We start from the raw sequence: 121247 nt of genomic DNA, 5'->3' as shown, positions 1-121247 counted from the left end.
ATGTTGTTCTTACAGGCGCATGTAACTAGAAGACATGTAACTAGAAGACATGGTGACAAAGAGGAGTTCACTGCAGTATCACTACCTGCTGCTGATGTGCCCCAGTCCGGGCATGAAGTCATATACAAACCACTGATGTGTTTCTGCAGGTTAAGGCTGGTTTCACACTTGCGTTTTGATCTGCAGCGTTTGTAAAAAAAAAACCGCAGGTGGTGAAAAAAGGCATGTAAACACGTGCAAACGCTGCGTTTTTTAGACGCATGCGTTTTTGCATGCAGAAAAAAAAGCGCGTTGTTTTGACGCATTTACATGTGTTTTTTCCTGCGTTTGTGTTTTTGAAACACATGCTGAAAAGTGTGTGACAGCTGCCAATCATCAAAATCAACTAGAAAACCCACTATTAATAGAATTAGCTAGGGTTAGGGTTAGGATCCCTAGGGTTAGGGGTAGCTTTTTATTAGAAGAATGTCCTGGTCACTGATAAGCCACCCCCCACCATCAAGGTGATAAAGGGATCCAAACCCTACCCCTAACCATAACCCTAGGGATCCAAACCCTAACCCTAGGGATCCAAACCCTAACCCTAGGGATCCAAACCCTACCCCTAACCCTAGGGATCCAAACCCTAACCCGAGGGATCCTAGGGATCCATAGGGATTGGCTATTATGTTGACCTGGACATTCTTCTAATGAAAAGCTTTGTTCAATGTGGACACCCCAAGATATATGGTATTGCTATAGAGTACTAAAAATATAAACTCTGAGAGTATTCACTGTCATATTGTTAGGGGTAGGGTTAAGGTTAGGGTTAGGGTTTGGATCCCTAGGGGTAGGGTTAGGGTTAGGATCCCTTTATCACCCTGATGGTGGGGGGTGGCTTATCAGGGTGTATTCTTGTTTTTTTCTATAAAAACGCATGCGTTTAAAACGCAAGCAAACGCATGTACGCAAAAACGCATGCGTTTCCATAGACATCAATGTATTTTTTGACGCAAATGAACGCATGCGTTTTTTTGTGGCAAAAAACGCCTCTGAAAATTACTACATGTTGCATTTCTGCAAAAGAACGCATGCAGCAAAAAAACGCATGCATCGTAAAACGCGTACAAAAAAAACGCATGCGTTTTTAATGTTAAACATAGGGAAAAAAACGCATGCGTTTTTTTCGGTAAAAACGCTGCAGATCAAAACGCAAGTGTGAAACCAGCCTAATACCGTTGTTGTGCTATCCAGAAAGCATGGCTCCTGGGAGAACATGAACCTTATTCCTACCTGGAGCCAACAGCTCTCAGTCAAAGAAATGCCCTGAGCAGTTTTGATCACTGTTCACTACATTGTGATCAGCCGCTCTAGGCTCGCCCCGACACTTTGACAGATGCGCTGTAGACCAAGCGGTCAATCAAAATGCCGGCCAACGCTCCGTATAAAGAATGATTCTGAGTAGTGACCATCGCTGCTCCCTCAACTGAATATTACTATGATTGCATACAAATGGGGTCAATCTGTGTGACAACGATGCGTATAGACCTACTGCGCCACTGGCCAGGCTTACCCTGGAGGGGTGTGACTAACTAACCTGGTTTTCACTAGAGCCTCTGATGATAAAGCTTGGTAAGCCACCAGGTGCCACTCCAAGGCAGTCCACGAACCTGCAGCCAACCAAAGGAGGCAGAACATGAGTTACAGAGGGCAAAGATAGAGACGTGGTCTGGCGGGCAGCACGGAATCAGAATACAAAGCCAGGCTCAGGAGCAGAGAGGTCAGACGAGATAAGAGAACAAGCTGAGTTAGTAATAGGCGAATCCAAACGAACATGCACTTTAACATTTCTAGAGACAGACTGCAACTAGGAACCTAAGTTCAGGCAAGGTGTGGATGGAGTAGCTGCCTTAATATATTCCGATGGGCCAGGGAAGCTAAACTGACCGGTGGACGCTCTCCAGTGACGGGAATGCAGCGGAGGTGGGAGAGCTGCAGAGGCAGTTCAGCGCGATGGCCTGACACTTGGTGGAGCAGAGCGGTTAGCGCAGTGAGTAGGACAGCGTTGAGAAGGTGTGCGAGTTACCGATGTGACAAACTGTTGGGCTCAAATAAGCTTATAAAATGGTTTATATTATCCCATAGACTTTGTATATTAGTTCTGAATACATTTCTAACTTGAAAATACTGTATTTCAATCTATAAATATTCTATTTGAGGGGATTTATGTTTTCCCTTCACCATGACAGCACCGCACATGAGAGATGGCATCCGCCCCCAGGAACAGGAAACCTGCAGCAGAGATAAAAGAATGGGGCGGCCACTCTCTCCTCAGTTTGGTTTCCTGTTCCTGCAGGTGGACGCCTGTGGCAGAGCTCATACCTCCGGAGGGATACCCTCTGATGATTCCGGTCCGGAGGCCGAGGTCCGTGGGGGGACCAGCCATGCTCGGCGGCACTGCGTGCGGTGCTGTCCGGGTGAAGGAGCTGCTGTACCGCGCCTTTTTTCCCCTCGCTGGACTCCCCGGCGACCGCTCTGGGCAGGAGGCAGGTCCGGGGCAGGGGGCGTGTCCTTCACTGACGCCGGCCGCCGTAGTGAAGGATGACGACTTCCGGTCGTGCCAGAAGTGACGTCACACGCCGAAGGAGCCGGTGTGCTGGACACTTCTGGGCGGAAGCTGTTCCAGAGGCGCGCACACCGCTCCTTCTATATGCAGGGAGCAACCGATTAGTCGCTGGTTCTCTACAGCACGCAGTTTGCCTGCTAGAATGACCGAACCAGCGATGGATCCGGAGATGCCTGCACCCAGAATGTCTGAGGAGGCGCAAACTACAGCGGTATCCGGGGTCCTGGAGGGGTGAGTGCCTTTGTAAGGCAAGATCACACACACTGATACCCTATATACTGTGTCTTTTTAGGGAAGGAAAGCCACCTCCAAACAAAAGAATAGGGCTTGTCCACTATGTAAGGTGACACTCCCTAAGCTATATACCAAAAGAATCTGCCGGGCCTGTATAGATAAAACAGTCGCAAAAGAATCACCTTCCTTATTACAGAACATTAGGACAATAATACGGGAAGAAGTTAAATCCACAGTCAAAGAACAGCTGAAACATCATACGGCTAAAGAAAACCCCCCCTCCCCCAGCAAGTGAACAGGGGTCGGACATAGATTCAGGGGATGAGCCGGGAGTGTTAACCCCCTCTGATGCCTCAGACTTAGACTCCTCGGATGAGGAGAATGGCCACCCGTATTTCCAGTCAGAGGATATTGGAAAATTGCTCAAACTAGTCAGAGCAACTATGGGGGTGGAAACCCCAAAGGAGCCTCGGTCAGTTCAGGATAGCATGTTCAGTAACTTGGAGGGGAAGAAGCGAAAGGTCTTTCCCTTCCATGATAATATACTTAATCTAATTAAGAAAGAATGGAAAAAGCCCAATAAGAAGATCTCCATTCCTCAAGCCTTAAAACGCAAGTACCCCTTTGATGAAGCGGTATGTGAAAAATGGGAAAAGGCTCCTAAATTAGACGCCGCCATAGCCAGTACCTCTAAAGGGGTAGCATTGCCTTTTGAGGATATGGGTGCCCTAAAAGACCCCCTTGACAAGAAGGCAGATGCCTTTCTAAAATCAGCTTGGGAGGCATCAACATGGTCATTTAAACCCGGGGTTGCGGCCACTTGCACGGCACGTGCTATGGTCAAGTGGCTGGAGGAGTTAAGTGACCAAATCAAAAATAAGTGCCCACGAGAAAGACTACTGGAGGCATTGCCCTCCCTGCAAGGTGCCGCAAAATTCCTGGCAGATGCATCAATTGATTCTGTCAGAGGGGCCGCACGTGCTTGTGCTTTATCCAACTCTGGGCGTAGAGCATTATGGCTGAAGAATTGGGCGGCTGACTTCCAGTCAAAAGTCAAACTCTGTGGAGTACCCTGTGAAGGGCAATATCTTTTCGGTAAAGCTCTGGACGAGATTCTTGAAAAAGCGTCTGACAAAAAGAAACGATTTCCACCTCCTTCCTTTCCTAGACGCCGATGGGAGACTTCCCGTTCGTCCTTTCGGGGATCTGGATACAGGGGGACCCGCAGCCGTTCAGATGACAGGTCTGGCCGGGGCAGACCTTGGAGAGATCGAAAAGAAAAGGGATTCCTTTTCAACAAGCCTCCCCCTAAGTCTGATCCCAAACACCAATGACGCCAGGATTCCGGTGGGGGGGGAAGACTCCAATGGTTTGTCCACCACTGGGTGGCACTGCCGGCTTCCCAGTGGATAACCAACCTATTATCAGAAGGTCTGAAACTCAAATTCTCCAACCTCCCACCAAATCATGTGACAATGACCCAAGTGGCAGAAAAAAATCAGGCCACGCTGGAAAGAGAAGTTCATCTCCTCATACAAAAAGAGGTATTAGTAAAGGTTCCTCATCAGGAAATAGGGAAGGGGTTCTACAGCACCCTGTTCCTAACGCCAAAACCAGACGGCTCGTTGAGAGTGATATTCAACTTGAGGGCCTTAAATCGTTACATTCAAATAGAGAAATTCAAGATGGAGACTTTAAGGATGGTGATAAAAGTGCTCAGCCCAAACTGTTATATGGCAGTAATCGATCTTACAGACGCTTACTACCATGTGCCAATCGCAATCCAACATCAGCAATATCTCAGACTGCTAGTAAACCTCGGAAAAACTCCTACCCACCTACAGTATCAATGTCTTCCATTTGGGGTAGCCATAGCACCCCGTGTATTTACCAAAATTATTTCCGAAGTGGCGTCCTTCATCAGAAAAGAAGACATATTACTGGTGCCTTATTTGGACGATTTCTTGGTGATAGCAAACAGCAAAGAAGATTGCGAGAAAGCAGTCACAACAGTTCTAGACGTGTTAACGAAATTAGGGTGGATGATAAATCTGAAGAAATCAAGACTTGTCCCAACACAGTCTCAAGAATTCCTCGGGATCCTACTAGATTCCATCAAACAGGAGTGTATCCTCCCACAGAGGAAAATACAGTCTATCCAACAGAAGGTACAACTTTTTCAGCTGCAACGGTCTATCTCTCTACGGAATGCAATGTCGCTCCTGGGAGTTCTAACAGCGACAATTCCAGCAACACGGTGGGCCCAAAGCCACACGAGAGAGTTGCAATGGCAGGTACTAGCCGAGCAAGCAAGAAATCCTTGCAATCTGAATCCGAAGATTTTCCTGTCTCCAAGGGTCCAAGACTCACTAAAATGGTGGTTAAAACCAGAAAATCTGACAAAGCGGTACCATGGTCATTACAAAATCCAGTAGTCCTCACCACCGATGCGAGCCCATGGGAATGGGGAGCGCATGTGGAGGATCAGGTCCTACAGGGTCAATGGGAGCCCTCAATGACAATAGCGTCTTCCAATCTAAAAGAACTGTCAGCGGTGAGACAAGCATTTCTTCAAATGGGAGAAAGAATACAAGGAAGGCATGTGGTGGTGTTATCCGACAACAACACAACAATAGCTTATATAAATCGCCAAGGGGGTACAAGATCAACATCCCTGATGGCAGAAGCCAAAGAACTTTTCTTGTGGGCCGAAAGCAAACTTCTCTCTCTAACCGGAACATACTTAAGAGGATCAGAGAATCAAGTTGCTGACATCCTAAGCCATCACCCGTTACATCAAGGGGAATGGGCCCTGAGCCAGGAAGTCTTTGGGGAAATATGTGCCAACTGGGGCGTTCCAGAAATAGACTTATTCGCCACAAAACAAAATTGGAATGTGAAGAAGTTCTATTCTCTAAACCCAAGAGAAGGAAGGGGTAGACGCGTTTCTATACCAGTGGAACTTCCATCTAGCATACGCATTTCCCCCAATACCGTTAATCCCGACAGTCGTCAGGAAAATTCAGGAAGACAAGGCACGAGTAATACTCATAGCTCCCTTTTGGCCGAGAAGGGCATGGTTCACATGGCTCAGATGCATGTCTATCTCGGACCCGTGGATCCTTCCAGATACATCGGATCCTCCTACACCAGGGACCAGTTCAACACCCTCAAGTACACAGGCTACATCTTACCGCCTGGAACTTGAGAGGGGACTTCTACTGGCAAAAGGATTCTCAAACCCTTTAGTGACCACATTGCTCGCTAGCAGGAAAAAAGTCACCTCAGAAAAATATGAAAAAATTTGGCAAAAATTCTTGGAATTCTCGGGGCGACAGTTGTCCCAGACAAGCCAAGAAGTCCCGGTAAAAGAAATTTTAGAATTTCTCCAAAAAGGGTTGGAGAGAGGGCTATCTACTAGGACCCTGAAGGTGCATGTCTCCACCCTGGGTGCGCTGTTTGATCACAAACTTGCTGACCACCCTTGGGTCTATAGGTTCATTTGAGCCTCCTTTACATCTAGACCCTCAAAATGATCTCCCAAGGTGGCTCCCTGGGATCTAAATTTAGTTTTCAATGCTCTAACTTTGTGCCTCTTGATTCTATTTCAATAAAATCTTTGACCCTTAAAACTGTCCTCCTGGTTGCTCTAACTTCAGCCCGCCGTACTTGCGAGCTGCAGGCTATTTCAGTGAACCCCCCTTACACTACCTTCCAGGATGACAGAGTAATTATCAAAACTGACCCGGCCTTCCTACCAAAGGTCAATTCTAAATTTCATAGGGACCAGGAAATTATCTTACCCTCATTTTGTCCTCAACCAAAATCCCAGGGAGAGCAAACCTTCCATTGGAGAAGCAAACATGAGGAAGAACGCCAAAGCACTCACCGATCTTGCAGTTCAGGAAGTCTTTATTAATTCATATAAAAAACATGAAATTTCTTCACGGCACACGGGAGGACAAAGTGCAGAGTGCAGCGGACGAGACAACGGCCGTTTCGCGCTTAGGACAGCGCTTCAACGGCGACCCGTTGAAGCGCTGTCCTAAGCGCGAAACGGCCGTTGTCTCGTCCGCTGCACTCTGCACTTTGTCCTCCCGTGTGCCGTGAAGAAATTTCATGTTTTTTATATGAATTAATAAAGACTTCCTGAACTGCAAGATCGGTGAGTGCTTTGGCGTTCTTCCTCATGTTTGCTTCTCTCATGGACTTTTTTGCCTGACGCTAGCACCTCCGCTCTTTGCTGTATTATCTGGTATGTTTGCACAGACTCCACGTGACATTGTCTCCACGCTAGGGGGGCTGTGCTGCAATATTTCATTTCTTTTTGACTTTTATGTCAAACCTTCCATTGTCTTGATGTCAGACGCTGCCTGCTTCAATATATAGAAGCCACAAAATCTTGGCGTCTGTCATCAGCCCTTTTTGTCACCTTCCAGGGGACAAACGGGAAAAAAGGCCTCAAAGGCAACTATTGCACGGTGGTTGCGTACGGCTATATCACTTTCGTATTCCTCTTCTGGCCAAATTCCCCCACAGGGTGTTACGGCCCACTCCACGCGTGCTATTGCCACATCCTGGGCGGAAAGGGCAAACGCCTCGGTGGAGCAGATTTGTAGGGTGGCAGTATGGTCCTCACCCTCTACCTTCTTCCGTCATTATAGGCTAGACTTAGGTCTTTCAAACTTGTATTTCGGGAGAAAGGTGTTATCTGCTGTTGTCCCACCCTAAGGAGTCTTCTATTTCTTCCTCTCATGTGCGGTGCTGTCATGGTGAAGGGAAAAAATGATAATTACTTATGGGTAATTTGATTTTCCAGAACCATGACAGCACCGCATTAATTCCCGCCCTATCTTGGTGATGGTTGTGTGATTCACAAAAAAAAATTATATATATATATATATATATATATATATATATATATATATATATATATATATATATATATATATATATATATATATATATATATATATACACACATACTTTTGAACATATAGATAAGAGCTAATATACAGCTATACAATGTAAATATGATACATGAATGTGTACTAACAAAGCGGTCATCTTCCATACTCTGAAACAAACTGAGGAGATAGGGGCCGCCCCATTCTTTTATCTCTGCTGCAAGTTTCCTGTTCCTGGGGGCGGATGCCATCTCTCATGTGCGGTGCTGTCATGGTTCTGGAAAATCAAATTACCCGTAAGTAATTATCATTTATACCCTCCAAGCGTCTCTATCCATCCGCCATGTAGGATGCAGTGATTCCATGTTCTGGAGCAACATCTTGTTAAACATACATTGTTTGTAAGGGGTTTCAGCATTGTGATTCGAGTGCATAGTTTACTTGTACAAGTTCTTTTATGTTTCTGCTGGAAGGTTACCAGACATTTAATCAATGTGGTTAACGAAATATGAATACAAATATACTTGTGCAAGCTAAAGATAAGGAAGGGGATTCTCTCACGTTTTATGATGCAGCGTTTCAGAATCAGCTGACTAGCTCAGATGTGCCATTATATAATAATACTGTATAAGAATAAATGTTTAGATTTAGATGTGGTCCTTAGCAAAATTTCCACCTCTCTAAGGCAAGAAAAATATTAACATAACATTTTAACCCTTTAGTGACAATTTTGTCCTTAATGACCAAGCCAATTTTTACAATTCTGACCACTGCCACTTTGAGGTCATAACTCTGGAACGCTTCAATATTGACATATTGTACTTCATGATAGTGGTAACATTTCTTCGATATGACTTGCATTTTATTTATGAAAAAACGGAAATTTGGCAAACATTTTCAAAATTTTGCAATTTTCAAACTTTTAATTTTTGTGCCCTTAAATCAGGGAGTCATATCGCACAAAATAAATTTCCCACATGTCTACTTTAACATCAGCACAATTTTGGAAACATGATTTTTTGTTAGGATATTGTAAGCGATTTTTCATTTTCATTCACTTTTTTTAGGGAATGCCTCATTCGATGTTAGTTTGGGGGGGTCTGTATGACAGAAAATACCCAAAGGGACCCCATTCTAAAAACTGCACCCCTCAAGGTGATCAAAACCACATTAAAGAAGTTTTCTAACCCTTCAGGTGCTTCACTAAAACTAAAGAAATGTGGAAGGAAAAAATGAACATTTTACTTTTTCCACAAAAAAATTACTTTGGAACCAAAAATTTTTTCATTTTCACAAGGGTATCAGGAGAAAATGGACCACAAAATGTGTTGTGCAATTTCTCCTGAGTACGCCGATACCACGTATGTGGGGGAAAGCCACTGTTTGGGCGCATAGCAGGGCTCAGAAGGGAGGGAGCACAGTTTGACTTTTGGATTTGCAACTAAGAGTCCCTAAAAAATTGATCAGTACTTCATTATATTGTAAACCCCTTTCTGGAAGTACCATCTTGCATGCTGCAAGTTGTCATCCAAAACATGTAACAAAAGCCATTCCGGTACAAGAATCATTAAGAACTGCAGTGACCCATCAGATGCAACACAAGAAAGAAAAAAATCTTGTTATATACTACAAGATCGATTTTTACCCTAACTGGATGATGGATAGAGGCAAATCTATAACAAAAATATAAAAGAGCGCAGATTGGATTAAATATGACAGATCTTCAATCAATTATAATCTTCGATTATCCAAACCTATTTTGTCTCTCCAAAACAGTTCATAATTTTTGTCCATTAAAAATATTAAAAATAATATCTTCCTGTTTTATTTGAGGATCAAATTTTATCCTTATTGTTGCATGATGGCTGTCATATTCTGCCCAAAAAAGCTCACTCTTTAGGAAACATTATTTCACCCAGTATTTTTCCAAATCGCAATGTTTCTTCTGCTACGAAACACTTTATGTACCATCATCAAAGACAGTGCTCTTCATTCCAAGTTTTAGTTATCGAGCGGTTAACAGGCTGGCACAAAGAAGAGATGCCAGAAGGTGTTTGCTAACTAGAGAGGCGTTTTGGAATTTTAACTTGGGAATTTATGTAGAGAGATTATGTATCATTACTTACACTAATGTATATTTGAATTTTTTCTTTTCTATTTTTGTAACTGTGTTTGTTTTTTCTTTATGCATAGATTATGTCTCTGTTTTTAGTATTCATTGTTATTTTTTTTCTCTATATACTGATTTGTTTTAATTAGTTGTTCACTAGCACATGTTCTCATCATATTTTCATTGATCAATGAGAATACTTTTTGTTGCTGGGAAAATTTTCCAGCTAGCTGTGACAAAGAACGCCGGTTAGTGTTCGAAACACATCACTTTTTTTTTTTTCTTTCTTCCACATGTACATTTGTTATTTTTGAAGTGTTTTAAATGAAGCATCAAGTTTTAATATCAGCCCAGGAACTGGAACCAATTTTCTTTTACATTTCCTGTTCTGCTGCAGAATAAATTTGGAGCCAATCAGATGTCTCCCTGATTCTACTGCATGATGGAAAAATACAAAAATTCACAACTCCATTTGCTGTAATGCCCCAAACTTGCAAGGAACCTCCACCATTCTTCACTGTTGCCTGCAGACAGTCATTATTGTACCGCTCTCTAGCCCTATGGCAAACAAAATGCCTCCGGTTACAGCCAAATATTTCACATTTTAACTCATTAGTCCAGAGCACGTACTGCCATTTTCTGTACCACAGTTCCTATGTTTTTGGGCATTGTTGAGTAGCTTGGCCTCGTTTTGATATTGAAGGTATAGTCTTTGGCAGTAAATCTTCAATGTAGAACATATCTAGCTAGTCATCTTTAATAATATTGAACAATGTACTCCAGAGTCTGCTAAATATTTCTGAAGGTCTTTTTCAGTCAAGTGGGGGTTCTGATTTGCCTCTTTAGCAATCCTACAAGCATCTCTCACTGAAATTTTTCTTGGTCTTCAGACCTTATCTTGACCTCCACTGTTCCTGTTAGCTGTCATTCTTAATTACATATCGAACTGAGGAAAGGGCAACTTGAAAAAGCTTTGCTATCTTCTTATAGTTGTCTCCCTGCTTTGTGGGCCTCCACCATTTTCATTTTCAGAGTGCTAAGCAGCTGCTTAGAAGAACCCATGGCTGCTATTTTTTTGATACAAGGTTAGAGGACGCTGGGTTTTTATAAAGCTGGAAAATTTGCATTATCTGGCCTTTCCTAACCATCATAGTGAACAAGCCATAACCCTAACAGGCTAATTAAGGTCTGGAGCCTTGGCCAAAGTTATCTGAGCCCACAATTTTCCATGGGTACCCAAACTTGGGCAACAGTCCATTTTCCTTTTTGTAAATTTGTTTAATGTTTTAAGATGAAAAAAATATATATATACAGTTTGCCTAAGATACAAAGGAAATGTGTTATCTTTAACTTTTAGAAATCATTTAATCTTCAACTTGCTTAACTGTTTACAATAACAGTAAATTTGACCAAGGGGCCAAACTTTTACATGCCACTGTATACATCACAATTACAATCATCTCTAAAGTCCATATACATCAGATTGCTACCGACTGATAACTCATTCGATAAATAGGTATCTCAATATTTCTATATGGGGAAAGGAAAGTAAACCAGTATACCTGGTGACCACTTGTCTCTCAGGAGACAAAAAAAAAAAAAAAGAACTAGTGTTGAAATTCAACCAGTTTGATCTCTCTTTCCCAGCATCATTTGTCTGTAAATTCCCATACTCATAAGATGTTCTGCAGGTCACGTTCGGCCAACTTGGCATCATGGCCATAGGGCAAATCTAAAAAATACCAGATGGGCCAGTCAGGCCATGGGCTGCATCAGCCTGGAAAACTTTTAATAGCATTGGTGCCCCCATGACGCCAATACTATCAACAGCTGTTACAGCGCACAGGCTACTTCCTGTGGCCTGTAGACTGCCAGCGCTTTGCAGGGGGTGCTGTCTGCCATCCCCTGCATTTGCCCATATACAAGCTAAAAGAGGAGACAGCAGCTGTGGTGAACTTAAGTGGAACCAGGATTGAGTAAAAAAAAATTTTTATGTCATTATTATTATGGGGCTTTGGAAAGGGAGGGTATGGGGCATCATATAGTGCATAGGGGAGCTGTGGGGGCCATAATATTGTTTAGTAGGCCATTGGCCATTTTATTATGTATACTTGTTTTTATTATATGGCGATACAGGGTCATTGTTATATGGTGGAAATATTAAGACATAGGGGGATTATAAGGCAGTGAATTGTTTCATTTTTTTACCTATTTCCGTTTTGATGATGATTCATTTGAAAATCCCCAGTGCATGCTTGGATACTCAAACAGGACGTCATCAGAGGGCAGATGCCGCGGTCACTGCCACAGCCTCTGTCCCCACCGTGAAACGAAGCGTCATCAGTGATATCCATTTCATGGGCTGGGCTACTTCCTGCTGTAATGAGAATGCGTTGGTTGTTAGTTCCTTTGTATGCTCTGTAGGAGCTCCCTTCTTACTATGGACTAAAATAAAATTAATTATTATTCTCAGTGACAGTGCCCCTTCACCACCACTAATTGGAAGTAATGAGCCAGTAGCAGAGTGCCATGTCAGTGTGCATTGTAAGGAGAGAATTAGGTGAGCAGAGACAAACCCAGCCCCAGGCATCACTTTCGGGGGCACGGCTCTTCCCTGCTCACCACTTTCCCTCCTTTCAATGCACACTGACAGTCTGCTCTGTTGTCGGCTCGTCAATTCTAATTAGAGCTGGCAAGAAAGCACACTGTCACTGTGGGCTGAAAAGGATATTGCATGGTAAGATGGGGGCTTGTACTAAGCATACTTTGGAATTAACCAACTCATTCTCAGGTAGAGCTTGGATTAGTCCAGCCCCTAAAATGGACTTTACTGATATCGTTTCGTTTCAGGGTGGTGACAAAAGACTGACTGGCACTTCCAAGCTAATGTGAACAGGGGCCAACTAGGAGCAGCTTACCTCCATATACAATGAGCAAAAAAAGTTGCACTCTGTAGTGCTAAAGCATGTCAATGTGAAATATATGAAATATGAATAGCAATACTGCTTCTGGATACTAGGAAAAAGCTAGGACGCTTGGCACATAATTTGGCCAATTCATGCATGCCCATCAACCAACGACAAGGAGGTCTCAAAACCGATGGGTCCTAACATGTCTAATGTGAATACCTCTCTAACACTGAAGTTTGAATTCATGGGTAGATGTGAACACCTCTCTTCAAAATCTGATTTTATGGGTAGGTAGAACCCTGCTGCAATTAAAATCCACCACATGCTAAAGGGCGGAGTGCTCAGTAAGCTAATATACAATGACAAAAAGACTGACTGGCACTTCCAAGGTAATGTGAACAGGTGTAAACTAGGAGCATACCTCCATATATAATAAATAAAAATTCATATTTATATTTCACATTGACATGCTTTAGCACTACAGAGTGCAACTTTTTTTTGTTCTTTTGTTTTGCGTTTTTGTGCTGCAGGCATACCAACTTAAACTAAGCTCAATTTTTGTTTTTTTTTCTTTGTATTTTTGCATTCTGTGCAAGCCGAGGTGTGGCTTCCCTCTCCTGAGCTGCAAATTACATTTAAAAGCTTCCCAAGGCTGGTGTCCACAGGTCGGGACACGGTCCTTTTGTCAGCCCTTATTCACACATTGAGGTCAACTCTGACACATGGTAAGGTATTTAATATTAGACAATGTAGGACCGTCCCGATCAGGGTCACCTTGTCGACAGTGGGATGGCTTTTATGCTATTTTTGATCAAAAACAGTATTGCTAAGAACTGTTATTCAAATGTGCTTTTGCTTTTTACTTATTTAGTTACAGCAGGGTTTTTGCTCATTTTTCTTTTAGGTTTTGTATGTTTTTATATATATTAGGAGCATTAACCCCTTCCCGACCTTTCACGCCACGTAGGCGTCATGAAAGTCGGTGCCAATCCGACCTGTGACGCCTATGTGGCGTCATGGAATGATCGCGTCCCTGCAGATCGGGTGAAAGGGTTAACTCCAATTTCACCCGATCTGCAGGGACAGGGGGAGTGGTACTTCAGCCCAGGGGGGGTGGCTTCACCCTCCCGTGGCTACGATCGCTCTGATTGGCTGTTTCACTTTCAACAGCCAATCAGAGCGATTTGTAATATTTCACCTAAAAAACTGGTGAAATATTACAATCCAGCCATGGCCGATGCTGCAATATCATCGGGCATGGCTGGAAACACTTATGTGACCCCCCCCACCCCACCGATCGCCCCCCCCCAAGCCACCGATCTGTGCTCCGCTCCCCTCCGTCTTGTGCTCCGCTCCCACGTCCTCCTGTCCGCTCCCCCCGTGCACCTATGCCACCCCCCCGTGCGCCGACGCCCCCCCGTGCCCCGATCTCCCCCCCCTTATACTTAACGAGGCTCCCGGTGTGCATCCATCTTCTCCATGGGCGCTGCCATCTTCCAAAATGGCGGGCGCATGCGTAGTGCGCCCGCCGAATCTGCCGGCCGGCAGATTCGTTACAAGTACATTTTGATCGCTGTGATAGGTTCTATCACAGCGATCAAAATAAAAAAAAATAAATAACCCCCCCCCCTTTATCACCCCCATAGGTAGGGACAATAATAAAATAAAGAAAATATATTTTTTTCTTTTTCCACTAGGGTTAGGGTTAGAACTAGGGTTAGAACTAGGGGTAGGGTTAGGGTTATGGCATGTGCACACAGTGCGGATTTGGCTGCGGATCCGCAGCGGATTGGCCGCGGATCCGCAGCGGACTGGCCGCGGATCCTGTTATGGTTCTCAATGGCAAGAGAACATAGCCCAGCAAACATCAGAACTAGCTCTTGGAAGGATGGAAACTAAACTGACCATGAACTAAACCTGTCGCACAACTAACAGTAGCCGGGTAGCGTAGCCTGCGTTTTATCCCTAGACGCCCAGCGCCGGCCGGAGGACTAACTAATCCTGGCAGAGGAAAATATAGTCCTGGCTCACCTCTAGAGAAATTTCCCCGAAAGGCAGACAGAGGCCCCCACAAATATTGGCGGTGATTTTAGATGAAATGACAAACGTAGTATGAAAATAGGTTTAGCAAAATTGAGGTCCGCTTACTAGATAGCAGGAAGACAGAAAGGGCACTTTCATGGTCAGCTGAAAACCCTATCAAAATACCATCCTGAAATTACTTTAAGACTCTAGTATTAACTCATAACATCAGAGTGGCATTTCAGATCACAAGAGCTTTCCAGACACAGAAACGAAACTACAGCTGTGAACTGGAACTAAATGCAAAAACAAACAAGGACAAAAGTCCAACTTAGCTGGGAGTTGTCTAGCAGCAGGAACATGCACAGAAAGGCTTCTGATTACAATGTTGACCGGCATGGAAGTGACAGAGGAGCAAGGCTAAATAGCGACTCCCACATCCTGATGGAAACAGGTGAACAGAGAGGATGATGCACACCAGTTCAATTCCACCAGTGGCCACCGGGGGAGCCCAAAATCCAATTTCACAACAGTACCCCCCCCCTCAAGGAGGGGGCACCGATCCCTCACCAGAACCACCAGAGCGATCAGGATGAGCCCTATGAAAGGCACGGACCAAATCGGAGGCATGAACATCAGAGGCAGTCACCCAAGAATTATCCTCCTGACCGTATCCCTTCCATTTGACCAGATACTGGAGTTTCCGTCTGGAAACACGGGAGTCCAAGATTTTTTCCACAACGTACTCCAACTCGCCCTCAACCAACACCGGAGCAGGAGGCTCAACGGAAGGCACAACCGGTACCTCATACCTGCGCAATAATGACCGATGAAAAACATTATGAATAGAAAAAGATGCAGAGAGGTCCAAACGGAAGGACACAGGGTTAAGAATCTCCAATATCTTGTACGGGCCGATGAACCGAGGCTTAAACTTGGGAGAAGAAACCCTCATAGGGACAAAACGAGAAGACAACCACACCAAGTCCCCAACACAAAGCCGAGGACCAACCCGACGCCGGCGGTTGGCAAAAAACTGAGTCTTCTCCTGGGACAACTTCAAATTGTCCACTACCTGCCCCCAAATCTGATGCAACCTCTCCACCACAGCATCCACTCCAGGACAATCCGAAGATTCCACCTGACCAGAAGAAAATCGAGGATGAAACCCCGAATTACAGAAAAAGGGAGACACCAAGGTGGCAGAGCTGGCCCGATTATTGAGGGCAAACTCCGCTAAAGGCAAAAAAGCAACCCAATCATCCTGATCTGCAGACACAAAACACCTCAAATATGTCTCCAAGGTCTGATTCGTCCGCTCGGTCTGGCCATTAGTCTGAGGATGGAAAGCAGACGAGAAAGACAAATCTATGCCCATCCTAGCACAGAATGCGCGCCAAAATCTAGACACGAATTGGGTACCTCTGTCAGAAACGATATTCTCCGGAATACCATGCAAACGGACCACATTTTGAAAAAACAGAGGAACCAACTCGGAAGAAGAAGGCAACTTAGGCAGGGGAACCAAATGGACCATCTTAGAGAAACGATCACACACCACCCAGATGACAGACATCTTCTGAGAAACAGGAAGATCCGAAATAAAATCCATCGAGATGTGCGTCCAGGGCCTCTTCGGGATAGGCAAGGGCAACAACAATCCACTAGCCCGAGAACAACAAGGCTTGGCCCGAGCACAAACGTCACAAGACTGCACAAAGCCTCGCACATCTCGAGACAGGGAAGGCCACCAGAAGGACCTTGCCACCAAATCCCTGGTACCAAAGATTCCAGGATGACCTGCCAACGCAGAAGAATGAACCTCAGAAATGACTTTACTGGTCCAATCATCAGGAACAAACAGTCTACCAGGTGGGCAACTATCAGGTCTATCCGCCTGAAACTCCTGCAAGGCCCGCCGCAGGTCTGGAGAAACGGCAGACAATATCACTCCATCCTTAAGGATACCTGTAGGTTCAGAATTACCAGGGGAGTCAGGCTCAAAACTCCTAGAAAGGGCATCCGCCTTAACATTCTTAGAACCCGGCAGGTAGGACACCACAAAATCAAACCGAGAGAAAAACAACGACCAGCGCGCCTGTCTAGGATTCAGGCGTCTGGCGGACTCAAGATAAATTAGATTTTTGTGGTCAGTCAATACCACCACCTGATGTCTAGCCCCCTCAAGCCAATGACGCCACTCCTCAAAAGCCCACTTCATGGCCAAAAGCTCCCGATTCCCAACATCATAATTCCGCTCGGCGGGCGAAAATTTACGCGAGAAAAAAGCACAAGGTCTCATCACGGAGCAATCGGAACTTCTCTGCGACAAAACCGCCCCAGCTCCGATTTCAGAAGCGTCGACCTCAACCTGAAAAGGAAGAGCAACATCAGGCTGACGCAACACAGGGGCGGAAGAAAAGCGGCGCTTAAGCTCCCGAAAGGCCTCCACAGCAGCAGGGGCCCAATCAGCAACATCAGCACCCTTCTTAGTCAAATCAGTCAATGGTTTAACAACATCAGAAAAACCAGCAATAAATCGACGATAAAAGTTAGCAAAGCCCAAAAATTTCTGAAGACTCTTAAGAGAAGAGGGTTGCGTCCAATCACAAATAGCCTGAACCTTGACAGGATCCATCTCGATGGAAGAGGGGGAAAAAATATATCCCAAAAAGGAAATCTTCTGAACCCCAAAAACGCACTTAGAACCCTTCACACACAAGGAATTAGACCGCAAAACCTGAAAAACCCTCCTGACCTGCTGGACATGAGAGTCCCAGTCATCCGAAAAAATCAAAATATCATCCAGATACACAATCATAAATTTATCCAAATAATCACGGAAAATGTCATGCATAAAGGACTGAAAGACTGAAGGGGCATTTGAAAGACCAAAAGGCATCACCAAATACTCAAAGTGGCCCTCGGGCGTATTAAATGCGGTTTTCCACTCATCCCCCTGCTTAATTCGCACCAAATTATACGCCCCACGGAGATCTATCTTAGAGAACCACTTGGCCCCCTTTATGCGAGCAAACAAATCAGTCAGCAGTGGCAACGGATATTGATATTTAACCGTGATTTTATTCAAAAGCCGATAATCAATGCACGGCCTCAAAGAGCCATCTTTCTTAGCCACAAAGAAAAAACCGGCTCCTAAGGGAGATGACGAAGGACGAATATGTCCCTTTTCCAAGGACTCCTTTATATATTCTCGCATAGCAGCATGTTCAGGCACAGACAGATTAAATAAACGACCCTTAGGGTATTTACTACCCGGAATCAAATCTATGGCACAATCGCACTCCCGGTGCGGAGGTAATGAACCAAGCTTAGGTTCTTCAAAAACGTCACGATATTCAGTCAAGAATTCAGGAATCTCAGAGGGAATAGATGATGAAATGGAAACCACAGGTACGTCCCCATGCGTCCCCTTACATCCCCAGCTTAACACAGACATAGCTTTCCAGTCAAGGACTGGGTTATGAGATTGCAGCCATGGCAATCCAAGCACCAACACATCATGTAGGTTATACAGCACAAGAAAGCGAATAATCTCCTGGTGATCCGGATTAATCCGCATAGTTACTTGTGTCCAGTATTGTGGTTTATTGCTAGCCAATGGGGTGGAGTCAATCCCCTTCAGGGGTATAGGAGTTTCAAGAGGCTCCAAATCATACCCACAGCGTTTGGCAAAGGACCAATCCATAAGACTCAAAGCGGCGCCAGAGTCGACATAGGCATCCGCGGTAATAGATGATAAAGAACAAATCAGGGTCACAGATAGAATAAACTTAGACTGTAAAGTGCCAATTGAAACAGACTTATCAAGCTTCTTAGTACGCTTAGAGCATGCTGATATAACATGAGTTGAATCACCGCAATAGAAGCACAACCCATTTTTTCGTCTAAAATTCTGCCGTTCACTTCTGGACAGAATTCTATCACATTGCATATTCTCTGGCGTCTTCTCAGTAGACACCGCCAAATGGTGCACAGGTTTGTGCTCCCGCAGACGCCTATCAATCTGGATAGCCATTGTCATGGACTCATTCAGACCCGCAGGCACAGGGAACCCCACCATAACATCCTTAATGGCATCAGAGAGACCCTCTCTGAAATTCGCCGCCAGAGCGCACTCATTCCACTGAGTAAGCACAGCCCATTTACGGAATTTCTGGCAGTATATTTCAGCTTCGTCTTGCCCCTGAGATAGGGACATCAAGGCCTTTTCCGCCTGAAGTTCTAACTGAGGTTCCTCATAAAGCAACCCCAAGGCCAGAAAAAACGCATCCACATTGAGCAACGCAGGATCCCCTGGAGCCAATGCAAAAGCCCAATCCTGAGGGTCGCCCCGGAGCAAGGAAATCACAATCCTGACCTGCTGAGCAGGATCTCCAGCAGAGCGAGATTTCAGGGACAAAAACAACTTGCAATTATTTTTGAAATTTTGAAAGCAAGATCTATTCCCCGAGAAAAATTCAGGCAAAGGAATTCTAGGTTCAGATATAGGAACATGAACAACAAAATCTTGTAAATTTTGAACTTTCGTGGTGAGATTATTCAAACCTGCAGCTAAACTCTGAATATCCATTTTAAACAGGTGAACACAGAGCCATTCCAGGATTAGAAGGAGAGAGAGAGAGAAAGGCTGCAATATAGGCAGACTTGCAAGAGATTCAATTACAAGCACACTCAGAACTGAAGGGGAAAAAAAAAAAAAAAAAAAATCTTCAGCAGACTTCTCTTTTCTCTCCTTTCTCTGTCAATTAATTTAACCCTTTTTTGACCGGTCAAACTGTTATGGTTCTCAATGGCAAGAAAACATAGCCCAGCAAACATCAGAACTAGCTCTTGGAAGGATGGAAACTAAACTGACCATGAACTAAACCTGTCGCACAACTAACAGTAGCCGGGTAGCGTAGCCTGCGTTTTATCCCTAGACGCCCAGCGCCGGCCGGAGGACTAACTAATCCTGGCAGAGGAAAATATAGTCCTGGCTCACCTCTAGAGAAATTTCCCCGAAAGGCAGACAGAGGCCCCCACAAATATTGGCGGTGATTTTAGATGAAATGACAAACGTAGTATGAAAATAGGTTTAGCAAAATTGAGGTCCGCTTACTAGATAGCAGGAAGACAGAAAGGGCACTTTCATGGTCAGCTGAAAACCCTATCAAAATACCATCCTGAAATTACTTTAAGACTCTAGTATTAACTCATAACATCAGAGTGGCAATTTCAGATCACAAGAGCTTTCCAGACACAGAAACGAAACTACAGCTGTGAACTGGAACTAAATGCAAAAACAAACAAGGACAAAAGTCCAACTTAGCTGGGAGTTGTCTAGCAGCAGGAACATGCAGAGAAAGGCTTCTGATTACAATGTTGACCGGCATGGAAGTGACAGAGGAGCAAGGCTAAATAGCGACTCCCACATCCTGATGGAAACAGGTGAACAGAGAGGATGATGCACACCAGTTCAATTCCACCAGTGGCCACCGGGGGAGCCCAAAATCCAATTTCACAACAGGATCCGCAGCGGATTGGCTGCTGCGAATTCGTAGCAGTTTTCCATCAGGTTTACAGTACCATGTACACCTATGGAAAACCAAATCCGCTGTGCCCATGGTGCGGAAAATTCCGTGCAGAAACGCTGCGTTGTATTTTCCGCAGCATGTCAATTCTTTGTGCGGATTCCGCAGCGTTTTACACCTGTTCCTCAATAGGAATCCGCAGGTAAAATGCGCACAAAAAAACACTGGAAATCCGCTGTAAATTCGCAGGTAAAACGCAGTGCCTTTTACCTGCAGATTTTTCAAAAATCGTGCGGAAAAATCTCACACGAATCCGCAACGTGGGCACATAGCCTTAGGGTTGGAATTAGAGTTAGGGTTGGAATTAGGGCTAGGGTTGGAAATAGTGTTAAGATTAGGCTTGTGGTTAGGGTTACGGATAGGGTTAGGGGTGTGTTGGGGTTACAGTTGTGGTTAGGGTTAGGGTTGGGATTAGGGTTAGGGTTGGAATTAGGGTTACGGGTGTGTTGGGGTTAGGGTTGTGGTTAGGGGTGTGTTGGGGTTAGGGTTGTGATTAGGGTTATGGCTACAGTTGGGATTAGGATTAGGGGTGTGTTGGGGTTAGTGTTGAAGTTAGAATTGAGGGGTTTCCACTGTTTAGGCACATCAGGGGTCTCCAAACGCAACATGGCGCCACCATTGATTCCAGCCAATCTTGCGTACAAAAAGTCAAATGGTGCTCCCTCCCTTCCAAGCCCCGACGTGCGCCCAAACAGTGGTTTACCCACACATATGGGGTACCAGCGTACTCAGGACAAACTGGGCAACAACTGTTGGGGTCCAATTTCTCCTGTTACCCTTGCAAAAATAACAAATTACTTGCTAAAACATAATTTTTTGAGGAAAGAACAATTATTTTTTATTTTCACGGCTCTGCGTTATAAACTTCTGTGAAGCACTTTGGGGTTGAAAGTGCTCACCACACATCTAGATAAGTTCCTTGGGGGTCTAGTTTCCAAAATGGAGTCACTTGTGGGGTGTTTCTACTGTTTAGGCACATCAGGGGCTCTGCAAATGCAACGTGATGCCCGCAGACCATTCCATCAAAGTCTGCATTTCAAATGTCACTACTTCCCTTCCGAGCCCTGACGTGCGCCCAAACAGTGGTTTACCCCCACATATGGGGTACCAGCATACTCACAACAAACTGGGCAACAAATATTCAGGTACAATTTCTCCTGTTACCCTTGGGAAAATAAAAAATTGTGGGCTAAAAAATCATTTTTGAGAAAAGAAAAATTATTTTTTATTTTCATGGCTCTGCGTTATAAACTTCTGTGAAGCACTTGGGGGTTCAAAGTGCTCACCACACATCTAGATTAGTTCCTTGGGAGGTCTAGTTTCCAAAATGGGGTCACTTGTGCGGGAGCTCCAATGTTTAGGCACACAGGGGCTCTTCAAACGCGACATGGTGTCCGCTAATGATTGGAGCTAATTTTCCATTCAAAAAGCCAAATGGCATGCCTTCCCTTCCGAGCCCTGCCGTGCACCCAAACAGTGGTTTACCCCCACATGTGGGGTATCATCGTACTCAGGACAAACTGGACAACAACATTTGGGGTCCAATTTCTCCTATTACCCTTGGGAAAATAAAAAAATTCTGGGCTAAAAATCATTTTTGAGGAAAGAAAAATTATTTTTTATTTTCACGGCTCTGCGTTATAAACTTCTGTGAAGCACCTGGGGGTTATAAGTGCTCACTATGCATCTAGATAAGTTCCTTGGGGGGTCTAGTTTCCAAAATGGGGTCACTTGTAGGGGAGCTCCAATGTTTAGGCACACAGGGGCTCTCCAAACGCGACATGGTGTCCGCTAACGATTGGAGCTAATTTTCCATTCAAAAAGTCAAATGGCACGCCTCCCCTTCCGAGCCTTGCCGTGCACCCAAACAGTGGTTTACCCCCACATATGAGGTATCGGCGTACTCAGGAGAAATTGCCCAACAAATTTTAGGATCCATTTTATCCTGGTGCCCATGTGAAAATGAAAAAATTGAGGCTAAAAGAAATTTTGTGTGAAAAAAAAGTACTTTTTCATTTTTACGGATCAATTTGTGAAGCACCTGAGGGTTTAAAGTGCTCACTGTGCTTCTAGATAAGTTCCTTGGGGGGTCTAGTTTCCAAATTGGGGTCACTTGTGGGGGAGCTCCAATGTTTAGGCACACAGGGGCTCTCCAAACGCGACATGGTGTCCGCTAAAGATTGGAGCCAATTTTTCATTAAAAAAGTAAAATGGCGCTCCTTCCCTTCCGAGCCCTGCCGTGCGCCCAAACAATGGTTTACCCCCACATATGAGGTATCAGCGTACTCAGGACAAATTGGACAACAACGTTCGTGGTCCAGTTTCTCCTTTTACCCTTGGGAAAATAAAAAAATTGTTGCTAAAAGATCATTTTTGTGACTAAAAAGTTAAATGTTCATTTTTTACTTCCATGTTGCTTCTGCTGCTGTGAAACACCTGAAGGGTTAATAAACTTCTTGAATGTGGTTTTGAGCACCTTGAGGGGTGCAGTTTTTAGAATGGTGTCACTTTTGGGTATTTTCAGCCATATAGAACCCTCAAACTGACTTCAAATGTGAGGTGGTCCCTAAAAAAAATGGTTTTGTAAATTTTGTTGTAAAAATTAGAAATCACTGGTCAAATTTTAACCCTTATAACTTCCTAGCAAAAAAAAAATTTGTTTCCAAAATTGTGCTGATGTAAAGTAGACATGTGGGAAACGTTATTTATTAACTATTTTGTGTCACATAACTCTCTGGTTTAACAGAATAAAAACTCAAAATGTGAAAATTGCGAAATTTTCAAAGTTTTCGCCAAATTTCCGTTTTTTTCACAAATAAACTCAGAAATTATCGACCTAAATTTACCACTAACATGAAGCCCAATATGTCATGAAAAAACAATCTCAGAATCGCTAGGATCCGTTGAAGCGTTCCTGAGTTATTACCTCATAAAGGGACACTGGTCAGAATTGCAAAAAACGGCAAGGTCATTAAGGCCAAAATAGGCTGGGTCATGAAGGGGTTAAAGGTGTTGTCCAAGTTTGTGATGAGTCTTCAGTCATTCTTTGTAACTGCTGACTTCTGAATTCTCCCAGCGCGCACAACACGCTGTCAGGATTCTCTGGTGCCGGAGGCGAGAAGGGATGTCATGAAACTACAAGTATGCAATTTGCATACATGAGGTCACTTGATGACTAGACATGCATTGCCTTGCTCAATGAAAATGAATTGATCAAGCGTCTAGTCGGAGTGTGGCCAGAAGTATACAAATCGCATACTTGTGCTCACATGACCGTCCACCCTTGCCACCTGCAAGGGAGAATCCTAAAAGTGCAGTGCATGCGCTATGAGAATTCAGAAAGTTTGTAGTCACTTAAGTGATTACAAACTTAAATCTCAAATCTGCACGCACCCTTTAACTCCTTCCCGACCTCTGTGTAACTATTAGGCTGCCGTCACACTAGCAGTATTTGGTCAGTATTTTACATCAGTATTTGTAAGCCAAAACCAGGAGTGGAACAATTAGAGGAAAAGTATAATAGAAACATATGCACCACTTCTGCATTTATCACCCACTCCTGGTTTTGGCTTACAAATACTGATGTGAAATACTGACCAAATACTGCAAGTGTGACGGCAGTCTTACTGTGGAGGTCGGGTCCCCTGCTTTGATGTGGGCTCTGGTGCTGAGCCCACCTCAAAGCCGGGACATGTCAGCTGTTTTGAACAGCTGACATGTGCCCGCAATAGCGGCGGGTGAAATCACGATTCACCCACCGCTATTAACCAGTTAAATGCCGCTGTCAAGCGCTGACAGCGGCATTTAACCGGCACTTCCGGCCGCGCGGAAATGATCGCATCGCTGACCCCCGTTACATGATCGGGGGTCGGCGATGCATCAGGATGGTAACCATAGAGGTCCTTGAGACCTATGGTTACTGATGCCGGCCTGCTGTGAGCGCCCCCCTGTGGTCGGCGCTCATAGCAAGCCTGCATTTCAGCTACATAGCAGCGATCTGATGATCGCTGCTATGTAGCAGAGCCGATCGAGTTGTGCCAGATTCTAGCCTCCAATGGTATAATTAAAAACGCCAGCTCGGCACGCAAAAAAATAAGCCATCACCTGACCCCAGATCACGAAAAATGGAGACTCTCAGAAAAATGAATGTAATTTTATTTAAATTTTATTATATTGTTCATCAATTGTAATAATGATATCAGCGATTTACGTACATATTGAAAGTAACTTATTTTTATGTAATACGGCTTTTTTGAACTTTGACACTGTTTGTCACGTCAGAAGACTGTTTGGCGCCGTTATTTGAATTCTGAATGTATATAAGCGAGGCAACAGTACCATGTGTCATATCTTTCTGTGAAAACTTCCTGAAGAAGAAGCCATGAGCTTCGAAACACGTTGAATAAACCTTCCGAACATCTTATAACTATATCTGGATCCATCATTTGTCACAGCAGCGCGGATTTTATCCACATTCATCTATTATAACGGTTCTGAGAGTTCGCGGCGCCGGCCTGTGGATCTGCAGCAGCTGATAACTACACGCTTTTACTGTGTACCACCAGGTGAGCTGTTCTCTCATAATTGATAGGGTCTTATCCCCAGGATTGTTTCCAATTTGCGCTTTTTTTTGTCTCCTACCTTTCTATACAATCCTAGCTATGTAATATCCTCACTGTCAGGATTCAGCTCTGCTTGCTGGTTCCATCAGTCATCACATAGCCGCTTCACTCATATGCAATGTTTATACTTAGTCACATGACAATTAGGTTCTCTCAGTTTTTCACTGAACATGGAGAGAATTAGGAATGGCAGCTTGTCGACATGTGACTAAGTGTGCATATCGCATATGAATGATTGGTCACATGATGACTACTCAAACTGCTTGAAGGGGGCGCCAAAGTGAATTCTTTCCCTGGGTGCCAGAAAGTCTAGATATACCTCTGCCTAATAATAAATATCCAGAAACTTCTTAAATTATGTGCAGCTTTCATTAAATTTGGAGACATATATTTAGTCTACTAAGTAGAAACGAGTGCAGTGTAGATTGTGGTTCCTGTGTCCAATTCTAAACACTAATGTAATGTGTGTCTGAACTCCTAACCCTCTATACAGCTGTAGCTATGCCTGCTCCATCCAGTTCACACAAGTTATGTCTCGCTGGGAACTGACACTGCAAGCCCTTTTAGTTTTTTTGCCATGACTAAATGCAAGGATAAAAATAGTGGCAATTTTTGAGAGGCCTGCCAGCATGGGCTAGTTTTGACAGACAGGCACACATTGCCAGTTCTCTAGGTCCGGGGCTTGTAGGTGAGAAAACATCTCTCAGTCGTTCTTTTTCCAGGAGAGCTGGGACATCTCCGTCTGTGCAGAGACGGTTCACTTAAGGATCGATGTTACCTAAAGATATGAGATAGCACTGATAGACATTGAAAATCACCAAATCCACTTATTGAAGATTTTGTCAAAAAGACACTATAAGGTAAAATAATACACCAAATATTCAGTAATCAATTACCTATGCATTGATCAGATGACTATAGCCGTATGTAAGTAAATCTGTTTTACATGCTTATATATGTAGCCTAAATGTCTTATATCAGTCTTCTGTAACTGCATGAGATCTGCTCATTGGTACTTTTATTGCACATGGGAATTTTTACGTCTTAACATTTCAATGCCCCTTAACCAAATGTAAAATACTAGTCTTTAACCATGTAATTGACACAATTTCGGATGGCATATTGCTGGACTGTAAACTGCAGACAGTTATGTACTTCATAACACATTACAATTAAGTTCCAATTGTTCTGTATATTTCTCGGATTACCTTCAATCCTATGCAAACTCATACGTGACACATGTCACACCTAACTAACCATGTGCAACATTTGTAAATCATAAATACTCAGCAATCTCCTGCACTATTGCCACTGAGCTTCAATATGGCCTTCACCCAGCTGAAGACTATTTACCACCATTATTGCCATCATGTGAAAGTAGGACCACCTTTAAAAGAAATGTAAAGAGAAGTAATCATCAGAAATCTTGTTTTTTTTGTATTGCATGTAATACTAAGGCAACAATTGTTGTTTTGTTTTCAGATTACGTTCTTTATTTAAAAGAATATACTGTATATACTCATGTATAAGTCGACCCGAATATAAGCCGAGGCACCTAACTTTGCCACCAAAAAAATAGGAAAACTTATTGACTCGAGTATAAGCCCGGTATGCATAATCCACTCATCCCTATCCTGGTATGCATGGCTCCCCATCCCTATCCTTGTATGCATGACTCCCCCGTACCTGTATGCATGGCTCTTTATCCCCATCCTTGTATGCATGGTTCCTATTAAAACAAAAAAAATCCTACTTACCTTCCCTGCGCGCCCTCGCTGCATCTCGTTCCAGCGCCAGCGGCTCTTCTGGCTGAGCGATCACGTGTCCCTGCTCATTAAGGTAATGATTATTCACTCCACGCCTATGGGAGTAAAGAGAGGTGAAAATTCATTACCTTAATGAGTAGGGGCCACGTGATCGCTCAGCTGGAAGAGCTGCTGGCGCCGGAACGAGACGCAGCGAGGGTGCACAGGAAAGGTAAGTAGGATGTGTGCTGGAAGCCGGCAGCTGCGGCTGTAACTGTGCGCGCTATAAGAGAAATGAATATTCACTGCCAGCGAAGTGGATATTCATTTCCCTTTAGCAGGGGCACAGGACTTAGCTGCAGCCACCGGCTCCTGCCTCTGTGACCTGCAGCTCTGCAGCCCCCTCCCACACAGTCTTCTGGGACAATAACTCAAGTATAAGTCAGGGGGGCGTTTTTAGCACAAAAAATGTGCTGACAAACTCAGCTTATACACAAGTATATACGGTATATAGTAATCTTGCAGTTTTTATACAGGCCACTGGGGGAGGTTAGACTCTTACTTCTTGTCCTTAAAGGAAGAATTTTCAAGAGACTCCTTAGTATTTTCCGTCATTGTCATTCTGCCTCTGATGATAAGTACAGAGAAATGGTTGTCACTACTTTAGTGTTTGTCACTATATAACAAAAAAGAAAAATAGGGCCTGTGCACCTTTTTAGTATTAAATTATTGTACAGGAGCACAAGTACGCTATGTGACCATTATACAAACATGCAATAATAATAATCTTTATATAGTGCCAACATATTCCGCAGCGCTTTACAATTCAACAGTTTATACACAACAGTCATAAGTAACAAAGTTAAAGATAAAATAATTAAAGCAAAATAATGACGACCCTACCCGTAAGCGCTTACAATCTACAATGAGGTGGGTGTGACACAAGGTACAGGTGCTTATTTACAATGATGGTTCAGCCATCTTGAGGAAATGGGGAAAGATAAAGCTGCACGAGCTAGTCACCAGTCAGTATTTATGGCATACCTCCCAACTTTTGAGGAAGGGAAAGAGGGACAAAGTTAGCGGCGCGCGCAGCGCGCCTCGGCAAATTTTAGGCCACACCTCTGACCACACCCATTTCACAAATAGTCACACCACACCCATTTAGCACTTCTGATCACAATGTTTCGTAAACAATTATAAACAAAAAACTATGGCCACACAGTGCTCCATACTGTATAATGGCCACACATGATGCTCCATACTGTATAATGGCCACACATGACGCTCCATACTGTATAATGGCCACACATGACGCTCTGTACTGTATAATGGCCACACATGATGCTCCATACTGTATAATGGCCACACATGATGCTCCATACTGTATAATGGCCCCAAATGATGCTGCGTACAGTGTACTGGCTCCACGTGATGCTCCATACAGTATAATGGGCCAACATGATGCTGCATACTGTATAATGGCCACACATGATGCTGCGTACTGTATAATGGCCACATGATGCTCCATACTGTATAATGGTCACACATGACGCTCCATACTGTATAATGGCCACATATGATGCTCCATACTGTATAATGGCCCCAAATGATGCTGCGTACAGTGTACTGGCTCCACGTGATGCTCCATACTGTATAATGGCAACACGTGATGCTCCATACTGTATAATGGCAACACATGATGCTCCATACTGTATAATGGCTCCACATGGTGCTCCATACTGTATAATGGCCACACAGTGCTCCATACTGTATAATGGCCACACATGATGCTCCATACTGTATAATGGCTACACATGATGCTCCATGCTGTATAATGGCCACACAGTGCTCCATACTGTATAATGGCCACACATAATGCTCCATACTGTATAATGGCCACATTATGCTCCATACTGTATAATGGCCCCACATGATGTTGGGTACAGTATAATGGCCCCTCACGATGCTCCATACAGTATAATGGCCGCACACAATGCTGGGTACAGTATAATGGCCACACATGGTTACCCCACCCCCATCATTGCCTTCTCCATCATTACACACCTTTCACCGCGCACCCTCTCAGCAGCCGGCAGCTTCCACTCCCACGGCGCTGAATGGTGTCATCCAGCTGCACCGCTGACTGCTCACGTCGCTGCAGCTGTGATATGCCACTGATAAAGACCTCTCCGTGTCTCTTGTGCCAGTCAGTTTCAGAGCGAGGAGCAATATCTGCTCTGATCCGACACAGCCAGCGTCCCCTCCACACACGTCGTACACATGCGACTCCGCTCCATACACCTTGTACACACACGACTCCGCTCCATACACCTTGCACCTGCAGCTCCGCTCCGTACACCTCGTACACACACGGCTCCGCTCTGTACACCTCATATACACACGGCTCCTCCCCATACACCTCGTACACACGGCTCCACTCCGTACACCTCGTACACACGGCTCCGCTCCATACACATGATACACACATGACTCCACTCCGTACACCTCATACACACACGGCTCCTCTCCATACATCTCATACACACACGGCTCCACTCCGTGTACACCTCGTACACACATGGCTCCGCTCCATACACCTCGTACACACACGACTGCGCTCTATACACCTTGCACATGCGGCTCCGCTCCATACACCTCGTACACACACGGCTCCGCTCCATACACCTCATACACACATGGCTCCGCTCCGTACACATTGCACACGCTGCTCCGCTCCGTATACCTTGCACACACATGGCTCATCTCCATACATCTCGTACACACATGGCACCGCTCCGTACACCTTGTACACACACGGCTCCACTCCGTACACCTCGTACACACACGGCTCCGCTCCATACACATTGCACACTCTGCTCCGCTCCGTATACCTTGCACACACATGGCTCCGCTCCGTACACCTCATACACACACGGCTCCTCTCCATACATCTTGTACACATACGGCACCACTCGGTACACCTCGTACACACACGGCTCCGCTCCATACACATTGCACACGCTGCTCCGCTCCGTGTACCTTGTACACACATGGCTCTGCTCCGCACACCTCGTACACACGTGGCTCCGCTCCGTACACCTCGTACAGACACGACTCTGCTCAATACACCTTTCACACTCCGCTCCAATCCGCACACCTCTTACACACATGGCTTCGCTCCGTACACGTCTTACACACACGACTCCGCTCCATACACCTTTCACACGCTGCTCCGATCCATACACTTCATACACACACGGCTCTGCTACATCCACACTGTAAACACCTCCTAACCTCACACATACGCTTACCCTCCTCCAGCGCCATGACAACCAGCAGAGTCCTGTACACGAGGTCCTCCCGATCATGTGACCCCCTGACTCCTCCCATCCTGTGACTTCATCACAGGTCCTGTGCGCACAGAGCATGCAGACAATATGCTGCTCTGCGGGTGCAGGGGCTCAGGGAGCTGACCGGGTGATATACACACCTCCCAACCAGTGCGGGACAACTAATGTCCCGCCCGGGATCGCGGGGCTGACTGTCAAAATCGGGAAAGTCCCGCTGGATCCGGGATGGTTGGGAGGTATGTTTATGGTGCTATTGGGTGCGGTGGAATTTGTTGGAGAATTATATTCAGAGATAGTGAATGGGCTATATATAAAAGGAGTTCGATTAGGGAACATGATAAGCCGCCCTAAACAGATGTGTTTTTAGGGAGCACCTGAATCTGTGTAAGTTGTGGTTCTAATTTCTTGGGGTAGAGCATTCCAAAGCATTGGCGCAACTCTGGAGAAATCTAGCTGGGAGGTACAGATTATTGTTGATGTTAATCGAAAGTCGCTTGCGGAGAGTAACGAGTGGGTAGGCTGATAAACAGGAATGATGGAGGAGATGTAGGGAGGTGCCGCACTGTGGAGAGCGTTGTGGGTGAGAACAAGCAGTTTAGATTGGGTCCTATAATGTGTGGGCAGCCAGCACAATGACATATCCTATGAATCGGCACACTGCTAGCAAGGTGCTGAGTTAACATTTTATGATCAAAAAGTGCAAAAGCCATCAAACTATCATATATAAATTCCAGGCGGTAAGCCACATCAACTATAAAAATGTCATGGTAGTCCATAGAAATCTATATATAGACAAAGGATATATCACTCATCGAAAATATAATGTCTTCTCAGTTTATTGAATTAAATGAACTTGCAGGATAAGGGGATGTGCACATGCTGCGGATTACTCTGCGGATCTTTCCGGACTGATTTTGGTAAATCCGCAGGTCAACCGCACTGCGGATAACCTGCGGAATTAACGCGGATTTACCGTGTTTCTTTTGTGGACTTTGTGTGGATTCCACCTGCGGTTTTACACCTGTGGATTCCTAAGGTGTAAAAACGCTGCAGAATCCGCACAAAGAATTGACATGCTGCGGAATAAACAACGCAGCGTGTGCACTGCGGATTTTGTTTTCCATAGGTATGCATGGCGCTGTAAACTCATGGAAAACTGCTGCGAATCCGTAGCGGCCAATCTGCTGCGGATCCGTAGCAAAATCCGCAACAGGTGCACATAGCCTACGGGCACTCGTTAAGGGTGGAAGAAAGGTGATTCCAGCAGCTAAACAGGAAAGGGTTCTTTACTGTCAGAGCAGTCTTTTTTATGGTCTTTTCTCAACCTATGAAACTATGCAAGAAGACATGCAGCATTAGCTGACATCTGTTTCGCAATCTGAAACAAGACCCCTTGTGTCTGAGGATGTGAAATGTCCATGGTCTAGTGTTGTGTGTCCTATCTGGTTTTATCCTGCTTGTTTGCTGGATTTGATAAACTGATAAGTAGTTGTTTGGGGAGCGCCATAACACTTTATTTTATCATCTGGATTACAACGACCAGTGACACCTCTATACTCAGCTCATTACACAGAATCCGCCAAGCTCAATAGGTGAAGTCACAGCTCTCCTGCTCCCACTCCCTTCACAATGACATTTGCACATACTCGTTAGATTTCCCAATACAAACGAAAGGGTCAGAGTCTGTTCATTGATGCTCATGTACTTGTGGATTTTCTGACACAACAGGGAGTTAGTCTATAAAAGCCTAATGGCCAGACTGAATATTGCAAGATTTTTTAACTTTTATTATTGTGGTATTGAAGAAAAAACATTGTCAGATTTAAAAAAATACATTTAACCCATAAACCTGATTTAAATAATGTCATTTTCTGATAGCTCCTCCCTCCTCCTTCCCCTCCTATCTACATAATTTTATCAGTAGGAGATGCCATCTCCTAGCTTATTTTCATGTGTACTATTGATTTATAAAATTAAAACGACGGTTATACTTTAGGGTATGTGCACATGTTGCGGATTTGACTGTGGAATTTTCTGTGCAGATTCTGCATTTCTTGGCAGAAAACGCAGGTCAGAATCTGCGCGATTTTGTGCGTTTTTGTTGCGGATTCTGTTTGGATTTCATGCGTTTTTTACCCCTGCGGATTTTTATTATGGAATGGGTTCAGAAATGCTCCAGATCCGCAAAAAGAAGTGACATGCTCCTTATTTTAATCCACTGCGTTTTCCGCGCGGAATTTTCCGCACCATTAGCACAGCATTTTTTTTTTCCGTCGATTTACATTGTACTGTAAATCACTTGCGGATCTGCAGCGTTTCTGCGTGGAAAAAACACTGAGGATCCACAGCAAAACCGCAACGTGTGCACATAGCCTTAAGGGATTGATCCCATCTAGATATCATCTCTCCATAGTATAGCTGGTTACTTGCTGATAACTGGGGTCTATCTTGGGATCCCCACCAATCTCGGGGCTCTGAGTCGCCCTGTTGAGTGCTGTACTCAGCTCTTCAGCACTACCATAAACAATGAATGAAGCAGTCGATCACATTCACAGCTACTGCTCCATCCCATCAGGTCACTTCAGAGCCCCTATCTCAGGGTCATGGGGGTCCTAGCAGTTGTACCCCGAGCAGTTGTATACCCAGCAAACAACTTCTGAAAAATGTTAAAATGGGAATAACCCTTTGAGTTGACGTCCCCCCCCCCCCCGACCTCTTTCGACCCCATATACATGTGCAATTGGTTAAGCTGTGCGTACATTTGTTCTCAAAGCAAAAAAGACCAATGCCAGATTTCTCCAGTGAGGGGAAAAAAAGGTTGGGTAAATTATTCAACATGTCTGACACTTTTATTCCCCAATATCTCGGTCAGGGTGAGGACACCCCCATACCCAATAGATGGTGTAATGATGCCACTATGATTGTTGGGTTTGGCCAGCATTCATCTATTGTGTTTAGAGGCCTTTGTTTTATTGAACCTTCTAGATTGATCACAGATGGGAGATGGCAGACATTTCATCGTAAGACGAGCATTAAATTGTATTCATGGGATTACTGTACCTCATAAATACCTAATAATAATGTGGAAACTGTTTCCAGGCCCACACGGTTTCTTTCTATTGTCCAATAAAGTCCTGACCAAGATGTACAATTTACAGTGTGAATGATTCCCAATGACTTCACGATCTGTCACTTTTCTCTATTATTTTCCAGTATGGAAATTAATTCTGCGCCCCCTACAGACCAACATGGGAACTACCTTCATTCATCGGTAAGTGCTGAATACAGTGGGACTACTACGCTCTGGCGTCACTACTTTAATGCTTCCCATCAGATCGGTGGCAGTGAGCAGCTTACTCCACGTTCCCACAATGAATATTTGGGGAGTTTTTCATGCTTTAGGTTTTCTGCCGCATTTTTCACCTGTAAATTGGGTTACATGTGAATTTTTCTTTCATTTTGTAGTACGTTTTTTACATCAGTTTTTATTTTATTTCTGATGCTGCTTTTTTTTGTCTGTCGTGTTTTAAATAAAGCTGCTTTGTTTTTTATACTTCCTGGTGTTTGGCTTTGACAAAACTTTTTTAATAAAGGCATATGCAGATTAGGGCATGTTCACACAAGTATTTGGTGAGATTTTTACCTCATATTTGTAAGCCAAAACCAGGAGAGGAAAATGAAGGGGCCGTGTCTGCTTTCATAGGAGCCTGTGGAATAATTCCTGCTTTGATTTATCGCCTGGTGTCATTCTGTCTGATCAACATCCTCTCTAGTCTGGTTGCTATGGTGACCAGAGGTTGTTGGCAGTTGGAGAGGGTCAGGCCGGGCTAGAGGCGAGGAGCAGGGTCCAAGGGCGGCTAGGATTGAGTACCTCGCCAGACAGTCTTCTTCAGAGCCCTGACAACCAAGAGCCGACAACAGTGATATATAAAGAAACGTTCCTGCCTTATGCAGGAATACATAACTCAGACAGGTCAGGACACTGGCGAGTGGCACTGAGCATCCCGTCCGCTATAGTGCATAGTCTAAGAGACCGAGGGTATAACCCGAAAGACCCTAAAGCTGCAGAGCCCATCACAGCAAGGCCAAACCTCAGTTATGGATCTGCCATATCAGAGTATCCCTCCCGTTGCCATCCAGCCAGGACCTGTATGGAAATCCAGTGAAGCTGTAACCTCTTTCCACCCCATATTCAGGTACACTTGGCTAAGCTGTGCGTACATACGTTCTCAAAGTGGAAAAGACCATTGCCAGATGTCTCCACTGAGAACAAAGAGGTTGGGTATAATATTCAACATGGCTGACACTTCTTTTCCCCAATATCTCGGGTAGGGTGAGGACACCCCTATACACAATAGATAGTGTGCTGGTGCCACTAACATTGTTAGGTTTGGCCATCATTCATCTAATGTATTTAGAGGCCTTTGTTTTATTGAACCTTCTAGTCTGTTATCCAGTAAACTGTTGGAACTGTTCATACCAAGGTCTGGTCTGCTCTCTTCCTACCTACCACTAAATCCTCTAGAGGTAGCCTTGGAACAGGTCTGGAGTGCCAGAAACTGGGTAGGAGCACCATGACCCCCCAAACTGCACCACACTGCAGAATAGCCATACCACTGCTCGGCACTAACGTCTGGGCCTAATAATGCCTCCTGGCCCTACTACTCGGGTGTGGCATGCACTGCACACGTCACCACTCCTGTATTTCTCACCCACTCCTGGTTTAGGCTTACAAATACTGAGGTAAAAAACTCACCAAATATTCAACATATGCACGTGGCTTAAGAGAAAGTCACGTTGTGGATTTTAGACATGGACCACAGGTCAGTTTACACTGGTTAAAAAAAAAAAAAAATCACAGTGGGCGTGCGATTTCTATAAATCCCTTCTCTTTGCTAGACCTGTTAGGCTATGTGCACACGTTGCGGATTTTGCTGCGGATCCGCAGCGGATTGGCCGCTGCGGGTCCGCAGCAGTTTCCCATGAGTTTACAGTACAATGTAAACCTATGGAAAACAGAAAACGTTGTGCCCATGCTGTGGAAAAAAAATGCGCGGAAACGCAGCGGTTTACATTCCGCAGCATGTCAATTCTTTGTGCGGATTCCGCAGCGGTTTACACCTGCTCCACAATAGGAATCTGCAGGTGTAAAACCGCAGTGGAATCCTCACAAAATCCGCATAAAAACCGCGGTAAATCCGCAGGTAAAACGCAGTGCCTTTTACCTGCGGATTTCTAAAATCCGCTGCGGAAAAATCCGCAGAGGTCCATTCTACGTGTGCACATAGCCTAAGACGCTCAGCAAAAATTTGCAGCATCAAAAACTGACCAAGTGAACGTTACTTTATGTCTCAAATTTCTACTACTTTAAAATCACATTCACACCTTCAGTATTTGGTCAGTATTTTCCCTCAGTATTTGTAAGCCAAAATCAGCAGTGGGTGATAAATACAGGAGTGGTGTCTATTATACTTTTCCTCTGATTGTTCCACTGATTTTGGTTTACAAATACTGAGGTAGAATACTAACCAAACATTGAACATGGGAACATGGCCTAATGTAGCATTTTTTTGTAAATAAAGGGATAGCTGTGTCGAAACATGCTACACATCTTCTATTACGTCGCTCCAACTTTGTATATCTGCTGTGGAAGCAAAGTGAAGTTGACGTGATCAGTTATATAATCTGGCTCTGAAGGGACTTAACCCCTTAGCTTCCAATGACTGATATATCCAACATTGGACGCCTCCTCCTGTTTGGTGCGGGCTCCGACGATGAGGCCGCACCTTTTCCTTTTCTTTTCAGTTGTCATGTGCCCCTAACAGCCGCTGGTGGAATTGCGATCTACCCGCGGCTGTTAACATGTTAAATGCCGCTGTCAAACTCTGACAGCGGCATTTAACATGCACACGCAGGAAGCGCATCATTAACCCTGCCCATCAGCGCCCATGTCACATGACCGTGTATCGCCGATGGGTTGGCATGACAACCCGGGGTCTGCAGGAGACCCCCGTGGTTGTCATAGCCAGATAGCTATGAAAACCGCCCAGCGGTCGGCGCTCATAGCAAGTGAGGTATACTGCTACATAGAGTCGGGCTGCAGCCCTGCTCTATGTAGTACAAGTGATCAGATCGCAGCTTCTAGTCTCCCATGGAGACTACTGAAACATGCAAAAAACAAATATATATATATATATATATATATATATATATATATATATATATATATATATATATATAATTCAAAAAAGAGGCAGCACTCCATAGTAAGGCTACTTTCACACTAGCGTTAACTGCAATACGTTGCAAATGCGTCGTTTTGCCGAAACTACGCATCCAGCAAAAGTTCTTGCTGGATACGTTTTTTCGTCATAGACTTACATTAGCGACGCATTTGCGACGCATTGCCAAACGGTGCGTCCGTTTTGCGACGCTTTGGCGTGTGGTAGCGGACCGTCGGGAGAAAAAAACGTTACATGTAACGTTTTTTGCTCCCGACGGTCCACTTTTTCTGACCGCGCATGCGCGGCCGGAACTCCGCCCCCACCTCCCCGCACTTCCCCGCACCTCACAATGGGGCAGCGGATGCGTGGGAAAAATGCATCCGCTGCCCCCGTTGTGCGGCGGAGACCACGCTAGCGTCGGGAACGTCGGCCCGACGCACAGCGACGGGTTGTTCCCGACGCTAGTGTGAAAGTAGCCTAAGGTGAAAACTTGTGGTTGGTTTATTCGACCCACATAGCCGGGCGACGTTTCAGCTCAAACTGAGCCTTTCTCAAGCCTTGAGAAAGGCTCAGTTTGAGCTGAAGCGTCGCCCGGCTATGTGGGTCGAATAAACCAACCACAAGTTTTCACCTTACTATGGAGTGCTGCCTCTTTTTTGAATCTCTGTGAATCTGGTGCAATCAATTGGACTGGTTGCCTGGGGCCTTGCACCCGAAGATAAGTATCAGTGTAGTGCTGTTCCTCTTTTTTTTCAATATATATATATATATATATATATATATTAAAAAAATAAAATATAAAAGTTCAAATCAGCCCCCATTCGCCCCATTCAAAATAAAATAATTAAAAAAAAAAATCAAATATACACTGAGTTGCCCGATCTAACAATATATAAAAAGAATTCTAAAAACTTGATTCCTAGTAGCTCTATGCTCATCCACCTGGGGCTCAGATATCGGCCTCACCCTGGCCTCACATCAACGAAAATAGAAAAAATTGGAGTCCGGCTCAACAGGACTGGATTTTCCTTTTATCTTTATTTTTCAAAAGAAAATATAGTGCTTACAAAATAAAAATTTACATGGTCGACGTGACCCAGTCACGCGATTCGACTGTGAGTCGCCCCCAGGGCCTGGGGATACTCGGTACTGGGTCCGGTACTTAAAGGGGGATGTCACAGTGGCGGCGACCCGGTCTGTGGCCCTGGGCGCCCATGTAAAAGGGAAATGTCCTTAAAGGGGTTTGGAATAAAGTTTGTGTTCGTGACGCCACCTGTGGTATTCAGTCAGTGGGGTCCGATGCTGCTTAAAGGGGTCCTCTGGGGTGATGTTATGGCAGCTAAAATCGTATAACTTCCCACAGGTGAAGTAGGTCCCCAGGGCTCCCAGTGTTTAGATGAGGATGGTGAGTGGTACAGTAAAGAACGGAGGACACAGATTTGCAGTCTCTTTACCTGGTTTACTGGAGACTTCAGGTATCCACAGTCCAGGGCACCAGATCACAGGCACAGGCAGGGTCCGGCCGGCTTGGAAGCAAGTTCAGAGTCCCCTTTACCAGGTGGAGTTAGAAGCCTTCCTACCAGCGCTTTGGTGTAGTCCCTTGCTGCCTGTGGCTATCAAGGTCCTCACAGTTCTCTCTGTCCTCCTTAAAGGTGGGACACAAACCCGTATGACAGGTGACTCGAGCCTTTTCACAGGGTCTCTATCACGACCCAGGCTCTATGTGCCACTGTGTCTCCTGGGTATTAGGGTGGATAGGTTACGTATAGTTCAGCTGTCCTGCTGGTTTCTGCTGTGAGCCGTAGAGTCCCTCACAACCTCGGTCTTCTGGCTACCGGAATCTGCGCTCTACAGGGAGGTAGCCCAAACGCTGCTGTCCTCCCCTGTTGTCACTCTCCTGCGCTTCACTCTCTTGCACGCTCACTACACGCTGTTCTTCCTTCTCGGTTTCTCTGTCCGGGAGCTGCAGCACCTATGGCTGCATGGCCCCTCACACATCTCTCTTTCCTATTTCTGCCAGGAGCTGCAGATTCCCACGTCTGCTCAGCTATTCTCCTCTCGTACCAGCTCAGCTGAAGTTCAGTGACAAGTTCCTCTTTGGCCTTTCCCAACTCTCCCGTCAGCCTCAGAATGCTCCAGTCTGCTGTCTGGCCTTCTCTCTTCCAACTCACTGACTGACTTTCCCTATATATAGAATAAATGTAGGGAAGTTGCCCTTAAACCAGGTTTAGAGCTCTCTCTCTGGCCTGGAGTGTGAACATGTTGTGTGCTTTTTGGTTACGTGATAGAAGAGATCAGAGATCTTCCTTGCTTCCAAGCGTGACATCACTCTCCACATGAGGAAAGCAATGCCACTGTAACAACCTGGACCCTGGGGTGGTACAACTGCACTAAGCAGTCTTAGGGTATGTTTCCACGTTCAGGAAACGCTGCGTTTTTTACCCTGCTTTGAGCCGCAGAGTCAAAAACGCAGCGTCCAGATGTTACAGCATAGTGGAGGGGATTACATGAAATCCCATCTCCACTATGCAGTAAAAGACGCATGCGGCATACCCGCGAAAACGCACATGCGGTGCGTCTTTTAAGAATGCAGCATGTCCTTGCATTGCTGAAACAACGCAAGGACAACGCAGGTGACCTGCCAGTGACCTTAGGTGCAGATTTGGTCAGGATTTTACCTGCATAAAATCCTGACCAAATCGTGAGGCAATCCTGAGCGTGGACACAAACCCTTAGGCTATGTGCAGACGTTCAGGATTTTTCGCTGTTTTTTCTATATAAAAATGCTTAAAAGACGCATACATATGCATCCCATCATTTATAATGCATTCCGCAATTTTTGTGCATATGTTGCGTTTTTTCCTCAAAAAACGCAGAATGTTCATTAATTTTGCGGATTTCCCACTATATTATTGCATTGGGAACCTCTGGAAAAAAACACACAAAAAAAGGTAGCGAGAAACGCGAAAAAAACGCATGCGGATTTCTTGCAGAAAATGTCCGTTTTGTTCAGGAAATTTCTGCAAGAAATCCTGACGTGTGCACATAGCCTTACTCATGACTTATAAGTAAGATTTCTTAGTGCAGTCGAAATGCGTCGACTGGATCATGTCGACCATGTAAAATTTTCTCTTCTAAACACCAACCGGACACTGACTCTGACCCTGTCACACTCAAACCCCTTCCTGCAGGGCTTTTAACAAAGAATCCTGTGGCCTCAAGCCACATGGAAAACTCGGACTGGAAATGAAATGGACTGCAACGACTAACATACTGCAGTCAGTTTCAAAACACACATTCTAGAGCAGATTTTTACTACATCTGTCTTGGACACCAACATGTCCAAGACTACACTTATTTTTATTATTCATAGTCTGCATTGCAGTCACACCTACGCTTGTGACTGCCATGCATTCCTATGGCCTTCATATGCCTCCGTGCATAACCTGGGGAGAGCACACAGCGACCCCTACCTGTGGCATCGGTCACTGCTTCAGCATTGCAATCACAGCTACACCTGCGACTACAATACCCCCTCATGGCCTCACTACGCCTACGTGTGCATCCTGGGGAGCACAAACAGCGACCCCTACCTGTGACACTGCCTTACACCACTTAAATAAAAAAGAACCTAGACATGTTTGGTGTCTGTGAACTCATAATGACCTGGAGAATCATATTGGCCAGTTTTAGCATTTAGAGAACATGATAAAAAAAAAACCAAAAAATTGTGGAATTGCACTTTTTTTGCAATTTCACTGCATTTGGAATTTTTTTCCCGTTTTACGGTACCATAATATGGTAAATCAATGGTGCCATTCAAAAATACAACTCGTCCTGCAAAAAACAAGCCCTCACATTTCCATAATGACGGAAAAATAAAAACGTTATGGCCGTGGGGAGAAGGGGAGCAAAAAATGGAAACGCAAAAATGGAAGTACCCCTGGTCCTTAAGTGATTAATTATAATAGTTGGAGTCTAGGGCATCTCAAAAGATCCCTTTGGCTCATATGAAAAGACCAACAAATAGAAATAGTAACCACGGCACTCAAGGCTTCTTGGAGGTGCACAAGTTAGGTGTCCAACCTAATATTTATTCATATGAAAAGACCATTACTATTAAGCAATGGAAAGAAATTTAAAGGGAGAATATACAGATTAGATATTAGATACAAACCTTTTGACAGTGAGGGTGATCAATGAATGGAACAGGCTGCCACGAGAGGTGGTGAGTTCTCCTTCACTGAAAGTCTTCAAACAGAGGCTGGACAGACATTTGTCTGGGATGGTTTAGTGCAGAGGTGTCAAACTGCATTCCTCGAGGGCCGCCAACAGGTCATGTTTTCAGGATTTCCTTGTATTGCACAGGTGATAATTTAATCACCTGCACAGAATGATTCCAGCACCTTGTGGAATGCTAAGGAAATCCTGAAAACATGACCTGTTGGCGGCCCTCGAGGAATGCAGTTTGACACCTCTGGTTTAGTGAATCCTGCATTGAGCATGGGGTTGGACACTTGACCCTGGAGGTCCCTTCCAACTCCAACATTCTATGATTAAAGACCTGCGATAATTAGGGGCCACAAGCTTGAAGATATGCCACTGCTTAAACCATAAACTTAAATGTGTGCAATGAACAGTAGGTGAATTGGCAAAACAGTCCTCCATATTAATATGCAGTAATTGTATAGAAGTTTTTTGAGCAGTGTACCTGAACCACACCACTGAGAACAAAGTGTCCTCACTCATCCAGAATCGGAATTATAAGATATGACAGCCGGCAGCAGTAGGATGTATTGATTTTCTTGGATTTAATCCTAGAACATTTCTGTGCTTCCATTTCTGTTTTGGTGCAGTACAAACGCTGGGCTGTTACTTTCACAGTACATGTGCTGACATGGGTGCCACAGTGTTAACTGGTCAGATTAGAGGAGCAACAAGGAATACTGCCAAACTTCATGCTACAATACGCTCTTCAATTACTTTTATCCCCTTAAGAACCAAACAATTTTTAGTTTTCTCCTTTTCGTTTTTTCCTATTCTTCCAAGAGCCATAACGTTAATATTTTTCAGTCAACATAGCTGTATGAAGCCTTGAGATTTTTTTTTTGCTGGAGCTGTAGTTTGTAATGATCCCATTCTTTTTACCATATAATGTACTGAAAAGAAATTAAAAAAAAAATCCAAGTGGTTTGGAATTTAAAAAAAAACACGCAGTTCCGCTAATGTTTTATAGATTTTGTTTTTACAACATTCATTGGACGGTAAAAATGTAACTTTGTACTACTAGTCAGTGTAGTCGTGAGGATATCACTTTTTTTTTTTGTTTTGCTACTTTAAAAAAAAAAAAAAAAAGATTTTCCTTCATTGACCATTTTCTGAGACCTACCACTTATTGACTTTTTGGTTCATATGGTTGTGTGCGTTTTTTTGCCCGAGACTTTCTGATCGCTTATTATTCTATTAGGCCGGGATCACACACAGCGAGATACGGCCGAGTGTCGCAGGTTAAAACCAAGCTCTGGCACCGGCACTCCAGAGCGGAGTGTGCGGCCGCATAGCAAGACATGGAGCTGCACGCTCCGCTCCAGAGTGCCGGCGCCAGAGCTTGGTTTTAACCTGCGAGACTCGGCCATATCTCGCTGTGTGTGATCCCGGCCTAAGGCCGGTTTCACTCGTCAGTGGCTCTGGTACGTGTGGTGACAGTTTCCTCACGTACCGGAGACACTGACTCACGTAGACACATTAAAGTAAATGTGTCTCTGCACATGTCAGCGTGTTTTCACGGACCGTGTGTCCGTTTGCAAAACACGGAGACATGTCAGTGATCGTGGGAGCGCACGGATCACACGGACCCATTAAAGTCAATGGGTCCGTGTAAACACGTACCGCACACGGATGCTGTCCTTGTGCCATCCGTGTGCGTTTTTCCTGTCATAGGGTTAAAATTGTAAAAATTGTTGCAATACACGCACACGGACCTTAAAAACGTACTCACGGACATCACACGGATCCCACACGGATAGTCTACGTGAGCACACGGACACGGAAAACTCTGTTACCGTTTTCTCCGGTACCTGAATTATCTGGACGTCTGAGATTGGCCTCATAGATAGGAAGGTGATGTGACCAAAAAAAAGAAATTCAATCGTTCTGGAGTAGTAGCATGGCAGGCATGTGCCTTCGGTTGTAGCCTCTGGCTGCCCTGACAATCCTTTGGTACCACCCAGTCGTGTTATGGGTGGGGTGGTGAGCAATGATCATCGCAAGAGATTCTATGTAAATACACTGTCACAGCTGACAGCAGCATCTTAGAGATTAAACTTTTGCAATCAACGCTAAAGCAATGTCTTTAAAGGGAATCTGTCAGCATGTTTTACTATTTAATTTAAGAGCCACTTGAAGCGACCAAAAAAAACGTAATTCTTGCATTTTTACTTTTTCATTAATGCCATTTACCGATCGGATTAACTTTTTTATATCTTGATACATTGGGCGATTCTGAACACTGCGATACCAAATATGCGTATTTTTGGCTTTATTTTGATTGGGGCGAATGGGGGGTGATTTAAAATTTTATATATATTTTTATATATATATAATATATATTTTAAAAACTTTTTTTTAACTTTTCACTTGCTGTAATATTCTCCATGTTAGACTAGAAGCTGCGATCGTCCGATTGCTTGTGCTACATAGAGCAAGGCTTCATTTTTGAGGGTGCAGCCAAGCACAGCATTTTTGGCATGGTAAACTAGAGTGTCTGTTCTCATGGGGTGCCCTTAGGCCGGTTTCACACGTCAGTGATTCCGGTACGTGAGGTGTCAGTTTTCTCACGTACCGGAGACACTGACTCACGTAGACACATTAAAATCAATGTGTCTCTGCATATGTCAGCATGTTTTCGCGGACCATGTGTCCGTTTGGAAAACACGGAGACATGTCAGTGTTCGTGGGAGCGCACGGATTACACGGACCCATTAAAGTCAATGGGTCCGTGTAAAACACGTACCGCACACAGATGTTGTCCGTGTGCCATCCGTGTGCCGTGCTGGAGACAGCGCTTACAGTAAGCGCTGTCCCCCCTGTGTGGTGCTGAAGGCTTAATTCATCTCTTCTCCCCCGCAGCGTTCGCTGGAGAGAAGAGATGAAAGATCATTTTTTTTCTATTTTTTTGTTAAAAATAAACTTTGCTGGTGTCCTCCCATCCCCAGTGCGCCGCCCGGCCCCTTGCAGATGCAGAGAAATACTCACCTAGCTCCCGCGATGTCTCCTCTCTCCTCTCCGCGCCGCTGCTTCTCCTGTATGAGCGGTCACGTGGTGCCGCCCATTACAGTGATGAATATGCGGCTCCACCTCCCATAGGGGTGGAGCCGCATATTCATCAACTGTAATGAGCGGCACCACGTGAACGCTCATACAGGAGAAGAAGCGGCGAGGAGACATTGCGGGAGCTAGGTGAGTATTTCTCTGCATCTGCAAGGGGCCGGGTGGCGCACTGGGGATGGGAGGACACCAGCAAAGTTTATTTTTAACAAAAAAATAGAAAAAAATGATCTTTCATCTCTTCTCTCCAGCGAACGCTGCGGGGGAGAAGAGATGAATTAAGCCTTCAGCACCACACAGGGGGGACAGCGCTTACTGTAGCGCTGTCTCTCCTGCACGGTCAGTGTGGTACCCGGGTGGCACGCGGCTGCCGCACGTGTGCCGCACGTGTGCCACACGGATGGCCTACTTGAGCTCACAGACACACGGACACGGATAACTCCGGTACCGATTTTTCCGGTACCGGAATTATCTGGACGTGTGGGACAGGCCTTAGATAGTGCTGGGCAGCCCACCTAATCTAATAGTATGGGCGTCTCTAATAGGCTGTAAGATACTGTGCACTACCGGTGTGTGACCAGTGCCATATGCAAGCTGCTTTTGTGCAATATAATTCTGAGCAATCACCCCCTCCATGAATTGGTAGGCTATGAGTGGTGTCTCATCAGTATTTTGCACCTGTGTTGCCGCTATCTTTACTACATGGGTTTGCTGCCAGAACTAAACACTGCTGCCCTTTTTTGCTGTATTAATCCACTATTAGGACAAACCCTTATCGTTCTGAATGTTTGCCCTCATTAAAATAAAAACACTTAGGCCGGGGTCACACTTGCGAGTGCAATGCGAGAAACTCGCGCATCAATACCCAGCACTGCCGCCGGCACTCGGGAGCGTGCATGTATTTCTAAGTAGGAGAAAATAAGTATTTGATACTTTGACGATTTTGCTAGTTTTCCCACCTACAAAGAAAGGAGAGGTCTGTAATAGGTACACTTCAACTGAGAGACTGAATCTAAACACAATATCCAGAAAATCACATTGTATGACTTTTACATAATTAATTTGCATTTTATTGCATGAAATAAGTGGAGCGCCCCCACACCGCCGCAGGGCCTAGGGGTACCCGGAGCCGGGCCTCTGGGTCTCAGTCCTGGGGTTGTCACGGTGGCTAAACCCGGTCCGTGGCCCTGTCTGTCAGTGGGGGACGTCCGGTAGAATAAGTGATGATGATGGTGCAGTAACGGTGGTGTAGCGGTGCAGTTGTGGGGTGCAGGTCGCGGTAAATAACGAGGACACCAGGTTGCAGTCTCTTTACCTCTTTACTGGAGATCTCTCAGTCCGCAGTCCAGAATACGGTTCACCAGGCTGCGCAAGTCCGGTCGGTCCGATGGCACTTCCAGAGTTCTCCTCACAGGTGGAAATCAGTGCCCTCCTTCTTAGCGCTATGTGTTGTAGTCCTTCCCTGCTGTGCTCACGGAAAGTACCCCACAACTGTTGTGTCTGTTTCTTAAGTTCCCTCACAACTCGATTCACTGATGTTCTTCTCGTATTCCATCCCTCCCTGTTATTCAGGTTGGAACGGCACCCGTTTGTCAGGTAGGCCTGGAGTTCTTCCGGGACCCTAGAGACGCCCCTCTCCCGCAATTGCCCCCCAAGACTTCATAGGTGATATGTGGTAGACAGCCCGCCTTAAACTGACTGCCCTGCCGCTGTTTGGAGTATGGCTTGAAGCTGTATGCTATTCCACTCCCTCGGCGTTCCGGCCACCGGTAATGCGCCTCAGTAGGATGTTGCTCCGGTCCTACAGCATGACCCCTACTGGTATTCTCCTTTTTGCTTGATCTCGTTTCTCACTCAGCACAATCTATCTCGCTTCTAGTCCTTTCTTGGGCACCGCCGCTATGCTGAGCAGGCACGGTCCCGTTACGTTCTTTCCAATGCCAAGCCTCTGTCAGGATCCCACCCCTGACAGAGACCCTACTGTCTCTTCCTCCACAACACCCTCTGCCACAAGGTGTTGCTTCGTTCAATCCAGTCAGCTTTCTCCTCTAACTTCCTGCCTGACCCCCAGTTTACCCACTATGGTGGGGAGTGGCCTAATGAATAGAACCCTTAGCTCCCCCCGGAGGCCCTGCTGTGAAACATATTGGTGTCTGTGATACCTGGTCAGATGAACTCCTTCAGTGCCATCGAACGCACCATGGCCCCCCATAGTGGCGGATCCACAGTACTGCAACGACCAGGACTCTGGGGCGCTGCACTCCCCCCTGGTTAAACACAGTACTCCGGGACTGGGAAGAAAACAACAATACAGGTTAGCAAAAAGACATACAATTTTCGTTGAGTGCAAAACAATAAGTATACTTGAACAGGCTTCCCTTTATGGGAGGTGAGGACACTTTAACGTTACAAACATAATTAAATATCATAGCAACAGGCTACAATTAGCTCTCATTACCCAACCGGGTATTCTACTAGGTGCAAACATTATTGACCAATAATTTAACTTTGCCTTTAAGGATATACACTCTTAATCCGCTAAAGACCTTCCTATAATCACATTATAAGGTATTTTAACTTTGCATTCGCCTTCTTTGGAATCTGCAGGACCGCCTGTCCTAACGGCACGAGACCTACTGCCTCTCCTTTCTATTACAGGACCGCCCCGTTCAGCCAGGGCCTACTGCCTTTTCAACTACTATACACAGTATAGAACATAACTTTTCTTTCAGTTTGAGAACACTGAGCCGGCTCTACTTGGCTCCTATAAGGACTCACTCACTAACCCCTACGGGTTCACTTTCTGTCCTTAGTAACACATTATTAACTTTCTATGGGGACTCAGGGTTTACCTTCTATCCTCACCTTCGTTATTACTTCCTTTCTTTCAACTATGCAGGACTCTAATTCCTCCCCTACGGGCTCTCTGCATCTTTCTTTTTAAAGAACATTATCTAGGTTTCACATTTCAAACAGATTAAACACACATAACTTTTCTTTATGCAAAAACAGTTACATTTCTTCCAGAGCATCATCATATTACTGTTCTAAAACAGTATCACTTTTCAAGTTCAGGTCAAACATCCCCCTTAAGAGGGGATCAAGTCTTTCTGAGGTAGCTCGTCTTCTCAGCCTACCAGTCTTTGCTCAGCAAAGGTTCCAGAACGGTATCTTCGCAAAGAGTCTTTAAGTAAAACCAGTAGAAAGCGCCTTTAAGAAGGTGCAAACTATTTACACGAAGTTTGTATCATGCACTGTTCATGATTACGGCAGTTCTTATAACATTGTGGAACAAAAAAAATGCAAAAATGAAAGTGAAAGCAAAAATAAAAAAAACAATAGGGATCCCGGGTAAACAAAGGGATCCCTTTAAGAGTTAACCCAGGACGGGTTTTAGCAGCAAAATAGCAAGGAAATAAACAGTTAACTATTTACAGTTTCAGGTTTCCGAGGCTTAGTTGGACGGCTTCCAGGGCTGCACCTGGCACTTAACCCTTCTCGGCCTGGGAAAAGTAAGGTCCAGGGTTACACCCAGTGCTGGACAAATGCCGTTAATCCGTCTTTCATGTATGGTTAAATCGTGCGCAGCGATGGAGGTCTGCGCAGCTTGAGTAGGGGCATTTGTTGCAGCAGAGGTAGAGGCTGCTGCAAGATCAGTCACTGGAACGGGGTCAGCAGCTGTGGCACTAGCAGTCGCGGGAGGGGTGTCAGTTGTCAGGGCAGGGTCGTCCTTCATACCTGCTTCAGATGCGGTTCCTCCGGTGCTGGTCTGCTCTGCCTCCGCTGGGGTCTGGAACGCTGGCTGCAGGGCCTCACGCTGCGGCGTTGTCATCTCTGCTTGCAGTGTCCCGCTTTCCGGCTTCAAAGCGCTGGAACTTCTTCCCTGCTCCGGACCAGATGAGGCTGCCGACGGATGTCTGGTGAGGCTCCTGATGATGGCCTTCTTCCACCCGGCCTCAGTGCTCAGCTGCGTCCGCCGGGGTCGGTCGCTGAGCTCGTCCACTCCGGCCTGCAGGAATTCAGCATCAGCGGTGGAGGCCTGGTTGCGGTGCCCCTCCGGGTGGCTGGGGGAGTCCTCTGCTCCGACCCCACGCTCCGGCTTCGGGCGGCTCGCCATGGCGTCCTCCATGTCGCTCACTTCTTCTTCCTGGTCTTTTTCCCGCTCTCTCCTTCGTGGGCGGTTTCGTTTTTTCTGTCTCTGCCCACCATTGAGGATCAGGAGGCGGATCTCGGCTGCTGACGGACACGTCCTCAAGGGGCCGAGATATTTAGACTGGGCAGCCATTGTCTTTCGCGCTCTTCAGCTTGTTCACGCCCACTTCCACGCCCTTCTTCTTCTCCTGCGCTCTCCTTAGCGCTGTAATGGCGGCGGTTTTGGCGCGAACTTTTGTCGGCAAGTGACACAGCACAGTCTTTGCAATAAAGTACAGTCCAAGCACAATAAATCACAGTTCCAAGGCACACATGACCTGATTCCTCAGGCTTAAGTAGATCCTGTTCGTGACGCCAAGTTGGAGCGCCCCCACACCGCCGCAGGGCCTAGGGGTACCCGGAGCCGGGCCTCTGGGTCTCAGTCCTGGGGTTGTCACGGTGGCTAAACCCGGTCCGTGGCCCTGTCTGTCAGTGGGGGACGTCCGGTAGAATAAGTGATGATGATGGTGCAGTAACGGTGGTGTAGCGGTGCAGTTGTGGGGTGCAGGTCGCGGTAAATAACGAGGACACCAGGTTGCAGTCTCTTTACCTCTTTACTGGAGATCTCTCAGTCCGCAGTCCAGAATACGGTTCACCAGGCTGCGCAAGTCCGGTCGGTCCGATGGCACTTCCAGAGTTCTCCTCACAGGTGGAAATCAGTGCCCTCCTTCTTAGCGCTATGTGTTGTAGTCCTTCCCTGCTGTGCTCACGGAAAGTACCCCACAACTGTTGTGTCTGTTTCTTAAGTTCCCTCACAACTCGATTCACTGATGTTCTTCTCGTATTCCATCCCTCCCTGTTATTCAGGTTGGAACGGCACCCGTTTGTCAGGTAGGCCTGGAGTTCTTCCGGGACCCTAGAGACGCCCCTCTCCCGCAATTGCCCCCCAAGACTTCATAGGTGATATGTGGTAGACAGCCCGCCTTAAACTGACTGCCCTGCCGCTGTTTGGAGTATGGCTTGAAGCTGTATGCTATTCCACTCCCTCGGCGTTCCGGCCACCGGTAATGCGCCTCAGTAGGATGTTGCTCCGGTCCTACAGCATGACCCCTACTGGTATTCTCCTTTTTGCTTGATCTCGTTTCTCACTCAGCACAATCTATCTCGCTTCTAGTCCTTTCTTGGGCACCACCGCTATGCTGAGCAGGCACGGTCCCGTTACGTTCTTTCCAATGCCAAGCCTCTGTCAGGATCCCACCCCTGACAGAGACCCTACTGTCTCTTCCTCCACAACACCCTCTGCCACAAGGTGTTGCTTCGTTCAATCCAGTCAGCTTTCTCCTCTAACTTCCTGCCTGACCCCCAGTTTACCCACTATGGTGGGGAGTGGCCTAATGAATAGAACCCTTAGCTCCCCCCGGAGGCCCTGCTGTGAAACATATTGGTGTCTGTGATACCTGGTCAGATGAACTCCTTCAGTGCCATCGAACGCACCATGGCCCCCCATAGTGGCGGATCCACAGTACTGCAACGACCAGGACTCTGGGGCGCTGCATAAGTATTTGATACAATAGAATGACGGAACTTAATATTTGGTACAGAAACCTTTGTTTGCAATTTTGGAGGTAAGACATTTCCTGTAGTTCATGACCAAGTTTGTATACACTACAGCAGGGATTTTGGTCCACTCCTCCATACACCACCATCTAAAGATTTTTAAAGTTTCAGGGCTGTCGCTGGGGAACATTGAGTTTCAGCTCCTTCCAAAGATTTTCTATTGGATTTAGGTCACTCAAGGACCTTGAAATGCTTCTTACGGAGCCACTCCTTAGTTGTGCTGGCTGTGTATTTTGGGTCGTTGTCATGCTGAAAGACCCAGCCATGACCTATCTTTAATGCTCTTAGTGAGGTAAGAAGGTTGTTGGCCAAAATCTTGCGATACATGACCCCATCCATCCTACCCTCAATACGATGCAGTCGTCCTGTCCACTTTGCAGAAAAGCACCCCCAAAGTATGATATTTCCCCCACCATGCTTCACGGTTGGGATGGTGTCCTTGGGGTTGTACTCATTATTATTCTTCTTCCTCCAAACATGACGAGTGGCGTTGATACCAAAAAGTTCTATTTTGGTCTCATCTGTCCAAATGACCTTCTGTCATGCCTCCTCTGGATCATCCAGATGGTCATTGGTGAACTTCAAAAGGACCTGAACATGTGCTGGTATGAGCAGGGGGGCCTTGCTTGCCCTGCAGGATTTTAAACCATGACTGCGTACTGTGTTACTAACAGTAATGTTTGAGACTGTGGTCCCAACTTTCTTCAGGTCATTGACCAGGTCCTCCCGTGTAGTTCTGGGCTGATTCCTGACCTTTCTCAGAATCATCCTTAGGCCGGGATCACACTTGCGAGAAACTCGCACGAGTCTCGAATCTCAATACCCGGCACTGCCGCCGGCACTCGGACCGGAGCGCTCAGCTGCATAGAAATACATGCAGCTGCACATTCCGGTCCCGAGTGCCAGCATATTGAGGTGCGAGTTTCTCGCAAGTGTGATCCCGGCCTTACCCCACGAGACGAAATCTTGCAAAAAAACCTAGACCAAGGAAGATTGACAGTCATCTTGTGTTTCTTCCATTTTCTAATAATTGTGCCAACAGTTGTTGCCTTCTCAACAGCTGCTTGCCTATTGTTCTGTAGCCCATCTCAGCCTTGTGCAGATCTACCATTTTGTCCCTGGTATCCTTAGACAGTTCTTTGGTCTTGGCCATGGTGGAGAGGTTGGAGTGTAATTGAGTGTGTAGACAAGTGTCTTCTACACAGGTAAAGAGTTCAAACAGGTGCAATTAATGCAGGTAATGAGTGCAGAGTTGGAGGGCTTTGTAAAGAAAACCTAACAGGTCTGTGAGAGCCAGAAATCTTGCTGGTTGGTCAGTGATCAAATACTTATTTCATGCAATAAGATGCATTTTAATTATTTAATTATATAATGTGATTTTCTGTTTTTTTTTGTTTGTTTGGGTTTTTTTTAGATTCTGTCTCTCAGTTGAAGTGTACCTACGATAAAAATTACAGACCTCTCCATTTTTTATAGGTGGGAATACTTGTAAAATCAGCAGTGTATCAAATACTTATTTTTCCCACCACGTGTATGTATGTGTGTGTATCTATATATATATATATATATATATATATATATATATATATATATATATATATATATATATATATATATATATATATGAGGCATCGTGATTACTCGCTAATCCCACCCCCTGCACGGTAGCTCCGCCCCCACCACATCACCACAGTAGCTCCGCCCCCCACCACATCACCACACATAATCCTGCCCCCCACCCCATTACCACACACAATCCCGCCCCCACCACATTACCACACACAATCCCGTCCCCCACCACATTACCACACACAATCCTGCCCCCCCACCACATCACCACACACAATCCCGCCCCCCCCACCACATTACCACACAATCCGCCCCGCCACCACATTACCACACACAATCCCGCCCCCCACCACATTACCACACACAATCCCGCCCCCCCACATTACCACACACAATCCCACCCCCTACCACATTACCACACACAATCCCGCCCCCACACCACATTACCACACACAATCCCGCCCCCCCGCCACATTACCACACACAATCCCGCCCCCACCACATTACCACACACAATCCCGCCCCCACCACATTACCACACACAATCCCGCCCCCCCACCACATCACCACACATAATCCCGCCCCCCACCACATCACCACACATAATCCCACCCCCACCACATCACCACACATAATCCCGCCCCCCACCACATTACCGCAGATAATCCCGCCCCCCACCACATTACCGCAGATAATCCCGCCCCCCCACCACATTACCACACATAATCCCGACCCCCCTCCACATTACCACACATAATCCTGACCCCCCTCCACATTACCACACAAAATCCCGCCCCCCCACCACATCACCACACACAATCCCGCCCCCCACCACATACATGGTCAATTATACACTGCATTCTCTAGAGTAATAAGTTGTAAAGGTCTTTCAGTTCAAATTGTACCTGGTAGAAGTCAAGGAAAGATCTTTGAAAATGACTATACATTTAATTGTGTTTACAGAGAAATTTTAACTTAATTTATGTTTTGTTATGAAATTTGTTTAGATGCTGGAATGAATAAAAACGCACATCTTAATGAATCCAGTTTGATTTTGATTTTACACTGTGAATAAAATGTATTATTAGTATTATTCAGATTTTTAATGATTATTATTGTTATTAACTATAAGTTAATTTACCACCTGCGTAAGCGCTATTGAATGTTGCCATTATTTACTTTAGTTTAATCACCAGCAGCGTTAATTAGATAGCAATGAGTGTGCCGAGCGTTAGCTGGCTGGAAACAGCTAGTACATACATACATACATAGTGATGGCCAAAAGTATTAGAACCCTTGAAATTGTTTCTGAAAATGAAGTATTTCTGGCAGACAATTATTGAAATTACACATATTTTCCTATACACATGTTTATTTCCTTTATGTGTATTGGAACAACACTAGTCCTTCAGGTTTGACAAGAACAGAGCTGTGGACTGCTATTGTGAACAAAGTATTTATACTCAGTACAGTATATACAGTTGAAACCAGAAGTTTACATACACTATATAAAAAGACACATCTGCATGTTTTTCTCAATATGTGACAAGAAATCAGAATAAACCTTTCCCGTTTTAGGTCAGTTAGGATTACCATAATTCTTAATATTTGCCAAATGCCAGAATAATGAGAGAGAATGTTTTAATGCATTTGTATTACTTACTGCAAAGACAAAAGTTTACAGACGTTTCATTGCCCTTAAACTGAATGACTTGCGTCAAACGTTTGGGATATTGTCCCACAAGCTTCTCACAATAGTCGGTCTGAATTTGGACCCATTCCTCCTGACAAAACTGGTTTAACCGGTCCAGGTTTGTAGGTCGTCTTGCTCACACCTGCCTCTTCTGCTTTACCCATTAAATTTTCAATTGGATTGAGATCAGGACTTTGTGCTGACCACTACAAAACATAGACTTTGTAATCCTTAAGCCAATTTTTTTACCATTTTGGCAGTATGCTTCGAATCATTGTCCATCTGGAAGACCCATTTCCACCAAAGCTTTAATTTCCTAGCTGATGTCTTGAGATGTTGCTTCAGTATTGCCACATAATGTTCTTTTCTCATGATGCCATCTATTTTTAGAAGTACACCAGTCCCTCCTGCAGCAAAACAACCCCAAACCATGTTACACCACCCCCGTGTTTGACTGTTGGGATGGTGTTCTTAGGCTTCCAAGATTCTCCTTTTTTCCTCCAAACATAACAATGATAATTATGCCCAAAAAGTTTTAGTTTCATCAGACCACAGAACATGTCTCCAAAAATTAAAGTCTGTGTTCCTGTGTTCATTTGCAAACATTTATCTGGCTTTTTATGTTTCTTTTGGGTAATGGCTTCTTCATGGCAGAGTGGCTTTTCAGTTCATGTTGATGCAGTACTCGTTTCACTGTGAATATTGACACAATCTTACCAGCTTCAGCCATCATCTTCACAAGGTCTTTTGCTTTTGTCCTTTGGCTGATATGCTCATGATGGACCAAAGCATGTTCATCTCTGGGACACAGAATCCGTCTCTTTCCTAAACGGTATGATGATTGGACATTCCCATCTTGTTTGTACTTGCATATAATTGTTTGTACAGATGAACGAGGCACCTTGAGGTATCTTGAAATTGTACCTAAAGATGAGCCAGACTTGTGCAAGTCCACAATTCTCTTCTGATATCTTGGCTGATTTCTTGATACTTTTCCATGAAGCTTCACAAAGAAGCAGCGTGTTTGAGTTGTGCATTAAAATACACAGGTGTGTCTCTAATTAAGTCAGATGTTGCAACAAAAAAAAGTATTAGAAGCTTCCATTTGGCAAATGTTAATTATGGTAATAATCCTAATTGACCTAAATCGGGAAAGGTTTATTCTGATTTCATGTTAGATATTCAGTAGGGTTGAGCGAAACGGATTGGTCATTTTCATAAGTCACCGACTTTTGGCAAAGTCGGGTTTCATGAAACCCGACCCGATCCCAGCGTGGGATCGGCCATGCGGTACACGATCTTCACGCCAAAGTCGCGTTTCCTATGACGCTTAAAGCGCCATTACTCAGCCAATGAAGGTGCACGCAGAGTGTGGGCAGCGTGATGACATAGGTCCTGGTCCCCACCATCTTGGAGAAGGGCATGGCAGTGATTGGCTTGCTTTCTGCGGCGTCACAGGGGCTATAAAGGGGCGTGCACGTATCTTACTGCTGCTGATCTGAGCATAGGGAGAGGTTGCTGCCGCTTCGTCAAAAGCAGGGATAGCGTTAGGCAGGGTAAATTAAGCCCCAAACCGCTTGTGCTGTAGCGATTTCCACTGTCCAACACCACCTTTTCTTTTTGGGACAGTGGAGGCTCGATTTCTGTGCAACAGCTCTATAGGTTATAAGGCTCCCTGATAGCTGCGTTGCTGTGTGTACGCCGCTGTGCAAGCCAACTGCTTTTTTCAAAGCACAAATCCTGTTGCTCCTTCCTTTCTGCACAGCTATCTTGTTTGTTTGTCCACACTTTTGACTTTTGTGTGCAGCAGTCCTTTTTATTGCTGCCTGACATACTTTTCTGATATAACTGTAGGGAGATAGTAATTGTAGTACAGTCCCTTTTTTTTTTTTTAATATCTCTTCAAGCCACTTTTTGCCACAGAAAATATACTCTAATACAGTGGCCCAGATTTATTCACAATTCTCCCAGAAAAAAAAATAAAAGTGGGAGATTAAGATTGGCAAATCTGCATTAGTGCCAGTCCTGTGTGTGGCATCTGTCTTTGTTTTTCTGCCACAGAAAACCTACTGTGTGACAGTGGGCCTGATTTCTTCACAATTCTCCCAGAAAAAAAAATAAAAGTGGGAGATTAAGATTGGCGAATCTGCATTAGTGCCAGTCCTGTGTGTGGCATCTGTCTTTGTTTTTCTGCCACAGAAAACCTACTGTGTGACAGTGGGCCTGATTTCTTCACAATTCTCCCAGAAAAAAAAATAAAAGTGGGAGATTAAGATTGGCGAATCTGCATTAGTGCCAGTCCTGTGTGTGGCTTTTTTTTTTTCTGCCACAGAAAACCTACTGTGTAGCAGTGGGCCTGATTTCTTCACAATTCTCCCAGAAAAAAAATAAAAGTGGGAGATTAAGATTGGTAAATCTGCATTAGTGCCAGTCCTGTGTGTGGCATCTGTCTTTGTTTTTCTGCCACAGAAAACCTACTGTATAACAGTGGGCCAGATTAAATCACTTGTCTCATATATCCCCCAAAAAAATTAAAATAAAGGGAGAATAATCTTGCCAAACCTGTGCATTTGTGCGAGTGCTGTCTGTGGTATCTGTCAGTCATTTTGTGCCACAGGAACTATACCGTGATATAGTTGGCCTGATTCAATCCCTTGTCTCCCATATCAAAAAAAGAGGGACATTTCTATTGCCAGTGTTTTTATCTGCGTCAATCCTGTTAGTGCCATATCTGCCAGCCTCTTTCTGCCAATCAAACTGTGTTGTTGTGTAATACAGTGGCCCTGATTTTTCACTGCATTCTCCCACACATAAAGAGGGACATTTCTATTGCCAGTGTTTTTATCTGCGTCACTCCTGTAAAGGCCCCGTCTCACATAGCGATTTACCAACGATCACGAGCAGCGATATGACCTGGCCGTGATCGTTGGTAAGTCGTTGTGTGGTCGCTGGGGAGCTGTCACACAGACCGCTCTCCAGCGACCAACGATCAGAGGAACAACTTCGGCATCGTTGAAACTGTCTTCAACGATGCCGAAGTCCCCCTGCAGCACCCGGGTAACCAGGGTAAACATCGGGTTACTAAGCGCAGGGCCGCGCTTAGTAACCCGATGTTTACCCTGGTTACCAGCGTAAATGTAAAAAAAACAAACACTACATACTGACCATCTGATGTCCGTCAGGTCCCTTGCCGTCTGCTTCCTGCTCTGACTGAGCCGCCGTACAGCGAGAGCGCAGCGGTGACGTCACTGCTGTGCTGCGCTCTCGCTGTACGGCCGGATCTCAGTCAGAGCAGGAAGCAGACGGCAAGGGACCTGACGGACATCAGATGGTCAGTATGTAGTGTTTGTTTTTTTTTACATTTACGCTGGTAACCAGGGTAAACATCAGGTTACTAAGCGCGGCCCTGCGCTTAGTAACCCGATGTTTACCCTGGTTACCAGTGAAGACATCGCTGGATCGGTGTCACACACACCGATTCAGCGATGTCAGCGGGGCCTCAACGACCAAAAAAAGGTCCAGGCCATTCCGACACGACCAGCGATCTCACAGCAGGGGCCTGATCGCTGGTACGTGTCACACATAGCGAGATCGCTACTGAGGTCGCTGTTGCGTCACAAAACTAGTGACTCAGCAGCGATCTCGCTAGCGATCTCGCTATGTGAGACGGGGCCTTTAGTGCCATATCTGCCAGCCTCTTTCTGCTAATCAAACTGTGTTGTGTAATATAGTGGGCCTGATTTTTACCTGCATTCTCCCACACATAAAGAGGGACATTTCTATTGACAGTGTTTTCATCTGCGTCACTCCTGTTAGTGCCATATCTGCCAGCCTCTTTCTGCCAATCAAACTGTGTAGTTGTGTAATACAGTGGGCCTGATTTTTCCCTGGATTCTCCCACACATGAAGAGGGACATTTCTATTGCCAGTGTGTGCATCTGCGTCACTCCTGTTAGTGCCATATGTGCCAGCCTCTTTCTGCCAATCAAACTGTGTTGTTGTGTAATACAGTGGCCCTGATTTTTCACTGCATTCTCCCACACACAAAGAGGGACATTTCTATTGCCAGTGTTTTTATCTGCGTCACTCCTGTTAGTGCCATATCTGCCAGCCTCTTTCTGCCAATCAAACTGTGTTGTTGTGTAATACAGTGGGCCTGATTTTTCCCTGGATTCTCCCACACATAAAGAGGGACATTTCTATTGCCAGTGTGTGCATCTGCGTCACTCCTGTTCGTGGCATATCTGCCAGCCTCTTTCTGCCAATCAAACTGTCTACTGTAATATAGTGGGCCTGATTTTTCACTGCATTCTCCCACACACAAAGAGGGACATTTCTATTGCCAGTGTTTTTATCTGCGTCACTCCTGTTAGTGCCATATCTGCCAGCCTCTTTCTGCCAATCAAACTGTGTAGTGTAATACAGTGGGCCTCATTTTTCACTGCATTCTCCCACACATAAAAAAGGGAGATTTACATTCCCAACAAGTTCACACACACCTTGTACCTGGTTTTACAGGACCACATAACGGTTGTTAGTTTGGTAACATTTTTCCAAGAATGAGGAAGTCTGGTGAAAGAGGTCGTGGCCATGGGCGGTCATTGGCAGCTGGTAATGATGGTAGTGGTGGTGGTCGTGGAGCATCAGGTGGTCGTGGGAAAAGCAGTATAGCCCCTAAGTCTCGAGTTGTTGAGCCAGTGTCCTCGTCTGGCTACACAAGGCCTCGAAGGCTCCCTTTTCTGGGAGTAGGAAAACCGCTTTTGAAGCTGGAGCAGCAGGAACAAGTATTGGCTTTCATTGCTGACTCTGCCTCTAGCTCTTTTGCCTCCTCCTCGGAAAGTGCCAAATGTCAGAGCAGTGCGTCGTCAGTGGATGCTCCCGGTTAGGAACAAGTCACTTCCTTGTGTCCTTCACCCAGAACAACAGTGAAGGATGCGTCAGGCGACACAACTGGTTACTCCATGGAGCTCTTTACACATACCGTGCCTGGGTTAGAAAGGGAAATTGTTAACAGGCCATGCCCATTACAAGATGAATCGGACATGGAGTGCACAGATGCACAGCCACAGCCAGATTATTATGCTGTTCCTTTGACTCAGATCAGAACATTGCCCTCGCAGTGTACTGATCCAGAATCTGACCCCGATGAGACTATGGAGCCCCGTCACGAACGCTATAGCACCGGCTTACACGGTGACCCAGAGGAAGGTGCACAGAACATAGAAGAGGAGGTCATAGATGACCCAGTTGTTGACCCCGATTGGCAGCCATTGGGGGAACAGGGTGCAGGCGGCAGTAGCTCTGAAGCGGAGGAGGAGGAGCCGCAGCAGGCATCAACATCGCAACAGGTTCCATCTGGCAGGCCCGTATCTGGCCAAAAATGTGTGGCAAAACCAAAACCAGTTGTAGGATAGCGTGGCCATCAGGTTAAAGTAGCTCAGTGTGCAATGCCTGAAAAGGTATCCGATAGGAAGAGTGCAGTCTGGAATTTTTTTAACCAAGATCCCAATGATCAGCGCAAAGTCATCTGTAAGAAATGCTCAAGGACCTTCAGCAGAGGTCAGAATGTTCAAAATTTAAATACAAGTTGCATGCATAGACATTTAACCACCATGCACTTGCAAGCCTGGACAAACTACTAAACGTCCCTTAACGTTGTAGCACCCTCTCACAATGAAGCTAATCAGCAAGGCGACATCCCTTCCCTCACTGTAAGCCCACCGTTTACCACACCACCTGCAGGTAATGTTGCGGTTTCGTCGCAAGGCCAAAGCAGTCAGGGAATCACCAGGTTCGTGGTCGGAAAAACTGTATGTAGGGCACCATCAAGAATACCATCACCAACCCTCTCTCAGTCACCCATGTCCACCGGCACCCCCGCTAGTTCCACCGTATGCAGCTCTCCAGTCCAGCTCACCCTACATGAGACTCTCGTTAGGAAAAGGAAGTACTCATCCTCGCATCCGCGTACACAGAGTTTGAACGCCCACATTGCTAGACTAATCTCGTTAGAGATGATGCCCTACCGGTCAGTTGAAACCGAAGCTTTCAAAGCCCTGATGGACTACGCTGTACCACGCTACGAGCTACCCAGACGACACTTCTTTTCGAGAAAAGCCATCCCAGCCCTCCACCAGCATGTAAAAGACCGCATTGTCCATGCGCTCAGGCAATCAGTGAGTAGAAAGGTGCACCTGACAACAGATGCATGGACCAGTAGGCATGGCCAGGGGCATTACGTCTCCATCACGGCACACTGGGTTAATGTGGTGGATGCAGGGTCCACAGGGGACAGTAATATTGGGACAGTTTTGCCTAGCCCACGGTCTAGGAAACAGTTGGCTGTAGGCGTTCGTCCCCCCTCCTCCTCCTCGTCCTCCAGAAGAAGCGAGAGCTCGTCCACAGACCGCAGTCGCATGACCACTCCATGCGCAGCTGCCACTGTTGCACACGAGGTGTCCAATTATGGAACAGCTAGTGGCAAGCGTCAGCAGGCTGTATTGGCAATGAAGTGTTTGGGCGACAACAGACACACCGCGGAAGTTCTGTCCGAGTTCTTGCAGCAAGAAACTCGGTCATGGCTGGGCACTGTACATCTTGAGGCAGGCAAGGTAGTGAGTGATAACGGAAGGAATTTTATGGCTGTCATAGCCCTTTCACAACTGAAACACATTCCTTGCCTGGCTCACACCTTAAACCTGGTGGTGCGGTGCTTCCTGAAAAGTTATCCGGGGTTACCCGACCTGCTGCTGAAAGTGCGCAGACTTTGCTCTCACATCCGCCGTTCGCCCGTACACTCCAGCCGTATGCAGAACCATCAGCGGTCTTTGAACCTTCCCCAGCATCGCCTAATCATCGACGTTGCAACAAGGTGAAACTCCACACTGCACATGCTTCATAGACTGTGCGAACAGAGGCGTGCTGTTATGTATTTGTGGGAGGATACACATACACGGGCAGGCACTTGGATGGCAGACATGGAGTTGTCAGCTGTGCAGTGGTCGAAGCTCCAAGACCTGTGTCAAGTCCTTCAGTGTATTGAGGAATGCACACGGCTGGTTAGTGCAGACAACGCCGTAATAAGCATGAGCATCCCCCTAATGCGTCTGCTGATGCAAAGTTTGACGCACATAAAGGAACAGGCGTCTGCAGCCGAGGAGGAGGGAAGCCTTGATGACAGTCAGCCATTGTCTGCTTAGGGAAGTCTACAGGACAAGGTGGCGGGCGAAGAGGAGGAGGACGAGGAGGATGATGAGGATGACTATTTTTTGGATGAGGAAGCTTCTCAGGGGGCAATAGAAACTGCTGGCGGTGCAAGGCCGGGTTCAGGGTTTTTGAGGGAGACAAGTGACGTTGATTTGCACGAAAGTGCTCCTCAACCCAGCACACGCACAGATTTGACAACTGGGACATAGGCACACATGGCGGATTATGCCTTGCGTATCCTTAAAAGGGACCCACGCATTATAAAAATGATGACCGATGACGATTACTGGTTGGCCTGCCTCCTTGATCCTCGCTATAAAGGCAAATTGCAAAATATCATGCCACTTGAGAACCTCGAACAAATATTGGCAACCAAACAAGCTACTCTTGTAGACCGTTTGATTCAGGCATTCCCAGCACACAGTGCCGGTGATGGTTCTCACATGAGCTGCAGGGGGCAACAGGGCAGAGGTGTTAAGGTACCTTCACACGAAACGACGCTGCAGCGATAGCGACAACGATGCCGATCGCTGCAGCGTCGCTGTTTGATCGCTGGAGAGCTGTCACACAGACCGCTCTCCAGCGACCAACGATGCCGAAGTCCCCGGGTAACCAGGGTAAACATCGGGTTGCTAAGCGCAGGGCCGCGCTTAGTAACCCGATGTTTACCCTGGTTACCAGCGTAAAATGTAAAAAAAAAAAACAGTACATACTTACATTCGCGTCCCCGGCGTCCGCTTCCTGCACTGACTGACTGAGCGCCGGCAGTAGCAGGGCACAGCGGTGACGTCACCGCTGTGCTGTGCTTTCACTTTCACTTTGCGGCGCTCAGTCAGTGTGGGAAGCAGACAGCGGGGGACGCGAATGTGAGTATGTACTGTTTGTTTTTTTTACATTTTACGCTGGTAACCAGGGTAAACATCGGGTTACTAAGCGCGGCCCTGCGCTTAGTAACCCGATGTTTACCCTGGTTACCAGTGTAAAATATCGCTGGTATCGTTGCTTTTGCTGTCAAACACAACGATACACGGCGATCGGACGACCAAATAAAGTTCTGAACTTTATTCAGCGACCAGCGACATCACAGCAGGATCCTGATCGCTGCTGCGTGTCAAACTAAACGATATCGCTAGCCAGGATGCTGCAACGTCACGGATCGCTAGCGATATCGTTACAAAGTCGTTTCGTGTGAAGGTACCTTTAGAGGTTCACAAATCAGAAGTGGCATTGGACAGAGGGGTTTTCTGACCAGGTTGTGGAGTCATTTCGCAATGACTGCAGACACGACAGGTACTGCTGCATAAATTCAAAGTGACAGGTGACAACATTTGTCCAGTATGGTTACGAACTATTTTTCCTCCATTACCGATGTTCTCCCTCAACCGTCATTCCCCTTTGATTACTGGGCATCCAAAATGGACACCTGGCCTGAATTGGCTGAATATGCATTGCAGGAGCTTGCTTGCCCAGCAGCTAGTGTGCTATCAGAAAGAGTATTCAGTGCTGCTGGTTCAATACTGACCGAAAAAAGGACTCGTCTGGCTACCCAAAATGTTGATGATCTAACCATCATTAAAATGAACCACTCATGGATTTCACATTATTTTGCCCCACCTTTCCCGGCTGACCCCTAGCTTTCCTGTAAAAAGGTCTTGCTTTGGGACTGGTGTTACTGACTGTTCCAATCTCTTAATTTGCAGCTGCTGCTTGTCCAGCATACGACATGTTTACACCTCCCTAAATGGCCTAACCCCCCCCCACAGGGCCGTGGTCTCGCCACTTGTCGCAAGCACCCGTCAGAGTGCCGTTTGTCTGAAGAGGTGGGTGTGCCCACTTTTGGTCGACGGCACTGGCACTGGGTCCCTCATAGTACAATGAAGTGTCTCTGGCGGTGGTGGCGTGCACCCAACGTCAGACACACCGTTGTAACATGAGGAGCCCTGGGCTTGTACCGCCGGCCAGGAGAGAGTGTCCCCCCCCAGGGTCAAACAGTGCTCTACCACTTGCAAAATTATCTGTCGCTGCTCCACCACTGTTTAGTCTATGCGCTGAAATCCTTCCATGCCTGGCACAGACAATAACAATTTGTTGACATGTATGATGCTAGTTAAAATAGTCAGGGGCCCTGTCCTACATTTACACCAGTAAATACTTTGCGCCAAATTACAATGTCTGAAAGTCAGCATAGGAGCACACCCCTGTACCTAAGTATGCCACCCTTTTTTTTTTGTTTTGGTTTTGTTTTTGTTTGGGACACATTAACATCAATTTAGGTTTTGGGACTCGGAGTACTTACTGTGTCAGACACTCCTTCCAATTGTCCTCCGCTGACCACACCAATGCTGCCTGTGTACCCCTGCCACCTAATGGAAGCTGCATAGAGCCTGTTTTAATATTTTGGGCCTAGGAAGTCTGTCTGCGGTCCTTCCTTCCAATTGTCCTCCACTGACCACACCAATGCTGCCTGTGTACCCCTGTAGCCAAATTTAAGCTGCATAGAGCCTATTTTAATATTTTGGGCCTAGGAAGTCTGTCTGCGGTCCCTCCTTCCAATTGTCCTCCACTGACCACACCAATGCTGCCTGTGTACCCCTGCCACCTAATGGAAGCTGCATAGAGCCTATTTTATTATTTTAGGCCTAGGAAGTCTGTCTGCGGTCCCTCCTTCCAATTGTCCTCCACTGACCACACCAATGCTGCCTGTGTACCCCTGCCACCTAATGGAAGCTGCATAGAGCCTATTTTATTATTTTAGGCCTAGGAAGTCTGTCTGCGGTCCCTCCTTCCAATTGTCCTCCGCTTACCACACCAATGCTGCCTGTGTACCCCTGAAACTAATTTAAAAATGCATAGAGCCAACTTTTTAAGTTAACACATACTACCTTTGTCTGTCTGCGGTGCCACTCAATCACGCTGTCCTCCACTGAAAAAGCTGAACTTCAACCTTCAGGCTCTCATTAAGTATTTTTTAATGTCACACTGCAGTTGGCCTACTACTTTGGTTGGGGCCTAGTAACGATGTCTGCCGCTCCTTGGTGTTCTCCTCCTCCTTGGTGTTCTCCTCCAGGTTTCCTTGTCTGAGCTTCAACCTTCAGGCTCTCATTAAGTATTTTTTAATGTCACACTGCAGTTGGCCTACTACTTTGGTTGGGTCCTAGTAACGGTGTCTGCCGCTCCTTGGTGTTCTCCTCCTCCTTGGTGTTCTCCAGGTTTCCTTGTCTGAACTTCAACCTTCAGGCTCTCATTAAGTATTTTTTAATGTCACACTGCAGTTGGCCTACTACTTTGGTTGGGGCCTAGTAACGGTGTCTGCCGCTCTTTGGTGTTCTCCTCCTCCTTGGTGTTCTCCAGGTTTCCTTGTCTGAACTTCAACCTTCAGGCTCTCATTAAGTATTTTTTAATGTCACACTGCAGTTGGCCTACTACTTTGGTTGGGGCCTAGTAACGGTGTCTGCCGCTCTTTGGTGTTCTCCTCCTCCTTGGTGTTCTCCTCCAGGTTTCCTTGTCTGAGCTTCAACCTTCAGGCTCTCATTAAGTATTTTTTAATGTCACACTGCAGTTGGCCTACTACTTTGGTTGGGGCCTAGTAACGGTGTCTGCCGCTCCTTGGTGTTCTCCTCCTCCTTGGTGTTCTCCTCCAGGTTTCCTTGTCTGAGCTTCAACCTTCAGGCTCTCATTAAGTATTTTTTAATGTCACACTGCAGTTGGCCTACTACTTTGGTTGGGGCCTAGTAACGGTGTGTGCCGCTCCCTGGTGTTGTTCTCCACTGTATAAAGCTGAGCTTCAGTCTTTAGGCTTTCGGCCTATAGTAGCAGATATTAAACTGCATTTGGCCTACTAGTGTGGTTGGGCCCTTAAAACGGTGTCTGCTGCTCCTGGGTTTGCTACTCCACTGAACAAAGCAATGCCGCCTGTTTAGTCCTGTTACCAATTTTGAACTGCATTTAGCCTACTTTATTCTTTGGCCCTATATCTGTGTTTCCTACTCATCCTGCCCATTGCCCAGCCACTGCTAGATGAGTCTGCTGGTACATTGACCCAGACCACTACATTCCCCTTGCACTGTACACAGCCAGAATCTGACCCTGCTGAAAGTAAGGTTCCCCTTCCCGCATGCTATACCACCTTACACAGGGACAAAGAGGAAGGTGCAGATGAAAGTGCAGGTTCCTTCATCAGGTGGGGGGGCATACTCGTTGGCGACGTCACTGGCACAGGGCCACTCAGAGTACGCAAAAGTGTCGCTGCCGGTGGGAGGCGCCCCCGCCGTGCAAACACACCGCTGTACATTGAGGGGCCCTGTGCCAGTGCCAATGCCAATGAATGGGCTCCCCTGCTTGCTCAGGATCACAGCACTTGCAAACTTGACATACTTACCTCTCACTGCTCCACCGCCGTGACGTAGTCCACGTTTCCTGGGCCCACTAAAAACTTGAACCAGCCCTACCCCCCACAACTTTAGCCAAATGACCCCCAATTTCCAATGCCTATCTATTATTATAAAGTAAATTAAGATTGACAAGCTTGAGTAACAAGAATGGATGTTTTTGCCATTAAAATGGGCACTGTGGGTGTTTTCCTGGCCTCCACTCACTGCCGACTATGCTTCCCCATTGACTTGCATTAGGTTTCATGTTTCAGTCGACCTCCGACTTTTTGCGATAATCGGCCGACTTCACTCGACTCGACTTTTGACAAAGTCGGGTTTCACAAAACCTGACTCGACCCAAAAAAAAGTAAAAGTCGCTCAACCCTAATATTCAGTAAAACATGCATATGTGTCTTTTTATATAGTGTATGTAAACTTCTAGTTTCAACTGTATTTAGTTGCAACCAGTTTATAAAATGTTTAGCATACTGGTGCCATTTTTAATTGCAATCAATTTCCACTACTCCTCCTCATCATCATCATCATCAAGAAAAACAATGACAGAATGAAAGACTCCTCCAGATGCAGCCTTATTTATTCTACACCATGCAAGAGAGAAATCAAAGCAAATTTCACACACAACCCCAAAAATGGGCTGGACAAAATTCTTGGTGCCCTCATTATTATTTGGTTGCACACCCTTTGGAATAAATAAGTGCAACCAATCACTTCCTATAACTGTCAACAAGCTACGTACACTGCTCAACTGGAATTTCGGACCACTCTTACATTTGAAGGGCCCTTCTCCCAACAACAATTTTAAGATCTTTACACAAGTGTTCAATGGGATTTAGATTCAGACTCATTGCTTTTTTTTTTTTGTTTCCATCCATATCAGGGGGCTTTTTGAAGTATGTTTGAGGTCATTGTCCTGCTGGAAGTCCCATGACCTAGGACACAAACCCAGCTTTCTGACACTGGGCACTACATTGAGACCAAAATCCTATGGTAATCTTCATATTTCATGATGCTTTGCACACAGTCAAGGCACCCAGTGCCAGAGGCAGCAAAACAACCCCAAAACATGTTTGAACCTCCATCATATTAGACTGTAGGCAATGTGTTCTCTGTAGGCCTCATTCTATTTTCAGTAAACAGTAGAAAGATGTGCTTTACAGAAAGCTCTATCTTGATCCCATCTGTCCAGAAGATGTTTTCCCAGAAGGATTTTGTCTTACGTATATTTGGCAAACTGCAGTCTAGCTTTTTTATGTCTGTCAGCAGTGGGGTACTCCTTGGTCTCCTGCCATAGCATTTAATTTCATTCAGATGTTGATGGATAGCTCGCACCAACATTGATGCACCCTGCGCCAGCAGGACAGCTTGAATTTATTTGGAATTTGATTGGGGCTGCTTATTCACCATCCGGGCTATCCTGCGTTGCAACCTTTCATCAGTTTTTCTCTGCTGTCCATGTCTAGGGAGATTAGCTGCAGTGCAAGTGCAGTGCCCCAGAGTCCTGGTCGTTGCAGTACTGATGCTCCACCGCTAAGGGGGGTGTTGGTACGTCTGATGGCACTGAAGGAGTTCACCTGACCAGGTATCACAGACACCAATACACTTCACAGTCTGGCCTCCAGGGGGAGCTAAGGGTGCTATGTATTAGGCCACTGCTCACAATCTGGTAAAACTGGGGGTTAGATAGGAAGTGAGCGAGAAAGCTGACTGGGTTGGAACCAGGCAACATCCTGTGGCAGAGGGTGTTGCAGGGGAAGATTCAGGGGGGTCCCTGTCAGGGGTGGGATCCTGACAGAGGCCTAGCGAACAGAAAGAACGTTACGGGACCGCGCCTGCACTTCATTGCGGCGATACCCCAAGAAAGGACAAGAAGCGAGGTTTATTGTGAAGAGTGAGAAACGAGATCAACGCAACAAGGAGATAACACCAGTAGGAGTCGTGCTGTAAGACCGAGGCAACATCCTACTGAGGCGCGTAGCCGGTGGCCAGAAACGCCGAGGAAGTATTGAGCTCCAGGCCTTACTTCAAACCTACGGCAGGACAGTCAGTTATAGGCGGGCTGTCTCACCCAAATCACCTAAGCAGACATAGGGGGCAACAGTTGGAGAGGGGTGACTCTAGGGTCCCGGAAGAACTCCAGGCCTACCCGTCATACGGGTGCGTCCTAGCCATATCATCTGGGGGACGGAGAAGAACATCAGAATCAGTTGTGAGGGAACTTCAGAAACAGACACAACAGTTGTGAGGACTATCCCGTGGTGCTAAGCAGGGAAGGACTACAACACACAAGCGCTAGAAGTTAGGCACAGATTTCCACCTGCAAAGGGAACTCTGGAGGTGCCATCGGATCGGCCGGTCTCGGACAGCCCTGTTAACCGTACTCCAGATTGAGGATCCTGAAGAAGAGGTAAATAGACTGCAACCTGGTGTCCTCGTTATTCATCGCGACCTGCACCACACCACTATCACTCTCGACTTTCATTGGACGCCCCTCAGCAGGGTCACGGACCGGGTCTAGCCACCGTGACAACCCCAGAACCAAGACAGAGAGGCCCGGTACCGGGTACCCCTCGGCCCTGCGGCAGTGGGGGCGCTCCACAACGAGTTGTAAACATCTTAATTATGGTGCGCACTGTGGACAAAGGAACATCAAGATCTCTGGAGATGGACTTGCAACCTTTAGATTGTTTATATTTTTCAACAATTTTAGTTCTCAAGTCCTCAGACAGTTCTCTTCTTCACTTTCTGTTCTGCATGCTTAGTGTGGCACACACAGACATACAATGTAAAGATTAAGTCAACTTCTCTCCCCTGTTTATCTGGTTTAAGGTGTGATTTTCATATTGCCCACACATGTTCCTTGAGTTTTAACAAGCATCACATGCTTGTAACAAAGTTTTTCTGGAAAAATGACAACAATTTTGTTCAGCCTATTTTTGAGGTTTTGTGTGAAATGATGTGCAATTTGCCTTTTTTTCTCTGTCACGTCAGCTCGGTGCGCAAAAAATAAGCGCTCACCCAGCCCCAAGATCATGAAAACCGGAGACACTATAGGTCTTGGAAAATGGCTCCATTTTCCTTTTTTTTTTTTTTTATATATTTTTTTTTTTTTTACCAGAGTTTGGCTTTCTTCCACCAGTTAAATAAAAAAGAACCTAGACATGTTTGGTTTCTATGAACTCATAATGACCTGGAGAATCAAAATGGCAGGTCAATTTTAGCATTTAGTGAGCATGGTGAAAAAAAAAAAAAAAAAAAAAAACAACTGTGGAATTGCACTTTTTTTTTGCAATTTCACCACACTTGGAATTTTTTCCCATTTTCCAGTATGTGATATGTTAAAACCAATGGTGTCGTTTAAAGGTACAACTCGTCCTGCAAAAAACAACCCATCACATGGCTATTTTGACTGAAAAGTGTTATGGCTCTGGGAGAAGGGGAGCAAAAAACGAAAACGCAAAAACAAAAATACCTTTAGTTATTTAGGGGTTAAAGCTGCACTGGAAAGGTGATAAGACAAACAAAGTAAATGAAAAACACCTGTTACCCAAAACAACAGAAACAAAGATAACGGAACTAAAACACCCCCAAAAAAGGTGCATCTGTTGTGGCTCAGCGGAAAGAGACGCCGACCATAGAACCAAGCGTTTGAATTCAGAAGTTTGACACAAGTGATGAATATGAAAAATAATAAAGAAAACTTGGTCACTGTAACCTGTGTATGTGCGTTGGAAAGATTTAGCTCATTGGTAGCGTTCACACTGGCACGCAGTTTCTTGTTCAAACTGGAAAGTTTATTATCTCCATAAACTTCTCGGCCTCTTGCAAAGTTCAAGAAACTTACACAGGTCCTTTACCTTTTATACACAGACCAAAATACCAGAGGTGTTTGCATCTATCCTTCCAGACAAGGATCGAACAGCTCAGCTGCCCTTTTAAACCAGCTGCACCTCCTGGATTGGAGGGTGTCAATGGCTAGTTCCTGACAAACCTGGATCCGTATATTGGTCCTATTAACCCTCTCAGCACCTCCTATCCAGGATTCTGCCAGCCGCTTAATATACTCACCAATCGCCATCTTCCCCAGTGTTCAGTGCCGCTCTGGTCCCCTTCTCAGTCACGTGACTTCTATTTTCACTTGCCGGGTCACCCTGGTGTTTATATGTGAGCAGGAAATTGTTTTTAAAATGTAAGTGTACGGAGCATCAGAACAAGGTAGTGCGATTTGGCTGATTGGAAAAGAAGTCATGTGAATGAGAAGAGGAAACTGGGGAAGAAAGCGATCATTAAGTATATTAACACACTTACACTAAATTACTTACACATTTAGACATTAACCCCTTTCTGACATTGGACGTACTATCCCGTCGAGGTGGGGTGGGCCCGTCGGGATAGTACATCCAGCGCGATCGGCGGCGCTCACGGGGGAGCGCGGCCGATCGCGGCCGGGTGTCAGCTGATTATCACAGCTGACATCCGGCACTATGTGCCAGGTGCGGTCACGGACCGCCCCCGGCACATTAACCCCCGGCACACCGCGGTCATACATGATCGCGGTGTGCCGGCGGTACAGGGAAGCATCGCGCAGGGAGGGGGCTCCCTGCTTGCTTCCCTGAGACCCCCGGAGCAACGCAATGTGATCGCATTGCTCCGAGGGTCTCTTACCTCCTCCTTGCTGCAGGTGCCCGGATCCAAGATGGCCGCGGCATCCGGGTCCTGCAGGGTTGGAGGTGGCTTACCGAGTGCCTGCTTGGTAAGCCTGAATTGCTGTAAGTCAGATCGGTGATCTGACAGAGTGCTGTGCAAACTGTCAGATCACCGATCTGTGATGTCCCCCCCGGGACAAAGTAAAAAAGTAAAAAAAAAAATTTCCACATAAGTAAAAAAAAAATATATATATTATTCCCATAAATACATTTCTTTATCTAAATAAAAAAAATAAAACAATAAAAGTACACATATTTAGCATCGCCGCGTCCGTAACGACCCCACCTATAAAACTATAGCACTAGTTAACCCCTTCAGTGAACACCGTAGGAAAAAAAAAAAAAAGAGGCAAAAAACAACGCTTTATTATCATACCGCCGAACAAAAAGTGGAATAACACGCGATCAAAAACACGGATATAAATAACCATGGTACCGCTGAAAACTTCATCTTGTCCTGCAAAAAACGAGCTGTCATACAGCGTCATCAAAGAAAAAATAAAAAAGTTATAGTCCTCAGAATAAAGCGATGCCAAAATAATTATTTATTCTATAAAATAGTTTTTATCGTATAAAAGCGCCAAAACATAAAAAAATGATATAAATGAGGTATCACTGTAATCGTACTGACCCAAAGAATAAAACTGCTTTATCAATTTTACCAAACGTGGAACGGTATAAACGCCTCCCTCAAAAGAGCTAGGGCTAGGGTTAGGGCTAGGGTTAAGGTTAAGGCTAGGGTTAGGGTTAGGGTTAGGGCTGGGGTTAGGGTTGGGGCTAGGGTTGGAGCTAAAGTTAGGGTTAGGATTGGGGCTAAAGTTAGGGTTAGGGTTGGGGTTAAAGTTAGGGTTTGGATTACATTTACGGTTGGGATTAGGGTTGGGATTAGAGTTAGGGGTGTGTCAGGGTTAGGGGTGTGGTTAGGGTTACTGTTGGGATTAGGCTTAGGGGTGTGTTTGGATTAGGGTTTCAGTTAGAATTGGGGAGTTTCCACTGTTTAGGCACATCAGGGGCTCTCCAAATGCGACATGGCATCCGATCTCAATTCCAGCCAATTCTGTATTGAAAAAGTAAAACAGTGCTCCTTCCATCCGAGCTTTACCGTGCGCCCAAACAGGGGTTTACCACAACATATGGGGCATCAGCGTACTCGGGACAAATTGGACAACAACTTTTGGGGACCAAGTTCTCTTGTTACCCTTGGGAAAATATAAATTTGGGGGGCTAAAAATCATTTTTGTGGGAAAAAAAAGACTGTTTATTTTCACGGCTCTGCGTTGTAAACTGTAGTGAAACACTTGGGGGTTCAAAGTTCTCAAAACACATCTAGATAAGTTCCTTGGGAGGTCTAGTTTCCAATATGGGGTCACTTGTGGTGGGTTTCTACTGTTTGGGTACATCAGGGGCTCTGCAAATGCAACGTGACGCCTGCAAACCAATCCATCTAAGTCTGCATTCCAAATGGCACTCCTTCCCTCCCGAGCTCTGCCATGCGCCCAAACAGTGGTTCCCCCCCACATATGGGGTATCAGCGTACTCAGAACAAATTGGACAACAACTTTTGGGGTCCAATTTCTCCTGTTACCCTTGTGAAAATACAAAACTGGGGGCTAAAAAATCATTTTTGTGAAAAAAAAGAATTTTTATTTTCTCGGCTCTGCGTTATAACCTGTAGTGAAACACTTGAGGGATCAAAGCTCTCAAAACACATCTAGATAAGTTCCTTAGGGGGTCTACTTTCCAAAATGGTGTCACTTGTGGGGGGTTTAATGTTTAGGCAGATCAGGGGCTCTCCAAATGCGACATGGCGTCCCATCTTAATTCCAGTCAATTTTGCATTGAAAAGTCAAATGGCGCTCCTTCCCTTCCGAGCTCTGCCATGCGCCCAAACAGTCGTTTACCCCCACATATGGGGTATCGACGTACTCAGGAAAAATTGCGCAACAACTTTTGTGGTCTAATTTCTTCTCTTACCCTTGGGAAAATAAAAAATTGGGGGCGAAAAGATAATTTTTGTGAAAAAACATGATTTTTTATTTTTACGGCTCTGCATTATAAACTTCTGTGAAGCACTTGTTGGGTCAAAGTGCTCACTACACATCTAGATAAGTTCCTTAAGGGGTCTACTTTCCAAAATGGTGTCACTTGTGGGGGGTTTCAATGTTTGGGCACATCAGGGGCTCTCCAAACGCAACATGGCGTTCCATCTCAATTCCAGTTAATTTTGCATTGAAAAGTCAAATGGCGCTCCTTCCCTTCCGAGCTCTGCGGTGCGCCGAAACAGTGGTTTACCCCCACATATGGGGTATTGGCGTACTCAGGACAAATTGTACAACAACTTTTGGGGTCCATTTTCTCCTGTTACTCTTGGTAAAATGAAACAAATTGGAGCTGAAATAAATTTTGTGTAAAAAAAATTTAAATGTTAATTTTTATTTAAACATTCCAAAAATTCCTGTGAAACACCTGAAGGGTTAAAGGGAACCTGTCACCACGTTTTTGGAAGATGGGATAAAAATAGCGTTAAATAGGGGCAGAGGTGGGCGTTACATTAGTGTGTGTGTTATGCGTTTATTACCCACCTAAGTTGCCGAAATAACTTTGCAAAGTCTCCGTTTTCGCCTGTCAATCAGGCTGGTCAGGTCGCATGGGCGTTGTCTTCCCCCAGATTTGGTGTAGTTTTCCGTTGGTGGCGTAGTGGTGTGCGCATGCCCAAAGTCCGGAATCCTCTTCCAGGGGATTTAAAATAGCGCGGTGTTCGTTATTGCATTGGTGATCGGTGGGCGCGGCCATCTTCCTTTGGCCGCGCGTGCGCAGAAGCGGCGCTCTGCTGGCCGCGGCTTCAGGAAAATGGCCGCCGCGATATCCATCTGCGCACGCGCGGCATCCCGCGGCCATTTTCCTGAAGCCGCGGCCAGCAGAGTGCCGCTTCTGCGCACGCGCGGCCAAAGGAAGATGGCCGCGCCCACCGATCACCAATGCAATAACGAACACCGCGCTATTTTAAATCCCCTGGAAGAGGATTCCGGACTTTGGGCATGCGCACACCACTACGCCACCAACGGAAAACTACGCCAAATCTGGGTGAAGACACCACGCCCATGTGACCTGACCAGCCTGATTGACAGGCGAAAACGGAGACTTTGCAAAGTTATTTCGGCAACTTAGGTGGGTAATAAACGCATAACACACACACTAATGTAACGCCCACCTCTGCCCCTATTTAACGCTATTTTTATCCCATCTTCCAAAAACGTGGTGACAGGTTCCCTTTAATAAATTTCTTGAATGTGGTTTTGAGCACCTTGAGGGGTGCAGTTTTTAGAATGGTGTCACACTTGGGTATTTTCTATCATATAGACCCCTCAAAATGACTTCAAATGAGATGTGGTCCCTAAAAAAAAATGGTGTTGTAAAAATGAGAAATTGCTGGTCAACTTTTAACCCTTATAACTCCCTAACAAAAAAAAATTTTTGGTTCCTAAATTGTGCTGATGTAAAGTAGACATGTGGGAAATGTTACCTATGAAGTATTTTGTGTGACATATCTCTGTGATTTAAGGGCATAAAAATTCAAAGTTGGAAAATTGCAAAATTTTCAAAATTTTCGCCAAATTTCAGTTTTTTTCACAAATAAACACAAGTTATATCGAATAAATTTTGCCACTATCATGAAGTAAAATATGTCACGAGAAAACAGTGTCAGAATCGCCAAGTTCTGTTGAAGCGTTCCAGAGTTATAATCTCATAAAGGGACAGTGGTCAGAATTGTAAAAATTGGCCCGGTCATTAATGTGCAAACCACCCTTGGGGGTAAAGGGGTTAAGGTTCCAGGAATAATGCGTTTTGTGGGAATGCTTCTTTAAAAAAAAAATAAAAAATGGCAATAATGAACATATCACTGTCCTCTTTTTTTTCTGAGCTCATTCTATGACATTATTTTTTGTTAGTAATGGGAGGGATCTCTGTTTTTCAGGACACTCAGGATGGAAGATATTCACATGCTGATCGGCGAGCCCAGATGGAGCAGAAGAAGAGCTGGGCAGAATGGTTACAAGACCTAAAAACTTTCATCTGGAATCCAGAGAAAAAAGAAGTTTTAGGACGAAATGGAAAAAGCTGGGGTAAGGAAAGGAAATCCCTGCGTTTTAGAGATGTCTCCCATGTGATTGTATATAATCTGTGAATGCATCCTATATTGGTACTGCAGGGTGCCCGTCATTGCGAGGATAGCTAATGTGCTCAGCTAATAGCAATTGTTCTTTTATCCAGTATCTGAATTGCATCTCATAAAATAAACAAACATGTACTATGATTAACTTTTGTGACATTAGTTTTTTCCTTTTTTCTTTAAGCAAAATTAACACAACTTAGCTTGGTATCTGACTGTGCACCATTGTAGGATATTTACAGCTTTCATCTTGGTGAAAAGTAATTTCTTCTCCGATTTTAGAATAGTGGTTTCTAATTCTTTTTCTATGTCTGTTTTAAACTTTGCCTTTAATAAATAAGTCTAAGAATGTACCGATTGGCCGCAGCTTCATGTACTTTTCTTGATGTTTTGTTTTCTGAAATAAGAAGATAAATGTTGCAAAGACTGACACAATTTTAGATTTCAGTGCAAGTTGGAAGTATTTCGATATGTTTATACCTTTCGTTTGCTTTATGACAAGAGGATTACTTCGCTCTTCAGCCATTCAATGTGCAACGTAGAACAATCTCGTGGCCATTAGCAATAAGCAATTTGCAATATATTAGGGCTTGTGCACTTAAGTTCATTATCAGCCCGAGTGCAATCCAACGAAACATCAGATCACACCCTGACCAATGTTAGGCTATAGGGTTGTACACACGTAAAATTATTTTTTCCTTGGACAGACTGGAGGTATGCCGGAGTTTAGGTAGCCATGTAAGTCAATGAGTTCATGGAAATGATCAGATTGCACTCGGATGACATCTAAGTGCAGTCCGTTTTCCACACACTGGCCCAATGGAGAAGATGGAGACATTTTCTTCTCCATCTTTTCTATTTTTACCTCCATTTTGTGCAACACACTGAAATATTTGATGCTGCGGCCGCAAAATAATAATATTCAAGCCTTTTACAATTTATTCCTGAGGATACAGTGCAACTTTTATGAAGCAGATGAAACCGTTTCATGGTTTTCCAGCCTAAAAGGTCATAAATTTTACAATTCTTCTACCATTGTCTACACTTGACTTTGGATCAGGAGTGTCTAGATCCTTATGAGTAGAACGTCAAACTGCAAACTGTGCTCTCCCAAAATGATGCAGTTTTTGGCCATATAGTTTTACAGAAGAGACTTTTGCTTTAATATGTTCCACCTGTAGAAAAGCGTGTGGCCAAAAACAGTGCAGTACTCAATCACTGTATATATAGGTACCCCAAGACCTCACAGTTTAATTAAATTATAAGACTAATGTCGGGTTTATACTAGATCATTTCACCCGACGAACAATCAATTATCAGAAAGCGAGCATTCCTAGGAAGGCTCATTCACAATGACTGTGCAGTGTAAATCCATCTTCAGTTGTATTGTTTCCACGATAATAAAGAAAAAATACAGTGATGTTCAAAATGTCCATAAATATGTGATAAGTAGCCTGCGGAGAGAGCTTAGGAAATTTACAGAATATATAATTTGACAAAGGATGCCCAAACCACTGCCAATAAGTTAAAAAAAAAAATCAGTGGATGGTATTTTATAAAAAGCTGTAGTTTACTGTAAGGAAAAACTTGGTTTTCAGCTTCATTGAGTTAAAGGATTTTTCGAAGACTTAATTCACTACAATGGTCCATCTGGTTTTAAAATAAACACAAAATGGTACATCTTTATGTTCCCTTGGAGAGTAGATCAAAGTCAGTCTAAATATTATATTTTCCCAGCTAAAAAAAAAGATTCCATTCACCAATTCGACTCTTCAGAGGAAATGATGTTTAAGATAAATCGCATTTCCCAACGGTTAAAAAAAAAAAAAAAATTTTTCCATTACTGACATAAAAATAAAGCTGTATTTTAACAATTGTGACTGGGATGAATGGTTCATGGTCTCCTGATGCTGGACTGCTGTTCAACTACAGCTAGACCCTATACAGTGGTGTGAAAAAGTGTTTGCCCCCTTCCTGATTTCCTATTCTATTGCATGTTTGTCACACTTAAATGTTTCAGATCACCAAACAAATGCAAATATTAGACAAAGATAACACAAGTAATCACAAAATGCAGTTTATAAATGAAGGTCTTGATTATTAACCCCTTTCCGACATTGGGCATAATAGTACGCCGATGTCGGACTCCCTCCCTTTGATGTGGGCTCCACCTCTGAGCCCACATTTTTTTTATGGCACGTGTCAGCTGTTTTAGACAGCTGACATGTGCCTCTGACAGCCGCGGATGGAATCGCGATCCACCCGTGGCTGTTAACCTGTTAAATGCCACTGTCAATCTCTGACAGCGGTATTTAACTCGCGCTTCCAGTAAGCGTGCCAGGAATCCCGCCCATCACGTGATCGCGGGTCACCGATGGGTTGGCATGACAACCAGAGGTCTCCAGCAGACCTCTATGGTAGTCATAGCCAGATTGCTATGAGCGCCAACCGGCGGTCGGTTCTCATAGCAAGTGAGCATTTCTGCTACATACAAGCAATCTGATCATTGCCTGTATGTAGCAGAGACAATCAGACAACTGCATCTTCAAGTCTCCCATGAAGACTATTGAAGCATGCAAAAAGTAAAAAAAAAAAAAATAATAATTTTTTTTTAAAATATATACTGTAAAAGTTCGCCCCCATTCAAAATAAAACAAAAACAAAATCAAACATACACATACTGTATTTTTCGGATTATAAGACGCACTTTTTCCCCCAAAATTTGGAGGGAAAATGGGGGTGCGTCTTATAATGCAGATATACCTTACCGGTACCGTTTCTTCAGGCCGCAGGCTGGAATTGTCAGAGCTCCCCGCAGTTTCATGGTTTCCTGTGCGGTGGACTCCAGGAAAATGGCTGCTGGGAGACGGCACATGTGCAGATGGAGATCTCAGCACTAAGATCTCGGGAGATGAGATCTCAGCTCTGAGATCTCATCTCCCGAGATCTTGGTGCTGAGATCTCCATCTGCACATGCGCCGTCCCCCGGCAGCCATTTTCCCTGAGCTGTCAGCAGTTTTTTGCCATATAGTCTGAGGGCAGAGACCCTGGTTCCAGCGATGTGTCACTTACTGGGCTGCTTGCTGTAGTTTTGATAAAATCACTTTATCAGCAGAAGGACTGGTCACATGTTACCATATAGTACTCCATATTCATGAGCTCTGTATGAGCCGCTTTCACTACTGATCGGCAGCTTTCTATCAATACACAGTCTACATATAAAGCAGCCAATCAGTGGTGTGGGCGGGGTTATACGGAGCTCAGCATTCAGAGAACAGCTAGATCTGCAGCAGAGAAAACTTTAATAAAGACTACAGCAAGCAGCTCAGAAAGTGGCACATTGCTGGAATCGGGGTCCCCGACCCTAAATTATGGTGCTCTCAGATGGGGTAACAAAAACCTGATGACAGATTCCCTTTAACCAGACATGACCACATATAAATATGGATATCCGCATTGGGTTTCTCAGAAAGCTGCGCAATTTGTGACCTATTTGCATCATAAATGCAAATAGTGAGATTTGTTAGAAGAACACTAAATCTAGAAATGCTGTATTGAATTAAGCAATAAATTCTATTAGTATTTATTTTATAATAAAAAAAGAACAAATTTAATAAAATAAATAAATTCAGTAAATAGTTGTTGCACTGTTAGGCTACTTTCACACTAGCGTCGGGCACTGCACGTCGCAATGCTTTGTTGTGGATAAAAAAACGCATCCTGCAAAGTTGCCCGCAGGATGCGTTTTTTCTCCATAGACTTTTATTAGCAACGCATTGCGACGCAGTGCCACACGTCACAACCGTCTTGCGCCGTGTTTTGGCGCACCGCTGCCGCAAAAAAATGTTACATGTAACTTTTTTTGTGCGTCGAGACTGCCATTTTCGACCGCGCATGCGTGGCCGAAACTCCGCCCCCTCCTACCCGGACTTTGCAATGGGGAAGTGGAAGCATCCTAAGACTGCTTCCGCTGCCCACGTCGGGCATTTTTTGCACAGTATGCGTCGGTACGACGCAGCGCGACGGCCCCGTACTGATGCTAGTGTGAAAGCAGCCTTCATTTTCAGCATTTTCCTTATAAAGAAACTAGCTATGGAACCCGTTTTACACCCGAGGGGCGAGCATTTATTGGTACATTTTTGTGTCTCTCTCGCTCTCCGATGTCCTGGAGATAATGACACTGTAGTGCGACATGCGTTGATTCCTGCGCAAAATTGCACATGCGCCGGAGGCTTTGGATAGAAGGACACATCTCCAGCTATATTAGAGAGAAATAGTCTTGTTGATTGCAGAAAACAATCTGCAGACAGCAAGTGTAATCTCCTGCTGATCTGTTCTATCTTCAGATGGTGGTTATTTGGGGCGGGACATAAGGGGGTGGGGCATATACAAGGGGGCGGGGCTTAGTGAGCAGGGAGGATTCTGCTGCAGTCAGTTATCTTACAGCCACAATCCTGACAATGAGAAGGAGGGGAACACAGCTGAGCATTTGAGACACACAGAAGAGATTTTTATATACATTTTTCAGTTCTTATTGTAATATCACACAGAACAAGGCCAAAGAAAAGGAGCTGAGATTTTTTTTGTTTTCTTGAATATTTTCTCTCTTTAGTGTTTCTACATTCTAATACTGTAGAGTTATACACATGTTATTTCCTTTGTGTGTATTGAAACAACACACAAAAAAAAGAAAACAGAGAAAAAATGGCAAACTGAACATAATTTAACACAAACCCCCCAAAATGGGCCAAAACTATTGGCACCCTCCACTTACTATTTAGTTGCATTGCTCACCCTTTGGGGTCAACAAACTTCTTACACCTCTAAACTGGAATTTTGGACCACTCTGTTTTTGCAAACTGCTCCAGGTCTCTTATATTTGAAGGGTGCCTTCTCCCAACAGCAATTTTAAGATCTCTCCACAGATGTTCAATGGGACTTAGTTCCGGACTCATTTCTGACCACTTCAGAACTCTCCAGTGCTTTGTTTCCATCCATTTCTGGGTGCTTATGGAAATATATTTGGGGTAATTGTCCTGCTGGAAGACTCATGACCCAGGATGCAAACCCAGCTTTGACACTTGCCACTACATTGTGTCCCAAAATCCTATGGTAATCTTCAGATTTTATGATGTCTTGCACACAGTCAAGGCTCCCATTGCCAGACGCAGCAAAATAACCCCAAAACATGTTTGAACCTCCATCGTATATGACTGTAGGTGCTGTGCTCTTTTCTTTGTAGGTTTCATTCTTTTTTCATTCTCATGGCTTACTCACGTACATTTTGGCAAACTTCACTCTAGCTTTGCTATACCTCTTTCTCAATAGTGGGGTCCTCCTTGATCTCCTACCATACCATTGAATTTCATTCAAATGTCGACGGATAGCTAGCACTGACACTGATGCACCCCGCGCCAGCAGGTCTGCTTGAATTTCTTTGGAATTTGGTTAGGGCTGCTTATCCACTCTCTGGACTATCTTGCGTTGCAACCTTTTGTCATTTTTTTTTTCTCCACTTCTAGGGAGATTAGCTACAGTGCCATGAGTTGTAAATTTCTGGATTATGTTGCGTACCATGGGCAAAGGAACATTAAGATCTCTAGAGATGGACTTGTAACTGTGAGATTCTTGATATTATTCAACAATTTTGGTTCTCAAGTTGTCACAGTTCTCTTCTCCTCCTTCTGCTCTCCATGCTTAGTGTGGCACATGCATACACACAGTGCCAAGATTGCGTCAACTTTTCCCCTTTTTATCTGGTTTCAGGTGCGACTTTCATATTGCCCACACCTGTTACTTGCCACAGGTGAGTTTGAACGAGAATCACATGCTTGAAACAAAGTTGTTTACTCACAATTTTGGAAAGGTGACAACAATTTTGTCTGGACCATTTTGGGGTTTTGTGTTAAATTCTGTCCAATTTGCCTTTTTTGATATTTTGTGTTGTTCCAATACACACAAAGGTAAAAAAAAGTGTATAACAAAACATTTGTGATAGCAATAATTTAACTGGGAGAAATACTTCATTTTCTGGAACAATTTCAAGGGTGCCAACACTTTTGGCCATGACTGTATATAATTATGACTATTTAGTTAGGGATTCAGAGCTATTGATTTACGGCAAAGCCTAAAGGAGTATTCCGAAGATTGAAATTCTTAAGTAGCTGAGGGTCCAGTTGCTGTGGCCCCCTCTTATCCCAAGAATGGGGGCTCTAAAGAGTCTCAATTGAATGAAGATGAGAGATTGTGGAGTGCAGTGCTCGGTATATGTTTGGCACTTCTTTAGAATTAATGGATCATCAATGTGCATGATTGACCTCTGCTCCATTTAGCCAGGATTCTGGAGAGCCCCACTTCTCTGGATTGATGGCGGTCGAACCCCCAGCGATTAAAAAGTTATCCCCTATCCCACAGACGGGGGATACGTTTCAGACTTGAGAATACCCCTTTATTGAGAAGGAACCAACACTGAGCCAAGTGTCAACTGTTCAAGGCTTACATATTAGATCCCATCAACTATTGTGGTGGACCATGTGGGAAAAGACTGGATGTTATCTAAACCTAAATGTTGCTTACTGCCAAACCAATAAGTACTCTATAAATATAAATGTCACAATAATGAGACCACCACAGGACAGCCCCTTTTTCATTTCAACATCGATGTTCTCAGGCTAACAATCTATTAGCAAAAGCTAACAGTAAGTGGAAAGAATGGATCTCGGCTGCCTCCACTACTGTACAAGAAGTTCCATTCCTATTTCTGGCTTCATTCATTACAGCTATTTAATAACCATGAGCTAAAACCTTAGTAATTAATTCCCGTAGTCACAGATTGATGTTCAGAACTCTGCATGATATAGTTTCCATGACTGACTGTTCCCATAACTACACTGCACTATGGGAATAAACTTAACTACATTTCCATCTGTTACTGTGAACTTTATCTAGACTAATGCTTCATCTGGGAAACACGCAAGTAAAAACAGATCTACAAACCTGCACCAACATCTACCGACGTGGATTATCTGCTGTCCCACACAGAGAGAAAGATGCCCTGAAAGTGTATCCAAAAATATATAACACATGCAAAATTCTAAGAAGTAGATACATATAGTGAGACCATCTAATACATGCAATGATAATACAGTACACACACATGTCCTATACGAAGAGGTAAAATACCCCAAATGATTAAGGTATGATAGCTACAATTCGACTTCTCCCAAAATAATGTTATTTATGCAAACACTGTGCGGATTAAGTAAAATGCACTTGAGTATGTATAACAAAATAAAGAATTAAGGTCAAAACTAAGATGTCCTCAAGCAATAAATCTTGCAATCAAACAAATAGATAAATATTTATTTGACCACAATCACAGATATTCATACAAATTAATGAATAACTGGACCAAAAGCTTAGGTGTGAGAAAGAAGTCAATCAAATAAAGGGGCAGAGATGGGCTTTCCGTATCCATACAGAGGGCAGTCGGGATGTAATCTAAGTGTAAACAACATATTAGTTTATTTTGTGCAAATAATTTGAGTGCAATTTTGGTGCACAGTTTTGTATTAAATTAGGTCATATTCCTTCAATTTAAGTTATACGCATTCTGAAGAGTGCAAGAAAAAGTGTCTAAAAGAGATTATTACATTTGGTTATGTAAGACAGGTTCTTATCATTCAAATTGAGACAGAATTTTGGTGGATTTATCAAACCTTTAGTCACCCTGCCCACGAGGTTTTGAAGCATCTGTAAAGCTGATGTGAAGTTTTTCTGTATGATTATAAATGTGGTCAATAGTTTTGTTCTATCATTTCCCAGCAGAGACTACTACAGGAAACAATCAGTGGCAATTCATCAATAATATTAGGGAATTGTAATGAGCTTATACTCCTAAGTGTTACAATTAAAAAACCTCACACTGGAAAGCAGGAGCTTGTTGGACAGTATTAGATGGTCATTTCCAATTCATATATATGTTTCTATGTATTGTAAATCTTATGGGATAATAGAGGACTGCCGGGGATGTAATGAGAATATTTGGGAGAACTCCATTTCTGACAATATTAGATAAACAAATTCTTTGTGAAATAGGAAACTGGAACCAATTAGCAGCTGCAAATCTCAGACGACTATGAAGACGACATCCAAAGCTTTATATCACAGAGGAAGCTATGCTGAATACAGTAGCCCTGGATACATCTAGAGTCTTTGCTGAAGCATGTACACGATGCATATATTATATACACCCCCAGCTGTGACATATGTATATTTATGTCTCAGCAAACACCCCTGAATAATCCCGTAGTTTTACATTCGTAGTAACAACACCTTGGCAGAATATGGTGCCATTCCCTGAGCTGCAGGATGTTTTATTAGCGGTGGATCAACAGGGACCCAGAATACCTTATTTACTGCTCTCCTAAGAAGTATCAGATGATGTTTACACTGCTTACTTACCACCGGAGGCTTAATATATCCCAGGCCACCAGGACTCCTACTGATAACATCACTGAACACTAGAAGTCAGAAGCTGAATATACCACTGACCACCAGGAACTGGGCATATAAAATGCCACTTTCCATCAGAGACTGTAACTTAAAGGGAACCTGTCAGCAGGATTGTGCACAGTAACCTACACACAGTGTCAGGTTGGCGCTGTTATAATGAATAAAATGATACCTGGGTGATGAAATCCGTCTTGTGGTTCTTGTTTAATCTGTATTTGTAGTTTTCAGTTAATGAGATTCTCGTGCTCTGGGGCGGCCTGTGAGGGGTCTTCATGTGGTGCTCTGATTAGATATTCATCTGTATGGGCTTATAGCAGGTAATTGATCCCTCATTGACCTAACCCCTATTTTATTTCTTTATTATGCAGTGCTTATATAGCGCTATCTTATTCTGCAGCGCTTTACATATATTATCACTACTGTCCCCAATGGGACTCATAATCTAAATTCCCTCTCAGTATGTCTTTGGAGTGTGGGAGGAAACCACAGAACCCGGAGGAAACTCACACAAACACGGAGAACATATAAACTCCTTACAGATGTTGTCCTTGGTGGGATCCCAGCGTTGCAAGGCTGTAGTGCTAACCACTGAGCCATCGCGCTACATTCTGCATACACTATTATGGGGTTACAAAAAAAAATTCAACGTATTTAAAATGGCGCCTGCGCTGTGTTCCGATAGATGCTACTATGCAATGCCACCACCGGTGCCATTTTGCTGGAGAAAAAAAACTTGGCGGTGCCATTTTGATAGAATTTTTTTTTCCAGCAATAGTTGCTACTGCGCAGGAGCCGCTGGCGCCATTTTGATGGAGCCGAATTTTCTTTTCTCCAGCAAAATGGTGCTGGTGGTGCTTTTTTTTTTATGCTTCCCAAATGCAAAAATTAGCAATGTCTAAATATTCTTCATTAAAAATGTATTACCACTTTGACTCATTTTAATAACTTAGCCAACCCTTTCTCTGTTACGGACAATGCATAGACAGAAAAAGGGGTCGGCTAACATATTGGAATGAGCCAGTCAGACAGTCCCTTAAAGGGACTCTGTCACCTGAATTTGGCAGGCTATGTAAATACCCTGTGTCCGGTCCGATGGGCGGTGTTTCCTCTTCTTTCATTCACCTCTTCCTTTCCCGCTGGCCACAATATTTTCTTGACTTTCAGTAGGTTTCCTCCGTAGTCCAAAGCAATCTTGCCTTGCGCACGCGCAGTATGCTTTGCACAACTGCGGGCAAAGCCGAAAAGCATTAGTGCGCATGCGCCGTCGCACTATGTCCCAGAACACAGCGAAATACTTCCGGGACATAGTGCGGCGGTCAGGGCCGTATTTGCCACTAGGCACTCGAGGGCACGTGCCTAGGGCGGGGCGATGCGAGGGCGGCACCTGAGCAGGATTTTTTTTTTATTATAAAGTCCGATCCGGCCGTGGTCACCTTATCCCCCCCGCCCCCCCCCCCCCCGGCGCCGCCGCTGCTGCCTCCTTGCCGGCCCGGCCCCCCTTGAAGACATCATGCAGTATTGACTGTCATACTCACCTCACCTGCTCCAGCGATGCTGGCTGGTCTGCTCTCAGCGACTGCAACTCATCATGTGTGAGCGGTCACATGGTACCGCTCATTAAGGTGATGAATATGCATGTATATTCATCACCTTAATGAGCGGTACCACCTCACCGCTCACACAGGACGAGGGTGCTGCGCAGGGACAGAGGTGAAGGATTCCGTTCTTCTGCGTGGTGTGAGGTGAGTATGATGACAGCCAGGGAGGACGGGGGGAGTCGGGGAGGATGAAGGAGGACCGTGGTGGATGGGGAGCCGAGCCATACAAGATGGGAGCGGCGGGGAGCTGACGAGCCACGCATACAGCCAGGGGGGGAGATGAGCCATGCATACGGGGGGGATGGGAGATGAGCCAGTGCCTGAGCCACCCATGCATACAGGGAGGGGGAGATGAGCCACGCATACAGGGGGGGATGGGAGATGAGCCAGTGCCTGAGCCACCCATGCATACAGGGAGGGGGAGATGAGCCACGCATACAGGGGGGGATGGGAGATGAGCCAGTGCCTGAGCCACCCATGCATACAGGGAGGGGGAGATGAGCCTAGCATACAGGGGGGGATGGGAGATGAGCCAGTGCCTGAGCCACCCATGCATACAGGGAGGGGGAGATGAGCCTAGCATACAGGGGGATGGGAGATGAGCCAGTGCCTGAGCCACCCATGCATACAGAGAGGGGGAGATGAGCCACGCATATGGGGGGGATGGGAGATGAGCCAGTGCCTGAGCCACCCATGCATACAGGGAGGGGTGTTATGGACCTGGTGGTTAGGAGCACCCGAAATGACCTGATGGTTAAAATGGAAAAACCTGGAACAAGCTCTGAGGAAGTGGTAACTCTACTGACCACAATCCCTAATCCCATCACACACACTAGAAATAGCCGTGGAGCGTACCTAACTCTCCCTAGACGCCTCTTCACAGCCTAAGAGCTAACTACCCCTAAAGATAGAAATAGCAGCCTACCTTGCCTCAGAGAAATTCCCCAAAGTAAAGGTAGCCCCCCACAAATATTGACTGTGAGTTAAGAGGAAGTAACAAACACAGGAATGAAACAGATTTTAGCAAAGGAGGCCGAATCTTCTCTAGACAGACAGAGGATAGGAAAGGGAACTATGCGGTCAGTATTAAAAACTACAAAAACCATGCAGAGTGTGCAAAAAGACCTCCACACCGACTCACGGTGTGGAGGTGCAGCTCTGCACCCCCAGAGCTTCCAGCTAGCAAGGAAATATCATAATAGCAGGCTGGACTGAAACAGCATGTACTGAAAAATATATTCAAAAACCAATGACAGCAAATGGACTAGCGAGGACTTAGCTTCTGCTGGAGTAGACAGGTCATCTGAGAAATCCAAGAGAGATCTGAACCAGTACTGAGACATTGACAGCTGGCATGAACTAACGACCTGGGCAGAGTTAAATAGGGAAGCAGCAGCAGCAATAAACGAGGGCAGCTGAGAAAGCCAACCTCAAAGATCAGCAGTTCCACTTAAAGCCACCAGAGGGTGTCCAAGGACAGAACTTACCAAAGTACCATTCATGACCACAGGAGGGAGCCCGAGAACGGAATTCACAACAGTACCCCCCCCTTGAGGAGGGGTCACCGAACCCTCACCAGAGCCCCCAGGCCGATCAGGACGAGCCAAATGAAAGGCACGAACCAAATCGGCAGCATGGACATCGGAGGCAACAACCCAGGAATTATGCTCCTGACCATAGCCCTTCCATTTAATCAGGTACTGAAGCTTCCGTCTCGAAATACGAGAATCTAAAATCTTCTCCACCACATACTCCAACTCCCCCTCATCCAACACCGGAGCAGGAGGATCAACGGAAGGAACCATAGGCACCACATATCTCCGCAACAACGACCTATGGAACACATTATGGATGGCAAAAGAAGCTGGAAGGGCCAAACGAAACGACACAGGATTGATAATTTCAGAAATCTTATAAGGACCAATGAAACGAGGCTTGAACTTAGGAGAAGAAACCTTCATAGGAACAAAACGAGAAGACAACCAAACCAAATCCCCAACACGAAGCCGGGGACCAACACAGCGACGGCGGTTAGCAAAACGTTGCGCATTCCTGAGACAACGTCAAATTGTCCACCACGTGAGTCCAAATTTGCTGCAACCTGTCCACTACAGAATCCACACCAGGACAGTCAGAAGGCTCAAACTGCCCTGAAGAAAAACGAGGATGAAAACCAGAATTACAAAAAAAAGGCGAAACCAAAGTAGCAGAACTAGCCCGATTATTAAGGGCGAACTCGGCCAATGGCAAGAAGGTCACCCAATCATCCTGATCAGCAGAGACAAAGCATCTCAGATAGGTCTCCAAGGTCTGATTAGTTCGTTCGGTTTGGCCATTTGTCTGAGGATGGAACGCTGAAGAAAAAGACAAATCAATGCCCATCTTAGCACAAAAGGACCGCCAAAACCAAGAAACAAACTGGGAACCTCTGGTCCGACACAATGTTCTCCGGAATGCCATGCAAACGAACCACATGCTGAAAAAATAATGGAACCAAATCAGAGGAGGAAGGCAATTTAGGCAAGGGTACCAAATGGACCATCTTAGAAAACCGATCACAAACCACCCAGATGACAGACATCCTTTGAGAGACAGGAAGATCAGAAATGAAATCCATGGAAATATGCGTCCAGGGCCTCTTCGGGATAGGCAAAGGCAAAAGCAACCCACTGGCACGAGAACAGCAAGGTTTGGCCCGAGCACAAGTCCCACAGGACTGCACAAAAGAACGCACATCCCGTGACAAGGAAGGCCACCAAAAGGACCTAGCAACCAAATCTCTGGTACCAAAAATCCCAGGATGACCAGCCAACACTGAACAATGAACCTCAGAAATAACCCTACTAGTCCACCTATCAGGGACAAACAGTTTCTCCACTGGACAGCGGTCAGGTCTATCAGCCTGAAACTCCTGCAGCACCCGCCGCAAATCAGGGGAGATGGCAGACAAAATCACCCCCTCTTTGAGAATACCAGCCGGCTCAGAGACTCCCGGAGAATCAGGCAAAAAACTCCTAGAAAGGGCATCAGCCTTCACATTCTTAGATCCCGGAAGGTATGAGACCACAAAATCGAAACGGGAGAAAAACAGTGACCATCGAGCCTGTCTAGGATTCAACCGCTTGGCGGACTCGAGGTAAGTCAGATTCTTGTGATCAGTCAAGACCACCACACGATGTTTGGCTCCCTCAAGCCAATGTCGCCACTCCTCGAATGCCCACTTCATAGCCAACAACTCCCGATTGCCGACATCATAATTACGCTCAGCAAGCGAAAACTTTCTAGAAAAGAAAGCACACGGCTTCATCAAAGAGCCATCAGAACTTCTCTGAGACAAAACAGCCCCTGCCCCAATCTCAGAAGCATCAACCTCGACCTGAAAAGGGAGCAAAACATCTGGCTGACGCAACACAGGGGCCGAAGTAAAACAACGTTTAAGCTCCTGAAAAGCCTCAACGGCCGCAGGGGACCAGTTCACCACATCAGCGCCTTTCTTCGTCAAATCAGTCAAAGGCTTAACCACACTAGAAAAATTAGCGATGAAGAGACGGTAAAAATTAGCAAAGCCCAGGAACTTCTGAAGACTCTTCACAGATGTAGGTTGAGTCCAATCATAAATGGCCTGAACTTTAACAGGGTCCATCTCGATAGTAGAAGGGGAAAAAATGAAGCCCAAAAAGGAAACCTTCTGAACTCCAAAGAGGCATTTAGACCCCTTCACAAACAACGCATTAGCACGAAGGACCTGGAACACCATCCTGACCTGCCTCACATGGGACTCCCAATCATCCGAAAAGACCAAAATATCATCCAAATATACAATCATGAACCTATCCAGATACTTCCGGAAGATGTCGTGCATAAAGGACTGAAACACAGATGGGGCATTAGAAAGCCCGAATGGCATCACCAGGTACTCAAAATGGCCCTCGAGGCGTATTAAATGCTGTTTTCCATTCATCGCCCTGTTTAATATGCAAAAGATTATACGCCCCTCGAAGGTCAATCTTGGTAAACCAACTAGCCCCTTTAATCCGAGCAAACAAATCAGACAACAGAGGCAAAGGGTACTGAAATTTGACCGTGATTTTATTGAGAAGGCGGTAATCTATACAGGGTCTCAGAGAGCCATCCTTCTTGGCCACAAAAAAGAACCCTGCTCCCAACGGTGACGAAGACGGGCGAATATGTCCTTTCTCCAAGGACTCCTTTAGATAACTCCGCATAGCGGCATGTTCTGGCACAGATAAATTAAACAGTCGGCCCTTAGGGAACTTACTACCAGGAATCAAATTAATAGCGCAATCACAGTCCCTATGAGGAGGTAGGGCACTGGACTTGGGCTCATCAAATACATCCTGGTAATCCGACAAAAACTCAGGAATTTCAGAAGGAGTGGAAGAAGAAATTGACATCAAAGGAACATCAGTATGTATCCCTTGACAACCCCAACTAGACACAGACATTGATTTCCAATCCAGTACTGGATTATGAACCTGTAACCATGGCAAACCCAACACGACAACATCATGCAAATTATGCAACACCAAAAAGCGAATATTTTCCTGATGTGTGGGAGCCATGCACATGGTCAGCTGAGTCCAGCACTGAGGTTTATTCTTGGCCAATGGCGTAGCATCAATCCCCCTTAAGGGAATAGGAATCTGCAAAGGCTCCAAGAAAAAACCACAGCGCCTGGCAAACTCCAAGTCCATCAAATTCAGAGCAGCGCCCGAATCCATAACAGATAATAGAAATTTAGGCTGCACAGTACTAATGGTGACAGACCTAGCGAACCTCTTAGTGCGCTTAGGACAATCAGAGATAGCATGAGAAGAGTCACCACAGTAAAAACACAGCCCATTCTGACGTCTGTGTTCTTGCCGTTCAGCTCTGGTCAAAGTCCTATCACATTGCATAGGCTCAGGCCTTTGCTCAGAGGACACGGCCAAATGGTGCACAACTTTGCGCTCGCGCAAACGCCGATCAATCTGAATGGCCAAAGACATTGATTCATTCAGACCAGCAGGCGTGGGGAACCCCACCATAACATCTTTAAGGGCTTCAGAAAGACCCTTTCTGAAAATTGCTGCCAGGGCACACTCATTCCATTGTGTAAGCACAGACCACTTTCTAAACTTCTGGCAATATACTTCTGCTTCATCCTGACCCTGACATAGAGTCAGCAAGATCTTTTCTGCCTGATCCACAGAATTAGGTTCGTCATAAAGCAATCCAAGCGCTAGAAAAAATGCATCTACATTAAGCAATGCAGGATTTCCTGGCTCAAGGGAGAATGCCCAGTCTTGCGGGTCACCACGCAACAAAGAAATAACAATCTTTACTTGCTGAATGGGGTCACCAGAAGAGCGGGGTTTCAGAGCAAGAAACAGTCTGCAATTATTTTTGAAATTCAAAAATTTAGATCTATCCCCAGAAAACAAATCAGGAATTGGAATTCTAGGCTCTAACATCGGATTCTGAACTACATAATCTTGAATACTCTGTACCCTAACAGCGAGTTGATCCACACAAGAGGACAAACCCTGAATATCCATATCTACACCTGAGTCCTGAACCACCCAGAGGTTAAGGGGAAAAGAAAGACAAAACAAGCAGCAAAGAAAAAAAAATTGACTCAGAACTTCTCTTTTCCCTCTTTTGAGATGCATTAACACTTTGTAGGCCAGCTGTACTGTTATGGACCTGGTGGTTAGGAGCACCCGAAATGACCTGATGGTTAAAATGGAAAAACCTGGAACAAGCTCTGAGGAAGTGGTAACTCTACTGACCGCAATCCCTAATAACATCACACACACTAGAAATAGCCGTAGAGCGTACCTAACTCTCCCTAGACGCCTCTTCACAGCCTAAGAGCTAACTACCCCTAAAGATAGAAATAGCAGCCTACCTTGCCTCAGAGAAATTCCCCAAAGTAAAGGTAGCCCCCCACAAATATAGACTGTGAATTAAGAGGAAGTAACAAACACAGGAATGAAACAGATTTTAGCAAAGGAGGCCGAATCTTCTCTAGACAGACAGAGGATAGGAAAGGGAACTATGCGGTCAGTATTAAAAACTACAAAAACCACGCAGAGTGTGCAAAAAGACCTCCACACCGACTCACGGTGTGGAGGTGCAGCTCTACACCCCCAGAGCTTCCAGCTAGCAAGGAAATATAATAGCAGGCTGGACTGAAACATAGCATGTACTGAAAAATATATTCAAAAACAAATGACAGCAAATGGACTAGCGAGGACTTAGCTTCTGCTGGAGTAGACAGGTCATCTGAGAAATCCAAGAGAGATCTGAACTAGTACTGAGACATTGACAGCTGGCATGAACTAACGACCTGGGCAGAGTTAAATAGGGAAGCAGCAGCAATAAACGAGGGCAGCTGAGAAAGCCAACCTCAAAGATCAGCAGTTCCACTTAAAGCCACCAGAGGGTGTCCAAGGACAGAACTCACCAAAGTACCATTCATGACCACAGGAGGGAGCCCGAGAACGGAATTCACAACAGAGGGGGAAATGAGCCACGCATACGGGGGAAAGATGAGCCACCTATGCATACAGGAAGGGGGAGATGAGCCATGCATACATGATGATGGCAGGGGGGGTGGGCCATTATACAGTATGCATGGAGCATCATATGTGGTCATTATACAGTATTGAGCATCATGTGTGGCCATTATACAGTATTGAGCATCATGTGTTGCCATTATACAGTATGGAGCATCACGTGTGGCCATTATACAGTATGCATGGAGCATCATATGTGGCCATTATACAGTATTGAGCATCATGTGTGGCCATTATACAGTATTGAGCATCATGTGTGGCCATTATACAGTATGGAGCACTGTCTGTGGCCATATTTTTTTTTTTATAATTATTGTATATAAAACATTGTGATCAGCAGTGCTAAATGGGTGTGGTTTAGACGTGGATATGGGTGTGACTAGTTGTGAAATGGGTGTGGTCAGAGGCGTGGCCTAAAATTTGTTGCGGCGCACTACGCGCGCCGCAAACTTTATACCTCCTTCCCTTCTTCAAAAGTTGGGGGGTATGGTACCGCATTTGCCAGATCAAGGCAACTGCCGCAAATCCCATAGGGGATCAATGAGGCCGAACGCAGTGTTGCCGTAAGTGATCTGTTACGCGGCACATGCAGAAAAACTGCCGGATCTGCTGCAAAAGGCGACTTTCACATCAGCGATTCTTGCCAAAGTCACTGCCGATAGTGTCATACTCACCAAAGGGGGAGGCAGCACTAAAAGTGCCTAGGGCAGCAGAAACTCTAAATACGGCCCTGGCGGCGGTGCATGTGCACTAATTCTTTTCGGCTTTGCCCGCAGTTGGGCAAAGCATACTGCGCGTGCACAAGGCAAGATTGCATTGCGCACGCGTGAACTACAGAGGAAACCTACTGAAATTCAAGAGAATATTGCGGCCAGCGGGAAAGGAAGGGGTGAATAAAGGAAGAGGAAACACTGCCCATCGGACCGGACACAGGGTATTTACATAGCCCGCCAAATTCAGGTGACAGAGTCCCTTTAACAGACAGAACTGATGAAGTGTCCACTGAGGAAATGCTGAAAGTGAGTAAATAATAATAGACATTACTAATATGTTAGTAATTTGTGTAACTTGCTATTTTGAACCCATTTATAGATAACGGTTTATTAGTATTCCACTTGGAACAAGTAATCACCTAGTGGAACCTCTACGGATCGCAAGAATTGGGCACTTTTACTACCATTGGAGTGAAGTGGCAATGTGCATGTTCCAGCACCGCTCCACTCATTTACTATGGGACTGCCGGAGAAAGACAAATAAAGCGCTCCAGCAGTTCCATAGAGAATGAATGGAGTGGCTGTCGAGCAAGCGCATTTCTGCTTCATTCTAATGGGTCTAAAAAGTGCTTGGATCTCCACTGATGTATAATGTATCACCTAACCCATGGATAGGTAATAGTGTTCTGGTTGGACTATCCTTAAAGAAGAAGTGCCAATAATTCTTATGGCCTTACAATCTTTTTTTGTATGATTTTTCTTTCAGTTAGGATCATATTGATTATTGATTAAAGAAGCATTGCAATCAAAATTGTTATCCTCTTAATATATTAAACTCATATTATATAGTTCTAAGCACTTACAATTGCTCACTTTGCCTTTCTACCCAGTACAGTTGTGGCCAAAAGTATTGACACCCCTGTAATTCTGTCAGATAATACTCAGTTTCTTCCTGAAAATGATTGCAAACACAAATTATTTGGTATTATCTTCATTTAATTTGTCTTAAATTAAAAAAACACAAAAGAGAATGAAGCAAAAAGCAAAACATTGATCATTTCACACAAAACTCCAAAAATGGGCCAGACAAAAGTATTGGCACCCTCAGCCTTATACTTGGTTGCACAACCTTTAGCCAAAATAACTGCGACCAACCGCTTCCGGTAACCATCAATGAGTTTCTTACAATGCTCTGCTGTAATTTTAGACCATTCTTCTTTGGCAAACTGCTCCAGGTCCCTGATATTTGAAGGGTGCCTTCTCCAAACTGCCATTTTTAGATCTCTCCACAGGTGTTCTATGGGATTCAGGTCTGGACTCATTGCTGGCCACCTTATAAGTCTTATAAGTGCTTTCTCTCAAACCATTTTCTAGTGCTTTTTGAAGTGTGTTTTGGGTCATTGTCCTGCTGGAAGACCCATGACCTCTGAGGGAGACCCAGCTTTCTCATACTGGGCCCTACATTATGCTGCAAAATTTGTTGGTAGTCTTCAGACTTCATAATGCCATGCACACGGTCAAGCTGTCCAGTGCCAGAGGCAGCAAAGCAACCCCAAAACATCAGGGAACCTCCGCCATGTTTGACTGTAGGGACCGTGTTCTTTTCTTTGAATGCCTCTTTTTTTTCTCCTGTAAACTCTATGTTGATGCCTTTGCCCAAAAAGCTCTACTTTTGTCTCATCTGACCAGAGAACATTCTTCCAAAACGTTGTAGGCTTTTTCAGGTAAGTTTTGGCACACTCCAGCCAGGCTTTTTTATGTCTCGGGGTAAGAAGTGGGGTCTTCCTGGGTCTCCTACCATACAGTCCCTTTTCATTCAGACGCCGACGGATAGTACGGGTTGACACTGTTGTACCCTCGGACTGCAGGGCAGCTTGAACTTGTTTGGATGTTAGTCGAGGTTCTTTATCCAACATCCGCACAATCTTGCATTGAAATCTCTTGTCAATTTTTCTTTTTCGTCCACATCTAGGAAGGTTAGCCACAGTGCCATGGGCTTTAAACTTCTTGATGACACTGCGCACGGTAGACACAGGAACATTCAGGTCTTTGGAGATGGACTTGTAGCCTTGAGATTGCTCATGCTTCCTCACAATTTGGTTTCTCAAGTCCTCAGACAGTTCTTTGGTCTTCTTTCTTTTCTCCATGCTCAATGTGGTACACACAAGGACACAGGACAGAGGTTGAGTCAACTTTAATCCATGTCAACTGGCTGCAAGTGTGATTTAGTTATTGCCAACACCTGTCAGGTGCCACAGGTAAGTTACAGGTGCTGTTAATTACACAAAATTAGAGAAGCATCACATGATTTTTCAAACAGCGCCAATACTTTTGTCCACAACCATTTTTATGTTTGGTGTGGAATTATATCCAATTTGGCTTTAGGACAATTCTTTTTGTGTTTTTTTCATTTAAAACAAATTAAATGAAGATGATAATACCAAAGAATTTGTGTTTGCAATCATTTTCAGGAAGAAACTGAGTATTATCTGACAGAATTGCAGGGGTGTCAATACTTTTGGCCACAACTGTATATTCTTCTCTATTCCATTTGGTCTATTACGTTACGTGATTAAAAACTGACTAGCTGAATCCTTCTAAACTTTATGTAAAAACAGGAGGTCAATTTTCCCTGTACAAGTCATAAGTCACTGCAAAAGTCCCTGGCAGGTGGAGGAGGGAGCAGCAGGGTCAGGATTTGGAAGGAGGGATGATAAATGACAAGAGACTTCCATTTTATACACAAAGCAGAGAAAACTGAAGAATTATCTGGGTAGAAAGGCAAAATGAGCAATTGTAAGTTCACAGTGCTGTATAATATGATGATTGCAATATATTAAGAGGATAAATGCTTTGATGGGAGGAGGAGGAGTTCTTTAAGGAATTATAGACTAAACTGGCACCTCTCTATAGAGATCTTCTGTCTAATCTCTGCTTTTCTGTTCAAAATCAGAACAGAGGAGAAAGTGATGAAAATTCTGTGTCTGTGAAATCTCCGATCTTTTTTATTTCATGGTCTCCTATTTCTTTTCATATTTCTGTTGTTTTCTTTTGCAGCTCTCATACTTCTATTTTACTTTCTACTTTATGCATTTCTAACTGGGATGTTTGCGTTATGTATATACGGACTGCTCCTTACAATAAGCCCATATGTGCCTACATACAGAGACAGAGTTTTTCCACCTGGTAAGTTATATTTATTTGATGGTGGTCATGAAATAATCTTTTAATGTTGTACATCTGTGTCGGATCTCGGGTTTGCAGATGGAGCTGATGTAGTGTGGTAAGCACCGGACTGGCTTGATTGCTCGATGTTACCATGAACTCCAATATTCTAGAATTGTACCGCTGCATATGGAGCGCCCCCACACCGCCGCAGGGCCGAGGGGTACCCGGAGCCGGGCCTCTGGGATCTCAGTCACGGGGTTGTCACGGTGGCTAGACCCGGTCCGTGGCCCTGTCCGTCAGCGGGGGACGTCCGGTGTAATAGGTGGTAGTAATGGTAGCGGTGGAGCGGTTCGGTTGTGGGGTGTAAGTCGCGGTAAATAACGAGGACACCAGGTTGCAGTCTCTTTACCTCTTTACTGGAGATCTCTGAGTCCTCAGTCCAGAGCACGGTTCACCAGGCTACGCAAGTCCGGCCGGTCCAATGGCACCTCCAGAGTTCTCCTCTCAGGTGGAAATCTGTGCCTTCCTTCTAGCGCTATGTGTTGTAGTCCTTCCCTGCTGTGCTTACGGAAAGTAACCCCACAACGGTTGTGTCTGTTTCTTAAGTTCCCTCACAACTCGATTTGATGTTCCTCTGTAATCCACCCCTTCCCTGTATTCAGGTTGGAATGGCACCCGTTTGTCAGGTAGGCCTGGAGTTCTTCCGGGACCCTAGAGTCGCCCCTCTCCCGCAATTGCCCCCCAAGACTTCATAGGCGATATGTGGTAGACAGCCAGCCTGAGACCGACTGCCCTGCCGCTGTTTGGAGTATGGCTTGAAGCTGTATTCTAATCCACTCCCTCGGCGTTCCGGCCACCGGTATTGCGCCTCAGCAAGGTGCTGCCTCTTTCAGCACAACCCCTGCTGGTATTCTCCTTCTGCTTGATTTCGTTTCTCACTCAGCACAATCTATCTCGCTTCTAGTCCTTTCTTGGGCACCGCCGCTATACTGAGCAGGCACGGTCCCGTTACGTTCTCTCAATGCCAAGCCTCTGCCAGGATCCCACCCCTGGCAGAGACCCTACAGTCTCTCCCTTCACAACACCCCCTGCCACAGGGTGTTGCTCCGTTCAATCCCGTCAGCGTTCTCCTCTAACTTCCTGCCTGACCCCCAGTTTACCCACTATGGTGGGGAGTGGCCTAATGAATAGCACCCTTAGCTCCCCCCGGAGGCCCAGCTGTGAAATATATTGGTGTCTGTGATACCTGATTGGAGGAACTCCTTCGGTGCCATCGAACGTACCATGGCTCCCCTTAGCGGCGAAGCCACAGCACTGCAACGACCAGAACTCTGGGGCGCTGCACATAGAATCCACTTCTCCTCGGAGCACTCGCCATAGTCTGGTTGGCAGCTGCTCCTTGGCTTTTTTCACAGTGGTAAACTACATACACACGGTAGCTTCTAAGATATGAATCCCCTGAAAAGCAGTAAGTGCTGCAGAATTAATATTATACTGCCGAATTCAGCATAGCCGGAGGGAATATAACACCTTTTATTCCATCACTCCTACTGGTTCACATTGGTGTTCACGTGTAATCGGAACATTAGCCTTGTTTGCACAATCGCAATGTTACTTGTTCCTATTTCTGAAGCCGGAATTCATTTTTAGCCCGGGGTTTATTGGCCGTGTTAAAGGGCATTCTACATTCCCCTGGATCATCATAGATAGGATGGCGCAGGGCTCTGGGACTGACCTTATGAACTCCCTCTCTGCAATGTGTCTACATTCAGATGAGTGACCTTGCGGAGTAACCATATCTCTCAGTGACTTCACTTCCTGAGAACATTTCTGAGGACTCTATATTCTGTATCTCACGGTGGTCCTCAATGACCCTGCACTGGTTGCGGGTGATGGAAAGTACAGGCAGGTTTACATGTAACAGTTATTGGTATGATTCAGGTTAAGATGGATGAAATTAGTTGTTCATACATAAAAATGATCCCAATGTTTAGGATGTATGAATGTCATAAAGGAGAGGGTCTCTGCTGGGGACCCCTCTGGGAGTGGGAAGCCATATGTAATAGCCACTTCTGGTCTAATAATACACGATGGGCTTCATTTGAATAGCCAGAATGTAATACTACATGGCCGCTTCTTGGAAAGTATACCGCCAGCTGTATAGCAGCGTGTAATAACAGCTGATTGACAGGGATGCTAGGGCTTGGGTAAATGGCAAATAGCTGACTGTGCAGGCAGGTTTCACCAGGTGGAATCCTCTTTATGAGGCAACCCTTTTAATGGAAATCAGTCAGCAGGTTCTTTCTGTTTAGACTCAGAGTAGCATAATATAGGACAGAGAGCCTGATTCCAGGGTTGTGTCACTTATCAGGCTGTGTGTTGTAGTTGTAATACAGTCAGTGTTTTATCAGCAGGAGATTATCACTGCTGTCCTAGATCTCACATGCAGGTCAGTCAGGCTAATCTGTATAACCCCGCCTCCACCACTGATTGGCAGCTTGCTTACAATGTACAGTATACAGAGGAAACTGCTACCAATCAGGGGTGTGGGCGTGGTTATACACAGCTCTGACCACGACTACATCTACAACGTATAAGGAAACAGAAATTCTATCAAAACTGCACCAAGCAGTAAGTGATACAGTGACGAGCAAAAGGGTAACAGTGTTTCGAACTTTTAACTCTAAGGCTACTTTCACACTAGCGTCGGGCTCGGCCCGTCACGGTGCGTCGGGCCGAAGTTCCCGACGCTAGCGTTGTCTCCGCCGCACAACGGGGGCAGCGGATGCATTTTTCCAGCGCATCCGCTGCCCCATTGTGAGGTGCGGGGAAGTGCGGGGAGGTGGAGGCGGAGTTCCGGCCGCGCATGCGCGGTTGGAAAAAGCGGACCGTCGTGAGCAAAAAACGTTACATGTAGCGTTTTTTGGTCCCGACGGTCCGCCACAACACAGTGCAACCGTCGCACGACGGTTGCGACGTGTGTCAATCCGTCGCAATACGTCACTTAATGTTAGTCTATGGGGAAAAAATGCATCCTGCAAGCACTTTTGCAGGATGCGTTTTTTCGGCAAAACGACGCATTGTGGTGGATTGCAGTTAACGCTAGTGTGAAAGTAGCCTAAAGCTCCATATCTCATCATCCACTACTGCTTTTCTTCGGAAATCTTCTTCTTGGCTGCTCCACGATTCAAGTCAGTGACCTTTTGCTTGGGAATCAGCCTAATAACACACTGAGCTAATAGGGAAAGTGAGTTCAGTTGTAATTTGTAGCATACAGGAAGAAAAAGATTTTTCCACCACCAGGAGCAAAACCGTAACAAAATAAATAGTTGCAAGTCAAATATATGTATGAGATAGCCAAGATAACTGTCTATAAAATGATGTCAGTCTCCATTCGAAGCAGTAGTGGATGATGAGTAAGGCTATGTTTCCACGTTCAGTATTTGCTGTGGATTGGACACTGCATACAGCCGCAGCGTCCAGATGTTACAACATAGTGGATGGGATTTTATGAAATCCCATATCCACTATGAGTACAGAGACGCAGATGGCAGACGTGCGTATACGCACATGCGGCGGGTCTTTCTAGACTGCAGCATGTCTATTTATCTTGCAGAGACTCTCAGTCTCCGCAAGATAAATATCACCGTCCTTTGTACAGTATAGGATGCGGTGATTCTGAACACATGCGGAATCACCGCGCGTACAAAAGCCGGCAGCACTTTGGACAGAGCGTGCTGCCGATATGGACTGTGGAAATGTACCCTTATGGAGCCAAAAGATACAAAACATTGTTACCCTTTTACTTGACACTGTACATCACTGGAATCAGCCTTTCTTACCCTATATTTTGCTGCTTTCAGACAGCAAAAACCTGCAGACAGAACTTCCTTAAAGTTCACAATTGCAGAGAAAAGATTTTAAATCTGAAAATTGTGATGTGCATTTGTTTTCAGCTTCCTATATTCTAATACCCCTTAATAAAACCCTGAGTGCCCAATGGGCTTCATTAGTAAATTCCACCTGTGTATTTTTTTTTCTCAGTATAACTATAGTAAAGGCCTCAGAGTTTTTTTTGAGAAATGAGGGATCAAACCGCATCATGAAAACCAAGGAACACAACAGACAGGTCAGGAATAAAGTTGTGGAGAAGAGCAAGCCATGGCTAGGTTCCAAAAAAAAGCCCAGGCTCTGAACATCTCATGGAGCACTGCTCAATTTATCATCCAAACATGGAAGGAGTATGTCAATACTGCAAACCTACCAAGAATTGGCCGTCCATCTAAACTGACATCCCAAGCAAGAAGAGCACTTATTAGAGAAGCAGCCAAGAAGTCTATGGTCAGATGAGCTGCGGGGATGCACAGCTCAGGTGGGAGAATCAGTCCACAGGACAACTGTTAGTTGTCTGCTCCACAAATCTGCCCTTAATGTAAGAGTGCCAAGATGAAAGCCAATTTTGAAAGCAAATCATAAGAAGACCCATTTGCAGTTTGCAAACAGCCATTTAGGGGACACAGTGAGCACATGGAAGAAGGTGCTCTGGTCAATTAGACCAAAGTAGAACTTTTTGGGCTAAATGCAAAGCGCTATGTGTGTGGGAAAACTAACACTGTACATGATCCTGAAAAATATCATCCCCACTGGTAAACATGGTGATGGCAGCAGTGTTATGGGGATGCTTTCTTCAACGGGGGCAGGGAAGCTGGTCAAAGTTGATGGGAAGATGGATGAAGATAAATACACTGCTCAAAAAAATAAAGGGAACACTTAAACAACAGAATATAAATCCAAGTAAATCCATCTTCTGTGAAATCAAACTGTCTACTTAGGAAGCAACACTGTTTGACAATCAATTTCACATGCTGTGGTGCAAATGGAATAGACAGCAGATGGAAATTATTGGCAATTATCAAGACACACTCAATAAAGGAGATGGTTCTGCAGGTGGGGACCACAGACCACATCTCAGTACCAATGCTTTCTGGCTGATGTTTTGGTCACTTTTGAATGTTGGTTGTGCTTTCACACTCGTAGCATGAGACGGACTCTACAACCCACACAAGTGGCTCAGGTAGTGCAGCTCATCCAGGATGGCACATCAATGCGAGCTGTGGAAAGGTTTGCTGTGTCTGTCAGCATAGTGTCCAGAGGCTGGAGGCGCTACCAGAAGACAGGTCAGTACACCAGGAGACGTGGACCCCTTGTGAGACCATATGCTGGTGCGGTTGGCCCTGGGTTACTCCTAATGCAGGACAATGCCAGACCTCATGTGGCTGGAGTGTGTCTGCAGTTCCTGCAAGATTTAGGCATTGAAGCTATGGACTGGCCTGCCCATTCCCCAGACCTGAATCCGATTGAACACATCTGGGACATCATGTCTCGCACCATCCACCAAAGTCATGTTGCACCATAGACTGTCCAGGAGTTTGCGGATGCTTTAGTCCAGGTCTGGGAGGAGATCCCTCAGGAGACCATCTGCCGCCTTATCAGGAGCATGCCCAGGCGTTGTAGGGAGGTCATACAGGCACATGGAGGCCACACACACACTATTGAGCATCATTTCCTTGTCTTGAGGCATTTCCACTGAAGTTGGATCAGTCTGTAACTTCATTTTCCACTTTGATTTTGAGCATCATTCCAACTCCAGACCTCTGTGGGATATTAGTTGTGATTTATGTTAATTTTTAGGTTTTATTGTTCTCAACACATTCCACTATGTAATGAATAAAGATTTACAACTGGAATATTTCATTCAGTGATATCTAGGATGTGGGATTTTAGTGTTCCCTTTATTTTTTGAGCAGTGTACAAAGCAAACCTAGCTGAAAACATGTTAGAGGCTGCAAAAAACTAAGACTGGGGTGTAGGTTCACCTTCCAGCAGGACAACGATCCAAAACAAACTGCCAGAGCTACAAGGGAATGGGTTAGATAAAAACATATTCATGTGTGTGAATGGCCAAGTCAAAGCCCAGATCTAAATCCCATCAAGAACCTGTGACAAGACTTAAAAATTGCTGTTCACAGACGCCTCCATCCAATCTCACGGAGATAGAGCTAGTTTGCAAAGAAGAATGGGAAAAATGTTGAGCCTCTAGATATGAAAAGCTGGTAAATACATACCCCAAAAGATGTATAGCAGCAATTGCAGACGAAGATGATCCTACAAAGTGTAAAGGCCCCGTCTCACTAAGCGATTTACCAACGATCACGACCAGCGATATGACCTGGCCGTGATCGTTGGTAAGTCGCTGTGTGGTCGCTGGGGAGCTGTCACACAGACAGCTCTCTCCAGCGACCAACGATCAGGGGAACGACTTCGGCATCGTTGAACCTGTCTTCAACGATGCCGAAGTCCCCCTGCAGCACCCGGGTAACCAGGGTAAACATCGGGTTACTAAGCGCAGGGCCGCGCTTAGTAACCCGATGTTTACCCTGGTTACCAAAAAAAACAAACACTACATACTCGCCTTTCGGTGTCCAGGTCCCTCGCCGTCTGCTTCCTGCTCTGACTGAGATCCGGCCGTACAGTGAGAGCAGAGCGCAGCGGTGACGTCACTGCTGTGCTCTCACTTCTCACTGTACGGCGGCACTCAGTGAGAGCAGGAAGCAGACGGCAAGGGACCTGACGGACATCAGAAGGCGAGTATGTATTGTTTGTTTTTTTTTTTACATTTACGCTGGTAACCAGGGTAAACATCGGGTTACTAAGCGCAGCCCTGCGCTTAGTAACCCGATGTTTACCCTGGTTACCAGTGAAGACATCGCTGGATCGGTGTCACACACACCGATTCAGCGATGTCAGCAGGGCCTCAACAACCAAAAAAAGGTCCAGGCCATTCCGACACGACCAGCGATCTCGCAGCAGGGGCCTGATCGCTGGTACGTGTCACACATAGCGAGATCGCTATGGAGGTCGCTGTTGCGTCACAAAACTAGTGACTCAGCAGCGATCTCGCTAGCGATCTCGCTATGTGAGACGGGGCCTTAAGACCACAGGGGGGCTTAAGACAAATGCACATCACAATTTTCAGATTTATATTTTTAAAAATGTATAGAAAACCTTGTAGCTCCTTTACACTTCACAAATGCTTGCTACATTGTGTTGATATATCACAGAAAATCCCAATAAAACCATTTCAGTTGGTGGGTGTAACATTAAACAATGTGGAAAAGTTTATTGGGTATGAAAACTTTTTCAAGATACTGTAAATTGCTGTTTTGACAAGAAGTCTATTTATTGTCTAAATAAAAGCAAATCTCTAAAATATTACCTAAATTCATTACAATTATAAAAATAAACCCGGAATGCATAACTCCTCACCTTGTTACAATGACATGTCAAAGTAAAAAAATCAGGGGATATTATTTTTTAATAGCAACAAATTGAAACAATAATGACTCCATCCTTACCCACAGAGGGAAATGCAACTGCAGACTATTCTTTACGTTTAAGGGAAACTGTCATATAAAATAATGCTATTTTTTTTATGGGTTTAATCTGCAGGTTAATAGTGTTCTGACACCATCCGGCACTGGGAGCCCCACTGCTGGGAGGAGATGATCTTTTATTCCCTCCGGCAGTGTTCAACTTCCAGTCACAGGGATGGTGTCGGCAAGGTTTCAGTCACCACTCAAGTGTATAGAGAGCAGCAGCTGTAACTGCGCCCCCGGCACTGACTGACAGCAGCTCATCAGTAGGGCCGGCAGTCTATACACTGAGCGGTGACTGAAATCGTACCAGCACCACCCCTGTGACCGGAAGCCGAATGCTGCTGGAGGGAATAGAGTTCATCTCCTCCCGGCAGTGGGGCTCTCAGAATGCTATTAACTTGCAGATTAACCCTATATCTGCACGTTAATAGCGTTAGTTTACATAACAGGTTTCTTTTAAAACTATATAATCTCTGTAAGTGGCATCAAGATAACTGTTGTGCATAAAAAAATAATATTGTATTAATGTAATGTACATGAGCCAAAAAAAAAGTCAAATGATGTAATTTGGCTATTATGTCAAATATAACTTTATTACTTAATTCTTGTGGTTGATGATGACGATATGGAATGTATTTTACAGGTGTAACAATCAGGCCACTGGAACCTGGACTTCATTATACGTTTAATGCTTCAGAGAAGGACACGTGGTCGTCGTACGCCAAAAGTCTGCACACCTTTCTGGAAGGTGAAATGATTTGTCATATGAAATTGCTTTGACATGATCATTGTTATATTGAGTTGTAACTAATACATATTATATCACAGATCATAGAATAAAGGTGCCACAATCTTCAATTTCACCGCAAAAGAACACCATATATTAGAAAATAGTATACTCAATAAAACTTAACATTTAATAATTACCTATAAAACAATTTTTATAATAAAAAATACAAACACCACAGACGACCTTGGACTAGTGCCAGTTGTTTGACAAGAAAAAAGATAAAAGATACAGGGTGCACTGTATCCCTAATAGCTTGACTATCTATCCCCTGCCTTGCTGCGGAGGTTGGCACCCTATATCCTGCGCAATGGCGCCCCCGCTCAACGCAGGCTTTTTTAGGGGCGATTTAAGGAAAGCCTGCGTTGAGCATATGTATCTTTTATCTTTTTTCTTGTCAAACAACTGGCACTGGTCCAAGGTCGTCTGTGGTGTTTGTATTTTTTATTATAAAAATTGTTTTATAGGTAATTATTAAATGTTAAGTTTTATTGAGTATACTATTTTCTAATATATGGTGTTCTTTTGCGGTGAAATATAACTAATACATAGAAAAAGACATGGCGCACGCCAGTAGGAATTGTACCATACAGACTTTATCCATATAGAAGAGCAGTAAAAAAACAAGAAGCAATCCCTGCTGCTCCCAACTGTCCACCCTACTGGGGAGTGATTAGGGACATGCTGTATTAGGAAAGGCTTGTCTAGTGCTCTGTTATTTCTCATCTGTTTATATGTTCCTTCAAAATGTATTTAACTTCCTGTACCTCTTCAATTTTGTAATACTGAACCCGGAGAAGAATCTTACTAATGCAACCAAAGTGTCTCATGAAAATGTGATAAGTTGGTTTTCATATGGTAAAAACACAGCCATATGTTAGCATCCAACTTAAGCTTAAAAGACTCAGATCATCTGCAAATCTACAGAAGTGAACTGCGATCTTGGATGGTGATCAGTATCGGACTGGCCTAAGGAGGAAAAAATTGATTCCTCCGGTGGGCCCCTGTACAGGAGTGGGCCTCTCACCCCCTAGGTGATTCCTCCAGTGGGCTCCTGTGCATGAGTGGGCCTCTCACCCCCTAGGTGATTCCTCCAGTGGGCTCCTGTGCAGGAGTGGGCCTCTCACCCCCTAGGTGATTCCTCCAGTGGACCCATGTGCAGGAGTGGGCCTCTCACCCCCTAGGTGATTCCTCCGGTGGGCCCATGTGCAGGAGTGGGCCTCCTACCCCCTAGGTGATTCCTCCAGTGGGCCCCTGTACAGGAGTGGGCCTCTTACCCCCTAGGTGATTCCTCCAGTGGGCTCCTGTGCATGAGTGGGCCTCTCACCCCCTAGGTTATTCCTCCGGTGGGCCCATGTGCAGGAGTGGGCCTCCTACCCCCTAGGTGATTCCTCCAGTGGGCCCCTGTACAGGAGTGGGCCTCTTACCCCCTAGGTGATTCCTCCAGTGGGCTCCTGTGCAGGAGTGGGCCTCTCACCCCCTAGGTTATTCCTCCAGTGGGCCCCTGTGCATGAGTGGGCCTCCTACCCCCTAGGTGAGTCCTCCAGTGGGCCCCTGTACAGGAGTGGCCCTCTTACCCCCTAGGTGATTCCTCTGGTGGGCCCCTGTGCAGGAGTGGGCCTCCCACCCCCCAAGGTGTTTCCTCCAGTGGGCCCATGTGCAGGATTGGGCCTCCCACCCACCAAAGTGATTCCTCCGGTGGGCCACAGTCCACAGTCTACTACCCAGATGTTGTAGACTGTGTGTGAAACAGGTCATATACTGATGATAGCTTCCCTTTAACATATTTTTTTAAGCAGGCCAACCCCTTTGAAACATTTGGAAAAATTGCAGTTCTACTATTGTACATTTAGGTTTTTTTTTTTTCAAATCTCAGTATAAACTGCATGATAAATGTATTCTGCGTATCATTCTCATTGGTGCCATATTAAGGGTTTGGTATTTTTGAATACCTCTGGGGCCCCAGTATTCTTCATGTAGATATAAGACCCACTGGAGGTACCCACATCTACTATAAAATTACGGCATATCCTGTGGGTAAAGGTATGAAATGGGAATACTCCTTTAATAAAGTGGTGGTCACACATGCTTATTACTAGTTTATTCACACAGGGACTTTGGGCCTCCTATTCTCAGGATAAGGCCATGTTCACACATTCAGTATTTGGTCAGTGTTCTACATCAGTATTTGTAAGCCAAAACCTGGAGTGGAAAAGTATAATAGAAACACGTCCCCAGTTCTGCATTTCTCACCCACTCCTGGTTATGACTTACAGATACTGAGGTAAAATACTGACCAAATACTGAATGTGTGAACGTGGCCTTAGGTGGGAGTCACAGCTGATGAACATCCAACAGCCATATATTTATTACCTATCCTGCTGATGTATATTGTTTATGAGACAAACTGTTTAATCAGCATGGAACCTTGGACTTAAAAATAACCTGATACAAGGATTTCATTTATGATGTATATATGTGTAATATAAGTTTTCTTCTATATTAGACTATGATGATGACAAACAAATGGCTACTAATGTGGAATGCACGCCTGGACAATACTTCCTTCAAGATGGGGAGGAACATGAGGAAAGGAAAGCCTGTCAGTTCCGCCGCTCACTGCTAAAGAACTGTTCTGGAATTGGGGACCCAAGTTTTGGCTTTTCTCGTGGGAAACCGTGTATCTTACTAAAGATGAACCGGGTAAAACTAAGTAAAGGTGAAACAATGACATGTTTGTTAAAGAGCAGTGGAGCCTTACTCAGAAGTGACAGAAATATTGACTCGACACTTAGAATGAACTAGACTATTAGAATAGAATATAAATATATAGAGTGAATGTTCTTTAGTAAGTGTAAAAATCACGGGTAGAATCTTTCAGAAAGCTTCGGGGTTATAACGGTATGGCTGTGAAACTATAGGCAATGTTTATTATTATGTGAAACTCAAAAGTTTATTATCCTCCTAGATTGTTGGGTTTAAAGCCGGGTTTGGAACACCAATATTTGTGTCCTGTGGATCCTACGTAAGTAAAACGCGTTAGCTGTCAATTTACGAACCTTTGTATTTTTGTTGCTGAATACACGGTTACCTGAGCTGTTTCTTGTAGGTTTACTTCCCTTAAGTGTCCTGATCTGTGCTTCGGCCAGATGAAATACTGGACAGAATTATTTCTAAGTCCAATGTCTGTCCCATTATATGCAGATTGTAAGCTCTTATGTGCAGGAACCTCATTTACCTCACTGTTCCTTTGTTTTGGTTACCTGTTTTTTTAATTGTTACTTTCCCAAATCTAAAATTGTGAGGAATAAATGGGCTCTATATAAACATTATTATTTTTAACCAAGCCTTTTAATCAATATCCAGACATACAACATGAAAAACCTCAATGACTTCCAGATACATCCAGAAAAAAATATAGGACAACAGCTGGAACTTTAGTTGTATCAATGGCTGGTCACTTAACATAGTTTGCAAAAAAAAAACCTGCAAAGGCCAATTCTTAGGTTGGTGAAACTTCAAAAGTGTAAAAATCTATAAGGAATGTAATAATATCATGGCCGAGCCCTGTGGTAGGTACAAGACAAACTGGGCTATTACCTAGAATGCAGGTTACCTATGGATGCTGCATTTATAGAAAATGCAGGGCAGTGTTACACAATCACTATGTGGGGATATTTGGATATTTTATGGAGGAATTACTTAAGCATTATAGGGCAACATTATCTCATACGGTATAGCAGCAGACAAATAAAAACATTTCTGTAATAATTGCATCTATGTTTTTGTCTCTTCACTAGAAAGGAAATGATAGTCATGTAGGAGCAGTTACCTTTTATCCAAAAAATTACTTTGACCTAATGTACTACCCTTACTACGGCAAGCTTACACATGTAAGTATGATTTCTATTAAATGGTATTTTAGAGTTTTTTCTGCCAATGATTCCCTTAGTTTCATTGTAGTACATGATTGAATTTTATGGCAAGTGATATTTAAACGTGTACACAATTAAAGAAAAATTTCAAACTTATGTTTATTAGCTCACATGTGGCATCATGTTTTCCTCCAATTTTAAGGGGATAAGCAGAGTGATGCACTACAGGATGCTGCTATATATAGGTGGGCTAAACAGAGTGATGTTCTGGCTGTGAATAAAAGGATAGAGAGGAGTGATGTCCTGCAGAATGGTGTTATACATAGAGGAGGCTGGTGAGTGATGGCCTGCAGGATGGGGCTGTACATAGAGGAGGCTGAGTGATGGCTGCAGGATGGGGCTGTACATAGAGGAGGCTGATGAGTGATGGTCTGCAGGATGGGGCTGTGCTTAGAGGAAGCTGAAGAGTTATGTATTGCAGTTTAGGGGTGTACATGTAGAGCTGAGGAGTAATATACTGAAGAACGTGGCTGAACATTAAGTAGGCTAAGAAAATTATCTGCGACTGCATCATAATCTGTAAAAATGGCCATGCAGCAGTACGCCTCTTCATGCTTCCTGCTGGAGCACAGTGCTTGTGTGTCGGGAGATGCCATTGTGCATGGCTAGCTGTGACAACAGGTGAGATTGCTCATACATACTTCAGTATCATTCATACTGTAGTACTCAGGTTGTGGACGCGGCTGTCAGTGTGCCATGGTGTGTGTGCATCTCGTTGTGTCACAAAGGTGGCATAATTCAACTGGTTATTTATTTAATGGGCAGTGTCACAGCAATGCTCTGAATCTTTTGGGATGTGGAATATGTAAATTGATTTTGGTGAAATGTATATCTATACAAGAAGGGTACACGTTATGGGATATTATAATCTGGAGGGGAATTAAATTATTATTTCCAAAACATGATTTTTTTTTCTCTGTTCCTAGGATAGGGGATAGCTTGTAGGGGTTGTGTTGTTATAATCCCAGGCTAATGGTTATTGCAAGGGAGGTTTGGCACGGCCACGACAGTTGATTAAATAATATGCAACAGGGAATATGAGATTATAATCTAAGGAAAGGGACAGCTAGTTACTGCAGTGGGGAACGTTATAACCTGGGTGGGGGGGATTATACTATAGATGACCACTACAACGGGGTATAATTTTATTATTAGGTGGTAGTGGTGGAATGATTTAATATATTCCGGGATTGGATTATTCCTGCAAGGAGGTGATTATGATGGGAGGTGGCTTCAAGTAACTGTTTCCAATGTAGAATTAGAAATTAAGTGCAAATTGCTTGCTTATTATTAATAGTCACATGACTGTGCAGCAAGTATGCATCCATACAATAAACCAGTTGTGATTAATTTCAAATGATACATCAGAAAAAGGCTGGGATTTATGAAATGGGTTGGTAGTAGCCACACCTTGGAAAAGCATCAAGTGCTGCACAAGACCAAAGCCTAAGGATTGGCTGCACTTTGTACTTGCCTCCTAAATTGAAATGTGTTAACCAGCCCTTGAACAGCAGCATAGAATAAATTACACATCAGTAGTGATCAGTGTAGATATGAATCGAGCACTGTTGTGAGGTAAAAGACTTGTTAGAAAGCTCAGGTCGATCTTGCTGTGTCTCTCACTGCCTGTTTCCTCACTCCTCCTCTCCCCAGAGTATAATGGGTTGTGTCACATAACAGTCAGCTGGCAGTCTCTTATCTGAGCAAGACAGATTTGAGCTGTTTTTCTTTTCCCATGTGGATATATTCAAGAGGCAACTGAAAGAAGTGGCTCATAAGTGAAGAAGGAATCGGATTGCTTTGATAAGATATATTATAAACTTTTTTTATTTTGCTTGTAATATTGATTTATGCAAAGTTTAATGAAAGTACAGTTCCCATTTACCTTGTCTACACTGTACCTGTCTAATCCAGCCATATGGTTGCTCCATCTAGATGTCCTGTACGCGTCTTCGAATGACCATTACCTGTTACACTTGTGCCAGTCAGAACTTTATGAAAGTGTGGTGAGATAGCGATCTAGCATTTTATTTTTTCTAGTATTATAGCTAACCAGCTTTTCTCTTTTAGGTAAACTACACTTCACCGTTAGTTGCCATGCATTTCACAGAGGTGACCCCTAATCATGACGTCACCATACAATGCAAAATCAATGGACAAGACATTGTTAACGATCATGAAAAGGACCGCTTCCTGGGCAGAGTCATCTTCACAATGAACATTGGCTGAACGGCCCTCAGCCATTCAGGATACCTACAAGTGGCCATTATCAGACTACTACTTCCTTTTCCTCTGTTACAGCGCTCGGTTTTACCAATCCTGAAACCTAAATGAATGACTCCATCTCCTACTAGACCACAGGGTGCTAAATCTAATAGACTTGGCCTTTATGCACAAGTGAGTGACGAGCACCACAGAAATATGGCTGTAAGATAAGAAAGTCATGCTTCAAGTCACTGGGCTTCTTTTTGGATTTCCACCACGCACTGCCGCCGTCCATGTTCATAGGAACAGCCAATCAATGAGATTTTTACTGTCAGCCATTGTATTAACATTGAGTTACAGTTGTAGACCCCTTTAGAATAAATATTGTTTGGTTATAAATGTATTTTAGATTTTGCTTTTCTTTCGAAAAGTTAATGGGCCTCAATGAGCCAATCTGTTGTTGCCAATAGCAACCAACCAGAGTTCAGCTTTCATTGTTTAAAAGACTGCGGTAAAATGAAAGCTGTGTCGTCATTGGTTGCCATGGGCAACAAAGGTTTTCCTTCAGATCATTTTGATAAATCTACCCCACTGTAATAGATGTTTTGCTCATCGCTGTTCTTCATGTAGAGGAAATTGTATATTATTCTAAGCACATTGTGAGGTCCTTGTCCTATAACCGCCTGTCCATGTTGCCAATAGAAACCAGTCAATTTGTTCCTATGGTGCATTAATAACTTTACGTTAACTGGTTGCTATGGGCAACAATGGGTGTTCTTCCACCCATGAGACCGTTTTAGGACATGAGGCAAAGTATTAATGTGATATGTTATTGTTCTGTGTGATGTTGTGATCAGTGGGTAATATTCTACATTATTCATGCACAGATCATAATTTATAAATTTCCAGCCATTTTTATTTGTGAGATCTGCGCATGGTTATGGGGGTACGTAGCACATTAATGTTTTCTGCTGCAGCAATGCTAGTCTTCCAATACATTGATAGGAATAAAAATATAAAATAGAAACATCTCCTGTTTGATTTTCCAACTTTCAGTCATAAAAACAACTTTTAACCACTTCAGAGGTCAGAAACCATAAAAGCAGTTAAATGAAACCGCGGGCTAGATATGGTGCGCACTACAGCAAACGCTAATGGTCTCTTCAGAGAGGAAGAGGACTAGAACTCTAGTGCCACCTATTGGAAGCAGCAAAAAAGGCAATATCGACCCTCTAACGAGCCTTGCCACGTGACTTAGGGTATGTCCATACGTCACGGATTCGTGTGCAGATTTTTCAGCGCAGATTCTGAAAAATCCGCAGGTAAAACGCCCTGCAGATTTACAGTGATTATTGTGCGGATTTCACCTGCGTTTTCACACCTGCGGATTCCAATTATGGAACAGGTGTAAAACGCTGCGGAATCTGCACAAAGAATTTACATGCTGCGGAAAATAAACCGCAGCGTTTCTGCGCATGTGTACTGCGGATTTGGTTTTCCATAGGTTTACATAGTACTGTACAACGCATGGAAAACTGCTGCAAATCCACAGCGCTAAATCCGCAACATGTGCACAGACCCTAAAAAAGCCAAAGTTTTAATTTGCAGACACTGTGTTTCTGAGTACTGCCCCTTGTCTGTGCACAGCGTGAGATGTGGTTTGGCTAGGTGAGACACATTTGACCAGAATCGAAGGGGTAACATTTCGCCTTGTGGAGAGTTACATGTCAAGCTTGACATGCCAAGGTGAGGAGACTTTTAGGCTAAGTGCACACGTTGCAGAATTACCGCAGAAATTTCCGCGGCAATTCTGCAACTCCTGCTGCGGGTATATCGCATGCGGAATTGGCATGCATATTCCCGCAGAAAACTAGCATTTTGCAAGCATAATTAGCTTGCAGAATGCTAGCGTTTTCCATGCGATCTGTAGCATCGCTTGGAAAACTGATTGACAGGTTGGTCACACTTGTCAAACATAGTGTTTGACAAGTGTGACCAACTTTTTACTATTGATGCAGCCTATGCCGAATCAATAGTAAAAGATAGAATATTAAAAATAATTAAAAAAAAAAAAAAAAAAAATGGTTACTCACCTTCCACAAACAGCCGATCTCCTCAGCGGCTTCCGTTCCTATAGATGGTGTGTGTGCAGGACGTCATCGCAGGTCCTTCACACACAGCATCTATAGGAACGGAAGCGGCCGCGTGCACCGCTGAGAGGCGGGAAGACTCCGGGGGCCATCGAAGGTGAGTATATCACGATTTTTTATTTTAATTCTTTTTTTTTTTAACCAATTATATGGTGCCCAGTCCGTGGAGGAGAGTCTCCTCTCCTCCACCCTGGGTACCAACCGCACATGATCTGCTTACTTCCCGCATGGTGTGCATAGGGAAGTAAGCAGATCAATGCATTCCTAGGTGTGCGGAATCCCCGCGATTCCGCAAATTTAATGAACATGCTGCTTTTTTTCTGGAATGCGATTCCGCTCAGGAAAAAAATGCAGCATGTGCACAAAAAATGCGGATTGCATTCTATTAAATAGGATGCTTAATGTGAGCGTTTTTTTTCTCGGTTTTATAGCGAAAAACCGTAAAAAAAACGCGAAAAATCTGCTACGTGTGCACACAGCCTTAAAGGGAACCTGTCAGCAGGATTGTGCACAGTAACCTACAGACAGTGTCAGGTTGGTGCCGTTATACTGATTACAATGATACCTCTGTTGATTAAATCCGTCTTGTGGTTGTTGTTTAATCTTTATTTTCTGTTTGTAGTTAATGAGATGCCCGTGCCCCAGGGCAGCCTGTGAGGGGTCTTCATGTGGTTCTCTGATATTCGTAATGCAGACTGCTGACAGGTCACCGATCCCTCGCTGACCTGCCCCCTAGTTTGTGTGAGGGGTAGAGACAGAGCCGTAATCATGACCGAGGTCAGCTGTGTAGTCGTGCCCTGGTCTCCCATCACATGAAAACAGAAGTCATTGCTCTGCATACCTGTGGCTTCACTTTCGGCATCGTCAGGGTCTCCTCTGCGTTTCTGTAGGTTCCCTCTAGACGGCTTTGCAGAAATCGAGACACAGTCCATTTCAACTTTCAAATGAACAACTTTACTGGTTTCCTTACACAGCACATCCATATTCATATTCATTACGGCATCATCAACAGGTTCCATTATGCACACTTCTTCCTCTTTCCCTGTACACCTTTGTTTGTCATACGGCACATGCCCGGGTCAGACCGTATCGTATGGGTCCTCAGCATCCTCTTTGTCCAGACTTACTTCACTTAGGCTGGTTTCAGACTTGCGTTCCTGTGCGCTGCGTATGGCAGCGTACTTCCTCCTTGCTTCCTCCATGAAGCTCCACCTACTGCCGGCTGCGTCCAGCATTTCCCTGCGTACCTATCTTAAACATTGGGTATGCAGGGACATGCGTTTTATGCAGATGTGTCTGCATGCGGCGACTTGAGGTGTGCGGAGGAAGTACACTGCCATCTGCAGTGCACAGGAACGCAAGTCTGAAACCAGCCTTAGGCGTTCCCTCAGCCGTTTTGCCCGGGTCTGAGGGCATATGCCCATGCTATAAGTTGCCAAATGGTGAGCGACCTGCTCATCTGTACTGCAGTAATATTCCTTTCAGCTCCAGTTCTCACTACTGCTGTTCTGTCCTAACGGTACTGGATGGCTGGGCTCCAACTTAGAACATTACGTGATCACTGCAGGCTCTATAGCCCGTCCAGACGGTTTGGGCACCCTGGCCTGACTGACTCTTAGAGGAAGTCCTCCCTCCATTAACTGCAGCTGACCCCTCCTATAGTAAACTATGTACAGTGTATGAACTAACTAGAGTCTGTCAGCACTCCATCTTGTGGACTACATGGGTACTGCACTTTCCCTATGTCAGAGCTATTATACATAGCAAAACAAATACATACATTTATACAAATATAGGCAAAGGGAATATTAACACTAAAGGGAGTGGATTATTACACGGTCCCGGTATACCCCTTACATTTGCATAATGAATATCTGTGCATATTTAAAAAAAAAAAAAAAAAACCTGCAGTCAGACGGCGGCCATGGCACCTGCTCTGCAGCATAATCGCATGTTTTATGTGCCAATAATACATTCTATTCATGTTATTCAGCTGAAAATCTATTTCAGAATGGCACCCGCCACGCCTGCGCAGTAGCAGCTATCTGTATCTACATCTGTGATCTGATAGCTTCTACTGTGCATGCGGTGCCATCTAGGAAGAGGAACTTTTTCCTTTTCCAGTAAGATGGTGCCACTGGCGAATATGCTGTATCGGATCACAGCTATAGACACCAATAGCAGCTACTGTGCCTGCGAGGCGGGATCCATTTTCAAATTGATTTTTTTTTCCTCTAGCTGAATAACGTGAATGTATTATTGGCACATAAAACACATGATTATGCTGCAGAGAAGGTGCCACAGCAGGAACCTGCCTGCAGAAATGCTTTTTTTTTAAAATATGTAGAGATAGTTTATATAATGAATAAGGGGCAGGTCAGTGAGGGATCAGTGACCTGTCAGCAGTCTGCTGACTGTTCTTTACTGTTAGGGCAGTGACAATCTGGAATTGCTTGCCTGAGGAGGTGGTGATGGCGAACTCAGTCGAGGGGTTCAAGAGAGGCCTGGATGTCTTCCTGGAGCAGAACAATATTGTATCATACCATTATTAGGTTCTGTAGAAGGACGTAGATCTGGGGATTTATTATGATGGAATATAGGCTGAACTGGATGGACAAATGTCTTTTTTCGGCCTTACTAACTATGTTACTATGCATTATGAATAGCTAATCAGAGCACCACATACACCAGCCCTACCTTAGGGCACGAGAATCTCATTATCACAAAACTAAAAATAAACATTAAAGAACAATCATAAGACAGATTTCATCAACCAAGGTATCATTGTAATCAGTATAATGGCGCCGACCTGACACTATGTGTAGATTACTGTGCACAATCCTTCTTAGGCTGCCGTCACACTAGCAGTATTTTACATCAGTATTTGTAAGCCAAAACCAGGAGTGGGTGATAAATGCAGAAGTGGTGAATATGTTTCTGTTATACTTTTCCTCTAATTGTTCCACTCCTGGTCTTGGCTACAAATACTGATGTAAAATACTGACCAAATACTGCTAGTGTGACGGCAGCCTCACAGGTTCCCTTTAAGCCTTGCAATGCTCCTCTGGGAAATATGCAAATTGCCTCTTCAGAAAGGAAGAGGACCAGAACTCTAGCGCCACCTATAGGAAGTAGCAATCCTAAAAGTTAATATACGGTAAATCCTCTAATGAGCCTTGCCACATGACTTAGGGTAAAAACCTATAAATTGCTACATTGCTTCTTTTTACAAGCACTTTGCAATTTTACCTTTTTATGATGCTAAAACAAAACCCTTGTCTTCAGATTTTACTTGATACTTTGAGCAGCGCTGGCCCCATTTTTTTTTTTCTATAGTATTGCTTTCTTTTGTATACTTTTCTGGCTACTGAAGTTAGGCCGGGATCACACATACGCGAGATACGGCCGAGTCTCGCAGGTGAAAACCCAGCTCTGGCACCGGCACTCCGGAGTGGAGCGTGCAGCCGCACAGCAATACATGGAGCCGCACGCTCCGCTCCGGAGTGCCAGCGCCAGAGCTGGGTTTTCACCTGCGAGACTCCGTATGTGTGATCCCGGCCTTATACATAAAATCTGGTTTATAACTGGATTATTGTATATTCTTTTAGCCTTCAGAGAGACTGATCTCTGACTTTACATAAGAGAAACATCTTATTCACGTTGAATTGATCTAAACCAGTAATGATTTAAAATACTCGAAAAATAGTATAATAAGATTCCCACATCAGTGTTTTTTTTGGCTGACACATATGCACTTGTCTCCATTTTTATTTATGCAGACAATCCGCAAAAAAGTTGACATGTTCTACTTTGTATTGATTTGCATTTCAAACTCGCTCATTCAAGTAAATTGGCGTGTGGAAAAAAAGGACAAAACACAGGTGCCATCACTGCCGTTGCCAAGAGAAGCTGGCAAACCCTTCAGTTTTTTTCTCAAATGCAAGAAAAACTAATTGGACACTACTTGCAGATGCTTCTGATTATTTTGGATGAAAAATCCAAATTATTTAGATCTTGGTGATCATCAAGTGTCACATTAAAGTAATAGTACTGTTGAAGATCTCGTGCCTTTGGATTTCTAGAAAGACAGTATGATATGTTAAAGGGAATTAGTTAGTAGGATCAACCCTCCTAAGGCTACTTTCACACTGGCGTTAACTGCATTACGTCGCAATGCGTCGTTTTGCCGAAAAAACGCATCCTGCAAAAGTGCTTGCAGGATGCGTTTTTTCTGCATTGACTAACATTAGCGACGCATTTGCGACGCAATGACACGTCGCAACCGTCGTGCGACGGTTGCGCCATGCTGTGGCGGACCGTCGGGAGCAAAAAACGTTACATGTAACGTTTTTTGCTCCCGACTGTCCGCTTTTTCCGACCGCGCATGCGCGGCCGGAACTCCGCCCCCACCTCCCCGCACCTCACAATGGGGCAGCGGATGCGCTGGAAAAATGCATCCGCTGCCCCCGTTGTGCGGCCGAGCCCAACGCTAGTGTGAAAGTAGCCTAAGCCGTCTATAAGGGTATGCAGGTCATAGGAAGCTACCTTGGTATCTGTCATCTGATGTCTTATTCCAGGGAAATCCATGTTGTTTTATATGTAAATGAGCTGTTCAGGGCAATGGGCTGGACACTGATCTGCGTAAGAATCTGCCTCCAAAGCTTGTTTTTAATAAAAGGGGGTGTTACCAGTGTGAGGCATGTAGTAACATAGAACTGAACTTTGTAAGGAGATAAACACATTTACTGCAGTTCTCACAGCTCTGCTGTATTGTATTGGCTCGTGTGAGATGGAAGCTGCAGATGCGGCAATAAGGCTCGACATTGACTTTTAGGATTGCTACTTCCAATAGGTGGCACCAGAGTTCTAGCTCTCTTCCTCTCTGAAGAGACAATTTGCATAATTGGCATATTTCCCAGAGGAGCATTGCGGCTTGAAGTCTCCTCATCCCAGCATGCTTAGATTGTCAATCTCCGCAAGGAGAAACGATACTTCTTGGATATTGGTCGGCCGCCTCTCACTCAGCCAAACCAGATCTCCACTTTGCACTGACAAGGGGCAGTACCCCGAAACAGTGTCTGCAAATTGAGATTCTGGTTTGGCTATTATCCTAAGTCATGTGACAAGGCTCGTTAAAGGGTCAACATTGACTGTTAGGATTTCTACGCCCAATAGGTGGCACTAGAGTTCTAGTCCTCTTCCTCTATGAAGAGACAGTTTGCATAATTAGGTATAATCACACTCAGCTCTGGGGTGAGATCAGGAGAGCAGAGAGCCACCATCACACTGGTAATGTCCCCTTTCATTTACACTAAGGGTACTGTCACACAGTCACACTTTGGACGATAAGACGGCACGATCCGTGACGTCGCAGCGTCGTATGAGTATCGCTCCAGCGTCGTAGACTGCGGTCACACGTTGCAATCACGGCGCTGGAGCGATGCCGAAGTCCCCGGGTAACCAGGGTAAACATCGGGTTACTAAGCGCAGGGCCGCGCTTAGTAACCCGATGTTTACCCTGGTTACCAGCGTAAACGTAAAAAAAACAAACAGTACATACTCACATTCCGGTGTCTGTCCCCCGGCGTTCTGCTTCTCTCCACTGTGTAAGCAGCAGAGCCGGAAAGCACAGCGGTGACGTCAGACGTCACCGCTGTGCTCGCTTTCCGGCTGGCCGGCGCTCACAGTGCAGTGAAGCTGAGACGCCGGGGGACAGACACCGGAATGTGAGTATGTACTGTTTGTTTTTTTTTACTTTTACGCTGGTAACCAGGGTAAACATCGGGTTACTAAGCGCGGCCCTGCGCTTAGTTACCTGATGTTTACCCTGGTTACAAGCGAACACATCGCTGGATCGCTGTCACACACAACAATCCAGCGATGACAGCGGGAGATCCAGCGACGAAAGAAAGTTCCATACGATCTGCTACGACGTACGATTCTCAGCAGGGTCCCTGATCACTGCTGCGTGTCAGACACAGCGATATCGTATGGATATCGCTGGAACGTCACGGATCGTACGGTCGTAGCGATCAAAGTGCCACTGTGTGACAGTACCCTTAGCCCTGAGGCAGATTCTCATGCAGATCAGTGCTCGGTTAATATCCTGAACAACTCATTTACATATAAGAAAACCATGGATTTCTCTGGAATAAAAACTATGGATTGACGTTATCAAGGTATCATTTTACTCAGCTTCCTAGGACTTAAATGTCCATATAGATGGCTTAGGAGGGATAATCCTACTGACAGATTCCCTTTAAAAGCATAGTTTCATTATTTATTCAACCCATTATGGTAGAGTTTTTCTTAAACTTTCATCTTGTCTGAATTTGGGTTACTGCAATTCTTACGCCTCTAGAGTGAAAGTACGGTAAGCTAAAGCTAGTCTGTGTAGTATGGAGGGGCAGTGTATTGTACAGCAGACAGGACTTCCTGTGACCACAAACACAAAACATGGGCAGACAAAAAACAAATGAAGTAAATCACACCAAACAAATTACTTTCCAAGGTTTTTTTTTTTTAAATTTTTGCACATACAGGTCAAATAATGTTTTCTTCCAGTGATCTTTTATAGAACAGACATAAAACATGATCAATTTAAAAGGCACTCGAGGATCCACATGACAGCTTCAAGCCGCCCATACTGGCGCTCAGACATTAACACGGCATCACATTACATCCTGAAATGCAAACATTTTATTTTTCGAGCCACTGGGATGAATGGCAGATCTCTGACGAACATATCCACACGAACACGCAAGGGTCTTGCACTGGTCAAATACTTTGTGGGAGACGTGTCCACATCCCTGTGACACATCGCTTGGTAAACTATATTTTACAGTTAGTATGGAATATGGAGGACTAGCAGAATACAAGGTTTTACACAGTAATGTGCATTTGTAACCTAGTGACAAATCTGTGGTGTGCAGGATTCTCCACCGATGGTAGAAGCTTCTACACGCTCACTATATACATCCCAGGTATGGAACATTTATAGAATTGTGCCATTTGTGATGAATGGCAGAAATGGTGTGTTTTGCTGCCCCATTCATCATTAGTGTGTACCCGCTTTTGCATCTTTAATCCTCTGTCCAATAAGAAATATCAGTACAAAGATCAGTTCGGTCCGTTACCCCCCCCTCCTCTAATATTCTACGGCTAAGGTTTCAGAAAAAGTAGCGGTATCCAGCTCCGGTTAAAAGTAGAAACCTTTGTTATAAACCATTACAAATCAACTCCATGATGATGATAAGACAAGACATGGTGAGACCGATATGTTAACGCATGGAGTCAATTTTTAATGGTTTATAATAAAGGATTTTAACTTTTTACTGGAGCTGGATACCGCTACTTTTTCTGAATTTTCCTATGTCTGGTCAGGAGGAATCTCTGTGCTCCTGCATCAAATAGCCGCCCCAAAATATATGGCATCCTTTCTTCAATATAATGCCAGTTTTGCATGTCGCACACGCACAGTCCAAGTATGGACTGACGCGAGTCTCCTCACCCAAGCTCAACAGCCTCATATGTGAAATCAGCCTAGATTTTATATAATTTCCATAACCTAGTTTTTCAAAAAACAAAACAGTGCCCCTCATGCATGGGAGGTGGTATTGCAACTCATCAAAAACTAGTGGATGATAAAAGATCAGCAACTGTGTATTTTGTGTCATTTAGTATTGCTGTTCAGCTCTATTCAGAGGAAGGTAACCCCAGGCCTAGACCATGTACAACCATGGTGCTTATCTGACAAAAAAACAAGTGGTTTTTATTTATTGCACTGAGCTCATGTGTAATAGTGAACAGGATCTCCAAAGAGATGAAATCTGTACTCTTTTTTTTGTTAGGTCCTCACTAGGGTTGAGCGACTTTTCCTTTTTTGAGGTCGAGTCGGGTTTCATGAAACCCGACTTTCTCAAAAGTCGAGTCGAGTGAAATCGGCCGATCTTCTTGAAAAGTCGGGGTCGGGGATCGGCCGAAACACGAAACCCAATGCAAGTTACTAGAAAATCTATATATTTTTATATTTACTTCAGCGCGATATATGTGAAAAGCCGGTAATTCAATTGCCGGCTTTTCATTTCTCCTGCCTAAACCCGACATGATATGAGACATGGTTTACCTACAGTAAACCATCTCATATCCCCCTTTTTTTTGCATATTCCACACTACTAATGTTAGTAGTGTGTATGTGCAAAACTTGGGCGCTGTAGCTATTAAAATAAAGGGTTAAATCGCGGAAAAAATTGACGTAGGCTCCTGCGCAATTTTCTCCGCCAGAGTGGTAAAGCCAGTGACTGAGGGCAGATATTAATAGCCTAGAGAGGGTCCATGGTTATTGGCCCCCCCTGGCTACAAACATCTGCCCCCAGCCACCCCAGAAAAGGCACATCTGGAAGATGCACCTATTCTGGCACTTGGCCACTCTCTTCCCACTCCCGTGTAGCGGTGGGATATGGGGTAATGAAGGGTTAATGTCACCTTGCTATTGTAAGGTGACATTAAGCCAGATTAATAATGGAGAGGTGTCAATTATGACACCTAACCATTATTAATCCAATTGTATGAAAGGGTTAAAAAAACCACACAATATTGCAAAGTATGTTAATGAAATAAACACAGGTTGTTGTAATATTTTATTATACTGGTAATCCACCTGAAGACCATCTTTCTGTAACAAAGGAAAAATAATAAACCAACAATATACCTACCATCCGTAGATCTGTAACGTCCCACGATGTAAATCCATCTGAAGGGGTTAAAATATTTTACAGGCAGGAGCTCTGCTATAATGCAGCTGTGCTCGTGCCTGTAAAACCCCAGGAATGAAGGTAAGGTCAATGACCTGTATTTACCTTCATTCGCGGTGATGCGCCCTCTGCTGGATGTCCTCATGAACTGCAGCCTGGGAACTTTTTCCCACGCTCGAGGTCATATGAGGACATCCAGCAGGGGGCGCATCACCACGAATGAAGCTAATGTAGGTCAATAATGACCTGTAGTTACCTTCAGTCGCGGTGATGCACCCTCTGCTGGATGTCCTCATATGACGTCGAGCGTGGGAAAATGACATATATATATATAAAAAAAATGAAACCCAACTTTGGAGCGAAGATCGCCGACGGCCGACCCGGTCCCACAGTGAGATCGGGTCAAGTTTCACGAAACCCGACTTTCCCAAAAGTCGGCGACTTTTGAAATTGGCCGATCTGTTTCGCTCAACCCTAGTCCTCACATCAAAGAAGTGGAAGTCACCTGCAATTATGGAGCCCTAAAAGGAATAATTGAGTAAATGGTACAAAACAAGAAAATATTGGTGACAACACACAAGGACCTTTGGCCGTGTAGAGAATCTGGTCTCTGCTGGAGAAGCACAATGGTTTTTTCTGTTTAAGAAAGAAATGTAGCATTCTCAGTGTAAAGACAAGTTATCACTGGTCCTTGTGTGCAGTAATTGGGGCAACGGATACATGAACCAAGCTCACCAGGCGAAGAGCACAGCATTATAGCTTTAAGGGGGGTCTCCGAGCAGAAAGATAAAATGGATAAATAAAAGAAAAAAATATATCATTCCAAAATACCTTTAATTAGCAGATCACAATTATTTTCTCTAGGGAGGTAGTCACTAAAGGCCACCATCGTTTTACACTGATCGAAAGTTAGTAAGGACAGGAAACTGGGCGTGTGGCGTAAGGAGCCTCCGCAGCGGTGATTTCTACATAGCCTGACACTACATGGTGCAGCAGCAGCTTGGCATTCAGATAGGGTGGACAGCAGTGTGAGCATGTGCCATCTGACTTACTGCACATGCTCACAATCACCTACCCTATTCACTCTAGGGCTGACAGCGAATCCATGCAGCGCACAGAGTGTCGGCAGACTTAGGCTTCTTTCACACTTCAGTTGTTTGGCGTCAGTCGCTTCCGACATAGTGACGGATCGACGGATCCGTCACAATTGTTGAGAAAACGGTTCCAACGGATCCGGTTTTTTGACGGATCCGTTACTTGGGGGTTGTCTGGGAAAAGTATCTACTTTTTGGAGCATGCGCAATTGAAAAAACGGATTGGGGCGACGGATCCGCCAAATGACGGTCGCGACGGATCCGTCGCCCATAGGCGGCCATTCTATGGAATGACGGACGCGACGGATCCGCCGCGAACCGCCATTTCAGCGTTGACAAAAAAACGTTTCAATGTCCGTCTATGTCTAGACAACGTCCGCCAAATTTCGACGGATCCGTCGCATGACGGATGGAACGGATGACCATCCGTCACAATCCGTCGCCAATGCAAGTCTATGGGAAAATAACGGATCCGCCAAAAAAAAATGACGGATCCGTTATTTGAGGAAACTGGCGGTTTTAGACTGACGCCAAACAACTGAAGTGTGAAAGAGGCCTTACCCATCAGGACTGGAAAACCCCTTTAAAGGAGAACCTGTTACATGCTGCCCAGTCTGTGGCATTACAGAGGAAAACATACTGTTCATGTTCTCCCGGGACTAGTTGCACAGGCAGATCTCCTGCAGCTTCTCCCTGCCTGCTGCCATGAACTAACAGGTCTCTGCCTATACGGGCAGCGGTAAGGAAGAAGCCGCCGGGGACCCACCAGTCAGACTATTCGCCAGTGCTGCTATGCCAAATATTACAAATCTATTTTTCTCTGAAACGTTGCAGCGTTTCAGAGTCAAACATACCTGGCCGAGTGAATATATCCAGTGCCTGATACGTGCTGCACGATCCATAGGCAGAATGTATCCGCTGACAGGTTCACGTTAATGGACTCCGGTGAGCCTTACACAATTCTTAGTCAGATATTTTGCAGTGGTTTTTTTTTCCCTGTGTTTTTGGTGCAGAGTTGGAGCAGTGTTTTGATTTGTGTGTTTTTGTACACAAAAGAATTTTGATTCTGCCCTTAGTAATGCAACATTGTGTCTCACAGGCTTCTCCATAGAGGCTTATAGGAAAGAAAATGCTCCAAAAATGCCACGTTCACCATCAGGGGACGCACTGCAGATACGGGA

The 121247-nt window shown here is 44.9% G+C and overlaps 1 protein-coding gene across 1 annotated transcript; it reads left to right on the top strand.

Moving 5' to 3' along the window:
* Positions 1 to 25724: 25724 nt before the first annotated feature.
* On the top strand, positions 25725 to 109075 carry ATP1B4 (ATPase Na+/K+ transporting family member beta 4). The gene is made up of 9 exons (XM_077285093.1): positions 25725 to 25863; positions 33315 to 33372; positions 72938 to 73085; positions 93596 to 93724; positions 101786 to 101890; positions 104436 to 104632; positions 104898 to 104954; positions 105730 to 105822; positions 107935 to 109075. The coding sequence occupies exons 2-9, from the start codon at positions 33316 to 33318 to the stop codon at positions 108091 to 108093; spliced, it is 945 nt and encodes a 314-aa protein (XP_077141208.1). The 5' UTR covers positions 25725 to 25863; position 33315; the 3' UTR covers positions 108094 to 109075.
* The last annotated feature ends 12172 nt before the right edge of the window (positions 109076 to 121247 follow it).

The sequence above is a fragment of the Ranitomeya variabilis genome, chromosome 2 (assembly GCF_051348905.1).
Source record: "Ranitomeya variabilis isolate aRanVar5 chromosome 2, aRanVar5.hap1, whole genome shotgun sequence".
In the NCBI taxonomy this organism is placed as follows: domain Eukaryota; kingdom Metazoa; phylum Chordata; class Amphibia; order Anura; family Dendrobatidae; genus Ranitomeya; species Ranitomeya variabilis.
The sequence above is the reverse complement of the archived record's forward strand: the minus strand, read 5'-3'. Positions and strand labels throughout refer to the sequence as shown.

Excerpts from the sequence above, each read along its gene's own strand:
- ATP1B4 (XM_077285093.1), top strand. The coding sequence starts at position 33,316 with ATGGAAATTAATTCTGCGCCCCCTACAGACCAACATGGGAACTACCTT. Across the intron at positions 101,891-104,435 it reads TCTGCACACCTTTCTGGAAG|ACTATGATGATGACAAACAA; the intron begins GTGAAATGATTT and ends CTTCTATATTAG. Across the intron at positions 104,955-105,729 it reads TTGTGTCCTGTGGATCCTAC|AAAGGAAATGATAGTCATGT; the intron begins GTAAGTAAAACG and ends TCTCTTCACTAG.